Below are 144,179 nucleotides of genomic sequence, written 5' to 3' on the forward strand. Positions count from 1 at the left end.
ATCGAAATTGAACGTGTTCTGCGCCGCCACGGGAGTTGTTTCAGAGATCATGGTCTACCAGACGTTGAAGACAATTCTATTGAGCTCTGAAGGGAGAGATTAATGTACAATTCATCTTCGCTAAGGACATTTGTAGTATATTAGAATGCCAAGTTTCGGAAAAACAGTGCTGCGAGTTTAATTATGTGCACCGTATGGCAAATCAGACTAGTACATCATCACATTACAGTCGTTTACTTTTTATTGATGGCCCTGGAGGTTATCGCAAATTGCTACAGGTGATAGCAGCACATATAAGGGCACGAAATGGCATTGTTCTCTCTTTCTGTGTGACTAGGTCTGGCATTGCAGCTTTGAACATGGAGGGAGGTATCACGTCTCACACATTATTTCGAATACCTTTAGACCTAGGTGATGGAAGGGTTTTTGGAGGTCACATCAATTGCTCCCAACGTGAAGAGCTTTTTCGGGTGTCCACAGTAATAATTTACGATGAGGCACCCGTGACTCATAAGTACGTAGTTGAATTACTAGACAGATCTCTCCGTGATGTGATGCAATCGCAGCGGCTGTTTGGAAACAAAATCATAATTTTTGCAGAAGATTTTCGTCAAATTCCACCTGTTTTACCGAATGCACGATCAGAAATTGATGTTGTATAGCTATCATTAAGGTCTTCGTACGTGTGGGATCTTTTACATATATTTAGGCAGACTACACAACAAAGAACGCATGGCGAAGAGGAGTAGTCTCAATTTCTGATACAAATTGGTAACGACAATTTCAGTCATGGTGCCTGCTCTAAAAATATTCCTATGTATAATATTCAAGTGGGAACCTGTGTAGCATACCTATTTGAATATTTCCACCCCTGAAGTATTGGCAAGAAAAGATAAATCATCCAACAGCTATCCTCTGCACACACAATTCTAATATGGATGAGATAAATTCAATACTTATGCGTTCACTGAATGAAACGTCCATGATAAGTGCAGTTACGATTACATCGATGAGGATGATGCAGATGGCTTTGATATAGACGTCGAGATGCTTCACCATCACGTGGGAAAAGAGTTCCACATCACATCCTCAGGTTGAAGGTGGGAGCTTTATGTCTAATTAGGCGAAACCAAAATTTCGACTATAGACTAACGAACAGTATTATAGTGTATAATGTGGCCATAAGTTCTCGGCTGCTCACTGTGCAGCGGCCAGGAGACAACCAACACTTCGGCATACCAAGAATAGTATTCAGGTTTAGTATTGTGATTGGCAGCCCACTAAAGATGTACAGGAGACAGTTTCCTCTCCAGTTGTGCTACACTATGTTCATACACAAAATTCAAGATCAAATCATAGATGTTGTATAAGTGGATATCCTACAGATTGTTTCGCAAATGGACAACTGTATGTAGAGATGAACCGTGTTAGATCACCTAAAAATATTAGAATTCTAGTACCCTCAGAAACGACACTCTGTCGATTTCCCTTTATCCAAGTGCATGGTGATTTTTCAAAGCTCTAAACAAAAAGCAAACTGTCTGGTGTCACCGTTAGCTGTACAATCCATAATGGTCTGATCTGTGTGGTCTTGCTAACTATCGCTTCATTTGGTGTTTTGTGACATTCACGCCTTGCGAACTAACATTTGGGCATTGTAGTTTGAACCACGGACTATGTTCTTGTTGAAAGATTATTTTCAGCATATAAGATGATCTTCTCAGACAAAATTGAGGAGATTGACTGTGGATAACATGAAATAAAAAATATTATTACCTAACTAAACGTCGAAGAGTGAATTTTAATAGCAAATTTCCAATGGTAAATTCTGCCATCACCGTAGGGCTAGGCAACACACATAACGTTACGCAAAATAGTGAGCTTTTCAGGGTCTCAATATCATTGCCTGTGACTATACCTAATCAGCATTTTTCAAAACATTTGAACTATTTAATTTTTTTTAAGGGTACTTTAGGATTTTTCGACCTTAACCTTAGATTTTATGGACCTATTTTATGATTTTTAGAACCTATTAAAGTTTTTTTTAAAATTATTTTAGGATTTTTAGAGCCTATTTTATGATCCTAAAAGCACACTCTTTAGAATCTTATAATCCGAAGTCTACTTATCACCGAACTCCCATCTCCCTCTTGACGATATTTTACTTCCTACAAACACCCGAACAACTCTCAACATCTTTTCAAGCCAAATACCGACTGTCATTTCCTCGCACCTTCGATGTCGTACCTTCGCTCTCTCCTCATATTTTATTCTCCCCTACTTCCGTTTTACAACTCATGTAAACTTCTTTCCTAAACACATTATTTTTATATCCAGCCTTTTCTAAGGCCAGGGTAGCTAAAAAATGTGAAGTATACTAAGACACACTGGCCAAAAATTACCCGTTCATTTTTTTCTATGCGAGGAAGCTTTTCTGTGTTGCCGATCCAGTCTCAATGAAGTATATTTTATTACAGAAAAAATAAATCTCACCCACAAGACAAAGCAAAACTTACCAACACCATGCATACAGCATGAATGGATGAAGACCAGAGCATAATACAAGGACTCCGCTGAGTGAAAGAATGCTGATAAGGCATTCCCAGTAATGTTTATAAACACCAGTCGGATCAGAGATGAACACCGTGACATCAGAACTGACGCGGAACAATGACATATCGCTCCGCCCACAACGCGTGAGTGAAGACACTAAGGACCACTGAACGTATCACTTATCACGGAAGGCCGAACTGACGTGACGATGAAAATTGTAACACTGAACACAAAACACTCTAGCAAAGCACTGGCACAATAAAATCCATATGAAAGTATATATAAGGATGGAAAATAAACGTAAAGTGTCGTAGTTTGTGTGCAACATACTAAATTCACCGTCTTTTGATCCAGGTTATATGAAAATACGTATATAGAATCAGGTAGAACCATCCATTAAGTAAATAAATGTTGAAAATACACACACGATAGACTACTGCCCAGACTGTTTATATAAAATAATACACCAAGAAGAAAATTCATACCAGGCATTAAATGTTGAATAAATGAAAAACAGACTGAATAAAAATAGTTAGTACTGAGGTACTATCCCAAAAGCGAATAATGTGTACTAAAAGTATTTATTCGGCGAAAAAATATTCAGAATAACCTAATTATAACCTAACGTAAACAAAAAAAAAACATCAACACACCTTCCATTTTTTTTATTTTTCAACATTTCCGTTGAAGAGTTTATATTAACTCCTGAGGGCCTGTATTCATATCTCTACTGAACCTTTCTATTGTTTCCTATGTGCATGATTGTGTTCTTCAATAAAAGTTAAGTCTCTACCAAAGTAATATTGTAATCCCTTTCAGGTTATTCCCCAATACAACTTAGATACGCTACCCATTACCGTTAAACAACTTTACAAATTTGACGATACCACTGTGATTATCGTGGGTTTCTTCTTGTTATGCTCTATATTTCAATCTTGCCCACAGAATAATACTACTTCAGCGTTGCTGAATCCAGCTTGCATTCGCTTAAATCAACTTCTTTCTGTCCACTTATTTCATTCGACATACAATCACTTACTTCAGGACCTTGTCATTCTTGAACGTTTGTTGGAGCTGTAGGCATCAGTGTTACCTGGTCATAGGCGTAAATCGGAGTTCATCTTCGGGAGATCCAAGTATTCCGATCATTCGATGTTTTTGTCTCTTCATTGACTGGGATAGAAGGTGTTTCATTGAATGAGGCATACTACTGTAAGATTATTTTGTATACTTGTTTGCAAAGTTATCCCAAAATGAATCTTACACCACACAAAAGAGATTGATTTATTGATTGATTGATTTGGTGTCTTAAGTTCACTTTATGCACAGATAGTCTAATCGGGCTGGACCTATAGTATAAAGTGAGATCCGAACCACTATGTGCATTCACCGGCTGTCGAACACGGTACCCCTTGATTACAAGGTGACGACGCTACCACTGTGCCATCGGGACGGGCACACACAGAGATTGAATATATTTCTGTAACATAATTTATTCTACACTATATCGAGCATACTTATATTTATACAGGGTGTTTCATAAGTTCGTATACAACGCTTGGGATGTGATTGCTAGAGTGAAAATAAGGTGGGAAGTTCATGTAACGAAATTCCGGAAACGGCTTTGTTGCCGAGTTAGTGTCGTTTGAAAACGTGGGAAAATGATTTTCCGAAGTGAATAATGGCGAAACGGGTGGAGAGAAGTCGTCGGTGTTGGGCGGTCCACTATGAAATTGGGTACACTCTTGTCAAAAAATAACGCGGCAATGTTGTGCAATGTCGGCGCAAGGGATTCCCCAGAGGACGCGAATGAAGATGTTCACGGGAGTGGGGTGGGTGTGCGTTCTGCGTGAGCTGATATAGACTAAAATTGGCATATGTTGAATGGCACCAAAAATCAATGAAAATTTCCTGAGCGAAGGGCACCATGACGTAAAAACGAAAAAACATGAACTGTCAAAGGTGGCATACCCTGAAGGGCACACAGTATGCTTAATGGAGATGTGAAGGGAACCTCATCACAGACGGTTTTCAAAGTGTCCACCATGTACTTCGAAGCAGAGGCGACAACGGCGAATCAAGGATTGTCTAGTGCGACACAACAACGTCGGGGTTTCTGTTATCGATGCTGCAGCTACATTGATACGGACAACGAAGTCCTCGGCTGACACGACATGTGTTTCGTAAACGAGGCGTTTCATCTCTCCCCAGAGGAAGAAATCCAGGGGCGTAATATCAGGCGATCGAGGTGGCCATGGCACAGGCCCTCTCCTGCCAATGCACTGGTTGGGGAATACGGTATTGAGGAAATGAGGCACATTACGATCCAAATGTGGTTGTGCACTATCATGTTGAAACCAGAGTCTTTGTCTCAGTGCCAAGGGCACGTCCTCTAGTATTTCAGGCAAAACCTCACTGAGAAATGCTTGATAAGTGAGTCCACATAGGCGAACAGGGAGAATGTACGGTCCAATCAAATGGTCATGCAGTATCCCTCACCACACATTCTCTGCAAATCTGTGCTAATGATGTGCCACTAGCAGTGCATGTGGATTTTCATGTTCTCACACGTGACTGTTTTTAGAAATGAACACACCAGTTTTCGTGAAGATAGCGTCATCAGTCCATAGTACCGTATTCTGAAAATTGGGGATAGTTTCAATTCGATGTCAAACTATTGGCAAAAGTCCTTACGTGGGCCAAAGTCCCGAGGTAAAAGTTCTTGCACTTTCTTCGAGTGTCTACAGTTTGAAATAAGGTGTGCGATGTTAACACCCTATTTGGAAAAAGGGCCCCATACAGACGCCTTGCAGCACGGCTATTACCTCCAGCCTCCCCATAAATCAGATGCATGTCCGCCAGCTCTTGGGATGTGTATGCAGCCATCTCTTACACCGGGCTACAAGTGTTTATGGCCGTTAACACTAGTACACTTCAAATAACACGATGGGCTGTGGCTAAGAATTAACACGTAACACTGCTAGGTCAAAGGTTTGCCCAATACTACTGTCCAAGAACCTCACGTCTTTCCATTAAACCTTGAATGTTTGACAACCTGCTACTAGCACAGCAACTTAGGGATAATGCACACCGTAGAAACACGCAACACGTGTCGCTTGGAAGCCAACACTCAGTAATCAATACAACCTTTCGAACCGAAGAGACACGGCAAAATGCACGTGTTGCGTGTCGCTTACGTGCCTCTGGGACTGTGCCGTTTTCTCAATCCGTGCATCGTGTTTCTACAGTTTGTTGTTCGCGTATGTGCAGCGAATGATTCATTCCAACGAGCTGTATTTAGACTCTAGAAGAGAGCCCAACCGGCATTATGTTTGAACCTCTAATTACTGATATAATAAAGTATCGATATGTACAATGTTTTAACATTTTTTTAAGATTTAAACACAACGTTCATTTTGCTTATCAAGTTTTTTGATGTAGTTATATATCGACTGTAATTTGCCTTCAACACTGTGAAAAGAGGACGTGTTTTGGCCTTTTACCTGACTGCTTTTATTTGAAAAAGTCAGCTTATGGAGGCACTTTAGTCCAAAATATATTTGTCAACATGGTAAAGTACTCTAGTGTATTGTTTTTCAACCACTGGGCCGCGACCTGATACCGTGCCCTCGTATCAACTATACTGAGCAGCGAAAGTTTCTGCTGAAACTGGTTGACAACTATCATAATCCCAATATCATATTTGAGTTGTGAGTTTTCGTTTTTTAAGTCCATTTTATGCACAAATAGACTAATCAGAACTGGATCTGCCAGGTGCCTCCCCGGTTTTCGAACCCGGGATCACTTAATTACAAGGAGACGACGTTACCACTTTGTCTTCCATATTTTTATATTTGTCAACAATGCTACACATGTAATCAAACTATTATTACTCTTATGATTATGCAAGAATTTATTTATAAATATTTAATTTCATAGGCACATGTTGATTCATGCATAAAATCTTCAATACTGTAAAGGTTTACGAGGAAAATTCTGAGGCTAAGGGCATTGACATAAAAAAAAATACCGTGACATGGTGTCACGAAGGTTGAGAACCATTTCTCTAGTGTTTAGGTATTCGCTTTATTCAGGCTGAAAAGTCTAGCGTATTCAGTTTGAGGTCAGTGCATATTATTTCTCAGTTTTCTCGTGCACAACATGCCTCTCCCAAGTTTCAATAACTTGCACAAATATTACAACGCAATTTACATGTAAAAATATCTCTTGTTACGTTATTTTCGGATGACTAATAAACTGATTAATGCAATTATATCGGTACCATCATGCAAACTAAGCAAAGAAACCAGTGTCGCTTGCCGCGTTCATCTTGTCTCTTCGGTGTGAAACACTCGTGTTGCATGTCGCATGTTGCATGTTGCATGTTGCGTGTCGCGTGTTTCTTCGGTCTGAATTCTCCCTTAAGCACGAATGGCACAGACACGTGCGCTACTTCACGAGCAAACCTACACTGTTGGTGCACCTAGCGAGAAATGTGGTACTTAACGTCAGATCACACGGACACCCATCTGCCCTTCAGGATATGCAACCTATGACAGTTCATTTTTTCGTTTTTACCTCATGGTGCCCTTCGACCAGGAAATTTTCTTTGTTTTTTGGTGCCATTCAACACATGCCAATTTTCGTGGATCCCAGCTCACGCAGAAGGCACACCCACCCCACTCCCGTCAACATCTTCGTTCGCGTCATTTAGGAAACCCCTTGCGCCGACATTGCACAACATTGCCGCGTGATTGTTTGACAAAAGCGTACCCAATTTCTTAGTGGACCACCCAACACCGACGACTTCTCTCCACCCGTTTTGCGATTATTCACTTCGGAAAATTATTTTCCCACGTTTCCAAACGTCAATAACTCGGCAACAAAGCCGTTTCCGGAATTTCGTTACATGAACTTTCCACCTTATTTTCACTCGTACAATCACCAACCAAGCGTTGTAAACGAACTTAGGAAACACCCTGTATATACAAGGCAAAAGTCACGTCTTGTGACCGTGAAGTGTAAATGTATATATGTTCATGTAAATATATTTTTTGTATTAATCCTATATCTTCTTAGCTTCAAAACAAGCCTAAGATGAAAGTTATACCATAATTGGAAAGAAAGTTTTGAATTGTTCTATTTCAGCTTTAAGCACTTACATATTACATTTGTTATAGGACTTTTCACGTATTCTACCACTTTACCAAGTTTTATTGTCATGTTTTGGCATCCAATAAACCATAGGAATGGAGTAAAAAATTCAATTTGCTTTAATGAAGATTTTTTAGTGGAAGCAGAAGGAAAGACACATTTTATTTAACAGCCTTTTAGAAAATACTTCACGCTTCAATTTGAAAGAAAAATGGTATAATAACAGCAGTACCTTTAAGTGATAATGCAATTTTAGTAACGTTAGACGTTGACTAAAAAAATAACATTTTTGACAATACATTATTTTTTTCTGAGTCTGAGTGCAATGGAGTATTGGTGATAACTATTTGAATGGAATATATATGGAATTAAAAAAGTGAAGTCTCGATTTGACTGTGAGATATAACTTTTTTCTGTTATACACTACAGGCTACTACCATTGCCTCGTCAATGACAGATCATTGCAAAATTCCGTAGCCTTCTGTTCCTCAGTAATTAAGAGGTGTAGAGAAAAAAAATGTATTTGATCATACCTTGTTCGTCATAACAAATACACCAGTTTTCAATAAAATCTGAATCGGTGGGTTACATTTTGACTTTTTCTGTGTAATTTGATGTGAAATCCGTCAAGTATCTCATTTCTTTCATTATTCCAAATCAATGTCTCCCAGTGGACAAGCCGAGCACCAATTGCAGATGGAGTCTCAGAACTGCAGTCTGCCGGCCCTAATAAATCCGGAACTTAAAATAAAGCCACATAATTTTTAACCATTCATAAAACAGACACCTTGAAAGCCAGTTGTTTGCTTCAAATCATAAAATTTTTCATTAGATCACAACTCTGGTTTCAAGAACCTTGGTCAACACTTTCAGCGTTCTATTGATTAATTTTAGCCCAGTCAATGAGGATCATGAAGAGACCAATGCCGGGAATAATTACGTAAATGCTTAATTTTGGTCAGTTGTAACAACACTACTTGTAGTGCAAGATCCCAAAAGTCACCGCCCCTCATAACGGGTTTCCCCTCCAGCGCCCCCCAAACATAAATTTCGAAGACTCTCAGTTTTTGGCTTATATCTCCGTAACCAATGGTCATAGACAGGCCTTAATTCTAATTAGATGGTTTAAAAAAAATATTATGTTCAATGTTTTAATAACGTGTGTGGTTTTCCCAAAATTTTAAAAAAATGATCTTTAAAAAGTGATTTTCTCTAGAACTTTCTAAAGTTTTTGCCTTGTAACTTTTGAACAAATTATAAATAAATGAGAAGAAATTGTTTCTTATAGAAGTTGTAGCCTAATTATAAGATTTAAAACGATATATGTTTTATTGTTTTATAATGAAAGATACACCAAAAAAATTGTCTCCAAATGGAGGATAGTACCAAACAAGTGTGTCATTATCACAGTCCGGCTGCTAAGTCTGGAATCTTTGGCTGCTTGATAAATCAAAGGACTTTGGTAGAATTAATTGTTATACCACTTAACACACGTTCACTGTATTAGCCAGTCACCATCTGTGTGCTGACGGCCGACATCTGGAAAAGTGTTTTCCATATTGGATATTTTTGATTTGATATATCATGAGAACGGTGACACCTGTCAACTGCTGCCTTTTTCAGAAATGTTCCAAGCAGTGTAAGCTTTCAAAATATATCAACAAATTTATTCCTGAAGAACAAAAATAGTAGTTTTATAGAATATTCACTATTTAGATATAATACTTTATACGAATAACTGCTAGTTGAAAGTTTAAATAATTCTAGACACCAAACAATAGTACTTTATATTTGGTAAGGTTACGAAATGTTGGTTAGAATACATTAGACAAACTAAATTCTTAAAATACTATTTTTCATATTTAAATGTATCTTAAATTATATTTTTAAGAGAAATACGGTGTATATACAACGCAATTTGATTTCTGAAAGTAGATGCTACTGAAATTTATACAGTATTAAATTGCTTTATAATTTGAAAGAGAAAGAACACATTCATTGAAATTGATTATAGGAAAATAATGAAACGTGATTCAGAAAATATTTTATGATGAATTTCTAATTATATCGGATACATTTATAATCAGGTCTTCAATTCAAATCCTGTATGTTGATAATGTAGTATAATCAAGATTTCCTTTTCAACACCACTATCACTTTAATCTCTGGAGCAATGCAGTGCATAACGGTAGAGGAGGAGAGAAAGAGAGTGGGCGAAGCGAAGCAGTACACGCTTATACAAACAGCTGTTAACTTCAGTCTCCCCCCAAACCGCAATCCCGTTTTCTCGCAAGTCTTCATTGTTCGAGCACCTCTTGCGCAGAGACATACCTTCGTTCGTTTGCTCCATTAGATTCTCGGCACAGAGTATAGGTCTCCGTACTTGGTTGTAATGGTCTTGAGCGTGAAAAACCCACTTCACATTGCACAGAGATTTTATGTAAAATTAGAGGTTTATTTCATGAAGGCTCTTTCCCAGATGATCAATGTGAAGTTGTGTCTTATTTAAGGTGTCACACTGAGTGTTTTGGCCTTTTTTTAATTTCTTGCTTGCAGCAGTCTTCAAAGTTGAGATATCTTGAGACAGTTTCTGTGTTACAATTGAGAAGGTATATACATCCTTATGCAGTTTGTAGAGTACACACGATGTAGTCTGATGAGCACGTGCTGTTTTCCTCCCATTTACTAAATGAGAAGGGATTTTGGTTTGCTCCAGAGTTTATATCTAGCCTCTTCCAGTAAGAACATCAACATTCATTTTAAAACGGCCATTTTAACGTGAAGCCTCTCAACATGACGACTCCCTTATCGTCTCCATGTAGTTGCGGCTAGCCAAGAACCACTGAACCCAGTTCGATATTTTGAATATTGGTTGGAGCTATCTTGTTTTCAGATGATTTAAGTTTATTTTATTCTTTTTTTGTTGATTTAGTGACGTCAAACCCATGCCAGAACCTTGAGAATTATTTAGTCATTAAGAACCAAAATCAGCAGTGCTCTTACACGTGGATGAGTTTAAGTTTGAAGTGGTATCCAAACTATGTTGCACTGTGTGATTGCTATCAACTAATCTAGTTCAAAACATGTCATAACCAGTCGGTTTCTTTACTTGCAGTTCTTAGCTCATCGGATCTTTAAGGCTGAAAGATTCTGAGCTTATGTAACTCAGTCACTCTCTAGCATTCATAAGCCCTAATGTTTATGGCTGGAGCCTTCAATCTGTCCCTAACCTAGGCAAGATCAATGCCATCCTTTCCATCCATACCAATTTTATTGAAGTCCATCTCAGCGTTGACTCTCCACCTTCGTCTTGGCATTCCTACAGTGCTCTTACCATCAAGTTTCCCAACAAGAATCCTGTAAATTCTTCTCTCGTCTCCCATTCGTGACACATGGCCTGCATATCAACATATTATAGTAATATGTGGACATGAATACATATGCAGTTCTAAATTATGTTACTTTCTCCACTCATCTGTCTCCTCATCCCTTTTAGGTATAAATATGATTTTATATTTTATTTATTTTAACTTTTAGTTTCTTAGATATTACACGAAAGAATAAAAGTTTATGAAGAGAGAACTAATTTTAGGATAAGGCCAACTGAAAATGTGAAGTTAATGGGAAACATCCCATTCGTTTATACTCGTATGGACATGGTAAAAATGGGCTAGTTTCATCCACTTTTCTTAACATGGGGATGTTAGAATAATAAAATGTCTGCATCATGAAATAACCTCCATCACGTATAGTCATAAGGTTTGTCTTTCGTTTTCGAAGTGGCCTTTTTTTCAACCCAGCATTGCTGATTTTTGTGGAGAAGTACAGAAGGACGTTGGTCCTTCGATACCTCAATGGCTGACAATAATATGCACTTGCTGGTGGTAACTACAGATACATCGTAAAATACGCCACACGTAAACAGTACACTGGACGTTCCAAATGCTGATTCATAAAATTTGTCTCCACTATATTATGTATAAGAATGTGACGGATAGAATTAGAAGACTAGATCAATGAAGGGAGAAGATCTCAAGAACAATTCATAACAAAATACGTATATTCTAAATAATTTGAACTATTTTCGTATCATCAATTTCAATGAATATGTTTTTTCAACTCATCTTGTTCAATACCATTTAATACTATTCTTTCAATCCTATCTTAAACATTAAATTGGGTTGTATATAAACTGTATTTCTCTTAAAAATGTTATTCAAGGTAAATTGATGTCTATAAAAATAGTACTTTAAGGATTTAGTTCGTCTCAAGTCTTCTAACCAACATTTCCTAAGCTTATAAAATATAAAAAAATATTGTTTTGTTCGAGAATTATTAAAACTTTCAACTATATTTTTTTCTACTCTTACGACTGGCGCTCTATATGCTGGCAAGGGAAGTGGGGAGAGGGGAATACGCAGCAGACCAACCAGACAACAGCGGTGGCGCCGAGAGTTACACACGACGAGGGGAGGAACTACGATTGCACCTCATTCTACAGGCTGCTGTGTTTTTTATTGCACTGGATTGGTTGCTTCCTAGCTCCCCACTTCCCTTGCCAGCTTATAGGGCGGCCGCCGTAAGACTGGAAAAGAGCTTTAGCAGTTATTCATATAAAATATTATATGTAAATAGTGAGTTTTCTACAAAACTACTATCTATGTTATTCAGAAATCAATTTGTTGATATGTTTTGAAAGCTTACACTAATTGGAGCATTTCTGAAAAAAAAAAACGGAAGTCAAATCAAAAATATCCAATATAGTAGACACTGTTCAAGATGGCGGCCGTCAGCACCGAAATGGCGATTGGCTAATACACTGAACGTGTCTTAACTGGTATAACAATTAATTCTACCAAAACCTTTTCACTTTATCAAGCAGTCAATGATTCAAGACTTAACTGATTGTGATAATGACACCCTTGTTTGGTACTGTCCTCCACTTGGAGACAAATTTTATGGTGTACCTTTCATTAAAATACATTTAAATTTATATTGTTTTACAGCTTATAAATTACGCTACAATTATTATTGCAAACAATTTCTTGTCATTTAATTTGTTCAAAACATACAAGACGAAAACATTAGAAAGTAAAATAAAAAAAATACTTTTTGATCATTATTTTTTAAAATATTACAAGACCACCAACATTGTTTAAATATTGAACAGAATAGTTTTTGAAGCCCATCTGATAAGGATTTATACTAAGAAAAGATGATCTTTCTACAACTATTAGTTACGGACGTATAAGCCAATAATTGAGTCTCTACAAAATTGATGTTTGGGGAAGCTGTTGGGGAAGCACTTATGGGATTTTGCACTACTAGTAGTGTTCTAATACCTGACCAAAATTCAGATTTTCGGAATTATTCCCGACTTGAAAACTTTATTTTCTAGGCTAGTTAGTGTTTTAAGTCCACTCTATGCTCTGTAAGGCTAACCAGAACTGGACCTTCAGATTAAAGTGGATTCTGAACCACTATGTGACTAATCCGGGGTATCGAACGCGGGATATATTTTTACTTTCGCATAATACAGTTAAGGAAGCTGAAGGAATAGTTTAAATGAACTTGCTCTTCCAACGTATAGCAACGTTTGTTTTAGATGATAATTTGTGAACATTCTTGGAATCGATAATATTCAAAAGTATAAATATATACGTATATTAAAGACTAGAAAATACTTATTTATTGAAATATTCACACTTTCCTAGAGTGTAAATATTTACTGAATTTGTTCGGATTAACAAACGCGTGGGCAGGTATATTTTGGGTGGGCGGATGGCCACTCGCCTCCACCCTTTTTGCCGTCCTTGCAACCAACTAACCGAATGGAACTTCAGATAGTAATTTTAAATCTAAAACATACCCAGTCCTAATGACAAGACGAATAGTTTACTACTCGAGAAGAACCACCTTACATCGTCTAATAAGTATTTGTAACACTTATCTAGAAACAAGTAATTTTCCTAGTGAGTACCAAATAGCAAATTCGAGACATTATTCTAGACTGGCAGTAAAGAAGAATGCTCGAATCATTGACTAATGACTCTATACTTTATAATGTTATTGGTTTCGTACAATTAATATTCAAAATTGTGCTTAAAAAGGAGTAAGTTCTTTCAAATATAAATTACACTGGGTAACAGGCAAAAAATCGTCCAGGGTTTCTCAGCTGAATTAGACTAATTTTGATGCCCTGAGTCCGAAAATGACCTTGGTTTTGCTCAATCAGGTCAACCTTTTGAGCTACAGCAGTGGTCGAAGTGTCCTATATTTTTTAATTACTTTCACACCACTTAATTTATATATATATTTTATAATATTATAATATAATATTTTTTAATTACTTTCACACCACTTAATTTATATATATATATTATAATAATATAATATTATTTATTACTTTCAGATAGCTTCGGCGCGACGTTCATGCAGGAATAATCCTGACGTTTTCTGCTACATCTGCGGAGAATACACGCTGTCAGCGGACAGGAAGAACATCACAAGATTCGTGAAGCACGCATACCAGGCGTACTTTAAAGTCAAGCTAGGTGACCAAGATAAGTCCTGGGCACCGCACACGGTGTGCAAGACGTGCGTGGAATACCTCAGGCGGTGGACTAAGGGCGCCAAAACTTCACTGAAGTTTGGGATTCCGATGGTTTGGAGGGAGCCGCTTGACCATGCATCGGATTGTTACTTCTGCGCCATCAATACTACTGGCATCAACCGGAAGAATCGGCACATCCTCCAGTACCCCGACCTTCCATCTGCCCGCCGTCCAGTTGCTCACTGCGAAGAAATACCTGTACCAGCGTTCCCACAGCTTCCTCACACCGACGACGAGGCCACCACTTCAGACGACGTAGGAGATACAGAACAGGAGTATGAAACACAAGATGGTCCGCAGCCCTTTTCACAATGTGAGCTGAATGATCTGGGAGCTTATTATTGAAAGTCAACACCTAGCTCACGAGTGAGTTTTCTCGTTCGGTAGCCAAGTCGGTCGCCAGCCGAAAAGCGAATTATTGAAACTAAACGAGTTGAGCAGCTAACGGATTCGGGGTCTCGAGTTGCATGTGAGTGAAATGTTGGCTGGCAAGAGAGGCTACTGTACCATCAGCCAATGGCGTTGCGACTTTTTCCATCTCGGTCATGCACAGCTGATCGCGGACAATTTTGTTTCGTCTGCAATGAAATACAGAATGAGATGTATCGATACTCTTTTTCGCATATGATCTTAATGCACGGATGTGTTAAGTGTTAAATGTGGGTGACATCGCATACAATTAATGACCGTGCTGTGCCATCTGGAAATAGCAGTAAAACTCTTCCACGGTTGACAAAGATATGAAGAATAAGTGAAGTTCTGTTGCTGCGTAAAGGCAAGTATCCATTCTATTTTTAATATAAAAATAATTATTGTATTTGTTGAATGGAAATACAGTTATGAGTTTATTAAAACCGTATGCACCATTCATAAGCAAGGATGTCTTCGATCTAATCTAATTTAAATTGTTGCGAACATGCGAAATTGTGCGAAGACGCACAATCTAATAAAACGGTGCCTAGTGGTGAAAAAGTTTAGTTTGGTACACAAACGTTATTCAGGTCTGGATGTTGTGTTACTCACAGACCTCATTTCTATTATTGCTCGACACAAAAATACTCCAAGCAGAAAGTAACCACAAAAAAATACAACATGTGCTTATGTGTGTCTGTATTTTGCTTCTTTTCTATTTTAAGCCAATTTTCTTCATTTTTAGCCTAATTTTGTTATTCTACTGTGAAAGCTTGTATTACGTACTTTGAATCTCCACCTGTATTTAAGAATGATTTTCATTATTGTTACTGTGTTTTTCCAATTTTGCAATTCCATTGTTATAATGATACACATTATTTTCTACTTGAATCGAATTCCGTACATCACTATAAGCACATGTTGAACATGTTTCATTATTATTTAACTCGTTTTTATGTGCAGATCGATTTTTCAACATGTTTCTGTAGGCTTACATCAGTAGGTTAGGGTTGGTGCCCTTAGCGTTATAATTATACTCCTATGTGCATACACATACAGTATTACTAATTTTACATTTTAAGTGTGTTTGGATACTTTAACATTTCCACATGTTCCTTGATGTGCTACACAAATATAGAGCATTTTTCATACATCAGTGATTTGTGGCAGAATAGCCTGCACAAGCTACTTTTCACAACAATTCCTCATGAATTAATGCATTCTTCATATTTAAAATGTACAAATTAGTTTCTCGGCAAGAGTTTAGTATATTGGAGACACACTTAAATCGAATATTTTGTTTCGAATGGTTCGTACTTACCAATTGTGTATTGCGAAACATAGTTCAAGGTGCCATTATGCTTTTTACATGAAAAGAAAAAAAATCACATACAGAGTACTTCTTTTGATTCATTTCTTCGCTTTCGTAACACACAATATGGCGGGCTGAGGTTGACTACTGTAGTGGGTATACAGTGTTTCCAACCTTCTTCACCAAAAATACCTACTGTCATGTTTGTCACTTGTGCAAATTGTACATTATGCACGGGTAGCTGACGGATAGCCCCACGAACCATTTCCTATAAGGTTAGGTTTGGTTAGGTTAGGCAAGCATATTTAAAAAAAAGGGATTGGAAACACTGACAGGGGCTTACGTTATCAAACGTACGCAGCATCCAGTTGTCGTAGGGCAAGCAAATGAAAGCAATGGCAATTGTGCGTTGGTGAGATATTTCTCTTAAAAAATACATGATTTCTTGCTCAAATATATTCCACGATGAAAGAAAATACCTTGACGAACATTGTAAACCTTGGAAAAACTCATTTCCGTAAGTAGTTTCTTCTGTAAAATTGAAGAAATGTGTCTCCGATATACTAAACTGTTACCAGTTTCTCTAAATTTACTTTCAGTATTCTAAATGTATTTCTTATCTTTCTGTACAACTTGCAAATTTCATTACACAATCTGAATCATTACCATGTTGTCTAGTGTATTACTTCAGATAGTTATGTATACATTTTTCATTCTAATTCGTTTCATTTTTCTTTCAGCATTTCAGATTAAGCATTCCCAGAACTCCAATTGAAAGAGGATGGGGAAGTAACATATGGCTTGTGTTTGTGTATGGCTGGTATTGGAGATGTCTCATCTTGCTGCAATCATCTTCATGCTTGAACCTGATGTACAATAAATAGATAATTTATCATGCATTGAAAAAGAAAATGCATGGCTGCTTCCTCATATGTAAACACTACTAACCATTTCAATAAGTATCATGGACTTCGTTGCTTCCGTGCAGAAGAAAAGAAGGTTGGACATGACAAGTGATACCGAAATCACCGATGAATATCAGTCTCTTGTAAACATTCCGAAACCTACAAAAGACTAGTGAGATGTATTTCTTCAAAATTATGTTATTCAATTTAGGCACCTGGCCAAAATTTAGTGATCAAAAGTGCTTTAATATGCCAGGTTGCACTTAAACTACCTGTATTTGTGCTCAGACTTGGAAAATAAATGTAGTTATATTTTGTGGTCAAGCAGGAAGTTCAAAGTGATTTCAGTAGAAATCAGGGATGAACACTGTATCAAACAACTGGTAGTTTCACCATCTGTTTCGCTATTTTTTAAGCTACTGAGACCAAGTTCTTCCTTTCTCCTGAAGTTTGTAACTAAGGTATAACCCATGAGAGAGTATGAACACAGTCAAAGGTCTTACTTCTAATGTCTACATGTCTGTTATTCCTAAACAAAAATTGTCCTTGCATGGGCGCAATACTAGATGGAATGGTTAATAGTATTTGCTGATGCTGTGGGAAGGGAGTATATGGAATAAAGTGCCCATAGTTTGAGAAACTTTACTGTGAATGAGATTTGCTCTGTGAAATCATCTTGCTGAACTAAAGACAATGATCTCATGAAGTTGAAACTAGATTATCCCTATTACTTTCAGGTACAAAGACAAATTTACAGAGAAGAAAATGTTCATATGTAGGATTCTGGGGGATGTTGAAATGTGTACTGTACTAAAAGACCAGGCATTCCAAATCAAACATGCATAGATATTGTCTTGTCAGCAAGGGTGCTGTGACACTACCATTAATAAGTATAGTGCTCGTTTTCGTTATATATGTGATTGATTGGTTTGGTTTATATTACTTCGCTTTTCTGTCAATTTTGGCTAATTGCAAAGGTGAGGATGAATGGTAATGAGATTAAATTGATGAAGGGATTTTCAAAAAAGAGCACCAATGCCTTGACTGGGATTCAAATCCGACAACCCTAGCATTGTAGCTTGCTGTGCTAACCACTCCGCCACTGAGACTGGCTGTTATAAATGTGAGTTTACATAGTTTTCGGTAATGTAGAAAATTAGAGCATCTACTTAATGCAGCATGTGCTCCAGTTTTGTTCTGGGATTTCAAGTGGAATGATGTGAATTTATTCAGTTGCTTTCTTTATCACAAGAATGTTCTTGAGCTGTTAACATGTTCACTTTAGCTGATGATGTTTTAAAAATGAAAACTGGTTTTAAAATTAAGTTTGTTGCTGCAACCATTCAATCAAATTTTCAACAGTGCTATTGATACATAAGGTTTTTTATGTGACCATCACATTCATTGAAACAAAATAAAATAAATACAATTGATACCTGTCTACCCACAAAAATAAACTAAAGTGCAGAAACGTGCATAACTAAAACAGTAACTTTTTTTAAAAAAAATCTTTTCTACTTAGTTTATTACGTTCAATAAAAGTGTTTGCTAAAGTAGAAATTTTGTTTGGGTATTTTCATCCTTCATTTGAAGTATGTTTGGTACCCTTAACCCTCTGTACCTGTGAAATGTTTTACTGTGAACATTTTCAGTTGTTTTTAGCTCTCGGAAACATGTTTTTGTGAAGTAAAGTACATTTGATACCTTAACGTGTTACTTTACTGTGGAGAAGCACAGCCCAAAGACTTCCCGGCAGTGAATATAGCACCCAATAAGACATTCCACAACTATGTTGGGGGCCTTAGGTTTGGAGCTTATAGAAAGTTCCATGTTTTTCATTATTTTAGTGTGCATACAAGCATTTTTTACTAATAAAAAGCAGCAAAAGTATTCGGAGATGGCAGGTTTCTACTTGTGCTGGCCATAATTTGGGTTCAAATATCTGTTATTTGTGTTTTCTGCATGCAATAATCAATTATATATTTCGTAAAGCATCAAAATTGGTTGATTAAAAAGGAAAACATTAACTCTCGAAGTGGTACAATGGTTTAAAAGTACATTTATTCTTATTTTCTGGTGACAATGGTTTCTGTAACAAAGCTACCTTCATTCATTTGTTGGAACTTGAAAGGACAAATTATGTGGACTGTTCCTTTCAATTATACGAAATGTTTCTATTTGTGCTTGAAAGTGTTCTCAATTTCTTTTCAAACATACAATAATTCACAAGCAAAATATATTTCAAAGCTTCCTGCAACCCTTTGGCTGACATCCTATGGGTGCGGATGAAAATCTGCTTGGATGTCTTTGTGCTGCTGGCATGAGAAGCGAGACATTCGTGAATGGCTTTCTGAAAGATCTCTGGTGGTGATTGTTGTGTGCATCAAAAGGAAGGAAATGTACTTTACAATTAAGGTGCTGACATTTATCATAGATGAGGTTGACATACATGGTGAACCTTTCTTTCGGTAGCTCTGATAGAGTCCTGGTCGTGCCTGTATTTTTTGCTTAAAATTTTACTTGGTGAACCATCGTCTATGTGAAATGAAATTTCATCCTAATTTGGCTAGCAAAAGTTAATTCTGTCACCATTTCCCACCCCCTGATACTTTATCAGTTTAGCAAAAGTTAATTCTGTCACCATTTCCCTCCCCCTGATACTTTATCAGTTAGCATTGTTTACACAGCCACCCTTCAGTCTTAATGGTTGTGGAAAGCACCATAGAAGCTGAAGGGCTCTTATTTGGTTGTGAACAACTAAACGTAACATATTCATTTGGTCTACTGAGAGGAAATGAAGGTTCTTGAGTATATGTACTTGAAATTTAATTGCATGAGGTGAATTGGTCACACAGTGAATGCTGTATTCAGCAAAAACCCAATGCCACAGAAACAGCACAACAATCACCCATGTTGATATCCCAAGAAAACCAATTATCACCCATGTTGTTTTTGTTATACATTTTACCTCAAACAGGAAGTTCCATGGTTCCGAAAACTTTTCCATCTCTTCATAAAATGTGCCACTACTATATTCTGGAAAATAATTTTTCTTGTATGTACGCATTGCTTGCATTGTAGAATTATTTCTCTTGTAGTCTACAGTCATTACAGGCATAAAAACACAGTTTTTCATTGTGACGTTTTAGCAGATCATATGCTCCCTTAATCAGACTTATTTTTAGTTTTATTTACATTTATTCAAAAATAAATGTCTGATGAAGGGAGCATTCGTGTAACCGGTTCAGTTATTGCAGGATTCACCAAATCAAAACTGACAAGCAATTAAGCTAAACCTGCTGTACCTTTTTTTCACTGTAGGCAGCACTTTGGTCAATATTTTAACAAGCAATACAGCAGAGCCGCTCTTGGTCACACACAACTAAACCTTGACATTGACTGCCATGCTGGGGGCATATTTAAATATATTTTACAGAAAAAAATAACTTACATTAGTGTGCAGAGATACCAATCACACTGCCAACCTCAACTTTCATTAGAGCAGTTATACTCTCAAGTAAAATTAGATATTTTTACCAATCCAATATTTCTCTAAATAGTCTGTAATTTACTGCAATTATATTAATTTTGTGAACCTATATAAATTAAGTCCTCCTCTGTGCCCGTGCCTTCTGCGGGACGGTATGGGTTCGATCCCAAGTTCAGTCTCCAGGAATTTTCGGCCGGTGGCAATCCACCATCATGAGGAAATTGGGGAGCTCTGAATGAGTAAGCGTAATCCGGTCACGAAGACCTACTACAACGGTTGGGGATACGTCACGCTGACTATTCCAATCCTGGTTGAAGATCTCCACACTTAGTGGTGATGAAGGAAATCATAGGAGGGAGGCCAGTAGGTAAGCCAAGGCCCTTCATGGGCTGTTACGCACAGGATTGTTATTTTTATATAAATTAATAAATCCTACTTTTCTATAATAGTACTTTATTTGTATCCAAAAATATTTCATATGGAGAGACATACACACTTTCCAGAGAGAAAAAAAATTACAATTATTAGAAATATTTATGCATATGGGTTGATCTGTGAATAACCAAACTGCACCATACACAATAGTATATTTAGAGAATAGATTAGTTTGAATTCATTGCATGGGTTTAGCAATTCCACTGTTGTCAAAACAACATTCGTAGCTATTCACTGACAAACAAAAAATTGTTAAAGCAATTGAAATTTAATTGCATGAGGTGAATTGGTCACACAGTGAATGCTGTATTCAGCAAAAACCCAATGCCACAGAAACAGCACAACAATCACCCATGTTGATATCCCAAGAAAACCAATTATCACCCATGTTGTTTTTGTTATACATTTTACCTCAAACAGGAAGTTCCATGGTTCCGAAAACTTTTCCATCTCTTCATAAAATGTGCCACTACTATATTCTGGAAAATAATTTTTCTTGTATGTACGCATTGCTTGCATTGTAGAATTATTTCTCTTGTAGTCTACAGTCATTACAGGCATAAAAACACAGTTTTTCATTGTGACGTTTCAGCAGATCATATGCTCCCTTAATCAGACTTATTTTTAGTTTTATTTACATTTATTCAAAAATAAATGTCTGATGAAGGGAGCATTCGTGTAACCGGTTCAGTTATTGCAGGATTCACCAAATCAAAACTGACAAGCAATTAAGCTAAACCTGCTGTACCTTTTTTTCACTGTAGGCAGCACTTTGGTCAATATTTTAACAAGCAATACAGCAGAGCCGCTCTTGGTCACACACAACTAAACCTTGACATTGACTGCCATGCTGGGGGCATATTTAAATATATTTTACAGAAAAAAATAACTTACATTAGTGTGCAGAGATACCAATCACACTGCCAACCTCAACTTTCATTAGAGCAGTTATACTCTCAAGTAAAATTAGATATTTTTACCAATCCAATATTTCTCTAAATAGTCTGTAATTTACTGCAATTATATTAATTTTGTGAACCTATATAAATTAAGTCCTCCTCTGTGCCCGTGCCTTCTGCGGGACGGTATGGGTTCGATCCCAAGTTCAGTCTCCAGGAATTTTCGGCCGGTGGCAATCCACCATCATGAGGAAATTGGGGAGCTCTGAATGAGTAAGCGTAATCCGGTCACGAAGACCTACTACAACGGTTGGGGATACGTCACGCTGACTATTCCAATCCTGGTTGAAGATCTCCACACTTAGTGGTGATGAAGGAAAGCATAGGAGGGAGGCCAGTAGGTAAGCCAAGGCCCTTCATGGGCTGTTACGCACAGGATTGTTATTTTTATATAAATTAATAAATCCTACTTTTCTATAATAGTACTTTATTTGTATCCAAAAATATTTCATATGGAGAGACATACACACTTTCCAGAGAGAAAAAAAATTACAATTATTAGAAATATTTATGCATATGGGTTGATCTGTGAATAACCAAACTGCACCATACACAATAGTATATTTAGAGAATAGATTAGTTTGAATTCATTGCATGGGTTTAGCAATTCCACTGTTGTCAAAACAACATTCGTAGCTATTCACTGACAAACAAAAAATTGTTAAAGCACAACACACTTGAAAAATTTTGTTTGTGTTACATCACCTGGTTTAGCACTGACAAATTGGGCAGGTATTGTTGATATCAGGATACTATATTTTCTGTAATCAAACAAACATATCCAATCACCTGCTCGACTTGTTTTCTGAAATTTGCCAGTTTCCTAGTGTATTGCAGATAGAAAGTCATATATACACGACATTTGACCACTTGTCTACTATTCATGATGCTGAAGAACTCCCATGTGCACTCAACATAGGGAAACCGCCATTAAAATGGTTAACTTGCTGCGACCACTATAAAACTGCACTCTCATTGAAAGTCTTCAGTAAAATTTGCTTTTTGACACTTGAAATACTTTGCAAGTTCCTGTAATCTGACATCACAGTGTCAATATGTTCCAGGGTCATGTCTGTCTGCCATGCAGTATATTCAAATCCTAAAAAATAAAAGAGTATAAATAGTACATGCATCACAAAGAGACGAATGAAAAAAATATATATATATGGTTGGGGTGGACCAATGTGATATGCTCACGTTGGCTGCTACTAATGCTTAACTGTTAGGGCTGTCCCATTCGTAACAAACTGTGATTATAAAAATATATATCATACACATAAATGGAAAAAAGTTTAATCTGCACTGTGTCATGCATTTGGTTCCGACTATGGGATATGCATAGGTTTGGGTCTCCTGGGGGAAGCATAACAAATTTTCCCAAGATTTCAGCCTGTGTATGGAACCCATGGCCCCCAGCCATCGTGAGGAAATTGGGAGCTAAGAAAGAGTAGCGTAACCTGGTCATGGAAACCCACGACAATGATCAGGGGTTCGTCACTACCAGTCATGTCATGGGAAAAAGAAACTTTCCCACTGATCTCTGGATTTTTCATTTTTGTTTACACAGGATTATTAAAAAAAAGAAACACACACACCAGCTTGATAACAGCAGCATGTGAAATGCTAGCATGGTTTTACAGCAATAATGTCCTATGAATAGTATTCTGGTTTCGTTAGCAAAAAAAGTCATTTCACTCGATACATTACAGAGGTAAGGAAATTCTAAATCTAATGAATTACATTTCAATATGATGAAAATAACAACTTAGTTTGTTACATTTATTGTTACTTTTCCCTACAAAATTCATACATGCTTTTCATAGTTTGGATTTCATACATTTATAACGGATATTAGAAACTATTACTAGTATATGTAGAAATACTGTGTGTCTGAAAACACTCCCGTTAATGGTTGCATGGATCCCTATGGTGCTCCACTGAAATGTGAGCTTTATAACAAGTCAACAATGGATATATTTCACATAATGGATGAACAGACTTTCTGCACTCTTCCACAAAGGTACAGTGGGATCCACGAGTATTACCGTGCAAATTGTCCATCACCATGTTCGTTCACTTTCTTTGACCCAATGAGAGCTTCAAGAATTAAAAGAAAAGTCAAAACAAGCTGTTGACAACTTCTGCACCAGCATACATGAAAATACATCGCTTAAAAACACTTAGGATTAAGAGAAAATTTAATTAAAATAGTCATGGACAATTTTCACGGTAATACTCATGGATCCCACTGTACACTGGGAGTCAAAGTGATTAGTGTTGCCAAACTACAGAAGCATGTGAAAATAAACGAGTGGATCAATACCGTAATCCCACAACCGTGTTAAAAAATTGATTTTTTCAAACATTTACTGGAATCATTTATGGCATAAGTGTGTCATTATGTACTAGAACAAGAATTGTGGCCTTCTAAATCCATGAAACTTGACATTATAAAATATATATTAACTGTGGTTACATGCACAGTAAATACAAATTGGATGATATTGTTAAGGCAAGGGGAGTTTAGGTGTGCATCAAGTTCATATGAACATAAAATCTTAAGATTGAATATAACTTAAGGACCTCAAAAGGGAAGTTACTTTCACAGAGCCATTTTCTAAATACTTTCTAAAATAATGTCATGCATTTCATCTCCGATATTGTAAATCAGCAAGAAATTTGTTATTTAGAAGCAGATTTTTTTTAGCAGCAAAGTATTGTGAGTATTGTCAGTTATAAACACAGCAAATCTCAATCAGTGGTTATTCACTAACTTGTTATGTAGCTACATTAACCATCCAACTTTCATGTTAGTTCTAGTGTTGCCCACGAGACGAGACTTTGGCCTGTCTCGCCTCAAAAATATTAATTTGTCTCGGGACACATGATCAATCTCGTCTCGTCTCGAATTTTTAAAAGCCTGTCCCACGGCCAACACTAGTTAGTTCAGTCTCATAGTCATAGAAGAGAGGATTCTCAGTATCTTCCAGTCAACCATGTTCTTAACTGCTTAGAATAAGTTCAGACATCGACGTTACCTTATCTCTTGTTTATTTTGTTTCAGTTTTTGAAGTCTAGTGAATACTGGTGTCATGATTTATGTAATACATTCAATTGTAACTGTTAGAGGTCTTTAGTTTGAGATTGAGTTTTGTTTTAAGTCCACTTTTATGCACAGATAGACTAATTGGGACTGGACCTACAGTTTAAAGTGGAATCTGGAACACTACCCATACAGCACAACATGGTATCAGATATGTTACGGATACGTAACTCTTGAAACATTGTAACATTGCAGCAACATTGCGAAACATTACTGTGATGTTTCAGGTATGTTTCAGCAATGTAAAAATGTCCGCGAATCTAACATAACATTCGTAATGTTACAGAAACATGTCAGTGCAACATTACAGAAACGTGTCAATGTAACATTGCAGAAACATGACAGTGTAACATTACAGATACATTTCCGTACAGTTTTGTGATATTTCAGTTACATTACAGTGATATTATTTCACATTATTGTTATATTGAATGGAATCAGTACTGTATTCATAAATGGCATATTTGAGGGGAGTTTGGGGTTAAACCCCCTTCAAAAATTATTACAATATTTACTTGTAAATAATTTCCTGAAAATAGAATTCACAGTATTTTTTTAAAAATCAAGTATTGTGATGCTGTGAAAGTGCCAGAGATCTTGGGTTTGAAACCTCATTAGGCATGATGCTTAATATTTATTTTATCTCCCATCAATTGACCACATATCTCAATTAATCTAGTCAGGAGAAAATGTGCATAAAATTGCCGATTATGCATTCGTTCATGTCAGACAAAGCTAGAGTTAAAAAAACAAAAAAACTTTAGACACCTCAAAAGAAAATATGAAACATTAAACTGGTAATCATCATTAATACCTTCAATTGTTTACAAAGGAATAGCGTTTTACATGCAATAACAAAGCTCTTTGTGGTTTGCTGTGCCACGTCACAAGGAAGGTTGGATTGAGGGTGATGTTATCAGCATCATGCTCCAGTCACTTTTCGCCCACTTTACCAATTGATGATAGACTGGAAGCATGTAAACATTTTACTAAATACTAAAATTTACTTTGTGCATTGTGTCACTTTACGATGAAAAATCTGGTACAATAAGGTAGGTATATTCTATATATTAATTACAAAAGAATGAACAGATAATTTGAGCATATCATCCCAAATAAAAATTCAAAATTAATGTAACAGTTAAACTGCAAACTTGCATGTTTGTAACTTACCACCACCTTGTACATAGCTATTGTGAATTATTTACACCATTTAGATTCTAATAATATTGGTTCTTAAACATTATGCATTATTCTGGAAACATCTGAGATACCTTATTGGATACTTTCTAGAGATCATGCAGAGTGACCTACAAGTTACCTGAATTGGCAGTCTATACATTTGATAAGAATATCCTACATACTTACATAATTGGAGAAATTGACCACAAAGTTGGCAACCATTAAGTATGCCGTGCCACTCCAAGGTCTGCGGAGCTATGGATTATTATTATTAAAAGACTCAGTAAAAAATAAAAACTTTGAAAACTATCAGTTCACAAGAAAAAAGAGCAAAATGGACACAAGCTAAACTTGGGCAATTTTTGGGAACTAACAATATAAATAAGAATTGAACAATAACAGCAAATCAAAGTTTAAAAATTGATGAAATGTGTTTTGACATTCTCTATAATCTTGAAAATGTGCAGTATCAGAGGTTGTGCTTGCCAGTCAGAATTATCAATGCTATACTGTATCTTGTGAGAAATTTCCATTGTCTTGTTGCTTCAAAGATGTTCTGCGATTTCCTACATTACCATTTCTTCATGAAAACAATTTTACATAGATTTCCTAACTTATACCAAAACATTTCAAAATGAGAACGTGCAAGACATGATTTTTTAATGATTTATGTTATATCTTTCAAAATGGTTGTGCTAGGCTAGGTTCGTCAGTTTCAGAATACACTGTGAGAAATATAAATAAGAACCTTGCAGTGAAGGGATCCCAAGTTCAATACCATGTGAAGGCACATTGCACAGTGGTTGGAATCCCACTTTAAATTGTAGGTCTACTCCCGATTAGCCTATCTGCACATTAAGTGGACTTCAAACAACAATTCACACATGAAACAAATATAAAAGGATAAGTATTATCAAAGGAATATATAATTTTTCACAAAAGAGTCTTTATTATTTTGTCTAAATACATTTTTTTGTTCAGTTGAAATTTCTGCAGACCACAAGTTCTCACTCAGACAGCCTCAGTGGAACAACATTCAGTTTTACCTGTAAAGAGAATAATGTCATGTAACATCAATTCTGAATTAGCATTCTGTGGGCAGAAATATCATTTAAAGAAACAAAATTTTGCATAAGGTCATTCCACATCAGACATCAGTTCAACCAGACCACGGTACCCATAATATCAAATTTTCATGAAACTCGGCACATTTAATAATACTTTCATGGTGGTGAGAAACCATAGTTTATTCTCTCTCTCTCTCTCTAAGTTGTTCAGTAATTCCTCTTTCTTCCATTCCCAAAGCCTCCAAGTGTGAGCTGCACTGTCCTGGAAGAAAAATTCTAGCTCCCTTAATTATTCAAACTTCTTTGAAATTTCACAACATTACCAAAATAATAGAAAGAAAATATGACAACGTATCACATTCACATTTTAGTACACCAATAAATTAGTAAAATATTACCAGATTTTAGGCCAAAAACAATGTTTACTACAATTTAGATTTTTCTTAGGTTTGATATATCATCTAACTAGCCCAGAAATAAAATAGATGGTGATTCATTCCTCCTCTGCTTTTTTTTAATGACTACCGGATTTTATAGTTTTCACACTAACTCTTAAGAATCTAGATATCATTGAAGCACATTTTTTGGAGTATAAAATTTTAAATAGCGTTTTCATGGATGCCAGGAATGCAGGGCATGGAAGGAAAAGCCAAACTGGTGCCTTACTACTGAACCACCAGATCCACTTGGCAATTGGACAATATCTTCACTACTCGAGAAGCGGTTGGAAAACTATGAAGTGCTTTTTTTTAAAATGGCTGGCTAGTGCATGCTAGTACCTTGGTATATCATTAGCTATAACGTGCTCAAACACTACACAAAGTCTCATCCTAAACTGAGGGATCAAATCTACAAATTGTACTACAAGTTACATTCCTCGTTAATTTTATTCCATGTATTAAAAAGTTATAGTAGTATTCAACTACTTTTTAAGATGTGTCTTTGTCATAGTAAATGAAAATAAACTAATATTAGTAATTATAAAGGTAAGAACAAAACATTCATGTTTGACCACAGGATGTTTTCAGGTAGGGCCAAGCACTGATTTTGTTTCAAAAGGGAGGGGGAGGCATATTTTCTCCATAATAGTGTCACTCCCTGAAAGAAACACCGTCAATTCAAAGTTATCATATTTCTGCAATATCCTTTTAATAATTCACTCAAATGACTGTGACTGAAATAAAATTATATGGGTGAAGTATGAAATTTTAAGGTGACACCTTCCTGGCATCCATGAAAACCTTATTTAAAATTGTATACTCCAAAAATTGATTCTGTGATATCTAGATTCTTAGAGATAATTTGAACTCTATAAAATGTGATATACATTTTTTAAAAAAATCAGAGAAGGAATGAAAACACCATCAATTTTATTTCTGTGTAAGTTAGATTATATATATGAAACTTTACTTTAAAAATATTTGAGTTGGTGTTGCAACTTTCCCTTTAAAAAAATCGAAATTCTAGTAAACCTTGTTTTGGGCCAAAACCAGGTAATATTTTACTAATATACTGGAATATGAATGTTACATTTTTCTCTGAAATCTACAGCGTGTCCACAATGAGACTCCAACATTTTGAAAGTCTATAACTTTTTCATTTTAAATTGTACAGCTGTGATTCCGGAAGCAGCAGAAGCAGAAACTCAAAAAGTTTATGTGGTAACGTTTTAGTGCGCGCAATAGCCGTGGTGGCGCTGCAGCACTCGATTGTTTGAAAATGGAGATTCTAAACGAGCGTGCACAGGTTCATTCGAAAGGAGTCCACAGATGTCAGTAAGACAAGCAGTGAAGAACTGTGTGAACTGTCGAAAGTTTCATGCCAAGTTCTCTCGCTGCTTGTCTTACAGATGTCTGTGGGCTCCTTTCGAATGACCTCCGCACATTTTCTACAACCTGTTCCTGGATTCTGGGTTTACTACCACAGTGTCCTTTTAAAACATTGCCGGTCGCCAAAAACTGATCACACCACTTCTTTATAGTCGTGAATGTCGGAGGATCCTTATTGTACACACGACGAAAGTTTCGTTGCACTTGAATAAGTGATTTCGTTTCTGCACACCACCACACAACCTGTGCACGCTCGTTTGGAATCTCAATTTTCAAACAATCGATTGCTGCAGTGCCACTATGGCTATTGCGCGCACTAAAACGTTACCACATAAACTTTTTGAGTTTCTGCTTCTGCTGCTTCCGGAATCACAGCTATACAATTTAAAATGAAAAAGTTATAGACTTTCAAAATGTTGGAGTCTCATTGTGGACACGCTGTATATTGTTTGGTTAACGTTGTGAAATCTCAAAACACATTATATAATTTGAAGAGCGACAGAATTTTTTTCTTCTAGGACACTGCAGCTCACACTGGAAAGTTTGGGAATGGAATAAAAAAAAAAGGAATAACTAAAAGTTGAAGGGGTCATAATTCAAGGTAAATACCAAAAGAATCATGTGGTTTCTCACCACAATGAAAGATGAAATGTGCTGAGTTTCATTAAAATTGAGGATCATAATTTCTCAAACCCCTTTTGTTGGTAGAAACCCTCCAATGGTGGTTGTATGACCATTTTAGAAAAAAAAAAACCTTATTAGTACATGTTTCTAGATATCAGAAACAATGTTCAAAAATATTTATTGTCTTTAGTTCTCCTGGAACATCCCTTTTCCAACATTACAAAGGTGTTTTTTTTCTCATGCAGCAAATTACGGAAACCTTAATATCTCAAAAATCAGTAAAGCTAGAGACCTGAAACAAAATTCATTCTGTAGTTAATGAATCATACTTTCTATGATAAAGGTTCCGGGTTCGATCCCCGGCCGGTTCAAATCTGGGAACTTTTCTAACGGTGGAAGCATCCCCGGCGCCCACCCAGCATCGAATAACATGGGTACCTGGGGGAAACCCTGGGGGGTAAAGGCGGTCAGGGGCGTGATGCTGATCACATCACCCCCACTCACGACCGGATCAAGAAAGTGTGGGGCGTTACCCCCACACCCCCTTTACGCCTTCATGGCGTGGTGCTAAGCACAGGGGAACACTTTACTTCTTCTTTTCTTTTAGACAAAAATTGGATTTTTAAGCCAGATGTTTTTATAATTAAGGAGTTTAGTCTAAGGGTTGATTTTTTTAATGTGCACACCTACCTGCAGCATGTTTGCTAATAAAATATCAGTGCTTGGAAATGCAACCCTTTTTTGCAGCATGGGCTTAAACATGGCCGTTTATGGAATTTTGACAGTTTCGGTTTTAAATATCTCAGATGGGTCCTTTTGAAAAATTCTGAAATTTGGCATGGAGGAAGCCCTGCATGAACCTAACTCACAGTAAAAATCTCAACTTCTAGACTCAACTTGTTTGGTAAATATGACATAACATATGCGATCTAATTTGTGACATTGGTGTGTAATGTTAAGCTACAAGTATACCTAGAATAATGAATGAAGCATTTCCATTTTCTTTTTTAAAGTTGGGTTTAAAAAATCAGAAAATATAGTAACATAGGATTTTAATAGTTGACTTACCAGAAATTAAAATTACAAGGTATGACAATTGAAGATCTGTGAAATCCGTCAACTTCTACATGAGCAAAAAAAGTCACGGGCAATTGTTGGAAAAATGGCTGGCCCAGGAGAACTAAATACAATATTTTTTTGGGATATTGTTTTTAATATCTACAAACATGTACAAACATTTGTACTAAAAATGATTTTTTTTTCTAAAATGGTCATGCAACCAATTACTTGGTTGGTTTGACATGGAATGACCCAGAATTGACATGAAACTGTCGTTGAGTAAAATAAAAGCAAGCCATATATCTGAACTTCTGCAACCCATATCTGTTCTACAGGGCTACAAAATATTTTTACATTTCAGTCTTAATAAATACATTGTGTTTGTTTGTTGCAGCCAACTGATAAGAGGACGTGATAGAAATATGAGCAAAAGCTACTTATGCCTCGCTAGGGCTTCTAACCAAAGGCCACTTTTTATTAACCAAAAAGACCTTTGTTCATCACAGTTTAAGACAGAATATCGCACAAATTTCCATGGAGTGGTTATCACATTGCACTGCAATGATACAGGTTCCAGGTTAGAATCCCAGCCTGGCCGTGGCTGAACTGCATCCATGAATAAAGAATTTCTAATAATAATAATCTTTACAATTAGCAAAAATGTGGCAGAAAAGTAAAGTAATATAAACCAAATCAATCAATCATCACCGGTGGTCGGTAGATAGGCCTTGGTCCTCACGGGCTATTGCGCCACGGGTTATTACTATTTGGAAAAGAAGTTTGCATTTCATTTTACGAAAAGAAAGAAAATAAGGTATAACTGAAGACGACCGGACCCCTCTCAGATTTTCTTCATATTTGGCATACTTACTAATTGAGGCCTGCTAATGATGAATCTGAAGTTAAAATTTGTCGGAAACGTCTAGAAATTGCAAAATAATTGTGAATTATTGACGCTAGCCCCACAAACCATTGACGCGTGGTTAGGTTAGGCAAACATAGTTAAAATTTCATGTCGTGGTAGTATCAGGATCTAGAAATTGCAAAATAATTGTGATCCATTGACGTGTGGTTAGGTTAGGCAAACATAGTTAAAATTTGGTGTCGTGGTAGTATCAGGAATATATATATTTTGCTTGTGAAACAAAAATTTACGGTTACCAGCCTGAAAACTAACGCCTTATTTTAGCTTATTTTGCAATTTCTAGACGTTTCCGACAACTTTTAACTTTAGATTCGTGATTTGGAGGGCTCAATTAGAGAGTATGCCAAATATGAAGAAAATCTGAGAGGGGTCCGGTCATCTTCAATCGTTCCGAAAATAACTACTGTGTTTACACTTGGCAAATATGGGTGGGGGGAGAGTTTTGCTAAGATTTCTTGCTATCTTTGACTTTACATGAATATTGTGGCTAGTGGCAGATATAAAAAAGGTGCTGATGCCATCACTGTACATTATGGAGTATGTAATGGGAGATTACACTTTGAGACAAGCACAATAATGAATCCAGCACATGTGTAATTTCTACATGTTAATTTGGATCATCAACATAATGTTTTTTATGACTCCTTGAGCTAAAAAAAAAATACAAATTAGCCCATCACAGAACGTTATTACTTACTTGTTTTCTCTGTCTAGCCAAGTTTGTCCTGCACAAGCCACAACATCAGACACATCTTGCTCTTTAGTATTTGGCTGGTGTTGGCAAACAGTGCCTAGAAGAAAAAAATCATAAATTGTATAAGGAATAATTCATTTGTATGCAAACTGAAATGCAAAATTTTCCATAATTTGAACCCGTTGACTAAGCAAGTAGAAAATATTGCATTTCACATAAACTACTTATAAAATTACAGAACAGTAAAATAAAACATTCTAGAAGTCTGACAATACTTCCAGTGCCTGCATAAGATACCATACTGCTACGCCAACACAAAATATAAAATGAGTGAAACATGCTGCTTATCCATTGCTGATTAACATGTATCTCTCATAACCAATAAAGAAGTAATAGAAAAAGGTTCTAGCTGAATCACCTGGCAAAGCTAGTCACTCTATTATAATATACACTGTGTCCAGTCATGGCATGTGTCACTTTCAGAGGATTGCAGTCATTTAAACCAGTACCACATCTACTTTGTTTACAATTGCACTTCAATGTACATGGGCTATTTATTATTGAAGGGTTTAGCCACCAAATGAGAGCTGAACTAGTAAGAATTGAGTTTCAGAAGTAATTTAAAATTTGGCTGTAACTACTTTCACCAAGTGGTGAGAATAGTCATAGAACTCTTTCACCAGGTTGTGAGAATAGCAGGAAGTACTGAAGACCAGAAATCACATTATAAGGTGTTGGAAGGGTAATGGTTCCGAATGTTTAATGATTTTTTTCAGTTTCATAGGAAGATTAAGTATTGCAAAATTGTAGAATTTATTGTTACAATAAATTTGAACCCTGGTGAAAGTAATTACCACTGTTCGGAATTCCAAAGTGCAACTCATTAGCAAATAAATAAAAACACGAAAAAAGTACCTTACGCAAGCATTTGTCGACAAGGCATTTTTCATTTGGAACACTTTGAGCTATAAATGGCCCACCCAACCTAACCACAAAAGCATTTAGAGGCATTTTTTGAAAACTAAAGAGCCCTAAACCTTACTTGCCTAACTTTATTAAGAAACCCCTTTGCATCATGCACACATGGCAGTAGTAGTCCGTAATCAAGATGGTAGTAAACAAATGGCTGATTGCAATTGAGAAGTACATGTAAGTGAAACATTAATCTCAAAGCAAAAACACAGAAAGTGATTGCTATAACTCTGAAGTACATGTGTAAACAGACATTGAACCATGAAAAAAATGCCTGTGCACCATAATGAAATTGTAATTAAACAATTGGAACTAGGACCAAACCATTTATGAATTTAATATTATCTTCATCACATGATACACTAGTCCATACATGATACATTTTACCAACTGCATGGTGTGGAGGTAAAAAAGTAATGATCGCCTGCATGTAAACATACACCAATGTAATCTTTATACCCACCAATAACTAAAGAATGTGTGTGACAGTGTAACAGGCCAGGTCAGGTCAGAGATTATTCGCATGTACAGATTAAAACCTGGTGAAACAACTCTAAGCTAGCTTCACTAGTCACTCTGTCAAAATATTAAGTTTGCAATAATGTGACAATTATATTTTGAAGCAATGTAATCACAAAGTTGGGAAAAGTATTTCTTGTGTGCATTGCTGATTTAAGGTAAATTATCGCAATCTCAAACACAAAAATTAGTTAGCAAATAAATTTTAAAAAAATATATTGTTTCTGTTACTTGTTCTTTCACCCACTTCAAGCTGTGGTAATTGTAATGCAGCAACATTTCATTGCGTACTGTAAAATTAGACTCTGAATTATAGGAGCACCATGTAAATCATGCTGTGATCTTCAGTAGTAGCCTGTTCGCTAAGACTCGAGCTACAATCCACATAGCTAAAAAAAATGCACCTGACAATGCTGCAGCCTTCGATTTACGTATCGAAATCGCAGAATGAATTTGTAGAAACGTATTTCTTATTAGATAAAAACTACTAATGTAACAACTTATGTAGTTCAAAGTATTCTAGGCATGAGTTTACAATACCGGACCACTCTCCAATTTCTATAAAATTTCGCCTACTCACTAATTTCGATGTCCTGATGACGTATCTGTAGTTCATATTTGGCGGTCACTTGTTAAAACTGTACATTTACGTGTACAACTTGTAAAATAACCTTGCGATTTACCACGGTGATTGTCCATACACAGCAATTCGGAACCATCTTTCTTTCGCAATTAATTACCTAATGGTCTTCCTTTACGCACAACAATCTTGTTGACGACAGACGAGGAATGCCTACGAGGTTAGGTTAGGCCTGTTAGGTTAGGTTCCATTAGCATAAATACAAAGAAAAATTAATATTTTTGCTAAGAGAACTATACCTTATCTTGCCTGTTGATTTCTTCATGTTGGGAAAATGGCGTCTTCCGTGGAGCTATTGTTCTTATGGTAGGGTTACGTTACGTTAAGAAAACATAGTTTATTTCATTTTTTTTCTCGATTTCCATACTTGACCGCCAATTATTACATGCAGATTCGTGATTAGGAGTTCACAATTAGTGAGTAGGCGAAATTTCATAGAAATTGGAGAGTGGTCCGGTATTGTAAACTCGTTCCGTATTCTACGCCTCTTCACTATGCACAGGGAGGTGAGAAACTTTTTTTAAGAGGGCAAGTTTTGTACAAAATTAGGAAGGTGGTAATTATAATGTAACCGAAAAATGATACATTTTCAGCAACAAGTACTTTCCGTCTCTTCCATTCAATCTATTTTCGGTATACTATAAATGTGCACTGCTTATAGGTAAGCACTTTATTCCCTGTTATTTTAGTTTCATGAGGTGCGAGAAGTTCCGTGCTTCTTCACATCATGTATTTTCAATTAAACAAACAAGACGAAATACGTCTTTAAACACTGGTTTGATAATGCGTGCCTTGTTTCCACTCACGTTCTCACACACGTTACACAACACACATTAAATATATAGCGTGCATAAGTATAACACAATTAAACACACTTTGGTATTAATAATATTCAACTCACCACTCAATAAACAACATTATTCTTCATAAGATGTGCACGACTCCCGGCCAGCACTGAACGTAAACACAACATGGCCGCCTCAGAAAATTTCCCGGATGGCCGATGATGTCTCTGAGACGTTCCAGAAACTAGACAATGAAACTATAACATTGCAATGTTTCAGAAACAAAACTGGGACTTCATGTGATGCTTTCTGTAACGTCAACGCGAAACCAGAATGTTAGAAACGTATATGAAAGATTGCAATATTTCTGAAATATGTCTGAAACTTGGTGTGCTGTATGGGTATATGCCTCCAACCAGGTATCGAGCCTGGGATGCTTTCATTACAAGGTGACTGCATTACCGCTATGCCATCGGGGAGGCTGCTATGGGTTTTAGTGATGATGACATGGAAGGTTTTGTTAATACAAGGTATATGTGTCAGACACAGAGGAATAAGTTGACGTTCCAATGTTTTGTTTGCTACATATTTTTAAAAATGCAGATTATATTAGTACTTACATTACTGATGTGTATATATTAATTTTTAATTTTGTTGGCCTCTGAAATTGTCAGTATTGGACCAATGGTTATAAATTAGTGGAACACCTCTAAATGTAAATTTTACCACATATCAATGAAAAATAGAATGCCTACATATGTGTGGTAAATAATTTTTTTCTACATTTCTTTTTCAAAAATAACATTTCTTAAATTTTGGAAATCATGAATAAATGTGTTTAAAAAGACACTCACCCTCTCCACTGTATTCTTCTTGGGAGAAAGTCTTGCTTGATGCAATTCCTGACTAGCCTAGGAAATGGAAATTCTGCAATCTCTTGCCACTGCCAACTAGTAGCTGCCTGTTGCAAAAAAGCAAATATAAACATCACTAAACATTCTAAAAATGTTCGAATTTAGTTCTACATTATCAGTACTCAGTAGTAAGTGTGTATACATTTGCATTTTATATCCATTCCATTATTTCAAAATTTCTCTATACAATTTGTAACTCTGATCAACACGAAACGTGTTCTTGTAGTTAAACATAATTCAGGTTAGCTGCTAGTGTTCTATTTCTCAATTATGACCTTTAAAGTGCTTCTGTATTTTCAATTTAATTTTTGTTGCACCGCTTTTCTATCATATGGATCAATCGCGACAATAACTGCGAACTTATGACATATATATGATGAGACAATCATATATTAACACCTTACCCCATGAGCATTAAAGTGCTTTTATATTATTTTTTACACAAGAAAAGGGCAAAGGCAATGTTTTCCGTGGATATAGCACCGTGTCATGAAGGCAACTTAGAAGAACATTGGAAAAACCTATTGTATTTTTTTAAATATATTTTTATTTACACCTTGTACCACTGCAATACAATATACATTGACAAATATGTCTTCAACAAAGTCAAGCATGCGTACGCGGAAACCAATATTTCCTTAAAAAATCCAAAAAAATGCATTGACTAACAACGGCATATTTACATCGCTGATTACTGTTATTTTAATGTGCAAGTTTATTATAATAATAATAATACAAATCGTAACATACTCACCCTAAGATGGCCCGGAATGTAAGTATTCTCTTGCATCTCACATTATCCTTGTCTCAAGTACCAAAAGCAAACATATATATACACCCATCTTCGACAATTTTGGTAACGACTCGACCGAACGACTGATCTCGGTTGGGTATGAGCTGCCGAGTGCTAGCGAACGGAACGACTCGAGAGCCAGCGAACGAGTGAGTTTCAATAATACGGTATATTCGATGTCGTTTGTCTTGCAACCGACTTCAGCCACCAACTCGTCAGCTAGCTACCGTAACGAGTTTCAATAATAAGCTCCCGGGTTCGGGATCTCAGCTTGTCGAAGACTTCCTCCGAGCTGTTGGCCTCCAGACTCAAAGAGAAAAATTTACTTGGCGAGGACGCGCGTATCACTTTCTTCCGTAGAAGGCATGAGGAGTACATGGGCTACTTCTGCCAGGGGGAAGACCTCGTGTACTGCCGAGATGTCGCCGGTCTTCTTCATAAACTCGGCACTCCTACATACGATCCGACAGATTGGCGACTCTTCATTGACAGCTGCAAGCGCTCTTTGAAGTGTGTGCTCCTCCACAACGGGAACCAGTTCGCCTCAATCCCTCTTGCGCACTCCACAACTCTCAAAGAGAAATATGAAGCAGTGAAGTATGTGCTTGACAAAATCCAATATAAGCAGCACCAATGGATGATCTGCGTCGACTTCAAGATGGTGAACTTTCTACTAGGTCAGCAGTCCGGGTTCACGAAGTACCCATGCTTTATATGTATGTGGGACAGTCGAGACAGAGTCCAGCACTATGTAAAGAAAGAGTGGCCGGCGCGAGAGCAGTTAGTACCTGGGGCGAGAAACATCATAAACGAACCTCTTGTTGACCGGGAGAAGATATTGATCCCACCGCTACACATGAAGCTTGGGTTAATGAAACAGTTCACGCGCGCTCTGGACAAGGATGGGAGGTGCTTCAACTACATGTGCCGAGCATTTCCTCGACTGACCATTGAGAAGCTCAAGGCCGGCATTTTTGATGGCCCACAGATACGGCAGCTCATACAGGACACTGAGTTCCAAAACTCCATGAACACGCTTGAGTGCGCCGCCTGGAAATCGTTTGTGCAGGTGGTGAACAACTTCCTGGGGAACACGAAGGCACCAAACCACGCCACACGCATCAGCAGCATGATAGAGGCCTTCCAAAAACTCGGGTGTTTGATGAGTATAAAGATGCACTTCCTGTTCTCACACATGGACTGGTTTCCTGAAAACCTTGGGGCGATGAGCGACGAGCAGGGAGAAAGGTTCCATCAGGACATGCGCCAAATGGAGGAGAGGTACAAGGGGAGGTGGGACGCAGTCATGCTGGCGGACTACTGCTGGTCGCTGAAGAGAGACAACCCAGCAGCTGCTCACACACGGAAATCGAAGAAACGCCGATATCTGCCTTGAACTCTGAACTTTTGTGTCATGTAACGCTCATTCTTATTATATTATGATTATGCTTATCAAATTTAATGTAGTAAATAAATAATGAATTAATTTGGATACGTTGACTTTTATTTCTTGAGGGAAACGGAAAAAATTACCAGGGGTTTATCAGCAGAAATTAGATTTTCTTACGAAGAACATATTTTTTTGAAATTTCTGTAGAAAAAAATCCTGACCTGATTGAGCAAAACCAAGGTCATTTTCGGACTCAGGGCATCAAAATTAGTCTAATTCAGCTGAAAAACCCTAGACGATTTTCCAAATATTTTTTTTTGTTGCCCAGTGTTATTATCCATCTACCAATTTAGATTGTAAAATCAAACTCGGACACAATTTTCTAATTTAAAAGTGACATACTAAAACCAAAGAACAAAAAATGGATACATATAAATTATTTTTAGGTTTTATGAAATCATTCTATTTAGGACTATATGACATTTTGCAATACAAAAATGACCATTATGATAAGATGATGCTTAGGAGTAAGAAAAATATATGTTAGGAATATTTAATTGTATATGAGTAATCTACATTGAGTTCCGTACAGTAGCCTTGCAGACTAAGGGATCAGGCTCTGGACTCGGCTAGCGGAAGCGCGCAGGTTCGAATCTCTTTGGGAAGTATAACATTTTTTTTCTCCTGAAATGTCTGCTATGTATGGGGCCCGTGGTCACCCACCATCGTGAGGAAATGCGATAGCTGCGAATGAGTACCGTAATCCAGTATTGGGAACCTACAACATCCACTAGGGTTTCATAGTGCTGACAACAAGTCACCAGCAACACATTGGATGATAAATCACCTAGGGTTAGGCGTGTGGGAGTGAGGCCAACAGTCGGTAGCTAGGAACTGCCCAAGAAGGGCTGTTGTGGCATGCGTTTCATCTGTCCTAAAAATCACTATAAAATACCATAGCATAAAACAGCATAATTCCATATTAAACCAAAATAAACATGTAGCAGATGAAGGGAAAATACCATCACCGCATTTTACAAATATAATGTCAAATTTAGTTGAACTCTTCACTTTTGAATACAGTTGAATATCTTTGTCTGTATTGCATTAAATTCCTACCTTCTGCAGCATCTGCACAAGAGGCGTCTTCGAAACTGCAGTACTTTACACCGTCTGCGTGCAAAAAACAAATATTCCTTTTTAAGAGCAAAATAGTGTAATAAAGATAGAAGTCTAAACACTCTTTAAAACTAAATAACACAGATATTTATCAATAATTATCTAAATTAAGTATCACATACAATACATAATAAATCTCAGTACAATTATTTGGTGTCATCTCGTGGAGAATGATATGACAGTATCGTCATAAGTTTCATCTAATATAGTGTATTTACACATATGAAGAAATAATAACATAAAAGTTTAAGGATATTTCACGACAAGTGGAGTGTAAATGCTGAACACAGTCATCCCTGCTTTCGTTAATACACGAGAGGGTCGCTAGATAGCAATTACTCTTCTACATGAAAAACCGAAAGCTCTAAAGTTACGTCTTATACGTCTGTTATTTAGATGATAAAATTAATTTCACTGTTAATTAAACATCATTCTTAGATGTTTCGGACCTAAATATAACAAGTCTTACGTTTCTTAAAATATATACAGTGCATTTTGTGTCGGCGTACGTACAAGGACAATTCGGGTAACTTTTGAGTTGAATGAATTCCGCGAACTGTATCCAAAAATGATGTAAAATAATCTTCAGCATATTTCACTTGTATGCCTTTACGAAAGGTGTTTTGTTATAAAATACTAGTCTTCAAAGTATATAGAGCGACCCTTAACACACTTACCAATGTAAATGTTTATATCAAAACCATTCAGTGGAATGCCAGTTAGGCAGTTGACAAACGTTTTGCACAAAACATAGTGAAAATACTTGGGCTCCCGCGAGAAAAATGGAGCACAAGGTGGTATGTGATTACCGTCCGGAGGTAGGAATTTTTTGGTATTAGCGTTCGTCTGACATATGGATGTTCGTGGTGGATTGAAGACTAAAATTGGTAAATGCTGAAAGTGCCAAGATAATTCAAACACCGTTTTCCACGTTAAACTGTGAAATGTGCCATGGTATATAAAGTGGTAAACGTGAAATGTTGCTGGTAGCCCTCTAAGTAGTTCAAAGGGCGTGTACAGGGGTCACTGGTGTGAACATTTTTACGGGCTGATGTGCAGAACGCTGCGATTTCCCAACACTTTCGCTTTTGGCACTTACAATGTTTACCACTTTTAGTCCTCGATTGTCCTTCAACTGTGAAGGCATGGAGAATAATTTAATGTACGCGTGAGATGGCAGGCTAGCTGGAAGACTGGAAATACCAGATTCAAAGGTATGGAAAGTCACAGTCCTTCAACTCCCCACCACGCCATGGAGGTAAGCTGGGTTTTATCTTCAAGTGTTGCTTGAGCTCATAATAACATACGTTGCTATTAGTACTTAAAGCGTACTAGCGAGTGCACTGTGTGTTGCGAGGAAGATCTGGAAACGCTCGATCTAAACAACTTGGTTCGAACGCGATGGTGGGCGAGGCAATTACTGTGAAAATTTGGTTTTTCATATAATAAAGACTTGAAACTAGTACAGAACAATCTGTAAAGTTGGAAATTAACGCAATTTTTATTGGACGTTTCTTACATCCCAGTTTTGATGTGTGGGATAATGTATTTTTACTTTCAAACTTGCGTCAAGGTCACATGCCCTTATATGGGAATGTTCGCAGCCGGTAGAGACAATAAATGCTAGAGTGTTTCTCGGGTTGCATAGATATGCACAACAGAAGTTGACTTATTATATTTGTTCGAGTTATAAAACCACCACATTGTTTTACAAATATATTTTGAGTTGAAAGACATCAGTATGTTTTATTATTGTTGCAAATGTGAACATTGTAGCCTTAACATTTATCTCCATTTGTGAATCATCGTGTGTTTGTATGTGGAGGTGTTGTTACAAGAACATATCCTCAGGTGAAAATATTCAAGTTGGTACTCTTGAAATTTAAATATCAGCTGTTTTAAGAAGAACAGATAGATTTTGCTTCATCTCATTTTATGAAAAAATAATACAAGAAAATTCACACTGCACGTTGGTGGCAGTAATGTGTTTATTATAATAAATACGTTTACTTGTATTTCCTAGTTCCATTCCATCCCATGAATATACGCAAAAGTTGTTCAGTATAACGTTCCATGTATCCGTGTACTAATTGAAGACTAAAAGTGGTAAATGTTGTAAGTGCCAAAAGCGTAAGAACGTTCACACTAGTGACCTCTTTATACGCTCTTCGAACTACTTAGAGGGCTACCAGACACTTTTCACGTTTACCACATTGTAAAGCATTGCACATTAACGTGGAAAACGGTGTTTGAATTCTTCTGGCACTTACAGCATTTACCAATTTTAATCTTCAATTATTGTTTTTTTCTTCCAGGAGTGGAAATTCTGGGTGTGTGCTGGTGATAATAACTGCCGTTGTTAAGTTTATAGAACAAAGTTGCTATTCAACTTAAAGACGAAAGAGGGAAATTGAAACATTGTTGACCTACATTTTGCTCTCTTATGAAATCAGTACTTTTAGAGCATTATTGCATATAAAGTAAGTAATGAAAATCAGATCCGCCTATTAATTTGAATGTACGAAGGGCATATCATGAAAATTAAGGATGAGTTAAATTTCTGAAATTTTGTGATATATATACGAGGTTGGTTCAGAAAGCGTATCACAGTACTACAGGATAATTATACAAGATATTTTGTGTGTGGTAATTTACACACTGAAGTTGAATTAAATTGATATGACATAGAAAATTGCATTTTTCAAATTTGAATTTATTTTACTTTTATTTTATATTATTTTTTTATATTTCATATAGTTGTTGGTAATTTGTAAATTCCTCTTCTGTAGCCTTCGAATCAGCGCTTTCACCGTTATGAGTGGGATACGCGAAAGGCCGTTGGGAAAGTAAAAATATTTAAGTTGGTATTTTGGGAAGTTTGGGCCAAGTGCTGGGGCTTTCGTGACGCCTTTGAGTAAGGGACATCCTCCAGTCTCATGTACCGCCTCAATGACTCTCAGAATTAAATTAGCACATCAAGCAAATACTTTCACTTAAATTTCATTATGTTATTATATATGAAAAAGACTAATGTCAATAGTAAAAATAAGTTAGGAATTAACCGATAACATAAAACATAACGTAAAATACGTTTATCCCTAAAACTACTGAAAGATATTTTAAATTACCAGCATTATAGAACTCACTTTGTTGACACACAGTTTTTTTCTAAATCCTTGTGGTACTTCTGCGTACAATACTTACGTACGTTCTCTTTCGGTCCTTTGATTACATTGTATGCTTGCTTTTGTTTTTTGCCTTACAGCAGCTTTTTTCAAGGAAAACTTTGTTTGAAGATTTGAATTAATATTTAGCATGGAAACTGTTCCATTATTTTTCATTGGTTCTGTATGTAATTTGTGCAAAGCATGTACAATTTTCCCAAGATATTATCTGAATTAGGCCTAACTTTCAGTTTGGTATTTATAAGTACCATCAGGCGTCTGGAGCATAATGCATTTGTATTTGTGTACAGTGGCGTACCCAGGATTATTTCCGGAATGGTAGGGGTGAAGTGTACTTCCCTTATTAGACAGCCCTTATATTTCCATCTGTTTTCCTTCCTTTGCGTTATTTCTTTTTTTTTGGCAATATTTTACCAAAGAGGGGTGTCATGACCAACATAAACTCTTCTTGGGCACGCCACTGCTTGTGTATATTAGTGCAAAAGCCATTATTTCACTGCACGAGAGGACAAATTACGTTGGAGGAACATAGTGGATACAGGTAAATCGCAAATTTACATAATATGCTTCTAACACATATGTACGTGATACGTTTAATTTATGTAGCATGTCAATATTTACGTTAGAAAATTCACAATGGTTCTCTATTTTATTTCTGAGAACAATGGCAAACAAAATATTTAGTGACAAAGATGTATGACCAATTTTTAAGGATATTCTATCAGATTTAAATAAATCTGAAAGAAGATTTAATTTAAGAGTGAACAAATTTACAACCAAGTATGTGAGATTTCAAAGTTTGTTGTAATGACAAATCAACATGCATAGTGGCCAGGCGGTATACTTCTTAGTACAGAAAATAATTTTATAATTAAATTATAAACAAAATAAGTCGGATCATTTTGATACATATCCTCTACCTGTAGAAGTCCTGGTCAAACCAAAAATATTCATGCCTCCGGATATTTCATATCATAATTCAGGGTAAAAAGGGTTATACGTATGTCATGGGAAGGCGAAGTAACTCCAAGAGTGAAATGAAAGCAATTGTGAAAATGAGCATACTGGCCCAATCGAGTAAACGACAATAAAAGAAAACCTGATGTTGGACAGAACCTAGCTTACAACTACGGTGTTGCTCATTCTGCTCGAAACAAGGAAAAACTGACACGGTATCTCTTCAACTCATCATAAAACTGCATATCGTGAAAATGATAAGTGACACGAATTTTTGGAAACAATGATAGTGAATATTTATTGTCCTCAAAGGAGATACTACGCGTAATTACACCGTCACGAAATTTGTTTGCAGCGAAGCGTCTGGAGTGACTTAATCATACTCTTCATCCGTGCTGTCATCATCGTTGTCGCCGAGAGTAATTCTCTATCCTCTGACGCCACCGAGTCCAGGAAGCCAGAGGACTACCTCTTGAGACTGATGAGGTATGTGGCTCTGATCATTCGCCGGCCTTACCTCTCTCTCTGCCAAGCAAAGGAAGGCTACTCAAGATCCTAGGCACGACCCTGTACATCTTTCCTGTTAAATCCTACGTTACAACACCGGAAATTCGTTCAAAACGATCATTTGCATAGCGTGAGTCACCTAAAATTACCACAGGAAATATTTCGTGATAATAAAAAAATATTTAAACACTACTTTCACAGACTTAAAGTTATGGTAGGAACTCATGAAATTAGTGGATACAGTATGTTCAACTACGAGAGGAAGTATGCTATTCAACTTAAGTTTCTTACATGGAAACCCCACCTTATTTCTTGTGCAATTGAAAGTAGGAAAAATACATTAAGAAAGGCGTTTATTACTTTGTAACAATAAGTTTTTCTCAAGGTGACAAACTGTAACTTGAAGTTGACTTTTGAAACAAATATTTCACAAGTTGATTCCTGTGTCGTATCAAACATGTCCCTCTCCTAACGTAATATGTGTGTCGTAACAAACATATTTCCCATTTAAACTGTAAATTGGTACAGTCAAAAGAGGAAACATCTTGATTACAACACAGGAATTACTTCAAAAGAAGGACATGTTTGTTATGATATTTTCAATTGCACTAAAAACAATATTTGGTTTCTTTGTATAAAAATGTAAATTTATGTTGAAAATCACACACACACACACACACAGACACACACACACACACACACACACACACACATATATATATATATATATATATATATGCAAGTAAATCATGTTAGTGTAGACTGTATCATTACTAAACTCTTGTTATTATTTACTTTTACACACTTGTGCAACATTCAAGCACGCAGGTCACCCGTCATAATCTATACACTTGCTGGAATATATCATATTTAACTTTTTGGAATTGGTTTACTAATCCTCTTGCCCTTCTTCTTCTTGTCGACTGCTGCCATGCAGTAATGTTGCACAGATTACCGAGGTTTCAAATCTATTGGTAAAGTAATAATCTAGTTAGAATCATCTTCCATTGCACCATTCTAAAATACATGGCAGGCCGAGCAAGTCACCAAACCACTTTTAACTCTAATGAAGTAATTATCCTGAAAGTAAGAGCCTAAAGATAATAAGAATGGAAGTGAGCGATTGATTTGCTGTTTTGAGAAAGCGTGGTCCTGCTAGTTGAGTAGCTGGATGATAGAAAAAATAGGAGATTCTGGAGGCAACAGTAAATGAATGTAATAGCTTCGAGATTCTCCCAGTTTCTCATCAATGACTACTACATTCAGCAGTTGATCAGCTAGAAGTGTCAACATGCAATAGATCACCAAGTCCATCTAATATTTATGTTCAGCAAAAATATTTCGTCTGAAAACAAATGAAGGTCACTAATTGGAAGTAAAATTTCTCAAATTAAGCATTTATATGAATTGGAGTATTGTAATAGTGAATCGAAGACTAATTAGTGAATTTATTATCAGATTATTGTTGATAAGGAATGCATAAGTACTTAAAAATTTCGTGTGGTATATCTAGGGGAAAAAACTACCTTAAAGCACTAATGGATAAAAAATAGAAGCTAGACTCCAATAGGAATTTGAAACATCGAATGAATGGTAAACAAACAGCATTCCATTCTACAAATGGCCAATTGTGTTAGTGTTTGCTTTAACTGCGTACTTTTCCTCATTTTATCAAATGTGACTTGGTATGTTGTAAGGGCTCACTTTGGACTCTGAGTCACCAGTACCGATTGCTTGTTTCAATGAAAGTTCGAGAGTCTGTTGATACATTGTTACAACCTTACTTATTTTGGAACTTTGCAATTCCATGTTAAAAGAAAAATTGATATAGTGTTACCTCGAGTAAGTGTTAATGTCTATGATACTACATGTTGTGACGCAAACATGAACGCCCCAATCAAGGCGTTCTTGAACTAATGTATAAAAATTTCTGTAGCACTCTAATGTAATTAGCTCGCTTAAGACAAAGGGCATTTATTATGATGTAAATATAGATTTGCTAATCAAAGATTATCAATGTTTGATGAACTTACCTAATTGTAATTAAATAATGGCGGAACATTTAAATGTGAATAATTACAAAATGTAAGATTTTATCAACGTTAAAGAAATAATTGTTAACTCAAATGAATATGTAAACTTTCTTTGTAAATTATTAATAGCCAAACTATGTACTTTTAAAATATCCTTCTGTTGTAATGTGGAATATTGTAATGAGAAATTACCTAAAGACATGTGTTCGAGGCTGGAACTTCGGGTATAAATACGAAGCAGTTTGGTTTGTGTGGAGGTCTGTTCTGGTGTCAGTCTAGGAAAAAGTGAATAGGTGTAAGCCGCTCTTCTGTAAAACCTAGACTGGCCAAATAGGAACGGTCTAATCTAGGAAAAAGTAAATAGGTGTATGCCGTTCTTCGGTAAAACGTAGGTTAGCCGAATGGGATATAAGTTCCAATTTAGGAAGAAGTGAACCGGTGTTAGCCGCTCTTCTGTAAAAGCGTAAATTGGCCATGAAGAGAAGAGACAAAAAGAAAGACAAGGACATTGTAAAAAGAAAAAAAAAAATTAATAGAGGAAGTAAGATTAGAGTGTAAGATCAATAAGAATTAGTTACACAAAACTGTAGAAGAATGCCAAAAGGGAATGAGGGCCGAAATGGAAGAATGTAAACAAGTAACGAGTCAAGAAGTGAAATATCAGATAGAAGATACCAAGAAAGCCTTATTGGAAGAAATATATAAAGAAAAAGTCAGAGGAGAACAAAAGAAACTGAATTGACAAGCTTATTTGAATGTTTAAGTCTTGAAACTACCAAGAGCTTGATGGAAGAAAAACAGCAAAGAAGAAAGGAAATGGAAGACGAAATAAAGGAAGTACAATGGCAATTTTACAAAACTTCTAGTGAAATAGATGCTTTAGCCATGAAATTAGAACGCCTACCTTTGAGTGCTAATTCAGTAGACCGAAGTCAGAGGATTCACTCTGACAATTTGGCCACTCCTATCGCTAGTGTATCTAAGAGGAGGTATACTGAAAGAAGTAACCTCTCATCCTCTAGTGCTACGTCCGAGGAAGGTTAGGAGTTAAGTAGAAGCCGACGCTCGAAGAAAGTGAAGAAGTCACAAGAATTCTTCAATAACCTTTCAGAAGAAGAGAATAACCACAGAGTTAGGAAACCCAAGTATCCGAATTTTAGACTGGCAGATATAAAAGCTTTAGATAAGTTTTCTGGAGAAATAAATTCAGTCTCGGCCGAACGATACATTGAAAGTTTAAAAACCTATCTAGATATAATGGAAGTTTCAGAATTTTACAGGTTGAAAATTTTACCTTCCTTAATGACAGGAAAGGCCAAATTCTGGTTTACAGCGAATGAAAGGAAGTGGAAGAGTTTTGATCAGTTCTGTTATGCATTTCGAAAGCAGTATGCTTCTTTAGAGGCTAAACAACGAGAAATGCAGCCTTTAAGGAATAAGAAATTCAGAGGTCCCTTGGATTAACGTTAGAAGAATACTGCATGGAAACTACTGCAATCTGGTGAAATTAGTAAATCAAGGAGAAGTCTTGCATTTCATAATCAACCAACTTCCGGTGAAAGTTCGACAACTGGTATTGACTCGAGATACAAAAACCATGGAACAACTAGGAAATTATCTTAGTCGATATGAAGCCTCCGAACAACTGGAGATAAGTAGATGAGATAACCCCAAGATAGAAGATCGAAGGCAGAAAACCCAGAGTTAGGCAGACTCAAATAGTTTCGTCTAGATCTAACAACGAAAGTGAAGGAGCGACCAGAATACCTCAGAATCCTAATACAAACAATAATAGACACCAAAGGGGTTACCAAGGGCAGAATTTCTATAGCAACAGCATAGAAGTCAACCATATAGACGACCATCGAATCAATCCCGTTTTCCCAACAACACTTCAATAGAAATTCCAATACAAAGGAAATCTCCTGCCAAACTGAAGAAGTCTCGACTGAGTTAAATCCTGTCGCTCCAGCTTGGGAAGGTTTAATGCTCCTAAATCAAAATTTAAACCAACCCTCGGTGTACATGAAGCTCTCTCATTCACAACGGAAGGGAAAACTGTATCGGAGAAAAATGAGAGTACCGACAATTTCCTCGCCGAAGTTTTTTAGAAGTATTTTATTTAGAATTAGAAGTTGAAAATGAAGAATTGAAAAAGATAGAAGAACCCGAACATAGGGGAATATTGTTGTCCAGGAAACCAGAAATTATCGCTCAAATTTTTGGATTGAAAATAAAGTGTACTCTAGATACAGAGAGTGAATACACTACAATAAATTATAAAGTCTGGCTTAAGTTGCAAGACAGATTACCAGGACTTAAACTTAAAAGAAGTTCTGAAGAACTGTTATTGAATTTTACTAGAAAGGGAAATTCTAGGATAATGGGATATAGGCAGATCCGTTTTAAAATACGATAATATGTATTTGAAGACTCAGTATATATAGTCCGAGATTTGAATCAGGACCTAGTATTGGGAAAGCCGTTCATGAAAGGCACATGGCGAGCTTAGAAGCAGGAAGGCAGAGATTTTACATAATAAAAGATGGACAGTTAGTAGAAGAGGACCTAAGAGAAGAGAAAAACCCAGGGAACTGAGGATGTTTCCATAAGCCGAGTAAGCTTTATTGCTTGGTAAGCCAAGGAAAGGCTACAAGGGGAGAAGGTTGATTCCCTTACTCTTCGAGGATAGAAGATAAATTGTTGTAACAATTTAAAGGAAGAAATTGTTATTTTAGAGGCTGAGTCCTCATAGCGTTAGCAAAAATTCCTTAAATTGTAAACGTTTATAAGAAAGGTCAGATTTGATAAAGAATGGTTTAATGTTCAAGAAATGTGAGAATCTCTAAAATTACTGTTGTACAGTGACATTAAAGGGTCATTAACTAATACTGAAAGGTCTAGCCTGTAAGAATGAGTATATAGTTGATGTTATTTTTGTGCTACGCAAATAAAAAAGGGTCAAAAATGTTATAATATTAAAGTCTTGAGAAAGGAATAAGAACTAATGAGAGAATTAGAATTTCCTATTATGTAAAAGATAAAGTTTGAGATGATTACCACATCAATGGTTTGGAAAAGAATGATTCATAATTATGACGAATCAAATAATTGTGTTAACTATTATGTGGGTAAACTGAAAAATATGATATTTAAATCCAAATTGTGTTTGAATAGGATTATTACATAAACAAGATTAGATATTCAAGAAATATTTGTCCTAATTTTGTATTAAGAAGTTGAACATGTAACAAAGAACCTTTATTGTTTACTGTAAACTTCTCATAACAAAGATGGTTGATAATTAACTGATATGACTGAATAAGTTAACATTAATTTCTGTGTTATATTCAATAATTCGAAAGGTTTGTGATGTTGGATTTGTTTGTTAAATCATTAAAAATGTTGTGTTGAATTAAAAACTAATTTTCTAATTAACCCAAGTCTGTTAAAGATTTCAGATATGGGTTACTAACAAAAGTTTGTTTGAAAGAAAAATAGAAGAAGAAAGGTGTTTAAAAAGTTGTGATCAAATATTTCTCTTTCATGTAATAACGTTTGAGAATTGTATGATATATTAAGATTTAATAGGCTAATTAAAATTTGAATATAACATTGTATTTAAGAAATGTACTTAATTGAAAAGCTAACAATATGATTTCTAGTTCTACTGAACTAATCATTTAATTTGAAATAATAAACCCAATTGATATATATAAATAAATTAATATATTCTAATGAACCTAAATGTAAGTATATTGTAATTAAAAATAAAAAAAATATATAAGAAAGGCAAAGAGTTAGAGAATGAAAAATTTGTTTCACTTTAGTTTCTCAAATTTTCCTTAAAACTACAGAGGGGGGAACCTGTTACGACCTTACTTATTTTGTAACTTTGCAATTCCATGTTAAAATAAAAATTGACATAGTGTTACCTCGAGTTCTTGTTAATGTCTATGATACTACATGTTGTGACGTAAATATGAACGCGCCAATCAAGACGTTGTTGAACTAATGTATAAACCTTTCTGTAGAAATCTTATGTAATTAGCTCGCTTAAGACGACGGGCATTTATTATTATGTATATATAGATTCGCCAATCAAAGATTATCAATGTTTGATGAACTAACCTAATTGTAATTAAATAATGGCGGAACATTTAAATGTGTATAATTCCAAAATGTAAGATTTTATCAACGTTAAAGAAATAATTGTTAACTCAAATGAATATGTAAACTTTCTTTGTAAATTATTAATAGCCAAACTATGTACTTTTAAATTATCCTTCTGTTGTAATGTTGAATATTGTAATAAGAAATTACCTAAAGACAGGTGTTCGAGGCTGGAACTTCGGGTATAAATACGAAGCAGTTTGGTCTGTGTGGAGGTCTGTTCTGGTGTCAGTCTAGGACGAAGTGAATAGGTGTATGCCGCTCTTCTGTAAAACCTAGGTTAGCCGAATGTGATATACTAAGTTCCAATATAGGAAGAAGTGAACAGGTGTTAGCCGCTCTTCTATAAAAGCCTAAATTGGCCATCTCCCGTGATACCTCCGAGTCTAGGAAGGAGTGAATAGGTGTATGCCGCTCTTCTGTAAAACCTAGGTTTGGGGCATCCTAGTTGACCTTGCTAGTAAGTTTTAAATTATCTACTAACAATTGATCTTCAAGTTCCAGTTACGAGTTACTTAACAACTGGCTGTAAGTATTCAAGCGGCAAATAAACATTTGATTAAATCTTCACGACTTTGGTTGGATTTGCTCTACACCTACCCTGAAGATTGGTTTCAGTGTAGATCTTTAGAGCCTGAATGCTCCCACCTATAGGAGTAAAAGGTGAGGAAAGTTATTAGGAACGTAACAACATGTTACTGATCACATCACCTAAAGTACAGATCGATAGACATTGTTTGGAATGGTAACAATATCACCATATTTCAACACATCTATATATTATACATAAATATACGGTATATTGAGGGAATAGTATCGATGGAAACCTGTCCCCAGTCTAGTCACAATTCTACTCCTTCGACAATGTTATACTGTTGAATAAAAGTTAATAAAAAAATAATGAAGCTGTTCTCTTATCAATTCCTTCAGTTGTTATGTAGATGGGTCGTATTATATCCCGCTGATGCAGCAGGAATCTCACGCATCTGGTGATATGTTAGATCCAGTGATATTAACGACGTCCGTGATATATCGCTGACTCAGCAGACATTTAACGGCCTGTTGATTTTGAGGACGACTGGGGAAGAGTCCAGTGGCTTTGTGGACTGGGGGGGGGGTAATTGACCCTTGACGTTATTTCTCGGTGTATGCTAACCTAACACGGACATTGAAGAAAATTACATTGCATACCAAATGATCCAGCAACGGTCGCTCTACCATTTTTCTAAAGAAAATCATTTTTTAGTTGTTGTAACTGCTATGCAAGAGTAGTTCAAAAGAGGCATTGTCTTTTTTTAAACTTCGTTTAAAAATGGCGGACATTTATGTTTTATGACTTGCGGCATCTTTCTCCTTTGCAGACAGTTGCGACGATTATGATAACCCAGCTAAGAAAATGATAGAAAACTGGGTAAAAAACATTATTTTTAGTATATTCCAAGCTACAATTTTATATGCTGTATCTTTTATTTACCATCTCTAATACATGTGGCTGAAATGTAGAGCCAAAATTGATGTTAAAGTTTGGAGACATATTAATGTCTAGAATTGTGTTAGCACAGAAACAATGTAATATCAAAGCTGTATTTATTTAGAAGAAACATAAACATCCAAAGTATTAGCAGAAAATATTTGAGATCTCTTACTGGTTTCCGCATTGAGTTAGAGCTCTATGTAAATGCTGTTTTTTCATATTTTTTTAAACTTTAGGCTGCAATGTCTCTGGTGGGAGACCTAATAAAATTAGGATATTTACAGTATAAAATGAAGAGTACTCAATGAGAATCACCTGAAAAATCAAACATTTATATTGCATGGGTAACGAAGGTATAAAGAGAGTGAAGTTGTGCAAAGACAAGTAAGTTTACGTTATTAGTTTCAAATTAAATATTTGCATTTAAGGGGGTCTAAAGCCATGCTAAAGCATATACCCAAATTTCTAAGGATATCCTTACAACTAATATAGATTCGGTACGGAAGAAATTTTCCGACATAAAAGATTGTTTTATTCACTAGAACATGTGCACCTTATAATTTTATTACGATGAAGGGATTTAAGTAAATAACAGAAAATAAAAGGTCTCCGTCATGTTCAAACTGCTGCATACAGATGGCGCTGAAGTGGTAGTTTTGTTAATACCGATGCATTGTTTTAAAGTTGCCAGTCTATTAAGGATGATTTTTCCGAAACTGTCTTCACAAGTTTCTTGTTTCAAGCACTGTGTGTAAATATAAACTAAGTTTGTGCGTCCATAAACTAGTTCTTATATTAATAATTTTTGAAGTGGCGTTTCATCCTCAAGATATTTATATCAAACACTGTTGCCAAGATTACATTCCGTATGTTATTTGATTGTCATGTTTGATTGATTGTGTGTTGAAAATGGGGAAAGTGAGACAAAAGTATGGAAGTAAAAGACACCCATTTCGATCTAGAAAAGCATGGGCCCAAAGAATACGTCGTGAACGTGAAAAGCAAGAAATAACTAAAAGGTAAGTCTTGTTTATATTTAATTGCTTGCTCGTATCTGTTACAGATATCAAGTGTGCTACAAATTCAGTATGCATAATACAGATGGACATTTCTCACACAGTATACATATTTGTTATTATGTTTATTTACACATTTTTTTTCAATCAAAATGAAGGTATTGTCTGAATGGGAGGTGTGTAAAAGATACATACACAAGAAAAAAACGTTTACAGTTTTCCTTGTGAGTGAAGTCTTGAAATTCACAATTCATACGATTTCTGTTCGCTTATTTCGTACAAACAGAACGCGAGGTCAAGGACAATTGTTGATTATTTGAGGTACACGGATATCTGCTTGCAAACTCTTAGTAGCCAGTCACTTTGCGAATTCACTTTGCCCTTGCACCATCTTCAATACCGGAGTTCCGTTATTTGTGACTAAAAATAAATCGATTATTGTTTTGTCCATACAATGTGATATAGTAATTATTTGAACAAGTTAACATTCATTGGTTAGGTTGCTCATGATCCACTATTTCATTACGATAGATTTGGCTAAAATAAGCTGGTTAGGTTAGCACTGGTCAGATTGAGTAACTTCTTCACAACGCCCTACATCTTACAGTTTACTTCGAGCTTAGAATTAGCACAAAAACAGAATTTTTTTAACTCCAACCTCCTCTCATAACTTTCAACTAATCGTGACCCATTTCCTCCTAACGGTAATACTTTATATACTGCTGGACAAAAAAAACCGGACACTTGCATTTTTTGTGATAACGCATACATTCTGATTCGAAGGCTAACTAAATTATTTGAAATATATTCAACAGAAAACAAACTTTGAGGATGTTCTACATACATTAATAAGTTAAATTAGAACAAAAACGAAAGTTACAGAAAACTACTAAACTGAGAGCGTAATTCATAAGTAATTGTAATTCAGATGTCAAATATTAAAGTGTCCGGTTTTCTTTGTCCAGCAGTATATATTTAACATAAATAAATTTGTAAAATTCGACTGAAACCAAGAAACTTTGATGTCAATAGCTTACATGGCTGATACTGTGCATACCAATAACCAGATTTTAATCGTTCTGCGTTATGTGCAAGGACAATTCAACAGTAGACAGGATAGAATTTGCAATAAATATATCTCTCTCATGTACAAATGTTTTCTTCGTTTGTAAAAAAAAAAGTGTTTTGTGTTAAACAAAATGCATACTACACCAGTAATTAGTCAAGAATAAGAGGCACGATCATGTTACAAATGTAGTTGTATTTGTTTTGTATAACTCGTACAATTCATAATTGCTATGTTCCAAACTGAAAAGATTTATAGATATATGAGATATAATTGTGTGAATCATATTGCAATGATTCACAGAACAAGGTCTGAAGATCAATGCAAATAATAAATAGCTGTGAGGATGATACATTTCTCTGCCAACATGCAAAAATGATATGTTATAGGTCAACTAACTGTTACATAAACACATATTGTATACTTGAGGCAGGTTGTGAAATTACCCTAAATGGCGTACCTTCCAATTTACATTTTTCTCATTTTGTGAACCTAAATCATTTATTTTTCATTGTATTATTTTATAAAGCTATATGAAACTGTAGGATAGCAAAACTATGAACACTTACGTATCTAGAATATCCTTCTAAAGTCTAAGCATTACACAGCATATTTCTACTATAGAAAGGTTAGGCTACATGTATTTAATGTTTTGAATATGCTCCAAATTGTAGGCTTTTCATGAAGAGAGAAAATTTCAACAATAATTTTAAATATCCCAAATTAATCATAAAAGTAGCTAATATGTTGCGGCCTCCCCGATGGCGCAGTGGTAGCGTCGTCGACTTGTAATCAAGGGGTCCCGGGTTCGATACCCGGTGGAGGCACATAGTGGTTCGAATCCCACTTTAAACTGTAGGCCCAGTCCTGATTAGCCTTATTGTGCATAAAGTGGACTTAAAACACCAAATCAATCAATCAATCAAGCTAATATGTTCCCACTTAATATGCAAAAACACACATACACGAACACACAGTATGCAGAGGGTACGGACATATAAACATGAGCCGGCTCCCGTGGCTGAGTGGTTAGCACTCGAGTTCGAGCACTCAGGGTTCGGCATGGTTGTTTGTGAGTGTCCATTCATCAATTTTATCATATCATCATTAATTCCCATATTCGGAAATTACCCAAAAGTTGCACGAGAGGCGAAGTAAAATAAAGCAAATAAATCATATAAACTTGATATTCCATAGCATATTCTCCAAATATGCCAATAAATTAAACGAAAAGTCGTCTATGGCTTTACCTTTTTCAGACATTGTTTGCTTATCAGATGTTTGTGACAACATGTGCCAATAGGTCTGATTTGATAATGTCGAGCTTCGTCACAATTACACCCTGCTCTTATTTTATAGCTACTTATAATGATGTAAAAATCACAATTCATTTTTGGCATTTATTTGCTTTTCTTATGTTTCTTAAAGAATCATGTGAGCATTATTTTGTCTTGTGTTGTATGTCTGAAGTCTTATACCTGATGTATAATGAACAATTTGCCCATTGTCAGGAATAACACTGCTAAAAATCTTGGTCTGGTTTTTGACGAAATTTTTGATTGGACAGAACATGTAAAGACGCAATGTAGGAAAGCTTATGGAACACTTAGGAATCTGAATCGTTTCTGTGACTTCCTCCCTGCGGAATGCAAGCTAAGACTCATCCAAGCATTAATCTACCCCTTGTTCGACTATTGTGATAATGTTTACGGCCCTCAACTCTCGCAAAAGCTCAGTAAAAATATACAAATGGTGCAAAATGCCTGCTTCCGATACATTTTTCAAGCAAAAAGATCCGATCATATTCTTCCATTCTTAAATAGTAATCAGGTTCTTACCATGGCAAACAGAAGGAAGTTGCACTATCTCTGTTTTATACGCCGCATACTGACAGAAGGTAAACCGCAGTACCTGTTTGAGAAGATGCATTCCCGTAGGGAAATCCATCAGTATGTTACCCGCAAGCGGATCAACTTCGATTTTCCCTATCACTCTACCACGGCCTACAAATAATCTTTCTCCTTTTCGGCTCCCAAAGCATGGAATGCATTGCCTGCAAATATCGCTAGTGTAAACAACCCATTATATTTCAAAGGTAAAATAAAAGATCTGCTGTTAATGGAACAATGGCAGAGTCGGGGCACATACTGAAGGTATCAAGTCACTCACTAAAAGGAATTGTATTATTGTATTATTATTACTATTGTCTTTTGTATTTCTAGTTACACTTTTTTTTGTATGCAACTAATTCCTATGTATTTTTTCTTTCTTCATTTTGTATTTTTTTAATTTTTTTATTTGTATTATTATTATTATTATTATTATTATTATTATTATTATTTACGTTTAGCTTACTGCTCCATAAGTTATAATAATCTCATATGTATTATCATATTGACAAGGGTTAGGTGGCAGAGCAGCCCTTGGCTGAACCTCGCCCGCTGAATAAAGAAAATTTATTATTTTATTATTATTATTTATGTCAATCATGCCTTTCATTCGCAGGTATGAAGTAGACAATCCACATGCACCCTTATCGCACAACAATGAGGAGCACACCGCAATTTTGAACTCGGATGTGAATAATAGTGATAGTTCATCTTCGACGTCAGAATATGTACCCTCTAGGGCCTCCCCGATGGCGCAGTTATAGCGTCGTCGCCCTGTAATCAAGTAGTCCCGGGTTCGATACCCGGTGGAGGAACATAGTGGTTCGAATTCCACTTGGAACTGTGGGTCCAGCACCGATTAACCTTTTTGTGCATAAAGTAAACTCAAAATCAAACTACTCAAACATTAGTCTAGCTCGTTTAGTGATTTTGAGTTGATCATTTATCCTCATTGTGCAAGTGCAGCACATATCCAAATCAGAAAGATAAACCTAATGGTGAGAAGTAGGTGTTCTTGTTCTTTGTAATGAAAAAAATAAATAGAATGGCCCGTCCCTCATATTCGCTGCCACTGATGAAAGTGAAGAGGAACAATTATAGAAATAAAAACATCATTCCTTCCTCCTGACTAAAATTCATATCTGATTCACAACATCTGTCAATGTTCTATACACTATTGGATCATTAAAAAAGTGGCGTCTGCAAATTGGGATGTAAGCTGCTTAAAATGCAATTTGCTTTTCTTAAGAAGAAAATATTTAACTTATTCTGCTGCGTTACAGGAACTTATATTCGTAAAAAATTAATGTAACAAATAACTAGCTTTATTTGTGATGACTACAGTGCAGAGAACATCTAAAGTTGCAGTGTCCAGTGTAATAATTCTCATTCTCAGAATACAGCAGATTCCGTACGAGTTTCAAACACTGAGAAAGAGGGCGAGAAAAAGAGGGGAGTGGGAGAAAGAGAAAGAATGCGTACCAGAGCTAGAATAGAAAAACTTCAGTCGAAACGTAAAGCAATTGGCCATAAAGGGGCAATAATATCGAGGATTATGATAAATTTCAATGAAGATAAGTTACTAGTTGAGTAGTTTACATTCACCTAAGAACTTACAGATCCACCCATCCAAAAACACACGCGCACGCAAACATCACAACTGCTAGAAAATTACCAAGGGCATTGCATCTCACTGACCAAATTAATGGTTGTGCTTTAGAATTTTGTCTGTCATAAAATTGATGTAAAAAGGCAATTGTTGAAATTTGTTGTTAACGATTTGCTAATTATGAATTTGATTTTCTATTTCAGGCAGTTATTATTGGAGCCGAAACACAGTCCTTGCTGTTTGTTGGCGTGAGAAATAAAGTGTGTCTGATATGTCGCGCTATTGATGAACAAAAAATTAAACCAAGAATCCACATATGTTTTAAAAACTGGCAAGGGCCATCTACTGCCATGGAAGCAGACATCATTGCGGATTGGTTAAATTATATTGAAGAAGTGCACTGCTTGCGCTGCACAAGACTGATTGGTGACGATGATGCAAGCACGATGACCAATGTGCGTGAATGTGTATCGTATGGTTCGCCTATACTAAAAATTTAATGTGCCAATCATGCTGTCAGAAGATTTAGTCGTGCTCTGGACAAAATGTATTCTGCTAGTAAACACTTTCCAGCCCCTTTAGGTGTCAAGTCGAGGAAATCTTTGAAAAGACGATTATCACGACTTGCTGTTGGAGTTCGGGCAGTGATTAAATCCAGTGCAATAAAGAACATGAAAGAAATTACGGAGACTAGACTTCAGAATTTCAGAAAACAATTGAGTAATGTCATTTGTCATGTGTTTGGCCGTCATCAAAAGTGTGGGGAATTTTGCAAGAGAAAGGAATTTGATCCTGATGGTGACTGTTACATACAAATGAAAGAGAGTGGTGTTTTAGAAGAAGTTGACCAAGAATTTGACAGGACGATAATAGCCATTGCAAATACATTATTGTGAAATGCTACCAACAATCCGGCCGAAAGCTACATGAGTCAGTTTGCGAAAGCTGTAGGAGGTAAAAGGGTGGATTTTTCTAGAGCTGGAAGTATTCAACGTAGAGCTTGTGTAACTGCATTGGCATAAACTCTAGGCCAAGGGTGGCATGATTCTGTACACAGAGAACTCTCAGGTGTCATCCTCCTTCTTCTGTAACGTCATTTATTAGGAGGCGGGAACAACGCAGCGAGAAAAGAAGATGCCGTAGAACACAATTTGGTCAAGTTTCAGAACAACGCAAGTTTAGTAAACAAATTCCTGCTGGCGGCGATAATCATTATAGAACTAACCCAAGAGTTCCAGATCTTTCAAAAGAAATATTTGACGATCTAGCTGAAAGATATGTAAAAAGATTGAGTGTATAGACGGCAGATGAGCTTCAAGTACTAACACGTGGCCAAGCCAATAGCGAGAGATGGCGTGAGGAAAGAAGTAAAAGAATACCATCTTCTTTGTTCAGAGACGTTGCTTCACGAAGACCAACAACACGTACTTCTTGTTTGGTAAAGAGAATAACGAATCTCCATGAAAATAGCAGCTGTGCCCTTACACTAGTTTATGGAAGGGATAATGAACCAGAAGCGCGTAGGCAATATGCAAGTTTCCACCCAAATTATAATGTGCAGCAATGTGGATTATTTGTACATAAAATGCACCCCTTTTTATGTACTAGTCCAGATGGTTTGGTGAACAGTGACGGTTTATTGGAGATAAAATGTCCATACAATGCCCGAGAATGTATAAGACTTGTTGACGTTGCTAGAAGTAGCAATATCGGGTTTAAAGTAAACGGAAACGGCAAGTTGTACCTTAGAAAAGAACACCGCTATTATTATCAAATACAAGGACAGTTCGAAATAACAGAAAGAGACTGGTGTGATTTGTTTGTATGGTCGCCGAACGATACCCAGACAATAAGAATTCTTCGGAATAAGCCATTTTGGGAAAATCTTTATCGCAAACTCTACAATTTCTATTACGGGACAGTGCTACCTGAACTGGCGAATTCACGAGCAGCAAGGGGTACCTGATCATTTGTTAAAGGCTATAGAAGATAAGAGAAAAATGTAAAATAGACTTTTCAATTACAAAAACTTTGAGTATCACAAATTAAATATATAATTTTGGTAGTGCTGTGCTGTAAAAAGTTATGTATGTACTGAGTATGTGTTTTTAGTTAGTTAAAATTGTAATGGACAAGACTATCATGTTAGGCTTTATTTTTTTAGGTTAAATATATTCACGATTATTTTTTCAAGCGATCTGAGTATATTTAGCATGTTTTGTTTATGACATACATATGTAATAATTGTTTAGTGCATTTATTCATAACTATCATGCAGGCCTATATGCTTATAAGGCTCCGATTTGCTTGCCCATGTATTCATTATTCTTGTTTGCTTGACGGTACCTGCTGAGAATCTGTGTGTGTTTGTGTGTGTGTGTGTATTACATGTTTCGATGTTCCTTTGTTACAGTCCATATAAGAAGGATTTCTTTACTATATCTCATACATTGTATTTTGATTGCTAAATATTTTTTACGTTCTGTAAAACATTCTGATTTATCCTTGATTTCAGGCATCTTAGAAAGAGTTGAAATTAATTATTAATTTTTGGGCCATATTTAAATAATTTTACACCTATTTATGAGTTATGCCACTTAATAATCTCACATGTATTTTGATAATTACTTTTTGATACTGCATTCTAAACGTAGTTATTAAAATGTAATTCATACGAGTATATTTTTTAAAGGCCCCAATTAGGGCAGAACGTCAAATTTCATTGTCGAAACTATGGCTTTATGATAAAGGTAAAAAAGGTAAATTGCTCCCCTGTGCTTAACACCACGCCATGAAGGCGTATAGGGGGTGTGGGTGTAACGCCCCACACTTTCTTCATCCGGTCATGAGTGGGGGTGATGTGATCAACATCACGCCCCTGACCGCCTTTACCCTCCAGGGTTTCCCCCAGGTACCCATGTCAGACTGAGACACCGCGGCCACAATGGCTTTATGATCCAATATTAATTGTGCAGCAGATTTATCGCCTTTAAATTCCCACCAGAATTGAAATCCAGACTGGGGAAGCTAGGAAATCTTATTTTATCAGTTGTTTGTTCACATGTATAAGATATTTTTCAACCCTTTGTGTAAAACCATTGCTGTTTTATACAACACTTGCCAATGTCAGATCGTCTTAACTTTACTAAACAATACCTATGCTTTCTGTAACTTGGAAACTGTAAAGACGACGCTACTCTACGTCAGCAATTTGCCGCAGTAAATGCCTGCCTGATAAGTATATCTGAGAAATTGTGTAAGTACGTACTTTTGGAAACCACTATAAGGTACAACCTTCGTATGTACACGGATGGTACTAAAACCTCACAATCTGTTTTGTTCTGTTTTCAAGAAATAATGCAGTACAAAATGACTTCGTACATGGATTCATGCATTGACTACAACTGACGAACGCAATATTTGAGGAGGCTGTTTCTTGGAACAGTTACGTTCTTCGTTTCTATGTGCCACAAATATTGCCATCTTCACATGTATAATCATTAGAGTCATTTCACTATTTTTTTTATTTTTTATGTAATCCATTGCATTTTGTTCCGTCTTTTCCATAATTGCTTGTTGCAAAATTTCGTGAGAACGAATAATTTAATATGTGCTTTACATTTGCTTTCGAACAAATACAGGCAACACTGTCAGGGCCTCCCCCATGGCGCAGTGGTAGCGTCGTTGCCTTGTAATCAAGGGGTCCCGGGTTCGATACCCGGTGGAGGCACAAGTGGTTCGGATCCCACTTTAAACTGTAGGTCCAGTCCCGATTAGCCGGGTTCGATACCCGGTGGAGGCACAAGTGGTTCGGATCCCACTTTAAACTGTAGGTCCAGTCCTGATTAGCCTTACTGTGCATAAAGTGGACTTAAAACACCAACTCAAACCAAACCAAACCAGTCCCGATTAGCCATACTGTTCATAAAGTGGACTTAAAACACCAACTCAACTCAACTCAACAGGCAACACTGTCAGGAAAATCTCAAATATTTGCTTTGACGCATCAATTGCAAATTTAATGTATGTTGCAAATACCTGCAACTTCATCAACTCCAAATGTTATTATGTTACATACATATATTTAATATTTCAGTGTCATTTTACAACGGTGAAATAAATAACTCTTCTGTTTAGGATGTATTTAGACGACTGCAATCAAGTATTTTGCACATTGCTTTCTTCCAATAACCCTCGTTTCAGTTCTTTTAACTTAAGAAATAGCAACGCAAACGTGACGTCATTTATTGACAGTAAATGTTGCTTCATTATCGTTTATTGACCAAACTGTATGTAGCTACTTGGATTATAATGCGTAGATCTGGCAACATGGCCCTCGGTTGCTATGGCAAACGGTGCTGCCATTTGTTATCGAAAAATTACCAGAAAATTGCCTTTTGTACGGCCAAGGCCATTTTCACATGTAAGCCTCTCGGTCCCGAGCCGATTTTGAGCAAAATGCAGAGTTTCAATTAAATGAGTGTAGATCGGAAACTAATTGCCCTAGAGAGATGAGTGATATACCGTTGTACGCGGAATGAACCAGATATTCAGACGATATATAATTTATTTACATCGGGCGTACATATAGAGGGGGAAATCCTCTGAAAATACTTTTTTTTTAAAAAAAAAATGGGGTTTCACCCCCTTCGGCCCCCCGAAAAAAGTATATGAAAAATTCGAAATTCACATAGAAATTATCGCCGGCATGTAAGAAACAGAAAAATATTTGCATCATTGTCGTATGACCAATGTAACTTGAGTTGTACACCGAAAAGGAATGGTGGGCACGCCACTGATTCAAGCTTCAAAATGCAGCGGTACCTTGAAATGACTATAGCTCAGAAACCAAATGCCATAGAGATATGAAAGATATACCGTTGTACGAAGAATCAATCACAAATTTAAACGATATGTAATTTATGCACATTCAGCGTACGTATGGAGGGGGAAAGGGGGGAAATTCCCTCAAAAATACTTTTCTTAAAAAAATGATGTCCCCGAAAAAAATGTCAAAATGCACAAAATGCAAAATTTGTGCAAATTTGGCGTATATATGGAGGGGGAAGGGAGAAAACCCCCAAAAAATATTTTAAAAAATTGTTGAAATGTTTGAAATTTATCTTTTCCCTTGAAGAGAGACGGAAAAGAGAAGTCCCTTTTCCCGCCTTTTCACCTCCATTTTCATGAAGAAAAATAAAGGTGCAAGAAACATTTCTGTTAAATACATGTGTTAGGAAAAATATATAAAAAAATCGAAATTCTAGCCAAAAATAGAAAAGTTATTACGTAAAAACTACGACCTGACACAGGGTATCTCGATCGAAATACTTGGGACCGTGAGGCTTACATTTGGGTATCTCGATCGAGATACTTGGGACTCAAAAGGTATGCACGATCATGCAATTAAAATTATTGTATTTATTAATTACATTATAGGAATGTCATAGTAATCCCGTTAATAGCTATTAGCAATGTGAAGTATGTGAGACAGTGTGTGATAAATATTTTCTGCAAAAAATTTGGATGTATATTACTCTACTTAATAAAATGTAGCTCTGATATTACATTGTTTCCCTATTAAAAAAAATCAGCCTAAATTTCTGTCATTCGCATTAGAGCTGGTGAAAAAAACATAGAACATAGAACGTAGCTTGGAATATAATGAAAACAATGTCTTTCTTAATCGAGCTTTCTATCATTTTCTTAGCTCAGTTATCATAATCGCCGCAATGGTCTGCAAAGGCTATACATTCCGCAAGTCATGAACAAAATTAATACGATTTTTAAAATAAGTCAATTGAAATGAAAACAATGTATCTTTTGAACATCCCTTGCATAGGGGTTACAACATGAAGAAAGTTTTTTTTTTTTTTTTTTTTTTTTTAAGGAAAATGGTCAGGCCATCAGTGCTAGGCTATTTGGTCGGCAATGGGTCTATAATATTCCTCAACCTCCAACAAACGGAAAATTGTTATTACAAGGAGTAAAAAGCATAACTTTAATTCTTTTCTGGATTAAGAGCATTTCTTTTCAATGATTTCAACTTCAAAAACTTTTGGTTCTGTCATGCCCACATGCTGAAAATTCGGAATTTCGAAATCTAGTTTTGCACCACAAAAATCAGGCTACTAGTCGATTATTAGTATTTTTTAAGCTTTTATAAAATTTTTTGACAGATGATGTATTTTCTTCTGTAATTCCTCGTTATTGCATTGAGTTATGTGTAAACTAAAAGAGTTTTCTGATCATTGGTTAAGTAGAAAGAAAATAATATTTAAACAATGGTATCTTTTGTGGAGAGTCTCATGGGTGAGAGAGAGCAGAGATTAAATGACATTTCGAAGTGATGTAAAATGAAAACTGTTTGAGATAGAGTAAAAGAAAGGGGGTTCCTTGAACCATAAGAGAAGGGTATACAGCAAATGTTATCAAACATTTTAGATGATGGGTGACAAAATCGTTGATTGTTCCGTTTATTTGATGTGAAATAACCTTTTCGTCATTTATTTCAACGATGTTGATACGATTGGTTCGTGTGATTATCGCGATAATTTTAAAAACTGCATTTTTCCATCATTACGGGCTATATTCACTAATGATGAAGTTGACCGGACTTTTTAATAGCCCTGTATATCCAAGAATTGGAAAAGTAAATATCAGCTCCATACAGACAAACAACATTGCGAATATATATAATTTTCATTCCTAAGGTACTTTTACTATTGAATTATAGTGATGTGTTTATCAAAAAATGATATCGTGCATTAACTAGCATATTGTAACCTAACGTAAATCTAACATAACTTGTGATCCCACTGCACAGTGATCCAGAATGCCAAAAAAGTCAGCAAAAGTAAACATTATCAATTTTTCGTAAAGAGATAAAACATTAACACTTCTCTAAAGAACTAAATGGATAATGAAACTGTCATCCTTTTTTCAAACATTTGTTCTTGTTTTCGGTTTTCAAAATGACGGGTAATGAATATAGAATTTTCCGATTATATATTTTTAAGACTTGTTGTAGCAATATTTTTTCGCCGGACAATAACATTGTGCTAGGTGTCTGTGCAGACTATTCCAAGCCATCATTCACCCCATCAAACCATCATACTCTCCCCTCAAGCTTAAAACAGTTCTGGATACCAGAATGGTTGTCCCTCCTGTACATAGCATTCCCTACTTTCTATACGACAACTAAAACTAACCAATAAACGAACATAAATTAATCCATAACTACTATTAACAAGTTTAATTAATTACCAATCATACAAATGCACAGTAAATTTACAAGAAATCTTAAGACGTTTTCCGGTCACCAGAACGGTCTATTAAAATAATACAAACTCAAAATTATTAAATGTATAGAATCTCCATGTATTTTATTTTATTTTCTTGTACTTGTATTTTATGTATGAAAATAAAGATGATAAGAAGTAAGATAAAAAGACGTATAAATTCAGGAAACTGACGTCCAGGTTTATTTAAAGATACCAGGACATTAAGAGCATACCCTCGAAAGTACGCAGGTGGAGGCGGGCTACTTCGGGAGGTTTTCCTCCTTTAGATATGTATATGTGTTTCAAAAAGTATTATTTTATACTCACTCAATATGTTCTGCATTATTGTCTGCTTCATGTTCTAATTACGTATTGTATCATGATTCATTCCATGAACTAGTGTATCTTGTATATCAATTAAATTCAGAAGGAAAAGCTTTGTAATGAGATGTAGTGAAAATGTAGTGATACAATGAAATGTATGATAAAGTTATGAATGTATACATTCTAAAGGTCAATAAATGTAGATGTATTGTGCTAGGTAGACTCACAGCTCCTCAGTAATGAACAGAAAGAGAACACATGTTTCAAGCAAAATAAAATATAATGCTTTCATTTTTGTCTTGAATATACATAAGTTATATTGAATTAACATATCATTCGTCGCTCTATCCGGCCATGATTTCAAAAGAAAAATATACTTTAAAGTAGTGTCAAAAAGTTACGGGAGAAAACTTCTACTTTTGACAAATTTTGATTATTTGTGAACGTATGCTCTACTGATAATGAGTCTGCTTTCAACCCTGAATCAAAATTGAACACGGGTGTGTGTGTGTTCTGTTGAGCAAGAGGTCTGCGGTTTCGCTACTTACTACGTGTAGCAGTAATGTAGTGAAACAGCAATTTTCCCCTAAAGTCTCCACACTCTCAACAACACCCTTCATAAAAATATTCCCAAACCTAAAAATCTTAAAACGTGAGCATGTTTAAATACGAAACGGAGGAGGGCGCGTCTTGTGAAATTTACACAGGCAGTGTTTCTACGGCCCTCTGAGGGGAACTATCGAAGTCCAATAGCTGATTCAAGGTAATGACATTCAGAAAGCTACACGTGAAAGGTACTGAGAGAAGTCGAATCAGTAAGTTATTGGTAAAGATTAGAAACAATATTTCAAAATCGCTTGGGTCATTTGTTCCCACTTGTCTCCTTACGGGTTAATGGTGGCGGTGTCCACAAAACATCATTCATGAAAACTTTCAAGAAGATAGGAATGGTCACATTAAGAATTTGTTTCATTCTTGTTATATTCTATAAATGACGGCAATATCATTGAGGATTATGTTAAGAACTTTAGCGTTGATGTGTTGAGGTTCTGCAGCAAAGTACCAAATTTAAGGATTTTAAAATTGTTACAGAATACAAAGTTTTTTTTTAAAAAAAATAATATAACACTTGCCTTTAAAAAAGTGGGGTGTTTGTAGTTGCTTTTTCTACTCACATTTACAGAAAGCAGGATAAGGATAGGCGTTGGAACAAGTGAATATACAGGGTGTTTCTAAAGGTCGTTTCCAACGCTTGGGAGGTAATTCCTCACACGAAAACAAGCAAAAAGTGGGAGTTCCATTTTTACGACTGAGGCTTCGTTTCCGAGATAGGAGCCTCGCATAAGGTGACAAAGTGAACGTCACACCTAACTGGAAAGATTACTATCACAGATACAGAGGCGGTTCCAAGGGGATCATCAAGGAATCTTATGTGCTCAGTCCAGAAGCCACTATGAAAATTTCACTGCAAGCATGCGCAATGGAGTCTTCAAAGGAATTGGGGATTTCCAGCAAGAACAATGCATGGAAAGGGTATGTAACGCAGCAAGAAGGACCGTGACAATAAGAAATGCGTTAAAGACAACATCCCGACCTCAAACATGAAAACATGAGCACGGAACACAAAATCCGAAAAGTTGAACACGGTTGCATACCCCAGTTACACGCGAGGAAGGAACGAATCATTTCATGTGGCCTACGAGAGACACATTGCTCCACCAGGAGGGGGGAAAAAACACAATATCAGATGATTGCGACAACGTGTATTTTTACACGCGACAACTACGTATTATCCCCCCCCCAAACACACAACAAACAACAGATGCTACAATGTCTTACGCACAGACAGTGCTTGTCACTGTACACCAACTGAAGATGTCACTTTCACCACACAAAGTCGGAGGGGAGCAAAACCAAGGTTGTTCTCAAATTCGATTTGCCGAGGGCGATAATCACAGACGGTTTTCAAAATGTCTGTCGTCCACTTCTACGCAGAGATGACAGCGACGAATCAAGGATTGTCGAGCACTAGCAAGCAAGCCAGGTGTATCTGCTACCGTCGTGGCGGCGACGTTGATGCGAGCAACGAGGTCCTCAGCTGATGTGACAGGTGTGTTGTATACGAGGGTTTTCATTTCTCCCCTGAAGAAAAATCGAGAGGGTTGAGATCTGCGACCTCGGTGGCCAAGGCACAAGCTCATCCCTACCAATGAACCTATTGCGAAACACGTCATTCAGAAAATGTCGTACATTACCATCTAAATGAGCTGGTGCCCCATCGTGTTGGTACCACATTTGTTGCCGCAGTGCCAAAGGTACGGTCTCCAACAGTTCAGGCAGAACCTCACTAACAAATGCTTGATAAGGGCGACCATTCAGGCGAACAGGGAGAATGCATGGTCCAATTAAATTATCATGTACTATCCCGCACCACACATTCACTGAAAACCTGTGCTGGTGATGGGCCACAAAAAGTGCATGTGGGTTGTTAAAGTCCCAGACATGACTGTATCTACTAATAAAGACTTATATCCTGGTGAAAATGTCTTCATATGTCCACAATTCCTTTGCCCCGAAGTGAGGGTGTGTGTCCAGCTGATGCAACAACCATTGGCAAAACTCCATACGAGGGAGAAAGTCACGAGGTAACAGTTCTTGTACTTTCTGCAGTTTAAAAGGGTGCATTTCTTCCTCTGACAACACTCGCCAAACATTCACATGAGACGTGTTTCGTGCCCGAGCGAGCACGCGCGTAATGGTGCCAGGATGTTCTGCGACCGCTGTTGACACATGTTCTGCAAACTGATGAGTGCGTACACTTCGGGGTCTTCTAACTTCTTGCCGCGGTGGTAACACTTACCCTGTTTCACGCAGTCGACTCTCCACTACCTGAAAGATGGCGTGAGACGGTAAACGTCTATGTGGAAAGCGTTCCTTACGGCTATTACCACGTGCCTCCCCATACATGAGATGCATGTCTGCTAGCTGCTGGGTCGTATATGCAGCCATCTGTGTATTAGAAAGCTGGAACTGCAAAGTATCGTTTTTGTTTAAGATTGGCACACTGCACAAATTGGACGTATCACCGTATGAACACCACAGACCAATTGTTGCGATACCTGACTTGCCCACTCCACCACATCAACTTCTTTCAATACAACATACTAGTACTCTTCAATGGGTGTGACAACCTGGAACGAACTGCTGATCATATCCCAGCACTTAACACGACTGGGACGACTGCAGGAGAGAACCAACACTTCGAGTTCCTCTAGCGGGTACAGCAGTCATGAAGGTCAAACGTAGACAAAGAGAGCCAGATTTGGCTGCGAAGCGCTTTCAAAACTGTTCTCTTTTACGTCACAGTGATCGCGTGCGAACACTCTTGGTATTGCTCCCCACCCCCTTTTTGTGGTGAAAGTGACATCTTCAGTTGGTGTACAGCAACACGCACTGTCTGTGCGTAAAACATTGTAGCATGTGTTGTTTGTTGTGTGTGTGTCTGTGTTGGGGGGATATTACGTAGTTGTCGCGTGTAAAAATACACGTTTTCTCAATCATCTGATATTGTGTTTTTTTTCCCTCCTCCTGGTGGAGTAATATTTCTCTCGTATGCCACATGACATGATTCGTTCCTTCCTCGCGTGTAACTGGGGTATGCAACCGTGCTCAAGTTTTCGGATTTTGTGTTCCGTGCTCATGTTTTCATGTTTGAGGTCGGAATGTGTTGTCTTTAACGCATTTCTCATTGTCACGGTCCTTCTTGCTGCGTTACATACCTTTTGCATGTATTGTTCTTGCTGGAAATCCCCAATTCCTTTGATGACTCCATTGCGCATGCGTGCAGTGAACTTCTCTTAGTGACTTCCGGACTGAGCACATACGATTCCTTGATGATTCCCTTGGAACCGTCTCTCTATCTGTGATAGTAATCGATCCAGTTAGGTGTGACTTTCACTTTGTCACCTTTTGCGAGGCTCCTATCTCGGAAACGAAGTCTCAGTCGTAAAAATGGAACTCACACATTTTGCTTGTTTTCATGTGAGGAATCGCCTCCCAAGCGTTGTAAACGACCTTTAGGAACACCCTGTATATTATTTAATGCCATAAAATACATTATTTTTTCTTGAAAGTGATATGATGGAAAGTTTGTTTTCCTGCTGTTAAAAATGTATTGTGCATAAATTCGTTTCTAACTATACTTTTAACAATATGTAATATTATTATTATTATTATTATTAGTATTACTACTATTACTAATATCGTTATTTATTATAATTTTTGTTATTTAATCTATTTATGGTAATGTATTTCAGTCACCCAAGTGTATTGTTTATTATTTTAATGGCCCCAAGTATGTATTGAAGTAGGTCATAGTTATTCTGTGGAACCAAAGTGACAATTTTTCCTTAACAATTATAATCTTACACATTTGTATTATTTTTGGGGTCAAATACTGAGTTCCTGAATTTTGCTGATTTCTCTGGCATTCTGGATAACAGTGCACTGGTCTTCATTTCCAAAATTGTGAACTGTTATTAAGTAATAACTAACTAACTAACTAACTAACTCCCTAGCCTTCTTAAACCCGAAGGTTCATGGCTGCAGCAACACAGACCTTCCATCTTTTCCTATCTTGAGCAAGTTCTATATACTCTTTTCCATCCCTACCGATTTCCCTTATGTTCATCTCAACGTTGTCCCTCCACCTTTGTCTTGGCCTTCCTACAGGTCTCTTACCATCAGGTTTCCCAACAAGAATCCTGTAAACTCCTCTTTCCTCTCCCATTCGTGCTACATGCCCTCCCCACATAAGTTTTCTTGATTTAATTATTCTAATAATATCTGGACATGAATACAAATTATGTAGTTCTAAATTATGTAACCTTCTCCACTCACCTGTCTCCTTATCCCTTTTAGGTCCAAAGATTTTGCTAAGGATCTTATTTTCAAATACTCTCAATTTATGTTCCTCTTTCAATGTAAGTAACCAAGTTTCACATCCATATAATACTACAGGCAAAATTACTGTTTTGTATATTTTAACTTTCAGTTTCTTAGATATTAAACGAGAAGACAAAAGTTTATGAAGAGAGAAGTAACAAGCATTTCCTGAATTAAGCATACTTTTTATTTCCTCTTTAATATAATTTTCATTTGTTAATATTACTCCTAAGTATTTGAATTTGGAAACTGGTTCAAACGAGTTGTTATCAATAATTAGATTTTGATTATTACCTAACACTTGGTTTCGGCCTGTAAGCATATATTTAGTTTTCTCTTTGTTAACTTCCAAACCTATCTCTTTAGCAGTTTTGAAAAATATTTTAGCATTATTCTTAATTGTAATCACATCATCCCCTAGTAAGTCTACATCATTTGCATATGCTAACAACTGAGTCACACCATTAAATTTTAGTCCTTCTTTAGTTTATTTTACCTTCCTAACAGCATATTCTAAGGCAAAATTAAAGAGCAATGGAGATAATGCATCTCCTTGTTTTAACCCATCATGAATTGTAAATTTGTCAGACATATTAATACCAACACGAATTTTACTTTCTGTTTCACTGGTGCATATTTTTATCATACTAACAAGCTTTTTAGGTATTCCAAACTCTACTAATATATTTTATAATTTATATCTTTGGACCGAATCATATGCTTTTTTAAAATCAATGAATAGCTGATGGACATTTTGATTATATTCCCACTTTTTTTCAAGTGTCTGTCTGATGTGAAAAATTTGATCTGTAGTTGATCTGTTACGTTTAAATCCACATTGATAATCACCTATAATTTCATTAGCATATGGGGTTAGTCTTGTTAAAAGAATGTTAGACAATATTTTGTATGTTGTTGAGAGTAGAGAAAATCCACGGTAATTATTGCAGTTCATTTTATCACCTTTTTTAAACACAGGAACAATTATGGATTCTTTCCACTGTTCAGGGATTTCTTCTATATTCCATATTAAACAAATTAATTTTTGAATTTGACATTAATGAATTTCCACCATATTTAATTAACTCAGCTGGTATTAAATCAATGCCAGGTGCTTTATTATTCTTTAGCCTTTTAATATCATCTTTAACTTCAGTCAAGTTAGGTTCTGGAACTAAAGGTTCTGCTGTGTGGACTTCATTTACTTCTGATTTATCTCCTACATGGGCATTTAAAAGGTCATTAAAGTAGTTCTTACATCTATTTAGAATATCGCTTGGGTATTTAGAAAATCACCGTCTTTATCTTTTATCAAGTTTACTTTAGGTTGCCACCCCTTTCTAAACTCATTTACACCTTTATATAGATCTCTGATATTTTTATTTTTGCTGTTTGTTTCAATTTCGTTAATTTTGCTTTTCAAGTAATCTCATTTTTTACTTCTAAACGTGCGGTTAACTTCTCGCTTTATTCTATTATAATTGTTTAGATTTGTATCATCAGAGTTATTTAACCACCTAAGTCTTGCCTCATTTCTTATTTCTATTAGATTATGACATTCATTATCAAACCATGGCTTACTTTTTCTTGGTTTATGGTATCCTATACTTTCTTTATCTGCTGATTCTATTGCATTACGTATGTTCTCCCAATTCTTATTTACGTCTGTTTCATTTATATTTTCATCATCATTTAAATCCTGCAAAACATCAAATCTATTTGACAGTTTAATTTGGTAATCTTTCTTAATTCTTTCATCAGTAAACTTTCCTGTATCAAATTTTAGAACTTTTAGATTTTGTTGCTTATGATTTATCACTTAGAGTCTTTCTCTTAATTTAGCAATTACTAAATAATGGTCACTGGCACAGTCAGCACCTCTATGTGTACGAACGTCAATTATACTAGAATGCCTTCTCTTACTAATGAGAATATGATCTATCTGATTATGAGTTTTACCATCTGGAGAAGACCAGGTATATTTATGGATATCTTTATGTTTAAAAGTGGTGCTTTTTACAATTAAATTCTTTGAGGTTGCAAAATAATCAATCTTATACCATTATCATTACTTAATTCATGAAGACTTTCTTTACCAATCGTGGGTTTAAATGTCTCTTCTTTGCCAATCTGTGCATTACAGTCACCTAACAGAATTTTCATATCATACTGAGAAAATTTATCAAAGACCTGTTCTAACTCTGTATAAAAATCATCTTTAGTATTATCATCTTTATCTTCCGTTGGTGCATGTATGTTTATTAAAATAATTTTAAACCACCTACCCTGTAAAACTGCATATGATATCCTATCATTAATAAATTCTACTGTTTTAAGAGCCGAGATAATTCTATTATTTATGAAAAAGCCTGTTCCAAAATTATGATTTTCAGTACCACCATAGGAAAAATAATAATTTTTAGTTTTACAATTCCCTTCTCCTAGCCACCTAACTTCCTGGACAGCTACTACATCTAGTTTATACCTAACTATCTCACTAACTGTACACTGAAATGCCCCAGGCCGGTAAAGGCTCAGAACATTCCAGGTGCCTAATTTAATATCCTTATTAATAACGTAGATCTTATCCTTAGTCCAGGGACCTCCCAAAGTAGTCCCCACCCGGAGATCCGAACGGAGGACTATTTTACCTCCGGAATATTTTACCTTGGGAACATCCATGGCCTTATATTGCTGTTTCTTGACATTTTTTTTACAGTACAGAGTTGTCAGCTCTACGCCTAACCCCCAATATGAATGGAGGAACTACTACACAAGGCACACACAAACACATCACAACTAAAACACAATATAAACACAAACACACCACAACTACTACACAATATAAACATAAACAAACTACACACCACAACTACTACACAAGACAAACACAAACAAATTAGACAGCACAACTACTACGCAAGACAAAACAAACATACTATACAGCACAACTACTACACAAATATACTAGACAGCACAACTACAACACAAGACACATACATACATATCACCGATATTACACAAGACAAACAGAAATACATTAGACAGAATAAGTACTACATAAAATAAACACAAACACACTAGACAGCACAACTACTACACAAGACAATCCCAACCACACTAGACAGCACACCTACTGCACAAGACAAACCCACATACAAGCACACCACAACTACTACACAAGACAAACACAAACACTACACAGCACAACTACTGCACAAGACACACAAACATATTTTCAACCACTACAAAAAAAAAAAACTACACAAGATTATGAATGGATGGAAGTAATTTTGTCTTACAAAAATTATTTGAGTAATTTATTATAATTTGAGAAATTATCAGTTACATATTTGTGTGTGTGCAGTGGCACAGAGCAGTGTGGCCTTTGAGTTATTTACAATGGACCTCTCCAAGTATATTAGGAGATATGACGTGGATGAACATTATGCCAAAGTATTTTTAAGGTAAGTACAAAAAATTAGTGGGTATGTTTCCATGTGTGCAATTATAAATAGCGTAAATCAACAATAGCCAAAAATAATGTGTGAACACACTACCAGTCATAACGATAATGTAGCCCTATCTTCAGCCATGTCGAACTCCACCGTGATAAACTGTTTTGGTACAGTAAGTAAAGTCTTTTTGGTCAGTGCAGTGATGAAATACTAGAAACAATATATTGCAGTACCAGGCAGTAAAAAACACTACTTGTCAGTTTGTGCACGTCTAGTAATTATTATTATAATTATTAATATTTAATAGGATAGTATTATTAATATATCACTGTGTTAATATATATCGCTGTTATAACACTCTCTTCATTATAACTTTATGGGGCTTATGACATGCATTGGGTAATAAGCACCCCTGGCTGGACACCCTCCCCAAATTTTATTTCTAGATACGCCCCTGTAGCGGACTCGGGTCAAGAAAGCCAGCGGAGACGGGCTTATGTGCTAGTAACATGTTGCCCAATACAAAGCTACTTCTCTCAACAAATGTCAGTACAATGGAAGTACATATAACTCCATTCTCACGTGTGGTGAATGTTTATATGCCTACTGTATGAAATACGAGAGAAAGTATTCCTGATTTGTTCCTCTTTGCATCCAAATGACGTCATACACAACCAATCCAATTACTTATGCGGTGTTTCGCCACCAGATAGCAGACGTGCACAATGTCATGCGCGTCCTCTGTTGGAGAAACTACAAATTACGAGAAGCAAAAACTCGTATCACACTTACGATAGTAAACTGCGCATTCATAATTTCGCCGATGTCATCATTCTCATTCATTATCTAATCACTGCAATTACAATCAGTGGGGATAGGAAAAATGTGTGAAGGGGGGCTTCTAAATAAATAAATAAATCTGAGAAAATTTAGGAATCACTCAATTAACAGTGCAAGTGTAATGAAAGAATGGCTGGCCCCGTCGCGGAGCAGTTAGCATATCGCGCTATGGCGCCAGGGGTTCCGAGTTCGAATACTGGCTTGGGCATGGATATTTGTGAGTGTTCATTCATGCATTTCATCATATCATCACTCATCCCTATCTTCGGAAATTAGCCAAAAGTGGCACAAAAAGTGAAGTAAAATAAAGCAAGTCAATCAAGCATGAAATAATGGAAATTACCGACTGTGTTTGTGAACTCCCAAGCAGTACGAATGTGGAAGTAGACTGAGAGGAGGGAGGGTGTAGGATTAGTAATTATTACATTCAAAATCTTCTATTCGTGAAATTAACTAACGAAAATGGTATGACACTTACAGGCATGGAACAGCTGCGCATGGTGAAATATTGGCGCCATATTGGAAATGGAAAAATATGAAGTTATGAAAGTCTATAAAGTAGTCTTTTGATAGCCTGGTGGACAATGATTATTATTAAGTAATAACATGTATAAATACACGTTTTTGATACAAATTGTTACAAAACCTTTGTTTAATGCAAACACTTTTATATTTGAACTCTACTCTGAAATAGGTATGTAATATCTGGTGTGAAACAGCTCTTGAAGACCTTCCTTTGAAATCACAAACACTTCTATATATGTGTATTCATTGCCGAACTATTCTCAATTTAAATTTATGAAGGTGTTGTAAAAAAGGTAAAAATGCACAAGTTGTAATTTCGGAAAAACAAAGATAAGGATCTGCAAATTTCCACAATTTCCATACATCTTAAAGTATGCAAAACATCAATTCAATTAAAGCAAAACATACAAAGTTGAAAGCTGCCTCTTCATTCTTGATTTCACACGGAAAGATCCGATATCATTAAACTAAGAAATCCAGAGATTTTACAATATTTTTTTCCCGTCATCTCATGTTGTGTACCGAGGCTTAACACTAGAGCGCGTATAATCGTAAAACTCCCAGAAATACTATGGAGCTTCAAATATCCCGATTTTTATTCCAATTGATTCTACTTAAAAAGAATGTTGGTCAGTTATCTATCTCTATCGCTGTTTTAAACTTCATGACATATTAACATGAATTATTGCTTATATTTGGGGATTATGTTACGTATTATTGGGCGTATAATATCTTAGGATAAAGCAAATTTTCAGAAATGTGTCTGACAACGATTGACTCATAATTATGTTCCGGATGGTTATGCAGTTAAAGTACCAAAAATGTGATTGCACATATATACTGATTTATACAAATTATGCAAATAAATAGGCACTTTAGAAAAACACCATTCTTTTTCAAAGGTTTAATCTCGCTTAACACTATATTAATATATATTTTTTTCTTATTTCATTTCGTACTCTTTAGGATGTAGTACATGTAAAAGTTGAAGTTGCGACATTTTCCACATACTATTGTTTACTTTATATGCATGCCTTATAAATTACAGAAAAAAATGATCTTGTTGCACATCTTGATTGCGCTGAACTGCAATATTATGTTTTACGTTATTAACCTGTTTTTGGAAATTATATTTCTAAAGTCGGAAAATATTCTCTTTACTTCACAATATGCAATTGGACAATATTTTGAAGCCACACGCTTAAACTAAGTGTCCATTGCATTGTTGTTGTTTCTCACTCCAAAACGTTAAGTGCAGAGTGTTCCTGCTAAAATGACGAAATACGTTTTATCTCCTTGTTTTAGGAAATAAAGTGTGGAACATATTTGAGTGACAGAAGAGAATAATACAATATGCCCAAAGCGCAGATGTAATATTTTGTATTGGTAGTGATTGTTGGCTCTATAAAATGCAAAACTTTATAAATAGTGTATACATACATACATACATACATGCCCCAGCCCAGTGCCGGAGTGGTTAACACATAGGGCTAAGACTCCAAGGTCCCATGTTCGAATCCCGGTCGGTGCAGGGATGCTTGTGAGTTTCCATTCAACAGTTTCAGTATACCATCACTCATCCACATCGTTGGAAGTTAGCCAAAAATAGCAAAAATTGAATTGAAAAAAAAACAATCAATACATACATACCTACGTACCGTAACAATCTATAAAATCATTGAAAGTATTAAGTAAAAATAATTCAAAATGCCCGACATTTAGCCATCCCTTTTCAAGACAGGAAATATCTAGAAACATCTGAGGAATGCCTTATCGGACATTGCCGAGTTTCCTTGGTCGCCATCGTTGTTAATTGTGTAAACAATTGCAACCAAGGAAGATGCCTCAGGTAATTGACTCTGCATTTGCTTAGAAAAATAGATCATAATAAATATCTGGGAGGAGAGGGGTCATTGGTCAGTTTTCCAGGAAACATTGAGAAATCAGTTGCGAGCATTGCCGAGAGAGAGAGGCAGAAGTACGATTGTCGCAAGTCAGATTGTTTTGTATAGTCACGACCATAACCATTCCTCGCAGAACTTCAGCTACTAACAAGAGACAGATATACCGCTTTCTATAAGCCATGTTGATCCTGTCTTTATGGGTTTCAAACTTAAGTGTTGTGTTTTGCCATTTAAATATGTGTAGTTATCACGTCTCGCACCTTCCTATCAAGCTGACCATAATAGCGAGTTGCTCCATAATCAAGGATGAATAATGATAAGTGAGCTACACACAATAGTTTTACCCCACATATCGAAGGATATGTTACGTGGATGGAGGTGCCTTCTTTTCATTTTGTTAGCAAGAGATAAGAGACACTACGTGGTGTTGGTTCGGAATTGTCACTTATTTCATTCCGAAATAAATAGAAATTGCGGGGTTAGTTGTTACGTTGTGATTTCATGCACTTCATTTGAAAATGCACTAAAATTTGATAATTATAGGCTACGTTACGAGGATGTAGACACCGGTTCTTTCATTTCGCTTCAGTAGGAAATGGAAAGAGTCGCTACGTAGTGGTTGGCACCGTGTGTGCGAGTAAGCAAGTCAAGCACATAACTCAAGGTCTGCAACAAGAGGATATCCGGGAAACATATAAAATGGAATGGGTAGGTGCAGGATTTTTTAAAGAATCTTAAAGATTTCGAAACACCCACTACACTTTGCGGAAATGGCGTTACCAAGAAATAGTTTGCGCAGCTCAAAGAAGTCTTTGTCCTCTTCTCTCAGTGAAACAAGCCTGCAAACTCAGCAACTCATCGGGATACGGAACAGAGTTGCTGGCAACAGCGAATTCTTCTAGCATGTAGGCTAATGTGGAGGTTGAAAAGAGGATGAAAGTTATACAAGCAGAACTCGACCAGCTAAAAGCTAATCAGTCCCAGAACCAAGGACCACTGCCTCAAGGGCCAGGGCTGGAGAAACAAGTCGCGGATTTAAAAATCATGCTAAATGAAGTAATGGGGCAAAACAAAAAAGGAATCATGTACTGAGCCAACATTCCAGACTCAAAATAGATAAACAATTCAGACACGTAATTATTTCAGGAAGTAGTAGAGGGTTTTCACATAGAGATCAGGGGAAGAATCGGCAAAATTCCTATAAAGATAACAACTATAACCCCGATAGACAATATCAGTATTCACAAAGAGGACAATGGCGAGGGGAAAATTTTCGTTCTCAAGCTCCACAATTCTCTTCCATTTCATGGAGGGGGAGAATCAAACAGACGGAAAGAAGACCAGATATCAAGTGCGGAACGTGCCAATCATGATTTTTCGACTTGTCATTAAAACAGAAGTAACATAAACTAATACTGATTGAATATAACGGGGACGTATGTGCAGACTTTGAAAGTAAGAAAGATAACGGTCTCCACGATCTCCACTTTTTGCCATGAAAAACTTATATATATTAATTCAAAAGAAAATGGACAAGAACAAAATTTTCTTGTGGATTTCGGGTCGCAAGTGAGCGTCACCGGAGACCAGGGAATACCTCCCAAAAGGAAAAGATTTAAAATCAATACACCCATTAGGAGCTAATAATAATCATCTTGTTATAAACGAAATTGTTCCATTAACTTTCTCCATAAATGGCTACACTATTAGACATAATTTTCGTGTAATACAAAATTTTGCTCATGGGGCAATTCTAGGGAATGACTCTTCGAAAAGTCAAAAATATAATTTGATTTTAACGAGAATCGTCTTAATTTTAAGATACGGTACCAAAAGAAATAAAATTTAAAAAACATTGATGTGTCCATAAAATTAGCCAATCTGATGAGAGATTTACTAGTGCCGGAGTTCATGTGAGCTTAGAAAATTTGGTTTAAACCAAGGACTCAATTGTGCATCCCAATCAAATTAATAAAATCTTATGATGGGATTTTTTTAAACTGTTCCTACAGTTTCAGGGGAGACCTGGGCTTATGGTAAGCAGAGCTATTGTAAATTGAAAATCATTTTTAATCTGGGTCACAAATCCGTTAAACCATAATGTAATCATCCGAAAATGTTCGAGAATTGATACAGCCGAAGCGTGGGAAAGCCCAATTTCAGGGGAAAGTGAAAATAGTAATCATTCACAGGTTAATATAACAGAATAATCAGGAATTGTTTCAGTTCATTCCCAGACATGAGTAAGTTTGACATTAATCGGGCACTAGAATCCAATCAGAAACAGCAACTTTTGCAACTTTTAGAGAACTATGGATATGTTTTTGCGTCGACTGGTAAGTTATTACACTCATAGAAATAAACTTAAGGATGACTCAGACTTTCTGTAATAGCCTACCCCATTCCTGTGCATTTACGTTCCAAAATTAATCAGCAAATTGACAGCCTTTTGGACAACGGGTTAATAAGCCCTGCAAATTCACCTTTCCACTCTCTAGTAATTATGGTAAAGAAAGAATGCTGGAAATATAGGTTTGTATAAGGTATCCGAGTTCTAGACACCAGTTCAGTATTCGACAATACTTCTCTCCCCAAAATTATCGAAATACTTCGTAATATTGGGGGAAAAATTACTACTGTAGTGCATATCTAAAAGGAGGCTACTTTCAAATTCAACTCTCATATAACCCTAAATGGTATACATCGTTTACTATTCCATTTAAGAGAGTACGTTATAAACCTTTTTCGCAATGAGTCGCGTAAAATCACCCGCAGCAATGACAAGATGTGTTTAATTGGCGTGAGGTGCATGAATACTAATACCTTCTCATATTACGTGCATGATTGGTTTATATTTTCGAACGGCTTTCATAACATGCTAACCAATTTAAAACTAACTTACTATCTAACTCTCTAGAATTCTTAAACCTGAAGGTTCATGGCTGCAGAAACACAGGCCTTTCATCTATCCCTTTCCTGAGTAAAATCTATATACGCCTTTCCATCCCTACGGATTTCCCTTAGGTCCATCTAAACTTTATCCCTACATTTTCGTTTTGGTCTTCCTACAGGTCTTTTACCATCAGGATTCCCTGATGATAAGATGATGACTGAATGATATGATTTTCTAAAATCAATGAATAGCTGATGGACATTTTGATTATATACCCACATTTTCCCAAGTGTCTGTCTGATGTGAAAAATTTAAACTGTTGTTGATCTGCTACGTTTAAATCCACATTGATAATGACCTATAATTCCATTAGCATATGGGGTTAGTCTTGTTAAAAAAATGTTAAATAATATTTTATATGTTGTTTATCTAATATCAATTTTAGTTTAGGTTGCCACTCCTTTCTAAATTCGTTTACACCTTTACATAACATCTTTACATAAGATATCCGATTCTATGATATTTTGTTTCTTGTTGTTTGTTTCAATGTCACTAATTTCGCTTTTCAAGTAATCTATTTTTTACTTCGAAACGTGCGGTTAACTACTCGCTTAATTTTTTTTATAATTTCTTAGATTTGTATAATCAGAGTTATTTAACAACCTACGTCATAGACTGATTTATTATGTCTATCAAATTATGACAATCGTTATGAAACCATGGATTACTTTCTATTGGTTTATGGTATCCTATACTTTCTTAACTACTGATTCTATTGCATTACGTTTGTGTTCTAAATTTTTATTTACGTCTGTTTCATTTATATTTTCATCTGCATTTAAATCCTGCAAAACATCAAATCTATTTGACAGTTTAATTTGGTAATGTTTCTTAATTCTTTCATCTGCAAATTTTTCTGCAGTAAATTTTAGAACTTTTAGATTTTGTTGCTTATGATCTATCACTGAGAGTCTTTCTTTTCATTTAGCAATTAGTAAATAATGGTTACTGGCACAGTCAGCACCTCTATGTAAACGAACATCAATTATACTAGTATGCCTTCTCTGATCAATGATAATATGATCTATCTGGTTATGAGTTTTACCATATGGAGAAGACCAGGTATTTTTGTAGATATCTTTATGTTTAAAAGTGGTACATTTCCCAATTCAATTCTTTGAGGTTGCAAAATTAATTAATCTTATACCATTATCATTACTTAATTCATGAAGACTTTCTTCACCAATCTTGTATTTAAATGTATCTTCTTTAAAATCTTTGCATTACCGTCACATAAAAAAATTCATATCAGAAGGGGAAAATTTATCATAGACCTGTTCTTTTTCTGCATAAAAACATCTTTAGTATTATCATTTTTATCTTCCGTTGGTGCATGTATTTTATTAAAATACTTCTACACCACCTACCCTGTAAAACTGCATATGAAATACTATCATTAAAAAATTGTACTGTTTTAAGAGCAGAGATAATTCTATTATTTATGAAGTAGCCTGTTACGAAATTATAATTTTCAGTACCACCAAAGAAAAAAGTATAATTCTTAGTTTTACAATTACCTTCTCCTGGCCAACTAACTTCCTGGACAGCTACTACATCTAAAAGCTCAGAACATTACAAGGGCCTAATTTAGCATTATTTATGCTAATGTAAATCTTATCCTTAGTCCAGGGACCTCCGAAAGTAGTCGTCACCAGGAGATCCGAATGAGGGACTATTTTACCTTCGAAATATTTTACCTTGGGAACATCCATGGCCTGATATTGTTGTTCCTTGACATGTCTTTTTACATTGCAGAGTTCTCAGCTGTACGCCTAACTCCCAATATGAATGGAGGACCACACCTGTCGTCTGTGAGCTGATCACTCGGATCTAGCTGGGAAGATCACATAGTAGTTCATCAACCGTGCCCCACTTCTGCCAATTGCGCCTCGCTCAAGAGCCATGACTATACAGCTCTGTAAATCCCAACAGAGCAAAATGTTGACCATTTCACTATGTGACTGACTAACTGCAGTGATCAAGCAACTGGGCAATGAGGTCGTCACATACCTACACCACCAATTTAGAACAACTATTTCAATGACTACAAAACGCGTGGTTGGAACAGGCTCCCTAAAAATGACGATTTGATTAATGTGAAGTCCTGGCCCTCGTTCATAAGATTGGACAATTTGTAACTTCAATAAGTGATGGATGGCACAATCTCCTCCATTAAGAACTGCAAAACTCCCAACACCAAAAGGCATTCCAGGATGTTTCTAGGATTATTTAGTTATGTCAGGAAATACATGGAGAAATTCTCAGACATTTCTATGCCATTACAGAAACTCATTGGCAAAGCAAGAAAGTTTGTTTGGAGACCAGAACATCACACTAATTTCGAAAAAGTGAGAGATGCTCTAATTTCCGCGCCACTTTTCCTTCCGTACAATCCAGAAAGGATTACAAATGGGTAACATTATCGTATGAGGGAAACGGATTCCTTCAAATTTACAGGATAAAGTACTTACGGAAATCTTTTTATTTAGCATTGTGGAAGTTCCTGAATATAGATTTGATCCATTTTAATGTGAATGCGTGTTGTTTTCTGCGAAAATATCTCTCCGACACACTGTTTCTGCTCCCGCCATTTGCTTTCTGCATAAGAGTGCAATGTTCCGTGTGTTAAGATGATGCAACCCCGTAGCCAGTGCTTCAGCCTCGCCGTGTTTTTACTAGAACTACGTGTCGAGTATTTTTAATTTTTTTTGGAACGCGTTTACAATACCGGACCACTCTCCAATTGCTATCAAAAATTTCGCCTACTCACTAATTGAGACCTCCTAATCACGAATCTCCATGTAATAATTGGCGGTCAAGTATGGTAATCGAAAAAAAAAAACGAAATAACCTATGTTTTCTTAACGTAACGTAACCCTACAATAAGAACAGCAGCTCCACGGAACAAGCCATTTTCCCCGAATGGGTGTCACTTATCGCAACATACTGTAGCAACATTGTGTTCTGACGCCACAGGAGAGAGCTTTTTCGTGTTAGGCAATACAAGGTAACGCGTCTCTTAGCGAAAATATTAATTTTTCTTTGTATTTATGCTAATGGAACCTAACCTAACAGGCCTAACCTAACCACGTAGGCATTATTCGTCTGACGTCAATATTCAAGGTTGCAAGATTGTTGTGCGTAAAGGAAGAGCAAAGAAATATAGTTCCGACCCGAATGGGTGTCACTTATCACACAACACTGTAGCAACATTGTGTTCTGACGTCAGAGGAGAGAGCTTTTTCATGTAAGGCAATACAAGGTAACGCGTCTCTTAGCGAAAATATTATTTTTTCTTTGTATTTATGCTAATGGAACCTAACCTAACAGGCCTAACCTAACCACGTAGGCATTCCTCGTCTGAAGTCAATATTCAAGGTTGCAAGATTGTTGTGCATAAAGGAAGAGCATTAACGAATTGCGAAATAAAGATGGTTCCGAATTGATGTGTATGGACAATGAACGTGGTAAATCGCAAGGTTATTTTACAAGTTCTACACGTAAATGCGACGTATTAGCATAATTTCAAATCCGGACACGAAAGTAGATATTTTCCGGTGAACGAGGTTGCAACACTACATAAATCGACAAAACACTCTCGGAACGCCCCCTAAACCAGTACGCTATCACGGCCATAATGTGTTACAGATTCGAAACAACAAGTAACAGTAAGTACTCGTAAATAGAAGAAATAGACATTATCTTAATTAGAAATGCATTATTTCGCCTTAAGAAATGTTCCGCAACACGTTAGCAATGTAAAGAAGTCCGAAATATATGATTCGTAGGTGTTTCCCTCATAAGATAATAGTACCTTACAAATGTATTCACGGCTACGAACTCGCATTGCGTTTGACGATGTGCTGATACAGCCTAATGCACAAGGTGATTACCAGCCCGTCTGTTACTGTAGTCGCGTACTAACGGAAAGTGAAAAATGTCATGGAACAAGATCTAACTGCAAATTTGTACGATTTCAAATTATTTCGTTTCTATTTAATTGGTCGCCACTTGGATCTCCATACAGACAATTTAGCGATTACGTATATCCATACCACAGGGAATCCTTGTTCCAAATTAATTCGGTGGAACAACCTCATCGAAGACTTCTCTTTTACTACAATATATTGCAGAACCACTCAAAACTTCGCAGATCCAATAAGCAGGGAATGTGGAGACAACCCGCAGGAGGGTAACATCGCAGAAAATATTCCCGAACACAAGATCGTAGTATTGCTAGACGGCACGGTAGATGTAGCAGCGCATCAGCGTGAGGAATTCTTATTCCAAAAAATACTCAACATCTTGGAAAATACGGGCGAAAAGAGGTGGCAGGGGCAGCGATCCACATACTGTCATATTCTTTAGAATAGGTTATTGTAAAGACGACACAAATTATGCGGAAGCAAGGAACTTTTATTCATACCAAAATTGCTACACGATACTATTGTAGAAACCCTACATTGTTTCGCGACAGGTAGTGCACACCTGGGTTTCACCAAAATGCAACAGCGCCCTATGGAGGAATTATTTCCCACATATTAAAAATTTTATGCCGAAGAAAGTAAAATAATGTTTCACATGGCAGTAATACAAGAAAATTACAGGGTTGCCACGTAGGGAATTGTGAACTTTTCCCCTTTAAAGTCTCGAACATGTCTGGCAATTGGGGATATCCGTCACAAGTAGATATTTGCAGCGAACGATTTTGGGGTTACCAGAATAGGTTCCTGATGTTTCCGCCAAAACGGAGGCAGACTTCTTGTAAGAGAAAATAGTACTATGATTTGAAAATTTCCAATGAGGTATATTCTGATCGCGAGAGATCCTTCACATTTAAGCTTTTTTAAGAACTGAACAACAAGATGCGTATAAAATTAAAATACGTCCCGGGCATCGAATCACAATATGATCGGGTTGCAACAGAGGACCCTTGGAATAATAAAATTCCTGAAGAATTTCGTAAACAACAGTTACACAAACTGGAGGGATTTCTTGCAGCCAGTCGTGTTTTCTTACAATGGAAACACGAATCATAATTCACGTTTCAGCACATTTTATCTGCTCCACGGTTTTAAACTCAGACTCGCATGGGAACAGGTTCTTCACAGCACTCCCGTAAGAACGTGTCAAACGAAGGAGGGTTGAAAGTACTTGAAAAAGCTGGAAACGTGGCAGCAGAAATCTTAAAGATGAGACATAAAGAACTGAAGAAATTCTACGATAGGAAACGGAAGTCCATACGTTCCGAACTTGGAGAAAGAGTACTCACTTGCGACGCAAATCATAGATTCCGTACAGACAAATGTTTCACTGGCGTATTCAAGGGACCGGAAACGATTATCGAACAACAGTATCCTAATACGATTAAAGTTCGATTCGTGAATGGGAAAGTGAAAAAAATGACTTCATAGCTGTAAAAAGGTTGAAAAAGTACTATGGACTTGAGGCGTATCAGGGGTCGAAGAGGGCAAGTAACCTTTAAAAAACTGGTCTTATATTTTTTATTCTAAAGTGCATAAAATAACATTAATTAAGTCATAGCCACTAATTATTTTCGACCAAGTCTCATTATATGCGATCATTTTTTTTTCTGAAGCTCTATATATACACAGCGTGTCCCAAACGTAATAGCGCAGACTGACTTAGGTGAAACTAAGTAGTACTTTTTGGTTTCTTTACCGGACTCATAGTATTAGTGGGGGTAGTAATATTTGGAGCCTATTTTAACTAAATTAAGCTATATTTATATTATATCTTCTGGTGGATTTAGCTAATCTAAAAATGTAAACAAATTGCCAAATTTTATGCTTTTCATCCTAAAAGGTCTAAAATCTTAGTGTAAGAATGATTTAAATATAGCTGGTTGATTTAGCTTAAATTTTTAGGTTATACTGTGATTCTAGGGGTCATGTAACCCCTGTCGATTGGCTGATTACTCAATATGTTGACATAAATCAGCTTAGTATGTTCTGGCCCAATGAGAATTTATGAATATTATGTCCAGTAGTAACAAATATATAGTAGTATTATTAGCAAATACATTATTAGCCGACTTTGTTGCGGAGTGGTTAGAATCGTGTGTCATGATGCACGGGGGTTTTGGGTTTGAAATCTGGTCTGGCGTTCTCTGTGATTTGTCTTTTATTAATTTAATCTTAGTATTGCTTATTATTATTTGCGACGATAAAATAAAACCAGCTCAGAAGTTATTACTAAAATTATTCCATAGTGAAATGCATACCCACTTACTTTTTTTGTTTAACTGCAGTACTTTGTGTTATTATATATTCATAGAAGATACCTTTCCCAAATTGAATCTCGATTGCGCATGGTTATGTGTGAATGTCCATTTACCAATTTTTATTATTTTATTACTCATCCTCATTGTTGAGATTAACCAAGAGGTTATTCCCCTGACTAAGTAATATTCTAATGTTTGTATAACTAGACACTCAATGTATCGTTGGAATAAACTGATAGCTGGTTTGAGGTAATGTTCTGCTAGATTTACGTGACTCTAGCGGGAATAATCTGAGAAATAAATTAATTCTAGGAAACATCTTGCAAAGGGTAATGACCCTAGCGGGAATGTTTCTAGTATTGAGCTGGTTCGGGGTAAAGTTCAGCTAGAGTCACTTAACTCCTGATGATTGGTTTATAGGCAAGGAATGAATGGTGGGATAATGAATGTAAAATGGTAATAAATCAGAAAAATGCTGCACGACAAAGATGTTTACAGAGACACACAAGGGCAAATTGTGAAGAATATGAGAATAAAAGGAGAATTGCCAACAATGTATGCAGAAAGAACAAAAAAGAATGGATAAATGATAGAATCAAAGAGATTGAGGAATACCATAGAAGAAAGGATTCAAGAAATTTTTTAAGGTTGTGACATCTCATGTAAGGAACTACACTCATGCAACTTCATTATGTAAAGATGCATCTGGAGAAGTAATATCTGAGAAAGAAAAAGTATTACTCCGTTGGAAAGAGTACTTTCAGGAATTATTAAATTGGGAACCCGTACCGTATGAAGATGAAATACCCGAAAAATTGGAAAATGATACTGAAATTCCAATACCAACATATGAGGAGGTAAATAAAATCATAAAATCCTTAAAAATGAATAAGTCACCTGGTTCAGATAATATCACAGCAGAACTGATAAGACACGGAGGATATATGATAAGGAATAAAATTTATAATCTGATACTCAACATATGGAATAAAGAGGAAATGCCACAAGAATGGCTACATGGTATCATTTGCCCAATCTTTAAAAAAGGAGACAGGTTGCAGTGTAATAACTACAGACCAATTACGCTTCTGAATGTCGCATACAAAATCTTTGCAATTCTTCTACAAAATAGAATCTCTGAAATTACAGAAAACAAATTGGGTGAATATCAAATGGGATTTAGACCAAATAGATCTACAGTTGATAATATATACATACTGCGACAAATATATGAAAAATGTTATGAATATAATATTGAATTGCATAACATATTTATCGATTTTATGCAAGCATTTGACTCAGTAAATAGAAATATAATTCCTACATGTCTAAAGAAAATTAATGTCCCAAACAAACTAATAAGATTAATAAAGTTGACATTACAAAACACTACAGCAGTAGTAAAAGGAAACAATGATTTTAGTCAGAAATTTGCAATAAATAGAGGAGTAAAACAAGGAGACCCATTATCAGCAACTTTATTTAGCATAGTCATGGATGAAATAATTCAGAAGTTGGAAATCAGAGGAAACATTTCAACAAGATTAAGACAGATCTGTGCATATGCAGACGATATAGTAATTACTACAAGAACTAAGCAATCAATGGTGGACTCACTAGTGAAACTAAAGCAACAGGCAATGAAATATGGACTAATAGTGAACGAAAAAAAGACAAAGTACATGAGATGTACAAGAAGAAAAATCCAACAACAAAAATAGGATATAGATACAATGCACATAGAGCAGGTACAGTCATTTAAATATCTCGGGTCAATAGTAAATGGAAACAATGAAATCGAAGAAGAAATTAAAGAAAGGATTGCAGCTGGAAATAGAGCATTTTATGCAAATAAGAGGATATTCCAATCCAAACTAGTTTCCAGAAAAATAAAATTAAAGCTGTATAAATCCATAATAAGACCTGTGGTTACATATGGCTGTGAAACCTGGGTGCTGAAAGAAGATATAATTCGAAAACTAATGATATTTGAAAGAAAAATATTAAGGAAAATATATGGCCCAACGAGACAATCTAATAATATATGGCGAATAAAAACAAACGAAGAGCTTGAAACATTAGTAAAGAGTAAGAATATAAGAAGATTTATCAAAACACAAAGATTGAGCTGGTTGGGTCATATTGAAAGAATGTCCGAAGAAAGAATTGTGAAACAAATTTACAATTGGAGACCTATTGCTACAAGATCACAAGGAAGGCCCAAACCAGATGGATAGACGATGTCAGAAATGACATAAGAAAACTGAAGACACAGAACTGGAAGAAATGTGTGTTGAGTAGAGAAGAATGGAAGGATGTAATTGAGCAGGCCAAAGCCCATAAAGAGCTGTAGCGCCTTATAAGAAGAAGAAGAAGATTGGTTTATAGGGTTTTGCTTGGGGCTTGCCATCAGTCGTCACAAAGCAGATGTTACCGACATAAGCAAGTCTTCGTGAGAGCAATCGTAACACATACGTATAGTTACAATTGCGCTGTAGATGCAGATTCTGTAGCTGAATTAACAGTTCTTCGTCGAATTTTGAATACTTCGGACCAGCTAGTTAACCAATATAGTGCGGGACTTTCTGGAAACTAACACACAACAGGCTCTAAAGCTAAGTATTGCAAAGATTGTTCTGTATGGTATTTTTTTCTCTATATGCAAATACTAATACCCAAAATATTTTTTTATTGTTCTTGATACACTAATGCGTAGATTCTTCTTTCCAGTATAAATACCTGTACTATTCTTGATAGGTATGCGAGTTTGCAAGATAATTTAGCTCGCATAATTTATTTATGTGATTTTTTTGATTAGTTGGGAGATATTGACTACGCAACCTTGTGTGACATTTAAGCTGTATTGATCGCTTGGTGAGCTCGCATGATAATTGTTATTCTTGACACACGTAGGCAAAAGATTGTGTCCCTAGTAATATATATACGTATACTAATACCAAAAAATATTTCGGTATTCTTGTTACACTTGGGCATACACTTGTGCCTCCAGCATAATCTATATATCATAACCAATACTAAAAATATTTTGCTATTTTAAAATGGTAAACCCCTCTAATAAAACTGAATTCCACAATTGTGGTAAATTCAATCGACAAATTTCTCAAATTTCTCAAAACAATGGGCAATATGCAGTGGTCAAACGAAAAATTCTCCATTACCAACCCAACCCTGTCCCTATTGTGGAAATTTTATTAGCATGCACGATCTGACTAGACATAAGAAGAGTTGCGAATCTTAACTATCGACCAGCAAGATCAATCCTAGAAAAAGAAGAGCAGATATTGCTCCAACCGATGTCCCTGAACAAAAACAAACTAGAAGAGCAGATATAGCTCCAACTGACGGCCGTGAACAGATTTCAAAATAAATATTTTACCACAACTAGCGCTACGGCTTTCAGTGGTCGTCTCAATGATTACTCCTTCGAATCAAAGACATGCCGTGATATCAATAATTTTTTGAAGAACATAAAATCTTCAATAATAGAACTCCTGAAAAATATACTTAAAAAAATCTAAGTTCTATACTATCTTATCCTCTGAATATGAGAAACCGGATGAAACACATGATATATTTTAGTATTGTTCCAAGACTCAGATTTTATGCTTGATTTATATTGATAATATGGAGCAAATCTATGCTCAGCTATTAGACATACTGCTCACAAAACACAAGGAATTCGAGGCCAAAAGATTTGGTGGAAATTGGATGGGAGTCGACACAGACTGGAAATTAAAATAAGCCAGTTCTTACCCCTATCTGCTTCTACCTATGTCCCTCTTCCGGCAGATATTCAGAACAAGCAGTGAAAATATACAAGATAATGATAACAAGTGTTTAGTGCGGTGTGTCTTGGGGAAACCTCACCCAGTTCAATGGATAAACAATCCAGAGATATTCATCATTATATGCAGTATGAGGCAGAGTTTGAGTATGCTATGTCGGTTATCAAGTATCCTGTTGCTATATCTGATATAACAAAATTTGAAAAACATGTAATAGAACCCTTGGCAATCAATGTGTATGCTTATAGAAGTAAAATACTATATATATATATATATATATATATATATATATATATATATATATATATATATATCCCGTTAGAATAAGCACTAACAATTATGATAATGCTACTGTCACCGATTTCTTATTTATTTCTTATGTCAAGAAATTCCATTACTGTCTTATTTGCAATTTATCTCGTCTGGTTAGATGCCAAGTATCGTGGGAAATCAAAATATGCCATAGGTGATTGACCAAATTTGATAATCGTGTACAACATAATTATGTCAATTTCAATATTCAAGAAAATGCTAACCAGAAACTTAAAGACCACAAACGATACTGTGGTGAGAACAAGCCTTTGATTAAGGCTATGCCCAAACCAGGAGAGATTGAGAAGTTCAAACAACACAAGGCTCTGTTGTAGCATCCATCTATAATAATAGTAGATTTCGTGGCATTTTTGAAACCACTCAACAATTCTGATTCTGAAATCTCTTCGGTTATATCTTATCAGCTCCATGAGGTCTGTAGTTATGGATATGTAGTTGTGTGGCGCCGCAGTTGATCAAAACCAAATGAGCATATGTATACCGAGCACCTCATGCCGTCAAACATTTCTTCCAAAAAACGAAGGAAGATAGCAAAAATTGGAAGGGACTTATCTGTGTCGAAACCAAGAGCTCCATTATCTGTTGCGAAGAGCAATTATATGATGCTACTAAGAACTGGCCACAGTGCAATTCATATTTTGCAGATAAAAATAAGAAAATTCATCACAATCATTATTTCACGGGATAAAATTTCGTAGCCTTATGCAACATATGAAATCTCAAAATACAGAAAGAGAAATTTGTCTCTATATTCTTCCATAATGACAGTGGTTATGGTTTCCACCATTTGGTTAGGCAACTCAGTTATGATACAGAGCGCATAGATGTCCTAGCAGAAAATTATTAGAGATATATCAGGCTCAGCAAAGATCTAAAGATTCCTGCGACTGGCACTATTAAGAGGAGATCCTCGATTCGACGTGATTCCTCTCTGCTGGCCTGGAGGCTCTTGCCAGCAAACCAGTTTCAAATTACAACCAATAATTTTATTGGCTTTGGCATAGAACATATGAGGCAAAAAATGGTGTATCCATATAAATATGTTACTGACCATACTAAGTTTGATGATGAGCCTCTCCCTCCTCAACATGAGTTCTACAACCAACTCAGATAAAATAATATCACAAACCAGGATTACCATAATGCACAACTTATGTGGGAAAAATTAGGGTGTAGGACACTGGGAGACTACAATGATGCCTATCTAAAATTTAATGTAACAATGCTTGCCGAAGTATTCCAGGGTTTAAAAAATTGCCCATGGATATCTATAAATTAAACCCAGCACATTTTTACAGTCTCCCCGAGTTGGCTTGGTCTGCTATGTTACTCAAAACAGAAATTTAACTGGAGCTGATTTAGGACGTGAACATACATTTTTTTTATAGAAAGAGCCGTACGCGTGGGCATGGTGCAATGTACACAGAGGTATGCGAGGACCAACAATACACATATCACAGAAAGATACAACCCAAATGAACCCTCCAGCTACATATTCCATGTAGACGTTAATAATTTGTATGGTTATTCGATGATGCATCAATAGATGTCAAAAATTTTGATAATACTGAGTACGGTTTCTTGGGCGAGGTGGATCTCCTTTTCCCTCATGAGGTGCAAGATCTGTTTCCGATTTGCCACCGGCACCCGGCTAGAGTTTCTGATGACTCTCGAGCTTAAATAAGACATGTCATCTACTATAAGAATATCAGATTCTTGATTGATAAGGGAGGCAGTATAGTGTATATCCGAAGAGTCCTCAGATTCAGCCATTCGGTGTATTTGGGGCATTATATTGAAATGAACTCAAGAAAATGAACAGCTGCCACTTGAGATTTGAATAAGGATTTCCTCAAATTAATGAACAATGCAGTCTATGGTAAGACTATGGAGAAAATTAGGAAACGCGAGATGTGAGGCTATTCTCTGATCAAAAAAAGTTTAATAAATTGAAGGGTAATCCAAGATTCAAATTGCGCAAAATATATCATGAAGATTTTTCACTCTTCAAAATGAAGCAGGCAATGCTCAAGTTCAAGAAACCAATGTATATGGGAGCTGCGGTTCTGGATATGTTCAAGCTACATATGCTGGAACTCCACTATAATACAATAAACCCTATTATGAAGATAAGCTCTCTCTTCTGTATATGGATACATATAGTTTTGTATATCATATCAAAACACGTAATCTCTTTGTAGACTTAAAACACCCTGCGTTGTTCGATCACTTCGACACATCTTCATTCCTAATAGTTTTGGTATTCTTTATCATAATAAAATTGTGCCGGGCAAACTAGAGGATGAGAAAGTAATTATTTGTTTGAGTGATTGATTGATATGTTGTTTTAAGTGCACTTTATGCACAGTAAGGCTAATCGGGACTGGATCTACAGTTTGAAGTGGGATACCAACCACTTGTGCCTCCACAGGGTATCGAACCCGGGACCTTTGATTGCAAGGCGACGACGCTACCACTGCGCTATCGGGGTGGCCCAAGGAATGATATTATTATAGTTTGTCTCATTGCGAGCAAAGATGTATGCAATTCTCAGAGAGAGACAAAATCAAAGAAGCCAAGCGAGTGGGTAGAACCATGGTACAGAACAAACTCTCCTTAAATGATTTTCACGACTGCCTCAATACTAGGTCTCTAAAACTGAGGGAGAAGAGTAGAATCCAAAGTGTCAATCATAGAGTGACCACAAATATAATACAGAAAATCGCTGAAATCAGAGGACGGCAAGAGGTGAATTCTCTCATGTGAGATACAAACATTACCATGGGGTCACTATCGCCTTAAAATAGCAAGCAATGTTATATTTGCCAATAAAATAACCATGAATCTGTTCTGGTTTAGAAAACAAGCTACTGAAGTGCGCATTCAGATGGGCCCACCAAATCTCACTGATTTATTGTCAAACTAAATGGACTGCTAAATTATCCACTTGAACAGTATCCTAACAGAATACAATGATGATACGGGTAAAATATCTTACATCTTCAATCGCCCAGTGCAGGCTGTATGAAATGTGTAGCTCCGTTCTTTATCTGTTTTGCGCTAGTACAAGTGCGAATTTGCATAGTGAAAAAGTGTTGTCCGCCTTGTGAAATTGCAGTAAACGATGGGAATATGTTTGCAGATCCGTTTTATGACAGATACTTGAAAACTCTGAGTGGTCTTCGAGGGGCGAGGGCGTGGAAGGACGCTTCGAAGAGAGCCTCGCCCGGGACCTCCACCAGGAAGTGCGTGCTCCAGCACCTCTTCCTCCTGCTGTTGCTGCACGGAGACGTCGAACTTCGGCCTGGATCAGGGACTTCTACGGGGATAACAACAAGTGATGGTACCTTTCACCTATATTATCAAAACGTGCAGAGTCTAAAGGATAAGTTTTTGGACTGTGAATTAATGACGACTGAGTTCTCCGAATACGACTGTGTGTGCTTTAGTGAGTCTTGGTTCAATTCTGATATCTCGTGTTTTCAGGGAGAGAGTCCCGTTCCGATTTGTATCCAAATACTTTCGGTGGTTGGGTAGGTGAATTTGCAAAAGGGCACTCACCTTATGTAAACTACATGTTTAATGACACACACATATGTTTACATACATTACACATTCCCTGTCACACAGATGACGAGAGATAAAACTTTAGACACAAAACGACATCCTGCAGCCATACTTGCTGCGCAACTCGAAGACAAGTGTTGCCAACACCTATTTGGCAAAGATAAAGAAAAATGTCTTGGCCGCCATGTTGGATCCAAGTACATAGTGGGGCCAACATCCCGCCCACCTTGAAATATATAATTTCAAAAAATAAAAAATACAAAAATAAAAAATTAAATGTTACACTGAAAACAAGAAAATATGAAAAACAATTTTACACATATTGTACACTATTTGAAATTATTGAATGCAAATGTTAATTTTTTCAATCTTCACAATCATTATTAAATGGCAAAAGACAACTTTACAATTGGTCTTTTATAATTGCCGGTACTGGTTTTCACTGTAGCAGTCCTTACGAGTCCATCAGTACCTGGATGAACCTCACATATTCTTCCAAGTTTCCTTTGCTGTGGAGGAAGCTGATCATCTCTGATGAGAACCAAATCACCAACTTGAAGATTTTTCTTTTGTGTTCTTCACTTCGAACGTTGTTGCAGCTGGGTGAGATAGTCTCGAGACCAACGTTTCTAGAAATGTTGCATCAAATTTTGTGTAAGTTGCCACCGTGAAAGTCTGTTAAATTTATATGTGGTAAGATCTCTTTCTGGAGCTGACACTAATGCATCTCCTATCAGAAAGTGTCCTGGAGTAAGAGCTTGCATATCATTTGGGTCACTGGAAATGGTTGTGAGTGGTCTCGAATTTAAACACGCTTCAATCTGTGCTAACACAGTGCAAAATTCTTCAAATGTGAGCAACATATTTCCCACAATTCTTTTAAGATGGAATTTCACTCATTTTATTCCACTTTCCCATAATCCTCCTGCATGAGGATTTAGAGGTATGTTGAAATGCCATTGTATTCCAAAACTGCTCAGATTATTATCTATTTCTGCATTGTGCTTGCAAGTATTCACAGTTTATAAGATGTCTTTTAGCTCTTTGTTTCCACCAACAAAAGTAGTACCACAGTCACTGTACATGTCACGTGGCTTTCCTCGTCGAGACACAAATCTTCTAAGAGCAGCTAAAAAGGCTGCTGTGGTTGCACTACGCACTACTTCAAGATGAACAGCCTTAGAGGAAAAGCAAATAAACAATGCGATGTAGCCTTTGTAACTTCGACGAGAACGACCACTCATTTCCTTAAGAATTACTGGTCCAGCGTAATCCACTCCACATTGTAAGAATGGCCTATTAACTGTTACTCTTGGTGATGGCAAGTTTCCCATTACTTATTTTGATATGGTGGGATTATATCTATGGCACGTCACACATTTCTTCACTGATTGACAGACTCTGTCACGACCATGAATTATCCAAAAATTCTGGCGTAGTGTTGCAAGAACCAGTTGTAGCCCTGCATGCAAAAGAACAATGTGCTCATATGCAATAATTAAGTCTGTTAATCTATGCTTCTTGGACAGCAAAATAGATGTTTGGCACTGTATGGAATGTTACTTTGTTTCAATCTGCCGCCCACCCTGAGAACACTTAGTTCATCAAAAAATGGATTTAAACTAAGCAAGGTACTCCCTAAAGATATGGGTAAACCATTGTTAAGAGCATTAATTTCACTGGCAAATTCACTCTGTTGCACAATTTTCACTAACACCAGAAGTGTGCCACACAACTCTTTAGTGCTCAATGGACCATGCAGTTTGTTAGTTTTGTTGCGGGCATTGAAAATGAACCGTTTACACCAGGCCACTATACGTTGCAGTTTATTTAGAGAAGAATACCTCTCAAATAATGGGTTGTCTTGTGTTGACACATGGCTTACAACAGACTGCTTCTGTTCTACACTCACTTCACTATATTCTTGTATGTCACACTTGTTTTCAAGCAATTGTAGCTCATGTAAAAATGGAGGCCCTTGTCACCATAAACAATGTGTCACTAAGCTGGAAGGGGGAACCCCACGACTTGCACAGACGGCAGGATTGTCTTTACCGCTGACATGACACCACTTTATATAAACTTCCTCTTGTATTTTAGAGACCCGATTCGCCAAAAAAGTTTTCCAACGACTAGGACGTGAAGCTATCCACGCTAAAACTATGTTGGAGTCCGAATAGGAGGTAACAGTTGTGAAGTTGACTGGCAATGCTTTTCGCACATAAGTAATGAGGCGAACCAACAATAATGCAGCACAAAATTCCAGTCGTAGAAGTGTTATCTTTTTCAGAGGAGCCACTCTTGCTTTTGAGGCAACAAGTTTAACCTTTACTTGTTCATCAGCACAGACACACCTAAGGTAAACAACCGCTGCATAGGCTGCTTCAGATGCATCACAAAACCCGACTAAATGAAGCTCGATACAGTCTTTTGGAATGATGCAACGTTCAATTCTAATAGTTTGCAAATTTGGTAAATCACTGCAGTAACTAACCCACTTATCAACTACATTAGTTGGAAGTTCATCATCCCAGTCAAGTTCTAATTTCCACAGTTCTTGTATCAATGATTTGGCTTTCACTGTGGTAGGTGATAGCCAGCCCAAAGGATCAAACAACTTAGATATCTCAGAGAGGAGAAGTCGCTTGGTCAACACAAAATGCACAATTGGACTCACTACATTAAAGGAGAAATGATCCAATGAAGGACACCACTCAATCCCCAATGTTTTCTTACAGTCACTGTCATTAAATTGAAACGGCACGTTTCTTTCAAGCAATTCGCTTGGAATACTGTCTAACACCTTAAGATCATTAGAGGACCATTTGCGAAGTTCAAAACCACCTTTAAGCAGGAGTTGGGTTAGTTGATGGTACAGTTCTATAGCACCCTCCGTACAATCACTCCCACTTTATCGTCTATGTACACATGATTAAGTAACACATTTGAAGCAAGGGGGAAATTTGCACCTTCATCTTCATGTAATTGTTGCAGACACCTCGTAGCTAAGTACGGTGCACAAGCAGTACCATAAGTAACAGTCAATAATCTGAAGTCTTGAAATGGTTCACTAGGATTCTCTCTCCAAACAATTCTCTGAAAGTCTGTATCCTTTCTATTAATTTTCACTTGTATATACATTTTTGAGATGTCAGAAGTTAGGGCTACTTGATGTATTCTAAATTGTAATATCACACTAATGATATCACTTTGTAACTTAGGGCCAATCATTAAAGTGTCATTAAGAGAAACACCTGTAGACGTTTTACAACTCCCATCAAAAACTACACGAATAGGTGAAGTCGAACTGTCTTTAAATACAGGATGATGAGGAAAATAAAAGCTTTCACTAGGCACCTTATGTATTTCTGCAGGGGGGATAAGTTCCATATGCCCAAGTTCTCTATACTCAGTCACGAAAGCATTTTACCGTTTACGAAGTTCAGGAGAGTGAGAAAGTCTGCGTTCTTGACTTTTAAGTCTCTTAACTGCTGTTTCCCTTGAAAACCCTAACACCACATCATCGTTCTTAAATGGTAAGCTAACTACATATCGACCATTCTCTCGTTGGTGAGTAGCTATGAAATGTGCTTCACACTTTTTCTCATCTGACGTTAAAAGATTAAGCGTTGGCAATGCTGCAAGTTCCCAAAAATTACGTACGTTAGTATTCAAATCACATGACACATGGAAAGATGAAACTGAGTTGGTATTTGCATTTCCAACACTACCATCAATTTGCCCTGATAACACCCACGGAAGACTGTTTCTAATGCTGATGGAGTACCAGGAGGTCCCACGGAGCGTCCACTTCCTAACAATAAAAGAAAAATGTCACAGCCCAGTAAAATATCTACAGGAGCACTCACGTTAAATGTAGGATCAGCCAATTTTAAGCCCTGTATATGTGACCAAGTGCACGCCCCTGGTGCTTGCACCCTTGGCAAATTACCTGTAATTTTCTTCACTAGCACAGTCCTGACACTGTACAGTTGTGTCTTGCACTTTGATAGAAACTGAACATTGGCTATAGCATTGGCTGCGCAAACACCTCTTTCAGTTATGCCAGAAACATTTATGTTTGTGCGTTGCTTAGGTAACTGCAACCTTTGTAAACACGTTTCAGACACAAAGGACACTTCCGATGCCGAGTCTAAGAGCACACGACAAGGCTGAAAGTAACCCTGTTTGTTTTTAACATTAACAATAGCAGTACATAACAATACTTGTGGTACACCAGAGGTTTTAACTAACTTGTTTTCTGCAACATGAGACGACACTTGTTGGGAAGAGGAACTGGTCGACTGCCCATTCTTGCTGCTGTCACTTTTTCTGTTCGTAATATCCGCGATGTTCTTACTTCCACCCTTTGAATAGTTTGGCGAGATGTTCCGGCAACTTGATGTTTTCTTCTGATTGATTTTTGGACATTGCAAAATAAAGCTTTGGGCAATCTGTTTTTTTTTTTTTTTTTTTTACAATTTCGTAGTTTTTTCGACGAAAGAAAGAATTCAAAGCTGTCAATGAAATGATATTGTTGATCATCCTATCCCTTTCGCTGTTCAACTCGTTCTATGTATATGAAAATTTTCTAAATCTCTAGTTATGATATCCATCAAGCCTGTCTCCCATCTCTTCCGTTATTGCGAGAATATCTTCGGTATTCTCGATTCTTTTCCCCGTGATTATAAATATGTGTTCCTTTATGACCATCTGACACGGCACAGCAAAAGCCGACGAACCAACATTGATATCAGTTATTCTGTAGATGTCATCTTCTTCTTTATCCAACACGATCTTGAAGATCTGATAAAGTAGCTCCGCATGCATGTTGGGTACATTAAGCGATGGAGAAACCTCCATTTTTCGTTTTTCACATCGTGCTCTTACATTACATTTTTATAAACGAGAAACTCGTTGATCTTATTGCGATATTTCCCCTGGTTTGGTTTTGCAAGTCATGTCTATCGTGGTGAAGCCGTAGTTGTCAAAATTTCAGCAATGCGAGAAGAGATTCCGAAACGCTTCGTACGACATGTCTCCGCCAACAAACTCGTCGTACGCATGCTTGAGGTTTGTGTTATCCTGCCGGAACATACAGAGAAAAATAGTGTTTTCCCTAATCAACTGCTTGGGAATTTGGGAGAAGGTCTGAGCCAAGTAAAAGCAGTCCATGCGTTTTTACGGGCCTTGAGTGAAGACATTTTGCACCTAGTACTGATTTTCCAGAATGACGTCGTCGAAGACGACCACCGAATTGTCACGAATCTAGTCCAAATGCACTATCTTTGAGATGAAGATGGCTATTACCAGTTCGCCATACATCTCCATCAGTTGCTTGAATCTCGGTTGCTCGATACTTTTGGAGAAAACGTACTCTTGTCTGTTCTCCCAATCGAGCCAGCGGGGAGCCAGGATAAAATTGTCCACCATCAACGTTGTTTTGCCGCATCCCGAGGGGCACACTATGAGACATCGAATGCTTTCAGGGAGCAATTCACCGTTTATCTTTCTCTTTTCGCTTTGGACGACTTCATGTAGCCTCTTGGTTACGTCCCATCTCATACGATATAGCCGTCATTTAACCAGGAATTCTGCGAACCGGAAGACCCAGCCACTTGACGCAAAGTTTACCCTTCCCTCGTCTTCAGCACTTTCTCTACAAGATACTTCTCCGGAAATCGGGTGGAGGATATTTCCTGTTTGTAGAATACCCCCTCTATGTCTTCGCCGTCAACGATACACTTAAGTTTGTAGGTGGGTATGTAGGGCGGGGAGGATGTCAGGAGAACTCGGTTACGGTGAAAATCTCGGTGGACCAGTTCCTGGTAAAAACTTTATCGAACAACCACCTGTCGCTTGAACTAACTCAACCACAACTTGTCTCCTATTTTACACTTTGCTCTCTTGAAACAGTTCTGGTTTCGCTTGCAGTGCACCTCGGAGAGTAAGTGCCTTTCGTCTTACTTGGTCACTTCCGACGGTTTCATTCCAATCGCCTAGTGGAGGCGGTTGATGTATTCGTTCAGCAGTTCTGGCATCAGGTCCACCCACTTGTATTTCTCGCGGAGAGTGAATCGCTTCCACATGAGATTATTGAGGATCCTGTTGAAGCGCTCTATGATGCCCGTCTTCAGCTTGCTGTAGGTGGAATAATGGAGAATGCCGTTTTCCTTTAACGCATTTTGGAAGATCGAGTTGTAAAATTCCTTGCCTTGATCTGTCTGAAAAAAACGAGGGGATCTTTTCTCGACGCTGTCGATGCCGAGAACAGATCTGAAAGCTTTTGAGGCCTTCAGCCCCGTCTTGTTCATGACGTGCATCGCCCAAGCGTACTTGCTGAAATTGTCCATTACTGTGAGCAGGTACCTGATATATTTCTTAACCTTGTAAAGGTCATTGAGGTTTCCCGTGCTCATTTCCACGAGGCCGTTCTGCCAGAGGTCGTTGATTCCCTTCGTGACGACATGCAGTCGAAAAAACGTCCTGCGGGCCTGTTTGTGCAGTTCGTTCACGATAGCCGCCCGCATGGCGACGGATTCGGCGTTGATGGCTTGGACAACAGAGGAAGACGCTGATGCAAAGATGGGGTACGAAATATTATCTTGCTTGCTATCATTCCTTAATTTCTTTCTTTGCTTTCTTGCTTGCTTACTTACTTACTTACGATCGACGACTGACGCTGGCTACAGGATAAGACAGCACCAGCTCCAAGAAGAGCGGTATTGGATGCTCCACGCTCGTCGCAGTAGCTTCTGCCAGCAGACGATCCCCGACGGAAACATTGTCGTACAAGACTCCAACTTTCATGTTGTCGTGCTTGATCCTGAACAGGCTCTCCCCGTGATGCAGCCTTATCGCAGCGCCAGTCGAGGGATGCAAGTCCCCGAACCGGAGACTTCCGCCATCGAGCGGGAGTTCTTAGAAGATGCCATTGTTGTTGAAGATGATGAAGATGTTCCTAGTGTTCTGTTCGAACTGCTTAAGGATGCCGTTCAAGTGGACGACCGTGGCAGCCAGCAGATCGGTTCGAGAAGCGAGCAGATCCTCGTCAGTAGTATAATTGGCTATAATATAAACTCAACAAATGATGAGCCCCCTCAAGCAGATTTGGCTACACTTAAAACAAGCTCAACATGCCCATATGAGCTTTTTGCTCAAGTGTAGCACCCTGTCTAATCCAAGATTTTTGTAAAAATGCCCTCGGGAATTTCCCGAAACTACAGTGTACAAAATATGAGCCCCCTCAGATTGATTTGCCCACACTTACAAAAGTTGCATCAGCCAGATTGTTGTCCATAAGCTTGTTAAAAATATGCCCCTCTTGATATTGTTTTGGATACACTTGAAATTAAGCCAAAAACACACACCCACACACACACACATACACACACACACACCCACCCACACACACACATGCTTACTTCTGGTTTATTTCTATTGCATCATGCTGTGCAACAAATTATTATCCAATATTATGCATGTGTTGTTTTCTGATTTGTTAATTATGACATAATGTGATGATTTTTTATATTCTGATTGCTTTGTTGTTTCAGATGTTTTAATCCATGCTTAGGGTATATAAAGAGATTTTGCATTACATATCAGCCAGTATTGTGAGAGTGGCTGAGGAGTACAGATGTGTTGTTACAGTGCTTCTCATACTTACAGGCCTGTTTGGTTTAATATATAATATTTCTTATTATTCATATTAAATATATTTCTGGTATATTGAACAAAAAGGGCTTATATTTTGTATAAAAAATCTGATATTTGTTGCATCCAGCTTGTTTGTTGTAATCCACTCTTATTTAGAGTCAGGCTTATATCTGTCCCAGCCTGTTATACAAAAATCAATACATAACACAGTGCTAGGTCATTGCCTTTCATTGCATTTGCGGAAGGTCAGTGTAGATCAATATTTATTCTCTTTTTCCACTTGTAGGCTATTAGCTTTACAACCTGTCATAATAAGCATAGAGTTTTAATTGAAAACCCAAAAAATTTTGTATAAAAAACCGAGAATAAAAATTAATAATATTAACATATTAAATATACACAAGAAATATAGAAAGCACACAGCTGAACAAAAAATATATATATATATTAAGTACAAAATTTTGAATTGAACCCCAGGAAATCTTATATAATAAACCAACAACAAAAAATGCCAAATCAAAAATATTGCAATCAGTGTAATAAAAATATATCCAGCCCCAATTTTGCTAGGTACCAAAAAAATTGTGACCCAGGCAAATACAGAACTCCCACAAAAATATGCCCCAATTGCCATAAAATATTTAGCAAGGCATATTTCAATAGACATGTAGGCTCTTGTTCTGCACAGTTATCAACATTGGCCCCACAACCATCTACATCTGGTCTGAAAAGGAAGCATGAAACACCTGTTAATGCTGGACCGGCAAAGCAGCCACGCTATGCACCCAACCGTAGCAGTTTTAACGGCCAATTAAGGGATCACCGTTTTGTATCAGAGCCAAGATGTGATATTAAGAATTTTTTGAACAGTATAAATCCAGATGTGCAGGCAATTCTAAATGCCTAAAATGGCTCTTATAAGCTGTCCCTCAAATTGTTTACACAATATAAGAAGCCAAATGGCACAAAATTTACACAGCCCCACATAACAGAAGCTGTACCTGTATATTCAAATGCAAATTCAGACAAAATAATAAGCAGTTTGATAGATCAATTGAATATTAAACACTCTGAATTTGGTGGAAAGGAGTCTGGATGGAGCCTATGCGGATCTTCACACAAGTTATATGTTAATATTTCTGAATTCAGCCCATTACAAGGATCTAGATATCTGCCATTACCTGCCAATATTAAAAACAAAAGAGCCGTGGTTAACATAGAAAATACCTACCAGAAATGATTCTGTGGTGTATTTTAGCTGCTTTGTATCCAGTTATCTTATCCTGAGAGAATAAGTTATTATAAACAGCATGAAAATGATTTTGATGAAGCAATGGAAGGCTTAAAATATCCAATGCCTGTTCAGAATATTGATAAATTTGAAATAAAGGCCAGGGATATCAATGGTAAACAATTATCTATTAATGTATTTATTTGTTCTACTGGCCGTGGCAATTGATTGATAGCACCTCTCAGAATCAGTACACTTGATGATGATCCTGCTGTTCCGATTGATCTGCTCTTAATTGAAGGGGATGGCACATATCATTACACTTTGATACAAAATCTTGAAGCTTTAGTCAGAACACAACTAGACAAATTTAATAGAACATTTAAGTTGTGCCGAAGATGTTTGTCTGTATTTGATGGTCAAAAATTGGTGAATGGGGTTCGGGAAGAGAATGCAGAAATTGATAAAAATAAGTTAATTGAGCATCTGAAATACTGTGGGAATCATAAACCTGTTCATATGCTTATGCCTAACCCAAGTGAAAATGCCAAATTCAAAAAATTTGAAGCCTTGTTGGAACACCCAGCATATAAGGTCTGTGATTTTGAATCAAATCTCAAACCTCTTGCATTCTGTAGCCCAGATCCTGATGAATCTTCAATTACATCATACCAGTTACATGAACCTTCTAGTTTTTATTATGTGGTTGCACAGGATGGGGCTGTTAGTAAAGAAGATATATACATGGGAGCAGATGCCATCAAAAAATTTGCAGATAGAATAGAAAATGAGTGCCGTTGCATAGCATCTAATGTCTTATTAAAATCTAAACCCATGTTGTCTTTAACAGAGGAACAGATTGAAGATTTCAACAATACAGAAAAATGCCCGGTATGTGATTCTGAATTTTCAGATACAAATATTAAGGTGAAACACCATTCTCATACAGATGGTAAATTCTTAATGCCCCTGTGTAATAGCTGTAATATTAAGATCCAGAGACCAAAATTTGTCCCCATATTTTGCCATGGTGCATCCAATTATGATTTCCATCATTTGATCAGGTACGAGGGGTTTGACAAGCAGAATTTAAATATTTTAGCTGAAAATAATGAGAAATATATTGCCATTAGCAATAATAATTAAAGTAAATGGTGTTCCTATTCATTTAAGATTTCTTGATTCATACAGAATTCTGTCTGCTAGCCTGGCTACACTGGCCACTCAATTATCTGATGATCAATTCAAAATCACATGTGCTTTGTTTCCAAATCAGGAGCTGAAATTAATTAGGCGGAAGGGTGTATATCCATATGATTATGTTACAGATTTTTCTAAATTTGATGAGTGTTCTCTGCCACCACAACAAGAGTTTTACAGCAAAATCAGAGGATCTGGAATCACTGATGAAGAATACCACCATGCCCAGTTGATGTGGAACAATTTAAAATGCCAGACATTTGGTGATAATCACAAGGCTTATTTAAAACTTGATGTGACCGTCTTAGCTGATATACTGCAGGCATTCAGAAAATCTTCCATGGAAAATTATAAGCTGGATCCAATGTATTTTTACAGTGCTCCGGGCCTAGCATGGTGTGCAATGTTTTTAAACACTAAAATGCAATTGGATCTGATCCAGGATCAAGATATGTATCTGTTTATGGAACAATGTATAAGAGGAGGCATGGTGCAATGTTCTCAGAGATATGCCAGAGCAAATAACAAATATATTCCTGATTATGATCCAGCACTGCCATCAAATTATATACTGTATGTAGATGCCTATAGCCTCTATGGTTATGCTATGATGAAAAAACTGCCATACGCAGGGCTTGAGTGGGTTGAAGATTTCAATATTGAAGATCTTAAGGACTTTGATGACAGTAACTATGGCCTGTTCTTAGAGGTTGATCTGACAATTCCTGATGATTTACACAACACATTTTCTGATCTGCCCCCAATTCCCGAGGTTAAGTGTTCACCTGGCTCTAAACAGAAGAAATTGATGATGACTCTAGAGCCGAAACAGGATTATGTCATATATTACAAAAACCTCCAGTTCCTGATGAATCATGGTGTCCAAGTGACCAAAGTTGGAAAAGTTTTGAGGTTCAGGCACTCAAGATGGTTGAAGCCATATATTGATACAAACACAGAGCTTCGAACATCTGCAATGAGCCAATTTCATAAGACCTTGTTTAAATTGATGGTCAATTCAGTGTATGGCAAAAGAATTGAAAATGTCAGAAAACATATTGATGTTAAAATAATTACTGACCCCAGCCGGAGCAAAAAATTGATTGCAAAGCCCAACTTCAATTACAGAAGAATTTATGATGAGAATATGGCACATTTCAACATGAAAAAAAAACAAAGATTAAGTTTGATAAGCCTATTTATGTAGGGGCTGTGATATTGGAATTGGCCAAATTACACATGTTAAAATTGTTTTATAATGTGTTGAAGCCTTTTTATAAGGATCGTGTAAAACTGATGTACATGGACACAGATAGTTTTGTTCTTGATATTCAAACAGAAGATGTTTATCAAGATATGGCACAGCCTGAATTGTTTAAATATTTTGATACCACTGAACATTCAAAAATTAAACACCACAAAAAAAGGTGCCTGGCAAGTTAAAAGATGAGACACTTGGTGATGTTATTGTGGCATTTGCTGGGTTAAGGGCCAAGATGTACAGTTTTGAAACATGTAGTGGCGCTGTTGCCAAAAAAGCCAAGGGCATTGGCAGAGTAACTGTAGACAAAGAGCTTGAATTTGAAGATTACAAAAATTGCCTCAAATCATGTAGCACAATCAGAACATCAGAAAATAGAATTCAGAGTGTGGATCACTTGTTGACTACAAATATTGTAGGAAAAATTGCTCTGGACCCACATGATGATAAGAGATGCATTTTATCATGTGGCATACATACTCTACCATGGGGTCATTGTGATTTGAAAAGTGGCAAACAATGCCCAATCACAGACCATGATTTGAAATAAATAAACATGCCTATGAACTTATTTGGGTTCAAAAAACAGGCTATTATGGACCTGCCAACACCACAACCCTCTTCTGATATAATATCTAAACTAAGTGCTTTGTTAATTATTCATCTGAACAGCATAATTACACATGTTGATGATGAAACAGGTAAAACATTGTACATATTTAACAATAATTTAAATCATTACCAATTACCTGTAGGTGGTCAATTGCAATTCATTACAACCCCTGAGGGTAATGTCAAGATTTCAGTAGGGAGAAATATTTATAAAATTAAGCACTCAAACATGATTTCTGGCACTGTATATGCTGTTTCTGCTGGTGACTGCTTATATATTGAGGTCCCGTGATCCTATGACAAGCTTATACCTTTTTTTATAGAATTAAGAATCAGATATTCAATAATAAATAACCACTAAAACAAAAATGCCTAATGATATATTTGGCCATACAAGACATGAAGGTCACAGTGATGAGATTCTGATGCTTGATGTCAGAGTCAAGAAATTAAGAAGTGATTTGCAAGCTTTACAAACCACACTCAATGCCAGTCTTCAACTAGAAATTACAAATTTGCAATCACAATGCATGGACCCTCTTCTTAAAATTGACTCAGAACTCAAATTATTGCTTCAGAAATATACTGACTTGGCCACATTAGATAATTTTCAAAGTTTAGAAGAAGCTGTAGCAGCTCTTCAAGCCAAATTTAAGACCCAGGCCACCAACTCTGAGCAATTGAAACAGCAATTGGAAGAGCAGATAAATAATGTCCAGACACAGCTCCAAACAATTGTCAAAAGCATAAAATCACAAGATGATTTTGATCTAGTGATTTCCACTCTAAAGGAACAGATTCAATCACTCCAGATACCTAATCTGGACCCCTTGAACAATGCCATAGCCGAGGTTAAAGAAAAAATTGAGACACTTGAAAATTTTATGAACAACTTGCCATCTTCTGATACTTTGAGTGCAATAACTCGGAGTGTTGCCAATATTAAGCTGCAACTTGAAACATATGAAGATTTTGGAAAAATTCAAAGTACCATAACCCATCTTGAGGGTACAATAGCAGCAGTGCAAAGTGATTTGACAAATGTACAAGAATCTCTAGAATCCCGCCTGCCTGGTATTGTAGACACACTTGTCAGTGTCCACCAACAGATCACAAAGCTTGAAAACCTCAACACTGAATCTGAGCTGTCACATTTTCATCACTTGATCGATGATATCCAAACAAAACTTGAAATTTTACAACAATCAACACCTACTCAGGCTGATATAGCCCTGCTCCAAAATGCTATGCAAAATGTGGCTGATGCTTCTGAATTAAATGATGTAAAATTGGCAATTGAATCTTTGCAAAATACTGTATCAAATCTGCCTACATCACAGGAACTTAAAAATATTAAGAGAGCAGTGAATCGCATATTGAAATCAGAAGATATCAATAATATCCAGACAGAGATCAAACAACTTACTCAGACAGTGGCCACTCTACCAACTAATCAACATATTAATGAACTGCATGCCCTGTTTGAGGATATCAGCTAGGGACCATGGAATCCAATCAAGCAAATGCTCTGTCTGTTTTTGCCATCCAGCTTCAAGAGATTGTGCAACAATACAAGAAACTTGTTGTGGACATAAAAATCAAGCCAGGCCATGATGATGTTGTTAGGACCATCAATGAGCACCTTGAATCTGTAACAAGCAGATTGATTACAGCAGAAAAAGAAATAACAGGCATAATTGAGAATCCAAAACATACAATAATTCTTGAATTGTACAGCATCCCCAACAAAGAATATGATTCACCATTTACACCAGGTGGCAAAATATATATGCTGTCCCCTGCACAATTTTATTACCAGTTTTTTGTTGGGGGCACACTGAGACCAATCAAGATCAAATATTGTCTACAACCACAGGCACACCACTACCCCACCTTATCAATAACAAATGCTGACAACAAACCAAAAATCACCAGCATAGAGTTAGAGGATTTTACAGATCCCAATACATTAGAAACATCTTATGCTGAAGATGATGGCTCTCTGGAATTTAATATACAAATAGGAGACAAATTATATTTAGAAAATCCTGTAGTATCAGCTGCTGAACACCCCATAGTTGCAATATTCTTGTTTTCATATTATGTCTAGACAAATTATTGTTGATGAATTACACAGACAAGCCAGACATAATTATAAGAGACTGCCAGTAGTCACAAAGGGCATAGATGATTTATGGCAGTGCGACTTGATTGAGTCGGCAAGTGGACAGCTGAAAAACTTAGACAAAATCAACAAGGGCTACAAGTATCTACTCACTGTCATAGATACATTTTCAAAATTTGCCTGGGCTGTGCCACTCAAATCCAAGATTGGAAAATGTGTTACAGAAGCCTTCAGCAATCATCAATCAGAGTGGAAGATCACTGCGCTATTTGCAAACAGATAATGGCAAAGAATTTTAAAATTCTGTGTTCCAACAATTTATTAAAGCCAGTCAATAAAACATTACTCGAGTTACAGTGATCTCAAAGCCTCAATTGTAGAGAGATTCAAGAAAACCCTAAAAAATCTTATGTATAAACAATTTACACTTCAAGGTAATTATAAATGGCTTAATATTCTTCCAGAACTTCTACATAAATATAACAACTCGGTCCATTCCACAATCAACATGAAACCCTCTGAAGTGACTTCATCTGAGGAGCAAAAATTGATCAGGACTGTTTATTATCCTTGATACCAGCCAACAACAAGAAAAGCCAAATACAAGGTGGGTGATCAAGTAAGAATCAGCAAATATAAGCACTTATTCAAAAGAGGCTTTACAAGAAACTGGAGCACTGAATTATGTACAGTGGTTCAAATTAAACCTGGGACCCTTAACACATATATAATAAAAGACCACCGAGGAGAAATTCTCAAAGGCCGGTTCTATGAAGAAGAACTCAACAAAGCTAAACAGCCTGACACATATCTCATAGAAAAAGTAATCCGCAGAAAAGACAACAAGTTATTTGTCAAATGGCTAGGACTTCCAGAACACAGCTGGATCGATGCAGACAAAGTGATAATATGAGCACCTGGGATGTTATAAAGAGGCTGCCAAACCTGAACAGCAGATTAAGAGAAATGGCAAGTTGCTGCCTGATAATATTAGATGTCTTTTTGTTGGGCCATCAGCTTGTGGTAAAACTACACTAATGATTGATAATTTTTTATTGGCACCCAACTGGTTAGATTGGAAAAACAGGCATTTGTATGTCTTCTCTAAGAGCTTGGAACAATTAAAATATCAGCAGCTGATAAAGCTATATGATGGATTGGATATAGCCACTTTTGAACCACATGTTAAGCCACTCCATGAATGTCTTGATAACTCTGTTGTTGTGTTTGATGACATTATACTGGATAATCAAAACAAGGTTAGAAATTGTTTTACACGGGGGCGACACAAAAACATTGATTGGTTCTACCTGGCACAGACTTTTTCTAAAATTCCGAAGCAGCTGATCCGAGACAACAGCAATTTTATATGTGTGTTTCATCAAGATCATACCAACCTCAAACACATACATGATGAATATGTAGGTGGGGACTTGAGCTACAATAATTTTTCTAAGTTTTGCAGTAGGTGCTGGAACCAGGACAGTTATGGGTTTGTCACAATTGATATGACAAGAAAACCCAATAGTGGAAAATACAGAAATAAAATCAACAATTTTCTAGACATTGAAACATATATAAATAACCATGAAAAGGCCAATCATTGATGATCTTAAATTAAGAGATTATCTTGTAAAAAGATTTAAGGGATGGAAATCACAGAACCGAGGAATTTATGAACAACACAAACAAACAGAACAGCCTATTATTGATGCTATTAGTGAATTAGGTAAAAATATCAAAACTGTTACAGAGCAAAATCAAAATTTGATCACAGAGCTTGTACCTGTAGCTGCAAGGAACATATTAGATTATCCAATCACCCCACTTTCCAATATTCATACATCTAGTCCTGTTGCTCCTGGAAGAATTGAAGCTACTCAGGATCCTATTGAATTGGGTCTTCTTGCTCAAAAATATTTAAGCACACCTAAAGACAACAAAGATGAGGTCTTTGGCTTATATGCTGACACAGAGCGTGATGGTAGCATCATACATAGAATTGGCAATTTCAGAGTAACATTTATGGGAGATGATATAATTGTATATTCAGAATCTCATCTTGGAGAAAAAGGTAGTTTTGTTAAATATCCCGGCACACCAGGATTGTGGGAACTGATGACTAGGAAAAGGCCTGGCAGCTTTACAGATCAAGATTATGAGCATTACAAAGAAATATTAATAAAATCAGATGCTCTATACCAGAACAATGATCCCACACAAAAAAAGTCAAGTCTTGCAGTGGAGCAAAATACAACAATTTAATCAAGCCCATATGGTCACAAATTAAGACAGGCAGTGGAATCAAACGATACAACACCCTGCCTAAAGAATTTGTCTGGGTTGATGATGTCAGGAAACTTGTAGATAGGTTATTGGTGATAGATGGGGAGGAAAATGCTGGCAACCACAATTTTTACAGTGAAAAGGTTGGAATTATGGACATGATAAGCACAAAATTGTCTAATTTTATAGTGAATGACACTAAGGGGATTGGATATCTTATAAAAATTATTAATACTCTACCACCTAAATTTTGGAATATTTCTGAGGGTCGGGGGCTGGTTAATGACATTATAAACAAGCTGCCATTTGAACTACACATTCCAGACTATAAGTATTGTGGTCCCTGTACAAAATTGGACCATAGATTAAACAGAGGGGATCCTGGTGTTAATCCCCTAGATGCTGCTTGTAGAGACCATGACATAGCATACAACACACATTCTGATCTTTATAGGCGACATGTTGCACACAAGAAATTAGAAGAGGCTGCATTTGGTAGATTTGTAAGCAAAGATGCTTCTTTGAGTGAGATAATAGCAGCATTGGGGACCACCATAGCTATGAACACCAAACAAAAACTGGGGTGGGGGTTGTGAATATATATATATAATAAACCTAGAATGAAGGCCAAGGGTGTTATGTATCAAATACCTTATGCAGGTCTTAAATCTCTTAAAACTATTGATAGCCTTTTAACCAAAAAGCAGCGGAAGAATTAAAAATTCTTGTATTGCCAAGGGCCATGGTATGAAATTGTTGCTTAGTACCCCCCAATTAAAAAAAATAGAACAATCCGGGAAAAAATCACATGTGGGGGGTTTCATATTTACTATCCCGGCCATCTTAGCAGCACTTGGGGCTGTTGGCAGCTTGGCTGGGGGATCAGCTGCCATAGCAAAAACAGTAATAGATGCCGAAAAGAATAGGGCAGAATTAGATGAATTGAAGCGCCATAACCTGGCCATGGAGAAACAAGGCAAGGGTGTTAAGAGAGCCATGAATAAGTTTAAATAAACAAGAGCCGCTTACAAACCAAGATATTGAAGCTTTAATCAAGCCACTGGGCATCAAAAATTTTAGAGGTGTGTACATGACTGATTCTTTGCCAGAACAACCACCCAACAAAGAGTGTGGCATTGTTAATTTGGATAAGTACAAAAATCAGGGCACTCACTGGATTTGTTATCTTAAATATTTAAACAATGAGGCATTTGTGTTTGATTCATTTGGAGGTGTTCCACCTGAAAATTTAATAAAATATCTAAAATCAGCTAATCTTTATTACAATAATGCCCGTGTTCAAAATTTCAAAGATGTTAATTGTGGACATTTGTGTTTATCTGTTCTTAGATATATGTCTCAAATAAATAAACCATCAATTGAAAATTTTCAAAAGGCCCTGTGGTATTTAAAACATCATGGGGTATTCCATCTCACCAGCCAAAATTCAATATTAAAACTCAAATTACATGATGATATAGTATATCCCAAAACAATAGCTCTCATAGAATTTTATGGCATGTACTTGATCCCTAATATTACACACCACAACAACAAAATTGCAGTTGGTGATCAAAAAATTGCCATCACTCCAGGGCAATATAATCTGTCCACTCTAAATGCTCAATTACCTAGAGGTATAGTATTAACTCAAAATTCTGTCACTCACAGAGTAAAGATTGTATCTGCTACAGAAACAGTGGATCTGGGTACTATAGGAGAGCTGTTAGGCTTTGAGAACAACACAAAACTTGAACCGGCCATCAAACACACTGCTATTAATATACCTAAATTCTTAGCCATAGAGACTCTGAATATTCACTGTAATGTGGCTGAGGGTATGATCACCAAATCAAATGGCATAGGCACTCACAAACAAACTGGCATCATTGCAACATTCAAACCTAATTCTGAATTTATGGAGCCCGTCATTTACACTCCATCCCCAACATTATATTTTCCTGTGTGCCATAATAGAATAGATAACATTGAATTGATGGTCACTAATGAAAAAGAAGAATTAGTTGATTTTGCTGGAGCCACAACAACTGCAATCATAGAGATTAATATTTAAATAAAAATACATACAAAAAAATGGAAAATATTGAGAGTTATGAGCTACAATCATTCCCCCCAAACAGGAGGACATTTGCAAATTTAAGTCAGCCCAACACAGAGATTGAGGTTCATCTTGATGTAGGGGATGGCTTTATACACCAACACAGAGCAGATCTATACATCAAATTTGATGTTGTAAAGCTCGATGGAACAGATTATCCGGCAAATTCAAATATAAGATTGCTAGACAATTTTGTGCCGCATCTGTTCTCTGAAATTGAGATCAGAAAGCATGGTGTTGTTATAAACAGAGTAGATTATCCCGGCATTACCTCCACAGCTTTGGCCACACTAAAATTATCCAAAACCGAGGCTTCTTACTACAAAATAGGTGGATTTGAGGCTGGTGATAAAATATTATCCAAAAGCCACACAGTGCTGTTTCCAATGCGCCTGTTGCCAGGATTCTTCTCAGATTACAAAGATATTATGTGGAAGGGTGGTTTAAGAATCACATTTAGAAGAGCTGCCAATGATAATTATGCTTTGATGAGGTACAGTACATTAAATTCTATAGGGGAAGCTCTGCCCAATACCTTACCTGATGAAGGCAAACGCATTATTCAGACTATGGAACTAAGAATCCCAGTTGTTGAATATGAATCCAGTTATGCTCTTAAATACAAAGCAGATATAATAAAAAATCCACAGATTCCTTTACAATTTTATACATATCAATGTGTACAGAAGCCTGCCGCTGGTACTTATTATGAGTTTGATGCTACAAATTCATTCTCCAGTATACAATATGACATGCCGGATTTTGTGGAGGTACTGTTTCAGACTGGAAGACACAATAATCAGGAAAAAAATTCAAGTAGATTTGATAACTGCAACATCAAGAACATATATCTTAAAAATGGCAGAAATGAGGTATTTCCTAGAGAAAATTATAATTTAGACATGTCCAAGGATGATTTCCTTAAATTATATGAAGCATTTACAGCATACAAAAGGGTCACTACTGGCAATACTGACATGTATTACACACCAGATGAATTCAAAGCACAGAGACCTATGTTTGTCATCAACACTTCATAAAGGAAACAAGTTGTGGTTAATGACAGAACAAACATTAAAATTATCTGTGAATTCCACGATACACTCCCTTATGACACCATATGTAGTGTTATTCTCATAGGTGAAAAATCATATGATTATGATGTAAGAAATGAGAGAGTCACAGAGCAATTCTAGAGGGCCTCTGCATATTACATTGTTTTAATATTAGATAAACAAATTGAACCTGGTATCCAATTGAACTTAAACCGGAAGTAAATATGTGTGGGTGTGTGTGGGGTTTTTGCTTAATTTCAAGTGTATCCAAAACAATATCAAGAGGGGCATATTTTTAACAAGCTGATGGACAACAATCTGGCTGATGCAACTTTTGTAAGTGTGGGCAAATCCATCTGAGGGGGCTCATCATTTGTATACTGTAGTTTCGGGAAATTCCCGAGGGCATTTTTACAAAAATCTTGGATTAGACAGGGTGCTACACTTGAGCAAAAAGCTCATTTGGGCATGTTGAGCTTGTTTTAAGTGTAGCCAAATCTGCTTGAGGGGGGCTCATCATTTGTTGAGTTTATATTATAGCCAATTATACTACTCTCGTCGAGCATTCCTCGAGCTTTCAAGACCTCTTTGCTTGATATATTGACGTACTTGGGAAGCAAGACGCCAGATTATCTTCTGAGGTAGCCGAACACTTTGGTTGGCATGTTATAGTGCATTCCTTCATTCCCCTATGGTCAGACTATTTTTTCCCCTTTACTTTAAGAAGAAAGAAACTTTGCCGGTACAGTTAGCAGCAGATAACGAATTCTCCTGCCTGGAGAGCACTAAACCAACCCTGCAGAATAGCAATTTAGAGGAACCAGTTTCGTAATCGATATTCCACGTTTTATTTGACCTATTATTGTATAGCTTAGCGGCGAAAAGAATCCCCCCTTGGCCTCTCTAGCGCAAAGGTTGAATTTTTTTTCATTTCTCGACCATGAAGGTATATGATCTCGTTACTCTAAAGGGAATGTATTGCCGGGGCCGGTAGGGTATGGAATTCATGGGCTCATAAAAGGCTTCGTGACACATCTATATTCATGCACATAAACTGGTCATGAAAGGCTTCGAGGTACACGTATACTCATGCTCAAAATGAAGTCATGAAATGCTATGGCTCGACCACCTCACTTCTGACGGCCCATGGTTCCCTGGGCTACACTACTTATTTAAAAATAGGTCACTAGTACTATGAGTCCGATAATGGAATGAACTAGTACTAAAATACACGATAATAGAAGTAAAGAAGTCTCAGTAAACATGGGTCTGCAAACGAGCCGTCTTCGAGATAATCGCGATTGTGTGTTTAAAAGCCGTAACTGACTTCATTATTCATGACGAGGATTTATGATTACATTAAAGACATGAATGAACATACACAATGAACCCATTTTGGTCGGAACTCGAACTCGGAACCTCGTTCGGCAAGAAATACAAATATCCATAAGGCTTGAGTGTTTCATTGGAGATTTTCTTTTACTTCCGTCATTTTATCACTAATATATTTCTTTAATATACAATAATAAATCACAACTACCTAAAAATAAATATTATTTTACAGTTGTGCGTATAGGTGTTCCTTGTGAGTGTCCCTTCATCATTTTCGTCATATCATTCATCCTCGTAATCGCGATTAGTAAAAGGTGAAAGAATAACTACACTAAATAAGACAATAAAAAGAGATTATAAGAAACATTTTTATATTCGAGCGTGTCCTATAGTTTATAGTTGTTTCTGGCCTCCGGAAGGAATTTGAAAGAAATTAAAAATGTGTTATACGAATTTTGAGCATCACCTAACTTCAAATTAGATGGAGAAACAGAAAATCTGAGGGGAGTCTGAGATAACGTGGTTCCTTGGAGAAGTATGCTTAAATAAAAGAGTGTGCATGATTGCTACTGGAAGTTCCGATAAACAATTACAATCCCAGCTCAGAAATTACTTACCGATTTTCTAGATCCGGAAAAGTAAAGTGTCGGAAATTTGTTCGAAGTAACAAGTTTCATTCCAGAAATTATAAACCGTGCTTATTGGAGAAATAAGGCACACAATTCTGTTTCTTCCCAGTGTATATTAGTTTCTTACATTTCAATAAACAAGAACTTGCACACTTTGTTTACGAAATTATGAAATGTTTTCTCCCCGAATTCATGGATTGTTTTCCCGTCCTGGCCCCGTCTCGACGAAAAACATTCTGTGTTGCATACACAAGTTGAAATCACATTCGGCCGTGCTATTAATTAGCACTTGAGGAATTTTGAACTCAACCGTTCACTTCAACATTCATTTTTGAGCTGAAATTCATTTTCTCGTTATATGCTAAGATGTCCTAGTACCCTATTATATTTACTGCAAATGCTTTAGTTTAAAACATTTTCAGACAATTTGTCCTACTTTCCTCAGAAGAGTAATCTGATAGCCCTATGTGTGATGAAAACTTCTTTTACTGAATTTCTGATATGATTTATTCCAGCATTTCCTTCGTGCTCGGCCTTTGGGTTCAGAAATTTGTACAACACTCCCATCTCCCGCGTGTAAATAGCAGTAAATAGTGTGTAACACTCTGGAAGACCATAATGTATATAACATGTTTACTACATATTTTACGAAAATATTAGAATGTTAGCTTGATATAACTGTGGATTGAAACGATATAAAAAAATTACCTGTTTTATACACACACTGGACAAAGCGCAGGCCTACTGTGAGTCACCCCGGCAGTGAAGGTCACTGCTCGAAGCAGTTGGTGCTTGCTTGTGCTATAAGCAGGCGCCTTATCTTTGCTCAAGGAAACATGGAAATCTTCGTTACTTTTTTTCCACCAGACTAATGGTGAACATTTAGAGGAATGTAAGGAGTAGTATCGTATTCTATTAGAATTAGATTTCGTGACGTTTAAAATATATCATAACAATATGTAATTTCTCATTTGTGACCTACACTGAACTTATGTTGAAGTTTCATTGACATGCGAAAGCGAAAATATAGAGATACTTCTTCATTACGATTTCTAAACAACCGAAGAGTGTGGTGAATGTGGAACTACTTATTGTTCGGAACAACGATATGTATTATACAAATGGTCTCTAATCATAAACTCTATTACATCACAGGAAGTGATTTTTAAGACAATTCTACCACGTATCCAACGTAACCAATATTCAGATTGATTCCAAGCTTCTGTTTAGCTTATTTTTGTGTCGCACTTTTACTTCTTGCTATAATCGCGACGATAAAGATGATGGAGTAATGATACCAATGCAATGCTGCACCTATGCCGCAACAGGTTTTGAACCTGGTTCGTCTGGCTTTGTAGAGAGTTACGGTGATTTTGATTTTTATTTTCAATTGGTATTTTAAGTACACTTTATGCACAGTTAGACTAATCGAGACTTCATCTACAGTTTAAAGTGGATCCGAGCCCCTATGTGTCTCAACCGGATATCGAACCAGAGTCTCCTTGATTACAAGGCGACTGACCTACTACTGTGCCATCGGAAGGCTAAGAGAGAGAAACAGTGAGTTACGGTGACTACGGTAATGAAGAATTGAAAGTAGCAGAACGACTAAGCTATTCTTTAGTCAATATTGGGATTGTTAATGAATATTATGAATGTCAGTTCAAATTTTAAAAAAACACTACGAAATTTCCAGAGTGCCGTTACAAATCGTTAATTTTTATCTTTCCACACATTACTTTGCTACTAGATATTTGCATGATAAAATGTAGAAAGTGCCACATTTTCAGTGTGTGGAATTGAGATTTATTTCTATGAATGGAGCAGTGGGAAAAGGATCACCTCACCTGTTTGGATCATATCCCAGCAGACAAGCACACAAAGGATAATGGCTGTTTTTCTTATAACGAAATATAACATGTATGAATTGTGTCAAGAAAAATTGGAGCTTATTGACATCCCTACGGAACTTGAAAGAAATCCCACGTAGAGATTGAGAAGTTTTGTTCCGACAAAATCGGGATGTATAGTAAATTAAAACCAAAGTGCTACCTTGTGCTTTGGAAAAAGACATGAAGGCGTGTGGGGAGGGTGTGGAGTTAGGGCCCCAAGCTTTCTTCATAAGGCCGAAGGTGGGGATGATCTGATCAGCACCACGCCCCTTGTAGCCTTTACCACCCCTCCTTCCCCAAAGTTTCCTCTAGGTACCCACTTTATACGACGCTGGGTGGGTACCGGAGCAGCTTCAACAGGTGGACAAAATACCGATTCTCCCCCAACGGTAATCGAACCCAGATCACTGACATGGTAATAAAACGCCCTAACGAGTGAGCTACTGCGGCACGTATAATTTAGTAGCCTATGTAATTAAGGCGAGAATTGTTTTAGCGTCTCGTTCAAAGCTTTTAGGCGATTTTTTTTTTTGAAATATAACATGTAGTTCTTGTTGGTTCTGCGACCTGGCTTGAGAAAAGGCGATTTTATGACGAACAACATTCCACCTGACAAGTAACGTGACTTTCCTACATTTCCTGTGCCTGTTGGCTCTTGCATGACAGACGAGTTGCTCTTGAGACAGACAGAATAACCCGTTTACCTAAATGTGCAATGTGTGTTTCCTACCCATCCGGCATTATTTACTGCCAGTAAAGTCTTATGGGGAATAACTTTTTTTCCACCACTGTACAGCTTGGAGCGACCATCCATACCTTAAACGTAAAATAACAGACGAAATATATTTTTATTATATTGCAACATTTTAAGCAACTTTCTAACAAAAGAAAACAATAAGTAAGAAATCGTACACAAGGCAGAAAATAACGTTAGTCTTAAGAAGGGCAATTGCAGTTACGCACATAACAATGTAATGTTCAAGGGTTTAAATTACTTTGAACTGTTTTTCTTATACAAGCTTAGTGACAATGAAGTTCGACCAGTCACAAATATAGGAGTGCGTTGCGAAAGAAGGAGAACACATGCATATGCTGAACATATTTTATTCAGCAGGCTACATGGAACAAAGGAAAACATAAATTTCCGCTGCAACGCAGCAATATATGGTGTCCACCCAAAATAAATCATTTTCGTCCATCTACACGTGACATTGAAGTTCGACCACTGTTAGAGGGGATCCTGTTTACCATGGTGTGACGCCGCCCCGTCGGCGAATAACTGTGGCAATGCGTCGGGGCATGCTGCGGACGAGTCGTTCAAGGTATTCCACATCGATGCGGTGCCATTCCTCCTGCAGGCAGGCGATAAGAGCACCCACTGTCGTGGGTCCCCTCTGTTGAACACGTCGCTTAAGAACACGCCACACATTCTCAATGGGCGAGAGGTCGGGACTGGATGGTGGCCATGGAAGAGTTCACACGTGATGGAGAGTCAACCATTCTCTTGTCAGCCGCGCTGTATGAAGCCTGGCATTGTCGTGTTGAAAGATGAGACGCCGCCTGCGGAACAGGTGCCTTCGCACTGTGGGAAGATGCCGCTCCAGTATGCGTGTATAGGCGTGTGCATTCACAATGCCCTCACAGACGTGTAGTAGGCCAACCCCAGATGCCGTCATGCATCCCCATACCATCACTGACGCAGGTTTCTGTACCCGACGTGCATAACATTTTGCTTCATTCTGTTCCTCCTTCCGACAAATGACTGTTTTCCGTATTTTCCCGTACACAACATTGAAAATGGATTCGTCCGTCCACAAAACCCTGTTCCACTGCCGAAATGTCCATCCCGGTACATTCGTGCCCACCGTAGTCGATTGCCTTTGTTCAACATGGAAAGGAAAGGTTTACGTTTCGTCTTGTACACTCGGTAACCGCATTGCTGTAGGTAACGGCGAATGGTTCTGGTTGACACTTCAATGTAAAAGCGTTATCGAGTCCACAGTCGTAATTCGGCCACAGAAACATGATTGTTGGTCTGGTTATAGCGCCTAAATATCCGTAGGTCACGGACGCTCAGCAGGCGTTTTCGACAGGCGGCCTTATCTGGCTCTGTAGTACCCGTATATTGGTGGTGTTTGATGATGCAGTGGACGGTTGACTTGGGTAAGTTCAGTTGGCACCCTATTTCCCGTTCACTGAGTCCATCCCGTTGCAACTCCACCACTCTTCTCCTCACGGTGTTGTCAATAGGTTTGCCCCTGGCCATGGTGATGATGCACTGCGGTTCCTCGGTGCACAGCATGCGCTTATATACGGCGGACTCCCTTATCGTGTCCGTGACGTCATGCTTCCGTCGAATGCGCCACTATCTCTAATTTTCCCGTATGGGTCTGGTGCGTGGTCGAAGTTCAATGTCACGCGTATTGTTCCCCGTTTTCGTTCTTTACGTGACCTTGGGTGCAACATGCTGTGATCACGATTCTTGCCTGCTCACACGCCTCCTCTTACACACATGCGTCACTTCTGTTGGTCACCCATTCCACCACCTATGCCTCTGTGCATTTAATCACGTATTCCTTTCTGGTTGAACTTCATTGTCACCAAGGTTGTACGTTAGAGCCACATCGTTCTTAAACATGCATAAGAATCATTTAAGTATTCGCAGATTATTATTACTGGTTTAATTTTAACTATGTTCATTCTATGCCTCATCATAGTCATTTGCAATGCGGTGTTTTCTTTTTAAATGCACAATACCTGTCCGTATTGAAAATAAAATTAGAGAGGAAATACAATTAAGTAATTTTATTAGGGTACCTTACTCCACACAACATCATCACGAGATATAGAAGCAAGCACAGAACTAAGCGTGCAGGCATACGTCAATAAACCTTTTAAATAAGTATGCCTTCAGGAACGCGTCATCAATGACAAGGATTTGACAAAAGTTTCATCTAGGAAAACAAAATAAGCTTTATTAATTACAAGTTGTACTATGACTTATCAGATTAAGCACATTTTTCTCTCAAAAACACCCTCTCCCACACATAACCTACAGCTTGGTAATCAGAGTTCTCCTGAATAGAGTTCAAGTTGTCCGCGGAGTCAAGCATGTTGCTGGAATCAGAAAGGAAAAAAACACATCCGACTTCGGGTATTCCCGTATCCACTCGGACGCCGGAAGTTTTCCCACATACATCAGACAACATATTATTTTCCTTCAGCCAGGCGTCACCGTATTGCCACAGGAGGATAACTTCATCGGCTGTAGGTGAATGAAACACATCTCAAATCATGACCAAAGAAGAGAGACCTGAGAGACGCTCACAACATGTTCACATCAAGAAAGGAATGTGCGTGCTCCACTCGAAGAAAAAAAGAACGCTAAGTTGTATAAAAGTATATACTACTGGGACGAGAAAGTATGAGCCCCCCTCAGGCAGATTTGGCTACACTTAAACCTAGCTCAAGATGTGCATATGAGCTTTTTGCTCAAATGTGGCACCCTGTCTAATCCAAGATTTTTGTAAAAATGCCCTCGGGAATTTCCCGTGAAAGTATGACCCCCCTCAGATTGATTTGCCCACACTTATAAAAGGCACTTCTGTGAGATTGTTGTCCAATCCAATTTGTTAAAAATATGCCCCTCTTGATATTTTTTTTGGATACACTTAAAACTATGCCAAAAAGTCACCCACAACACCAACCCACACCCACCCACACCCACCCTTATTTACTTCCGGTCCACTTCCGGTTTAAGTTCAATTGGGAACCAGGCTCAACTTGCATATCTAGTACTAAAAAAATGTAATATGCAGAAATCTTCTAGAATTGCTCTGTGACTCTCTCATTTCTTACATCATAAACATATGATTTTCCACCTATAAGGATAACACTGCATATGCTGTCATCGGGGAGTGTATCATGGAATTCACAGATAATTTTAATGTTTGTCCTGTCATTAACCACAACTTGTTTCCTTTTTGAGGTGTTGATGACAAACATGGGTCTCTGTGCTTTGAATTCATCTGGTGTGTAATACATGTCAGTATTGCCAGTAGTGACCCTTTTGTATGCTGTAAATGCCTCGTAGAATTTAAGGAAATCATCCTTGGACATATTTAAATTATAATTCTCTCTAAGAAACACCTCATTTCTGCCATTTTTAAGATATATGTTCTTGATGTTGCAGCTATCAAACTTACTTGATTTTTTTTCCTGATTATTGTGTCTTCCAGTCTGAAACAGTACCACCACAAAATCCGGCATGTCATATTGTATACTGGAGAATGAATTTGTAGCATCAAACTCATAATAGCTACCAGTGGCAGGCTTCTGCACACATTGATATGTATAAAATTGTAAAGTAATCGGTGGATTGTTTAGGATATCAGCTTTGTATTTAAGAGCATAATTGGCTTCACATTCAACAACTGGAATTCTTAGCTCCATAGTCTAAATAATGCACTTGCCTTCATCAGGTAGGGTATTAGGCAGAGCTTCCCCTGTAGGGTTTAATGTACTGTACCTCATCAAAGCATTATTATCATTGGCAGCTCTTCTAAATGTAATTCTTAAACCACCCTTCCACATAATATCTTTGTAATCTGAGAAGAATCCTGGTAACAGGCGCATGGGGAACAGCACTGTGTGGCTTTTAAATATAATTTTATTACCAGCCTCAAATCCACCTATTTTGTAGTAAGAAGCCTCAGTCTTGGATAATTTTAGTGTGGCCAAAGCTGTGGAGGTAATGCCAGGGTAATCCAGTCTGTTTATAACAACACCATGTTTTCTGATCTCAATTACAGAGAACAGATGTGGCACAAAATTGTCTGATTTTTTCAAAAAAACATGTATAACAGCCAGGAGAGTTCAAATCTTAAACCCCCGTGCTTCTCACATGCATCATTTTTGAGTTATTCAAGCACATAGGTAGAATTATAAGTTTTTTGAAAAAAATATAGAGGCACAAAACATAGAGAATTGTATATGCATGACATCTGAAAAGATTCCAGGTCTCCCTCACTTATAGTTTCTGAGATAATCAAATTCAAAAAATTACCGATTTTTTCAAAAACATGTATAACAGCCAGGAGAGTTCAAATCTCAAACCCCCGTGCTTGTTACATGCATCATTTTTGAGTTATTCAAGCACATAGCAATTGCATGCACCACATGGCATATGAAAACATTACAGGTCCACATCACTTATAGTTTCTGCGATAATCAGAATTCAACAAATTTTGAGTATGTTGTTCAAGAGAGTACCACAAGTTTATATCTCCCTGCAGGAGTGGCACAAAATGCATAATTCTCAAAATACTGTTAATACTGCACTTTTCATAAAATTCTATTTATAGAACAGACATAAATTGGACATTTGCAGCTTAAATATTGCATCTATCAGGAAAATTATAGAGACAAAAACTGTAGAGAATCATACCTAAAATATGCCTACAAAATTTTAAGTCTCCAGCACTGATAGTTTTTGAAAAAATCACAAATTCAAAAAATTATCGATTTTTTAACAAAACTTCTAAACAGCCTCTAGATTTCAAATATGAAAACCCCATGCCTCTATCTTGCAAAATAGGCAAGTTATTCAAGATCTAGAGAAGAGCAAGAGATTTTTGAAAAATTATAGAGATCGAAAAGTTGCATCTCGGCATGCCTATGTTAAAGCAACAAGCCCCATGTCTCTAGCATTCATGGTTCCAGAGATAATCAAAATTATTGTTTTTTTCCAAAATTTCAGTATGTTGCTCAGTGGGACCTAATAAGCCTATACCTGACTGCTAGAGTGTCTGAGCATGCATAGATTTCAAAATATTAACAATTTTGTTAATATTGCCCTTTCCAGAAAATTCTATTCATAGAACAGACATAAATCAGAGATTTACAGCTTAAATATTGCATATATCCGGAAAATTATAGAGACAAAAAATGTAGAGAATCATGCCTAAAATATGCCTACAAAGTTTTAAGTCTCCAGCACTGATAGTTTTTGAAAAATCACAAATTCAAAAAATTATCGATTTTTTAACAAAACTTCTAAACAGCCTCTAGATTTCAATTATGCAACTCCCATGCCTCTATCTTGAAAAATAGGCAAGTGATTCAGGATCTAGAGAACAACAAGATATTTTGAAAAAATTGTAGAGAACGAAAAGTTGCATCTTGAGATGCACATGAGAAATCACCAAGTCCCATGTCTCTAGCATCAATAGTTTCAGAGATATCAGAGAAACAAAATTATTGATTTTTTTCAAAATTTGAGTATGTTGTTCTGTGAGCCATGCCGGGTCATCCCATCGGCCCAGAATGAAATTATTTGTATATGGGCACCTGTGTTAATTCTGAAATTAAAACTGTAGGCCCTAACTGAGTCTCTGGATTGAACATGTGTCAAATTACACAGCAGGTAAATTATAATATTTTAAGACAGAACTGAGAGTAGAGTATCATGTTTCTGAATTGAACATGTCTCAACATTAGTACACAGCAGCCAGGTTATAACATTTTAAGACAAAACTGAGAGTATCATGTCTCTGGATTGAACATGTCTCAACATTATTACACAGCAGGCAGGTTACAATATTTTAAGACAGAACTGAGAGTATCATGTGTCTGGATTGAACATATCTCAACATTATTACACAGCAGGCAGGTTATAATATTAGAGAGTATCGTGTCTCTGGATTGAACATGGATAAACATTATTACACAGCAGGCAGGTTATAATATTAAAACTATAGGCCCGGAAAGAGAGTATCATGTCTCTGGATTGAACATGGATAAACATTATTACACAGCAGGCAGGTTATTATATTAAAACTATAGGCCCGGACCGAGAGTATCATGTTTCTGGATTGAACATGTGTAAATATTATTATACAGCAGGCAGGTTATAATATTTTAGAACAAATCTGTTTCTGGATTGAACATGCATCAACATTATTACACAGCAGGCAGGTTATAATATTAAAACTATAGGCCCGGACCGAGAGTATCATGTTTCTGGATTGAACATGTCTCAATATTATTAAACAGCAGGCAGGTTATAATATTTTAAGACAGAACTGTTTCTGGATTGAACATGCATCAACATTATTACTCAGCAGGCAGGTTATAATATTTTAAGACACAACTGTTTCTGGATTGAACATGCATCAACATTATTACTCAGCAGGCAGGTTATAATATTTTAAAACAAAGCTGAGAGTATCTCACGTCTCTGGATTGAACATGTCTCTGGACTGAACATGCATCAATATTATTACTCAGCAGGCAGGTTATAATATTTTAAGACAGAGCTGAGAGTATCATGTCTCTGGATTGAACAGGGGTAAACATTATTACACATCAGGCAGGTTATAATATTTTAAACAGAGCTGAGAGTATCATGTTTCTGGATTGAACATGCACCAATATTATTACACAGCAGGCAGGTTATAATATTTTAAGACATTGAACATGCACCAATATTATTACTCAGCAGGCAGGTTATAAAAACAAAGCTGAGAGTATCACGTCTCTGGATTGACATTATTACTCAGCAGGCAGGTTATAAAAACAAAGCTGAGAGTATCACGTCTCTGGATTGAACATGTCTCAACATTATTACTCAGCAGGCAGGTTATAATATTTTAAGACAGAGCTGAGAGTATCATGTCTCTGGATTGAACATGGGTAAACATTATTACACAGCAGGCAGGTTATAATATTTTAAGACAGAGCTGAGACATGTCTTTGGATTGAACATGTCTCAACATTATTACTCAGCATGCAGGTTATAATATTTTAAGACAGAGCTGAGAGTATCATGTCTCTGGATTAAACATGTCTCAGCATTATTACTCAGCAGGCATGTTGTTATAATATTTTAAGACAGAGCTGAGAGTATCATGTCTCTGGATTGAACATGGGTAAACATTATTACACAGCAGGCAGGTTATAATATTTTAGGCCCGAGTATTAGGGATTTACACAGCAGGCAGGTTATAATATTTTAGAACAGAACTGGGAACATTATGTTAGGATTTAACAGGTATAAATATTATTACACAGCAGGCAGGTTATAATATTTTCGAGTATTAGGGATTTACACATCAGGCAGGTTATAATATTTTAGAACAGAACTGAGGATATCATGTTGGGGGATTGAACATGTTACACAGCAGGTACGTTATAGTACAACAGGCAGGTCAAGAACTGTAGGGCATCATTGTTTTAGGATGGCCATACAGCACTGCCCAACACTGCAACTATACGGAAGATAGGGTGGAGGAGCAGATGGAACTAACTTTTCCTTGTATTCCATGCTTGGGTGTATATAGAATATTTACCTGCTCTAGGAAGGCACAACCACTCGGTAGGTAAAATTGTGATGAAGTGAATTCAAACAGAGCCACGGCCTTATATTAACCCTCGGATGCATGTCACTTTTTTTTTACAACTTTACATATGTGGGGTCAATTTGACCCCAATGCAATTATGCATTGAACTAAGTACGACAGAGTAAATAGTTCAGCTAATATGGTTTATTGATCAATAATTTATCTGAATATAACATAGGAAGCAATTACCCTTTTATTATTATTATTATTATTATTATTTAAGAGCCCTCCCAAAAAATAACAATGTATTGACAATTCACTGTTCTACATAATAATGGTAGTTACACTTCGCTCGCAATTATCAGAACTTCAGTTGACCTAAGAAACAGTATTTTAGAGATAACACAATACAGCACTAAATATTATTTTATCTAGAACAAATAAATTTAAAAAAAATAAAAATAATAATAAAAAAGAAATAAAAAAGAATGCGCCGGCCTCTCATGGCAATTAAATACACCTCACTCGCATTCTGAGCACACCACAGTCACACTGCTGTGGACCTGCACACAGGTTTCCCACATCTTCTGCAACGTTCTGTCGTCTTCCTGTCCTCTTGTCTTGTGCAGACCTGGCATTTTGCTCTTTTCTTTGAAGATCTTTCCTCCAGTCTCTGTGCCTGCCTTACTACGCCGCAAAGTTTCATTGCCTCGGTTACTGGTTTTTTTCAGGTTCAAGCTTTGGCACCTCCCCCGCATGTGAGAAAGAATCAACTCATTCTCCAACTCGATAAGGAACATACGGCGTCTGTGACTGACGCCTGATTGGTAATCAGAATGCTCAGACAAGTAGCACGTGTATGCATTGAGAACGCCTACATTGATTACATTATAGAAGAGGGCCACTGGCTTGATTGATTTGTTGTTTTAAGTCCACTTTATGCACAGTAAGGCTAATCGGGACTGGACCTACAGCTTAAAGTGGGATCCAAGAGGGCCACTGGCCATCCAAGTGTCTTGTGTTCTGCAGATGTACGTTTGAAGCAGTTTGTCCATGGCATCTACTCCACTCTTTGTTTGGTTGTAAAACTTTATGATTTGTGGCTTCTTCTTAGAATCATCATCATCATGTGTATGTCATGATGCATGGTTCTGAGTAGAATGACATTCTTGTTTCTCTTCGGCAAGTAGCTTACCAGGGTCTCATTTTCATGGAAGGCGAATTGTGATGCGCAAGGCTGTCTTGTCTTGATATTGGATAGTGCAGGTGGGATTTCACGCTTGTTTTTCCTTACTGTTCCGACAATGGTTACATTTTGTAACAGGAGATCGTTAGCCAAGTCATGACTAGTGAAGAATTGGTCAGTTGTGATATTTCTTCCAGAATTCCGAAGCGTGTAGCACAGTTTCTTCACGACGTTGCTGCGGAGGTTCTTTGAACTGGCTCTCCTGGCTGTCGTCCCAAGTAGATTAGACCGTCTTTGGCGTAAAAGTTATTAGCATCGCACAACCAGAAGATCTTGATACCGTATTTGGCTTGTTTACTTGGCATCTATTGCACGAACTTGCATCTCCCACAGAAAGGCACTAACTATTCATCAGTCGTAAGAAAGACGCCGGGTACCATGATTCTGCGACAGTTTTTGACAAAAAAGTGTCCAGATATATTGAAATGCAGCCATGTGATCAGTCTCCAGACGTGCAGCGCCAGTATGTGTCATCAGACCAGAGTAGTCTTCTGATGTCATCGACACGATTTACTCCAAAGGTTGCTTTGTACTTCGGGTAGGAGAATTAATTGAGAAATAGCTCACGAACAGGAACATCCCAACTTCTCTCAGTTCGCCTCGATACGCGCCAAATACATCTGGGCATGCGCACTTTGCAGTGAGTCATGGCAGGGTGGGTGGTTGACTTTGAGATGATTTAGTTTAGTTTGGCCATAATTGATCATAATATGTAGGATCAATTTCCCTTTATGAATGTTTTCAGGCTGGGGTCAAAATTACACAACACATGGAAAGGAGGGGTATTGTTAAAAAAACGTTAAAACTGTAATTAAAAATAAATTGTAAGAAATTTATTTATACATGTTTCTATAGCTGAAGTAGCATGGTAAGATGTCACAGAAAATCAGAATTTTTTATTTAGATTTTATTATAATACCAGGAAATAACCAGACAGTGTGGTCAAAATGACCCCACACATGCATCCGAGGGTTAAAGTACCCTGCAAAGCTCTGAAAATCAATTTATGTTCCATGTTCTGAACAGAAAAGGCATTTCTGTGGACACTCTTATTAGCCACATCTTGATTCTTGAAACAATACCTTCCGTGTTGGTGCCTCCATGATTCATACATTTCTGTGGACACTCTTATCAGCCACATCTTGATGTGAATCAATACCTTCCGTGTTGGTGCCTCCATGATTCATGATACTCTCAGCTCTGTCTTAAAATATTATAACCTGCCTGCTGAGTAATAATGTTGAGACATGTTCAATCCAGAGACGTGATACTCTCAGCTTTGTTTTTATAACCTGCCTGCTGAGTAATAATGTCAATCCACAGACGTGATACTCTCAGCTTTGTTTTTATAACCTGCCTGCTGAGTAATAATATTGATGCATGTTCAATGTCTTAAAATATTATAACCTGCCTGCTGTGTAATAATGTTGATGCATGTTCAATCCAGAAACATGATACTCTCAGCTCTGTTTAAAATATTATAACCTGCCTGATGTGTAATAATGTTTACCCCTGTTCAATCCAGAGACATGATACTCTCAGCTCTGTCTTAAAATATTATAACCTGCCTGCTGAGTAATAATGTTGATGCATGTTCAATCCAGAAACAGTTCTGTCTTAAAATATTATAACCTGCCTGCTGTTTAATAATATTGAGACATGTTCAATCCAGAAACATGATACTCTCGGTCCGGGCCTATAGTTTGAATATTATAACCTGCCTGCTGTGTAATAATGTTGATGCATGTTCAATCCAGAAACAGTTTTGTTCTAAAATATTATAACCTGCCTGCTGTATAATAATATTTACACATGTTCAATCCAGAAACATGATACTCTCGGTCCGGGCCTATAGTTTTAATATAATAACCTGCCTGCTGTGTAATAATGTTTATCCATGTTCAATCCAGAGACATGATACTCTCTAATATTATAACCTGCCTGCTGTGTAATAATGTTGAGATATGTTCAATACAGACACATGATACTCTCAGCTCTGTCTTAAAATATTGTAACCTGCCTGCTGTGTAATAATGTTGAGACATGTTCAATCCAGAGACATGATACTCTCAGTTTTGTCTTAAAATATTATAACCTGCCTGCTGTGTAATAATGTTGAGACATGTTCAATCCAGAAACATGATACTCTACCATCAGTTCTGTCTTAAAATATTATAACCTGCCTGCTGTGTAATTTGACACATGTTCAATCCAGAGACTCAGTTAGGGCCTACAGTTTTAATTTCAGAATTAACACAGGTGCCCATATACAAATAATTTCATTCTGGGCCGATGGGATGACCCGGCATGGCTCACAGAACAACATACTCAAATTTTGAAAAAAATCAATAATTTTGTTTCTCTGATATCTCTGAAACTATTGATGCTAGAGACATGGGACTTGGTGATTTCTCATGTGCATCTCAAGATGCAACTTTTCGGTCTCTACATTTTTTTCAAAATATCTTGTTGTTCTCTAGATCCTGAATCACTTGCCTATTTTTCAAGATAGAGGCATGGGAGTTGCATATTTGAAATCTAGAGGCTGTTTAGAAGTTTTGTTAAAAAATCGATAATTTTTTGAATTTGTGATTTTTTCACAAACTATCAGTCCTGGAGACTTAAAATTTTGTAGGCATATTCTAGGCATGATTCTCTACATTTTTTGTCTCTATAATTTTCCTGATAGATGCAATATTTAAGCTGCAAATGTCCAATTTATGTCTGTTCTATAAATAGAATTTTATGAAAAGTGCAGTATTAACAGTAATTTGAGAATTATGGATTTTGTGCCACTCCAGCAGGGAGATATAAACTTGTGGTACCCTATTGAACAACATACTCAAAATTTGTTGAATTCTGATTATCTCAGAAACTATAAGTGATGTGGACCTGTAATGTTTTCATATGCCATGTGGTGCATGCAATTGCTATGTGCTTGAATAACTCAAAAATGATGCATGTAACAAGCACGGGGGTTTGAGATTTGAACTCTCCTGGCTGTTATACATGTTTTTGAAAAAATCGATAATTTTTTGAATTTGATTATCTCAGAAACTATAAGTGAGGGAGACCTGGAATCTTTTCAGATGTCATGCATATACAATTCTCTATGTTTTGTGCCTCTATAATTTTTTCAAAAAACTTGTAATTCTACCTATGTTCTTGAATAACTCAAAAATGATGCATGTGACAAGCACGGGGTTTTAAGATTTGAACTCTCCTGGCTGTTATACATGTTTTTTGAAAAAATCAGACAATTTTGTACCACATCTGTTCTCTGAAATTGAGATCAGAAAACATGGTGTTGTTATAAACAGACTGGATTACCCTGGCATTACCTCCACAGCTTTGGCCACACTAAAATTATCCAAGACCGAGGCTTCTTACTACAAAATAGGTGGATTTGAGGCTGGTGATAAAATTATATCTAAAAGCCACACAGTGCTGTTCCCCATGCGCCTGTTGCCAGGATTCTTCTCAGATTACAATGATATTATGTGGAAGGGTGGTTTAAGAATTACATTTAGAAGAGCTGCCAATGATAATAATGCTTTGATGAGGTACAGTACATTAAACCCTACAGGGGAAGCTCTGCCTAATACCCTACCTGATGAAGGCAAGTGCATTATTCAGACTATGGAGCTAAGAATTCCAGTTGTTGAATATGAAGCCAATTATGCTCTTAAATACAAAGCTGATATCCTAAAAAATCCACCGATTCCTTTACAATTTTATACATATCAATGTGTGCAGAAGCCTGCCACTGGTAGCTATTATGAGTTTGATGCTACAAATTCATTCTCCAGTATACAATATGACATGCCGGATTTTGTGGTGGTACTGTTTCACACTGGAAGACACAATAATCAGGAAAAAAAATCAAGTAAGTTTGATAACTGCAACATCAAGAACATATATCTTAAAAATGGCAGAAATGAGGTGTTCCCTAGAGAGAATTATAATTTAAACATGTCCAAGGATGATTTCCTTAAATTCTACGAGGCATTTACAGCATACAAAAGGGTCACTACTGGCAATACTGACATGTATTACACACCAGATGAATTCAAAGCACAGAGACCCATGTTTGTCATCAACACCTCAAAAAGGAAACAAGTTGTGGTTAATGACAGGACAAACATTAAAATTATCTGTGAATTCCATGATACACTCCCCGATGACACCATATGTAGTGTTATCCTTATAGGTGGAAAATCATATGTTTATGATGTAAGAAATGAGAGAGTCACAGAGCAATTCTAGAAGATTTCTGCATATTACATTTTTTTAGTACTAGATATGCAAGTTGAGCCTGGTTCCCAATTGAACTTAAACCGGAAGTGGACCGGAAGTAAATAAGGGTGGGTGTGGGTGGGTGTGGGTTGGTGTGGGTGTGTGTGGGTGACTTTTTGGCTTAGTTTTAAGTGTATCCAAAAAAAATATCAAGAGGGGCATATTTTTAACAAATTTATGGACAACAATCTCACAGAAGTGCCTTTTATAAGTGTAGGCAAATCAATCTGAGGGGGGTCATACTTTCACGGGAAATTCCCGAGGGCATTTTTACAAAAATCTTGGATTAGACAGGGTGCCACACTTGAGCAAAAAGCTCATATGCACTTCTTGAGCTAGGTTTAAGTGTAGCCAAATCTGCCTGAGGGGGGTTCATACTTTCTCGTCCCAGTAGTATATACTTTTATACTACTACGCTAAATCAGGAAAGTAACGCTGATTCAAGATTTCCGTTACAATTCAACAGCATCAACTTCCTCGTTTGTTAAGATATCTTGCGACATGAATACGTATTCACGGACGGGAATATCAAAATATGCAGCGAGCTTAGTCCAGACGGGATTATATTTCTTATTCACAAAGAGTGACATCAAATTTTCTTTAATGTTTTTCTATTTCCCAGTAAAGTATGTCTATTATTAAGCCGTCCTTGAACACGGTGAGCAGGTGTGCCGCGATTTTCATAGATTCTGATCTAAATGTTCACATCTTAACTATACAGGGTGTCGCAAAACTCTTTCAACAACGCTTGGGTGCTGGTAGATATCATAAAAACAAGTAACTTTTCCCTATAAAGTTTACCTCGAAAGCTCTTAGTTTCTGCGCTATAAGCGCTTAAAATCTATCCTGTAGGTATGCAACCCAACACAGCAAACGCTTGCTCCGACATAACTACCAGGGGCGCGCGGCAGTGTTGCCACTAGCGTTCTTCGTTAAGAGAGACGACTTGAAAACAACAACTTGGGAGTCTTGCCTGAGAAAAATCCAAAACATTAATGGTACTTGCGATGTTGTAAGAAGCATTGACAGTACTTTTAAACTGACAAGACAAATAATGGGCAGACTGAAATTCAAGATTACTCATTCTAAAATATCTCCATGATTGATTGATTGATTTGGTTTATTTTAATTCACTTTCCTGCCACCTTTGGCTAATCGTGAAAATGAGGATGTTATGATGAAATAACAAATGACACCAATGTCTAGGCCAGGATTTTAAGCCGACACACCTGGCGCCGTAGCGAGCTGTGCTAACCACATCACCACGGAGTGTTTCGTGTATCATGCGATATCAACAATTGCAAGGGAGACGTGAGATATGGGAAATCCACGAACGAACAAATGTAAACATGATGTGTTTGCTGCCTCGTTGGGAATACGCAGAGCCGCCCCCGTGCCGGAGTGGTTAGCACATCGCGCTACGACGGCAAGTGTTCCGGGATCGAATCCTGGCCTGGGCACGGATGTTTCTGAGTGTCCATTCATCAATTTCATCATATCATCACTCATCCCCATCTTTGCAAATGAGCCAAAAGTGGCACAAAAAACGAAGTAAAATGAAGCAAATCAATCAATCAATGGACGAATCAATAATTAAATGAAATGAGACGAAGACGATTAGCAATAACGCTAGCACAAATAGGAATAATTTTCTAATACTTAAATTGTAATAACATTACAGTCTGCGTGTTCGAGACGAGGCAGCAAACACATCATGTTTACATTTGTTCGCTCGTGGATTTCACTATTTCACGTGTCGCTTGCAATTGTGGATATCGCATGATACACGAAACTCTCCGTGGTGATGTGGTTAGCACAGCTCGCTACGGCGCCAGGTGTGTCGGCTTAAAATCCTGGCCTAGACATTGGTGTCATTTGTTATTTCATCATAACATCCTCATTTTCACGATTAGCCAAAGGTGGCAGGAAAGTGAATTAAAATAAACCAAATCAATCAATCAATCATGGAGGTATTTTAGAATGAGTAATCTTGAATTTCAGTCTGCCCATTATTTGTCTTGTCAGTTTAAAAGTACTGTCAATGCTTCTTACAACATCGCAAGTACCATTAATGTTTTGGATTTTTCTCAGGCAAGACTCCCAAGTTGTTGTTTTCAAGTCGTCTCTCTTAACGAGGAACGCTAGTGGCAACCCTGCCACGCGCCCCTGGTAGTTATGTCAGAGCAAGTGTTTGCTGTGTTGGGTTTGCCTACGTACAGGATAGATTTTAAGCGCTTATAGCGCAGAAACTAAGCGCTTTCGAGGTAAACTTTATAGTTAAGAGTTTCTTGTTTTTATGATATCTACCAGCACCCAAGCGTTGTTGAAAGAGTTTTGCGACACCCTGTATATTAGTAATGAGTTTTAAAATTCCTCAAGCAGGAACATAACTGAATTATGATACAAAACATCACTTTTTGAACAATTTTTTAATCACGACGAATAGCCACATTCAGTTGGGCTAACCTCGACGAACGTTGCAAATGACAACGTAGCCAATTGTAAGAATGTGGGAGCAGCACAGAAGTTATAATTTACTCAATTTAAATTAATTGGTAAAATTTGTTTGTGTTGTTACCTTTTTTCTCTCAAAGGTCTTTTCAAATGTTATATTTCATTCAGCTCTAGGTAAAAATAATCTATTTACGCATGTTATTACTATCGACAGCAAGTTGCAAAGAGTAGCTCACAACATACAGTAATAAATTAAACTCAATCAATCAATCACATTAAGACACATCATTGGCAGTTAAAAGAAATACATAATATCAAAATTCCGACCTAATTTTAAGCACTACGTTACTTCTTTATGCCGGACCATTCGGCGGAGTGTTTCGCAGTACGTGCTTGAGCGCGGAGAGGCCGGTCGAAGACAAGCAGTCGTGCGGGCTTAGATAATGCGTGATTCATAAACCGAGTGCGAGTGTTGGGCTAAGTTGATAAGAGGACTCTGATAAGTGATGGTATTGACAATAGTTAAGAAGAACAAGAAGGATAGCAATGGATCGTGAAAATACCATTTTGATAAATTTCGCATATGGAGCAGGAAAACCTAGTGCAATGGACATGCATGAGTTCATTTACAGTCAGTTTAAACTTAGTATTGATGGAATTTTAGCAATAAAAATACCAATAACAGCACGAGGTGTTTATTTGAAATTAGTGCGAGAATGTACTATGTTAAAATTGCTAGATCAGTACCAGATGAATTAGAATTTAAGTATGATAATGGGAACGTAGTGAAAGTAAAATTTAGCGACGCAAGTCGAATAGTGAAATACGTACGTGTATTTAATTTACATATGGAAGTTGAATTAAGACAATTGCAGGGGAAATTCAGTGAATATGGAACAGTGGACGAAGTGACAGAAGAAATGTCGAGTGAAAAGTTTCGTTAGCCTGTGCCCAGTGGCGTACGTATGGTAAAAATGTCATCAATGAAGCCAATACCATCATTTGTAACTATTGGCAAATATAAGGCCCACGTGATATATACGGGTGAAACTCCAACGTGTGAGTTTTGTGGTTCGGATGAACATTTAAGATACAGTTGTAACCAGCGGCAACTGTCTACCCTACGGGTCCCACCGAAAGTCAAGGTAACCTACAGTAAGGCAGTATTGCCCAATGAGACCGATATAGTAAGCTCAGAGGGATCAGCAAGTGCATCACATCAGCAGAAAAATGAGGTTACCTCACAAATGAAGGCAGCCGGTAATAATGAGATGGATATACAAATTGGAAGAACACCAGTGATGGGAGCAAATAACAAAACGACAGAACATCAAGAAAAAAACACTCGAAGGAAGAGAAATAATCAAGCGAATTATTGAAGAGTAAAGAGAAAAAGGATGAATTAATGGACACTACCTAATCACCAGAGGAAACTGCATCCGCCTCTAAATCCCTGAGTGACAAACAAGAATCAGAAGAACACAGTGATCTCATTTCCACTTGTGCGACTGAGAATAGTAATCAAATGAAGGTAAGTGAAACTAAGCTTATACGAAAAACAAAAACAAAGAACTTTATAGCAAAACGGCGTTCTACCAGACGATTAGGAAATAACTTTTCAAATAGTCCTCCAAATATCGGATTAAATGCTCCGTCAGGGAACATGGGGAATGGTAATAGAAGTAAAGACAGTGATAAGGAAGCTCAAGAAAATAGTATTTAGAGTAACTTATTTATATGGAAAGTATGTATTATAAAAAAGTGTGGATTAGTTTAATACTATTAATAGTATTATATTGAAATATGGAAACATCAATAATACGAGTAGCAAATATAAATATAAATAATATTCAAAATTAAACAAAGTTAAAATCACTACGTAGTTTCTTACATCAAAAAAGTATAGATGTTGCGATGTTGCAAGATGTAGGGCCAAAATTCGCTAACATGTAATCAATATTACATAGAATATAATAATTATAATTCAAGTTGACAGGAATTGCAAATTTTAGTTTGTAATGGACTATCATTTATTCAAGTACAAACAGAACCCAGTTGAAGATTAATCATTGGGAAATTGGGAAACTTGACATTAATTAACGTTTATGCCCAGACCGGGTAAAGATACCGGAACGATAGAAGTATTTTTATACATATACAGTATCACAGTACATTCCAGGTAGTGTAGTTTCAATATATTAGTAGGGGATTTTAATTGCGTATGATGTAACGTGGATCAAACACCGGGTTATAATTTTTCAAATACTTTGCACAAATTTGTGCACAATTTGCAGTTAAAGGATGTGTGGCAAGAAAAACGAGGCAATGGACTCGGATACACATACGTTACTGAAACTAGTGCCTCGATAATAGATAGGGGATATGTTTCAAGTGAACTAAAATCAAATATTATCCCTGTTCATATGGAACGGGTGGTTTTTTGTGATAAAAATGCTGTAACTACAAAAAATGAAATCACCGATAAGGTTAACTAGAATAGAGAGGGGAACTTGGAAAATGAATACATCACATTTAATTGAAGAAGAATTTAGTTTTGGCTTTGACAAACAGTGGGAAAAGTGGACTAAGATATCATTATATAAACAAAATATTAATAGATGGTGGATAGAAATTTTTAACCCAAATTTCCAAAGATATTGTAAACAATACTCCTGGGAAAAACAACACGAATGGTATAATAAATTTAATTTCCATTATGCAGTATTACACGATCTATATAAGAAAAAGAAAAACGACAGTGACACGCAAACGAAAATTAAAAAAGTAAAAGCACAACTACTGCGCCTACAGGCAACAAAAGTAGAAAGAATACGTATACACAGTGTGCTCCCCAAAATAGGAATTGCAGAAGAAATAAATTTAGTTCACGTAACAAATATATATCAGCGACAAAAACAGAGTCTCATAAAAGAACTGCAGGATAAATATGGAGTAGGCCATAATGAGGGGAACCAAATACAACAAATAGTGTATAAATATTTGGAAAATAAATATTCAACTGCATATCAAAATAATGAGAAGGCTACTCGATATTTACACAAATACATACCAATCCTCCAATCAGAAGAAGTGGTTGGATTAAAACAACCATACACAAATTAAGTAGTGTGTAAACAATATTACAGGGAGTACGGGGAACAGATCCTGGTGAAGATGGAATAGCAACTAATCCATATAAAGTTTTATGGCCAAATAACTAACTAATTCTCTAGCCTTCTTAAACCCGAAGGTTCATGGCTGCATCAACACAGGCCTTCCATCTGTCCCTATCTTGAGCAAAATCTATATACTTTTTTCCATCTCTACCGATTTCTTTTAAATCCATCTCAACGTTGTCCCTCCATCCACGTCTTAGTCTTCCTACAGGTCTCTAACCATCAGGTTTCCCGACAAGAATCCAGTGAACTAATCTTTCCTCTCCCATTCGTGCCACATGGCCTGCCCACGTAAGTCTTCTTGATTTAATTATTCTAATACTATCTGGACATGAATACGAATTATGTATTTCTAAATTATGTAACCTTCTCCACTCACCTGTCTCCTCATCCCTTTTAGGTCCAAATATATTCCTAAGGATCTTATTTTCAAATACACTCAATTTATGTTCCTCTTTCAATGTAAGGGACAAAGTTTCAAACCCATATAATACTACAGGCAATATTACTGTTTTGTATATTTTAACTTTTAGTTTCTTAGATATTAAACGAGAAGACAAAAGTTTATGAAGAGACAAGTAACATGCATTTCCTGAATTAAGCCTACTTTCTATTTCCTCTTTAATATAATTTTCATTTGTTAATATTACTACTAGTTATTTGAATTTGGAATCTGGTTCAAACGAGTTGTTATCAATAATTAGATTTTGGTTATTACCTAATACTTGGTTTCGGCCTGTAATCGTATATTTAGTTTTCTCTTTGTTAACTTACAAACCTATCTCTTTAGCAGTTTTGAAGAATATTTTAGCATTATTCTTAATTGTATTTATATCATCCCCTAATAAGCCTACAACATCTGCATATGCTAACAACTGAGTCATACCATTTAAATTTAGTCCTTCTTTAGTTTCTTTTACCTCCCTAACAGCATATTCTAAAGCAAAATTAAAGAGCAATGGAGATAATGCATCTCCTTGTTTTAACCCATCATGAATTGTAAATTTGTCAGACACATTAATACCCACACGAATTTTACTTTCTGTTTCACTGGTGCATATTTTTATCATACTAACAAGCTCCTTAGGTATTCCAAACTCGACTAATATACTATATAATTTATCTCTTTTGACCGAATCATATGCTTTTTTTAAATCAATGAATAGCTGATTGACATTTTGATTATATATTCCAACTTTTTTCAGGTGTCTGTCTAATGTGAAAAATTTGATCTGTAGTTGATATATTACGCTTAAATCCACATTGATAATCACATATAATTTCATTAGCATATGGGGTAAGTCTTGTTAAAATAATGTTAGATAATATTTTATATGTTGTTGTAGAGTGTCTCTCAAAAGTTTTAGGACAACGACATTTTAAACTAGGCAACCCAATTTACACAAGGCGTTTGTGGGTTTCGTGTAGAGTTAGGCTTAATTTCAGGGTTGCCACATGCACAATAGATATTTATAAAATACGCGAAAGGAATAAAAACAAGTAATATTGTATAACATTATTAAAAATATCACTATTATATCGCAAGTGACAAAATCCTTTCTGAAAGAAAAAGAATAGGTTTTCTTGTATTTCATCGCTTATGAGTCTACAGAAAGGAAAAGAGGTGAGAGAAAACGAAAGGTGACAAAGGAGTGGAGAAAGAGAAAGCGAAAGGAGAAGAGGAAAAGTAGAGGAGAGAAGAGAGAGAGGATAGACGAGGAGAGGAGATGTATTGAAGAGAATGGTTCAAGATTCTAGGAGAGATGAGGAAAATGGAGCAAAGAAGAGAGAAGAGGAAAAAAGGAGACGAGAAGAGGGGAGTGGAGAGTAAAGTAAAGGAGTCAAAAAGAGAAGAATGAAATGACGAGAAGAAGAGTGCGATGGAGTCGGAAATCTAAGACAGGAGAGGTGATACGAGGAGCGGAGATTAGTGGGATGGAGATAAGATGCGAGAAAAGTAGGGAAGGCGATATGAGATAAAAGCAGAGCAGAAGGAGGGGAGAAAAGAAGGAGAAGGAGAAGAAAAGAACAGAAGGGACTGAAGAGAAGCGGTAATTGCAGAAAATATCGTATCAGCGTCAAGAATTGATGCATTGATCAAATTATCGACGTGAAACATTCAATAACATTTTGAAATGTATTGGAGAATGTATTAGATCGGTTCGAAATGTCTTTTGGATTAGTTCAGAGCAAGGTAAAATCTTCCATGTAAGATCTTTGATTTTATCTGCGATTATACCACTAAAAACATGAATGTAATTGGAATATTTATAAGAATTATCCAATTTTTGTCCACTTCTCGGTTCGTTGAAATGGAGACTTTGTAATTTAATATTTTCCCTCCCCCCATCGTTAATTCCAAACTGAATCATTCCGTTTCACACGGCGTGGACAATGAACACAATGGGATAGGTCTAAAACTTACGAAAATTTTCTGCCACCGGAAAGGTTTGAACCTACGACCATCAGATTGCCAGTCCTGAACGGCAAACACTTCCCTACAAGCTTTCGCTCCAGAAAGTAAGTAGAAGGAGCTGACCAATGTGAAATGTAGATGCAACTCTCCTCCTACATGTAATGTGCAAACAATACTTGTTTGTAACAAGAAAACGAAGGTAGTACGACTCGGCGAGAACATTTAATGGAGAGTTGCACATGTATAAGATCGTGAATTATGATACTCTAACGATAATTGTGTACTGCTTCAAAGACATTGCCAAATATTAATGAAATAACTATTTATATTTGTGGCAATTCAGGACATACTAATTTTACCCCTTTTCCCACTCGAGTTCAATGCAAGGATACCTCCGCAAATATCGAATGAAAAGTTTTCGTCTTGAGCAACTCTCCATTAAATGTTTTCGCCGAGTCGTACTACCTTCGTTTTCTTTGTTACAAACAAGTATTGTTTGCACATTACATGTAGGAGGAGAGTTGCATCTACATTTCACATTGGTCAGCTCCTTCTACTTACTTTCTGGAGCGATAGCTTGTAGGGTAGTGTTTTCCGTTCAGGACTGGCAATCTGATGGTCGTAGGTTCAAACCTTTCAGGTGGCAGAAAATTTTCGTAAGTTTTAGACCTATCCCATTGTGTTTATTGTCCACGCCGTGTGAAACGGAATGATTCAGTTTGGAATTAACGATGGGGGGAGGGAAAATATTAAATTACAAAGTCTCCATTTCAACGAACCGAGAAGTGGACAAAAATTGGATAATTCTTATAAATATTCCAATTACATTCATGTTTTTAGTGGTATAATCGCAGATAAAATCAAAGATCTTACATGGAAGATTTTACCTTGCTCTGAACTAATCCAAAAGACATTTCGAACCGATCTAATACATTCTCCAATACATTTCAAAATGTTATTGAATGTTTCACGTCGATAATTTGATCAATGCATCAATTCTTGACGCTGATACGATATTTTCTGCAATTACCGCTTCTCTTCAGTCCCTTCTGTTCTTCTCTTCTCCTTCTCCTTCTTTTCTCTCCTCCTTCTGCTCTGCTTTTATCTCAAATCGCCTTCCCTACTTTTCTCGCATCTTATCTCCATCCCACTCATCTCCGCTCCTCGTATCACCTATCCTGTCTTAGATTTCCGACTCCATTGCACTCTTCTCCTCTTCATTTCATTCTTCTCTTTTTGTCTCCTTTACTTTACTCTCCACTCCCCTCTTCTCGTCTCCTTTTCTCCTCTTCTCTCTTCTTTGCTCCATTTTCCTCATCTCTCCTAGAATCTTTTTCCATTCTCTTCACTACATCTCCTCTCCTCGTCTATCCTCTCTCTCTTCTCTCCTCTACTTTTCCTCTTCTCCTTTCGCTTTCTCTTTCTCCACTCCTTTGTCACCTTTCGTTTTCTCTCACCTCTTTTCCTTTCTGTAGACTCATAAGCGATGAAATACAAGAAAACCTATTATTTTCCTTTCAGAAAGGATTTTGTCACTTGCGATATAATAGTGATATTTTTAATAATGTTATACAATATTACTTGTTTTTATTCCTTTCGCGTATTTTATAAATATCTATTGTGCATGTGGCAACCCCGAAATTTAGCCTAACTCTACACGAAACCCACAAACGCCTTGTGTAAATTGGGTTGCCTAGTTTAAAATGTCGTTGTCCTAAAACTTTTGAGAGACACTGTACATCAGCACTCAAACATTTTTACAGATGCCTATAAAAACACTAATAATGAATGTGTAGCCTAATTTTTGTGGTGGGAAAAGTAGGTTACGAAAATCTATATTTTCATCATGTGGTTATGATGGAACCAAAAACTTTTGATGTTGAAAATCATTGCAAAGGCATGCTCTTTCTCTACAAAAAATGTTTTTTCTTCCTTCTAACAAATAATTTTATGTTTTTTGGAAATTGCCTAAAATTTCAGGGTCAATCCGTAACAAATGATCCAGCACTGGTAGCTCGACCATTTTTAAAATTCGTGATTTGTCTGTTGTTGTAACTCCTGTACAAGGGTAGTTAAAAACAAGCATTATTTTTCTAAAACTAGACTTCGTTCGAAAATCGCGGCCATTTTTGTTTCGTGACTTGCAAAATTTTTGGCCAATGCAGACAGTTGCGAAAATTATGACAACTCAGCAAAGAAAATTATAGAAATCTGGGTTAAAAACATTGTTTGCTGTACATTTCAGGCTACATTTTATGTTCGGTATCTTTTTTCAGCACATCTAATGCAAATGGCTGAAATTTAGGGTCAAACAGATTGATATTGAATTTTGAAGGGAAATCCATGTATAGGATATTTTTTTTAGTAGGTAAGCAATGAAATATCAGAACTATAATTTTCGTTAGTGGAAACATGTACATCCAAAGTTTCAGCAGAAAATATTCGACACACAGCCGTACACACCTTTTCTTTGAAAATAGCTTCTAACACGCTTACTTTGCCATTCGTATGTTACAATTAATTAATACGTACAATAATTATAATTGCATGATAGTTCATTAAAAGTAAATAATTATAATTGTAATTAATAACGTAAATGTGTCTGTTTTTGTCAAATTTCCCCCTGTTGTAACTTTGTTATCATGATATATCAATCTCAAAATTTTTAAAAGGTACCTCCTTATGTAGTAAATTTACTTTTTTTTTAGGTTCCCAACCAGATATTCGTTTGATTTCTGTTTGAAGTGAACTTTATGCACGGAAGGCTAATCGAGACTAAACCTACAGTTTATGAAAGTGGGATTCGAACCAGTATGTGCCTCTACTGGGTATCGAACGCGGAACCCCTTGATTACAAAACGTCGACGTAACCACTATGCCATTGTGAAGACCTTTCCAAACGGACATATACTTCGAGCCCAAATTTTGAGAAAAATGAGCATTTTCAAATAGCTTTAACTCAATACGGAAACCAGTAACAGAGCTAAAATATTTTCTGCTAAACCTTTATGTATATGTTTCCTCTATAAATTATAGTTCTGATATTTCATATCTTACCTACTAAAAAAATATCCCATACATTTATTTTCCTTCAAAATTCAATATCAGTCAGTATGACCCTAAATTTCAGCCCTTTGCATTATATGTGCTGCAAAAAGATACGGAACTTAAAATATACCCTGAAATTTACTGAAAACAATGTTTTTAAACTCACATTTAATTAATTTTTATTAAATTTTATTTTTTGTAGAGAAAGAGCATGTCTTTGCAATGATTTTCAACATCAAAACTTTTGGGTTCCATCATACCCACATGATGAAAATTCAGATTTTCGTAACCTAGTTTTCCCACCACAAAAATTAGGCTACAAATCCATTATTAGTGTTTTTATAGCCATTCGTAAAAATTTTTGAGTTTTGATATATATTTTTCTGAAATCCCCATTATTTCATTGAACTTTGTGTAAAAATTCAAAGAGATCTGATTATTGGTTAAGGAGAAAATAAATAAAATGGAGCAAGGTTATCTTCTGTCGAGGGTCTCAAGAGTGACAGATAACACTGATTTGATGACATTTCAAAGTGCTGTAAACTGATAACCGTTTGAGATAGAGTGAAAAAAAATTAGGCGGTTTCTTTCAACCATAATGAAAAGGTGTATACCAAATTTCATCGAAATCGGAGTTGGTGGGTGTCATGACCTCGTTGAAATGGCGTCGAATGACCTTAGACAAAACTGGCTACACCACATCAATATGGAGTAGTTGGAGAAAAAAATATATACCATTTATTGACACTATTACGAGATGTAATAATAAAATCTCAAGACTCCCAACTAAATAAATAATTCGTTGTTCGGTGAACAATGTATATAATTTCTGTTTTTATCTTGTTTTCCTCTTTTGTGTATATGCATCAGCATCAATTGAAAAATGATTTTATATAATGTATGAAGTGTGTGGGGTGCGGAACCTCCCGCATATTTGATTACGGAAACTTACACACAAACACGTAAAGTCGGGAACGTCCCGAGAGGTGAGCCAGGCTCTTTGACTGGGCGTTGCCACGAGAAAAGAACAGTCGTCATCAGAGAGTCGTCGTGAGAGGAACCGTGTCACACGCGCGCGGTTACAAGTGCGCTGTAGAGACATTCTGCAGACGAATAGACAGTCCTTCGTGTATATTGTTTAGTTATTTTATAGTCCTTCGTATATGTGTATTGTATACATTAAATATATGTGTATATCGTCTTTGTGCGTCTGTTACTTAACAAGACACCGTGCGGGAACCGACGCATTTATGATAATTCGGGCCAGGTTGGAGTTCAGCCAGATAGCCAATGTTGTGCGGGGCTTTCTGGAAACTGATACTCAACAAATGGTCCTCCGGGCCGGATGCATCGTAATTGTAGTATTCGTGCCGTATCCCGTCGTGGAGAAATCAATGATCCAGAAGAAGAGTCAAGTTCCACACCCTCGGTCCGCCATATGCGTTTAGCGTCTCTTGTACGACGAGTCAACATGTAGCAGTTACAGGCGTCAGAGACATTCCTCAAGCGCTAAGTTACTCGGATTGAAAACAAGTCAGCGTCCCCAACGCTAGAAAGCGCGACACTTCAATTCTACATAGACAAGGTCTTTCAACTAAGTGCAGACTGTAGTGTATTACTTGTGAATCTTGCTAAACAGTGCGAAGAAACATTGTTCTCTGAGTACTACGATGAACTGATTGCGGTGCAAGACAGATTAGAATTCTTGTTGGGCTCCCTATACCAAAAACAGAAGGAAGCCGTTTCTCCCGTTGTCGCGGTTGCGGTGAACAGTGATGCGAAAAGTGACGTTCGGTTACCAAAACTAGCATTACCAGAATTCAGTGGTGACATACAACAATGGTTGTCATATCGGGACTTATTCGTGGCATCGGTTCATGACAACAAACACCTCAGTGGCGCTCAGAAGCTGCAATACTTGAATTCGGCATTAAGGGTGAACCGTCATTAATAATCCAGTCCATAACGGATGCAAACAACGAGGAGGTGTGGAATCTACTAGTTTCGCGGTACCAAAATAAAAGAGAGATTGTAAACATCACGATTAAACGCTTGGTGAATCAACCTTGTGTGCCATCAAGCTCGGCCACATGATTACGCAATCTCATTGACGTCACTTCTGAATGTGTGCGTGTGTTGAAAGTTTTGGACATACCTGTAAAGGCTTGGGATGCAATATTAGTCTTTCACACCACCGACAAGTTGG

The sequence above is a fragment of the Lepisma saccharinum genome, chromosome 9, assembly GCF_977018435.1.
Source record: "Lepisma saccharinum chromosome 9, izLepSacc3.1, whole genome shotgun sequence".
Classification (NCBI taxonomy): Eukaryota; Metazoa; Arthropoda; class Insecta; order Zygentoma; family Lepismatidae; genus Lepisma; species Lepisma saccharinum.